The sequence below is a fragment of the Aquarana catesbeiana genome, linkage group LG13, assembly GCF_042186555.1.
Source record: "Aquarana catesbeiana isolate 2022-GZ linkage group LG13, ASM4218655v1, whole genome shotgun sequence".
In the NCBI taxonomy this organism is placed as follows: domain Eukaryota; kingdom Metazoa; phylum Chordata; class Amphibia; order Anura; family Ranidae; genus Aquarana; species Aquarana catesbeiana.
This window is the reverse complement of record NC_133336.1, coordinates 223343008-223483706: the sequence shown is the minus strand read 5'-3', so window position 1 is coordinate 223483706 and position 140699 is coordinate 223343008. Positions and strand designations below refer to the sequence as shown.

The following is a 140699-nucleotide window of genomic DNA, read 5'->3' as shown; positions in this document are numbered from 1 at the left end:
GTTGGGTGTTTCCATGGAGAGCGGTGATGTCATAGTGGCAGATCTGTTCCTCTGTATTCCTGCAGACGAGCAGGGACCATCCCTGTTCTTATTCTGTATGTATGGACTCTGCACAGTACTACTTCTCTTGTCCTGTATGTCAAGTGTAATTCTCAGTATCTGTTCTTATTCTGTATGTATGGACTCTGCACAGTACTACTTCTCTTGTCCTGTATGTCGGGTGTAATTCTCGGTATCTGTTCTTATTCTGTATATATGGACTCTGCACAGTACTACTTCTCTTGTCCTGTATGTCGGGTGTAATTCTCGGTATCTGTTCTTATTCTGTATGTATGGACTCTGCACAGTACTACTTCTCTTGTCCTGTATGTCGGGTGTAATTCTCGGTATCTGTTCTTATTCTGTATGTATGGACTCTGCACAGTACTACTTCTCTTGTCCTGTATGTCGGGTGTAATTCTCAGTATCTGTTCTCATTCCTCCGGTTTCCAGCCTTCACCTTGCTCTTTCACCTTTGCAGCGTGCAGTCACATCGCTCTGACATGTTGCAGGTCCCGGGGGACTCCTCTGATCGTGTCAGACTGACCTGATTCCTCGCTGCACTCAATGCGTCGCCTCTCAGAAGCCCCGCCCCCTCTCTAGTCACCTTGACGGAGGCTGGAGGTCAGAGAACGACTCGCTGCGGATTCGCTGACCCCGGCCGCCTCCTCTCTCGGGGAATGTTCCTCCATCGCTGGTGTGAATAATACATGGGGGGGGGGGGGGCATTCACTAAAACTGCGAGGGACCTGAATTCCCCAATTCCCCCCCCCCCTCGATACATTTGTATTTTCTCCTTATTTTGATTGGTTGAGAGTCGGATGGATATAAAGTGCGCGGCGACTTCTGAGGAGCAACTGAGAGGAAACCAACCGATAGAGAAGTATAAAACGATACATTTTATTATTACAGATTGGAGTCCTGATATAACCGCATTACACTACGAGATTGTTACTACACCAATGGAAAAATATGCATTTTACGTTCTGCACAGGGATGGTGGGAACCCCTCATAATTGGCACAGCGGGTGTACAGACCCGAGAACTCAGCACAGGGATGGTGGGAACTCCTCATAATGGGCACAGCAGGTGTACAGACCCGGGAGCTCAGCACAGGGATGGTGGGAACTCCTCATAATGGGCACAGCGGGTGTACAGACCCGGGAACTCAGCACAGGGATGGTGGGAACTCCTCATAATGGGCACAGCGGGTGTACAGACCCAGGAACTCAGCACAGGGATGGTGGAAACTCCTCATAATGGGCACAGCGGGTGTACAGACCCGGGAACTCAGCACAGGGATGGTGGGAACCTCTCATAATGGGCACAGCGGGTGTACAGACCCGGGAACTCAGCACAGAGATGGTGGGAACCCCTCATAATGGGCACAGTGGGTGTACAGACCCGGGAACTCAGCACAGGGATGGTGGAACCCCTCATAATGGGCACAGCGGGGGTACAGACCCGGGAACTCAGCACAGGGATGGTGGGAACCCCTCATAATGGGCACAGCAGGTGTACAGACCCGGGAACTCAGCACAGGGATGGTGGGAACCCCTCATAATGGGCACAGCGGGTGTACAGACCCGGGAACTCAGCACAGGGATGGTGGGAGTTGAAAGTGATGGGACAGAGGATGGAGGTGATGGGGACAGAGGATGAAGGTGATGGGGACAGAGGATGGAGATGATGGGGACAGAGGATGAAGGTGATGGGGACAGAGGATGGAGATGATGGGGACAGAGGATGAAGGTGATGGGGACAGAGGATGGAGATGATGGGGACAGAGGATGAAGGTGATGGGGACATGGAGATGATGGGGACAGAGGATGAAGGTGATGGGGACAGAGGATGAAGGTGATGGGGACAGAGGTAATGACATGTCACATCTGGCATGTTAGTGGAAGTATTCTTGTCTCGGTGACCTTCATTAATAAGTAAGTTCTCTATAATGATCTCTGGGTACAGCTGCTCCGGTGATGATCCTCCATCCATCCATCTCCAAGGATTGAAACCAGGATTTCTATATTCCCGATCAATGTAAGTTAAGTATCCTTATCCGGGGTTGGAAGTGTGACTTAGAGATCCCCAACCGATCAATCACTAATATGGATCAATAAACATCAGGAAACATACAACCAATTGATTATGTTTTCCAATCAATACTGAAAAAAAATCACTGTAACATTCATTCTGTCTAATTATCCATCCTTCATTTCTTTCTTCCTTCTTTCTATCCATCCATCCATAACTTATCTATCTATTCATCCTTCCTTTCTGCTTTCCTTCCTTCCTTCCATCATTCCATTTATAAGAGTTAGGAATAGGGGCTAATATTAGGGTTAGGGGTTAACCCTAACCCTAATATTGACATTTAACCCTAATCCTAACCCCTAACCCTAATAATTACCCCTAATCCTAACCCTTAGCCCTAACATTAACCCCTATCCCTAATCCTAACCCTAATATTGACCTCTAACCCTAGTTCTAACCCCTAACCCTAATATTAGCCCCTATTCCTAACTCTTATAAATGGAATGATGCAATAATTAAATTAAAAAACCATAACCCTAATATTGACCCCCAACCCTAACATTAACCCCCCTATCCCTAATCCTAACCCCAGTATTGACCTCTAACCCCATTCCTAACCCCAACCCCTAATTTTAGCCCCTTATCCTAACCCTAATATTGACCCCTCACCCTAATCCTAACCCTGAGTTCTTACCCTTAACGTTAACACCTATCTCTAACCCCTAACCCTAATATTGACATTTAACTCTAATCCTAACCCATAACCCTAATATTACCCCTAACACGAACCCCCTGACATTAACCCCTATCCCTAATCCTAACCCCTAGCCCTAATATTAGCCTCTAATCCTAACCCCAATATTGTCCCCTCACCCTAATCCTAACCCCCAAATTCTAACCCCTAACCCTAATATTGACATTTAATCCTAATCCTAACCCCTAACCCTAATAATTACCCCTAATCCTAACCCTTAGCCCTAACATTAACCCCTATCCCTAATCCTAACCCTAATATTGACCTCTAACCCTAGTTCTAACCCCTAACCCTAATATTAGCCCCTATTCCTAACTCTAATATTGACATCTCTCCCTAATCCTAACCCCTAATTCTAACCCCTAACATTAACCCCTATACCTAACCCCTAACCCTAATATTGACCACTACCACTAATATTAGCCCTTAATCCTAACCCTAATATTGACCCCTAACCCTTACATTGACCTCTCATCCTAATCCTAACCCCGAGTTCTAACCCCTAACATTAACCCCTATCCCTAGCCCCTAACCCTAATATTGACATTTAACTCTAATCCTAACCCCTAACCCTAATATTAACCCCTAACACGAACCCCTAATATTAACCCCTATCCCTAATCCTAACCCCTAACCCTAATATTAGCCCCTAATCCTAACCCCAATATTGTCCCCTAACCCTAATATTGACCCCTCAACCTAATCCTAACCCCGAATTCTAACCCCTAATCTTAATATTGACATTTAACCCCTAATCCTAATCCTAACCCTTAACCCTAATAATTACCCCTAATCCTAACTCTTAACTCTAATATTCACCCCAACCCTAACATTAACCCCTATCCCTAATCCTAACCCTAATATTGACCTCTAACCCTAGTTCTAACCCCTAACCCTAATATTAGCCCCTATTCCTAACCCTAATATTGACCTCTCACCCTAATCCTAACCCCTAATTCTAACCCCTAACATTAACCCCTATACCTAACCCCTAACCCTAATATTGACCACTACCCCTAATATTAGCCCTTAATCCTAACCCTAATATTGACCCCTAACCCTTACATTGACCCCTCATCCTAATCCTAACCCCAAGTTCTCGCCCCTAACATTAACCCCTATCCCTAGCCCCTAACCCTAATATTGACATTTAACTCTAATCCTAACCCCTAACCCTAATATTAACCCCTAACACGAACCCCTAATATTAACCCCTATCCCTAATCCTAACCCCTAACCCTAATATTAGCCCCTAATCCTAACCCCAATATTGTCCCCTAACCCTAATATTGACCCCTCAACCTAATCCTAACCCCGAATTCTAACCTCTAATCTTAATATTGACATTTAACCCTAATCCTAACCCCTAACCCTAATAATTACCCCTAATCCTAACCCTTAACTCTAATATTCACCCCAACCCTAACATTAACCCCTATCCCTAATCCTAACCCTAATATTGACCTCTAACCCTAGTTCTAACCCCTAACCCTAATATTAGCCCCATTCCTAACCCTAATATTGACCTCTCACCCTAATCCTAACCCCTAATTCTAACCCCTAACATTAACCCCTATACCTAACCCCTAACCCTAATATTGACCACTACCACTAATATTAGCCCTTAATCCTAACCCTAATATTGACTCCTAACCCTAATATTAGCCCCTAATCCTAACCTTAATATTGACCTCTCACCCTAAGCCTAACTCCTAGTTCTAACCCCTAACCCTAATATAGACCACTACCCCTAATATTAGCTCTTGATCCTAACCCTAAAATTAACCCCTAACCCTAATATTGACCCCTCACCCTAATCCTAACCCCAAATTCTAACCCCTAATCTTAATATTGACATTTAACCCTAGTCCTAACCCCTAACCCTAATAATTACCCCTAATCCTAACCCTTAACCCTAATATTTACCCCAACCCTAACATTAACCCCTATCCCTAATATTAGCCCCTATCCCTAACCCTAATATTGACCTCTCACCCTAATCCTAACTCCTAATTCTAACCCCTAAGATTAACCCCTATACCTAACCCCTAACCCTAATATAGACCACCACCCCTAATATTAGCTCTTGATCCTAACCCTAAAATGAACCCCTAACCCTAATATTGACCCCTTACCCTAATCCTAACCCCTAACATTAACCCCTATCCCTAACCTCTAACCCTAATATTAACTCCTTACCCTAAGATTGACCCCTGGCTCTAATATTGACACCTAACCCTAATATTAAGCCCTGATATTAACCCCTAACCCTAATATTGACCCCTCACCCTAATCCTAACCCCTAACATTAACCCCTATCCCTAACCTCTAACCCTAATATTAACTCCTTACCCTAAGATTGACCCCTGGCTCTAATATTGACACCTAACCCTAATATTAAGCCCTGATATTAACCCCTAACCCTAATATTGACCCCTCACCCTAATCCTAACCCCTAACATTAACCCCTATCCCTAACGTCTAACCCTAATATTGACCCCTGGCTCTAATATTGACCCCTAACCCTAATATTAACCTCAAACCCTAATATTAACCCCTAACCTTACAAAATAAATACATAAAATTAAGTAATAAATAAAATAAATTAATTAACCCCCAACCATAACCCAGAAAAAGCTTAAATACCTAGCAACAAATGATGAAACAGATTTAAAAAACTTTTTAAAAAGGTAAACGCGCATACAAACGCCCAAAAAAAGGCCAGAAAAAAAAAAAACACCAAAAACGTGACACTCAGGTGTGAATGCAGCCTTAGGCCCCGTTCACATCTCCGTGTCTTCCGATCATGTGGCAAAGAACGCATGTTTTGCCGCGTGTTTCGGAAACGAGCTGTGGACTTGCATTGTTATTAAATGTTAACGCAACCCCAAAAGCCGGTAGCGGGCGCAGGAGTGGGCTCGCCGCGTTTTGTTTTTTTTTTTGTCGCAAAAAAAAAAAACCACAGCAAGCGCACCAAAAAGCGCAGTTTAAAAAAAAAAAGTGCCACGCTCCGCTCCAAAAAAGTACAAGAGCTTCTTTGGGGCGTTTGCCACACATAGGGCAGTGTCCTGTGCGCGTCGCGTGCTAACGTGTGAATGGGGCCCTAAAGCCACCCTGGGCGCACCATCTCACCGCTCGCTCGCGCCCGCGCTCAATCCCCCCCCTACCGCGAGAGCCCTTTGACCACCAATCAGCCTCTAACTGGCAGCTGTCATGCCGTCCTCCTCCCGGGGGGGGGGGGTTGAAGTATAGCTAGCCATGGAGATTAATAACCCGCCAATTGCCCCCCCCGTCACCCCGCAGCTGACAATCCAATTTAAAGAGCGCCGCGGCCTGATTGATGCCGCGGACGGCGGCGCTCGTCTCTCATGTCGATTTAACGAGGTCCCCGCTGCCTTAACGCTTTCCATTCGGGTCAGGTCCGGGAGAGCGGCCCGACTCGAATGACAAATGCGCCTTCAGAGCTCGCAGTTAATTAAGCTAATTGTATCTCCTGCCTAACGAGGTCAGCGGCTGCCCAGGCGTGACGACGGCGATGGGTTTTTTTTTTTCCATCAAAGCGATCGTTTTATCTGACGCCTCCATCTAAATGGGCCGAAAAACGGATACGGCAAGCTGGGGAAAAAAGGATCACGTGATGAGAATCGGTCAATCTGTCCACAAAATCAAGAATAAAGCGAATGTTTTTCATTGGTAAAGGGTTGAAGCTGAACTCCGGGCAGATATAAAAGATCCGTAATCATTAATTTCAAATACAAACCTTCCTGCAGTCTCTGTACAGCAGAACTCAGACTGGGGGGAGGGAGAAGCAGCACAAAGGAACCAATCGGTTTATGTGCTCAGAAAAAGCTGGATGATAGGAGGAGAGAGCAATGAGAGGAGCTCGTCACTCTGCTGTTTCTCCTTTCACTGTTCACACCAGACAGAGGACATCTAGTGGCAGAAAATAAGTACTGCGGGGGGGGATCACTAAATTGAAGAAGAGAGAGAGAGAGAAGAAAGAAGAAAGGAGAGAACAGAGGGAGAGAGAGAAGATAGAATAGAGAGGAATAGAGGGATCAAGGATAGACAAAGAGAAAAATAGAGAGAAAGTAAGAAAAAGAAGAGAGGGGAAAACAGAGGGAGAGAAATAGAGGGACCAATAGACAGACAGAAAGAAGGGAAAAAGAAAGAAAGAAAGAAAGAAAGAAAGAAAGAAAGAAAGAAAGAAAGAAAGAAAGAAAGAAAGAAAGAAAGAAAGAAAGAAAGAAAGAAAGAAAGAAAGAAAGAAAGGATAAAACAGAGGGAGAGAAATAGAGGGACCAAGGATAGAAAGAGAAAAATAGAGAGGAAGAAGATAGAATAGAGGGAGAGAAATAGAGGGACAAATAATAGAGAGGGAAAGAAAGAAAGAGAGAAGAGAGGAAAAAAATAGACAGAAAGAAGGGAAAGAGAGAACAGAGAGAGAAAGAAGAGAGAGATAAAGGATAGAATAGAGGGAGAGAAATAGAAGGACACATAATAGAGAGGGAAAAAAGAAAGAGAGAAAGAAGAGAGGAGAAAATAGGCAGAAAGGAGGGAAAGAGAGAATGGAGAGAGAAAGAAGCGAGAGCGAGAGATCATGTGATGAGAATCGGTCACTCTGCCTGAAAAATCAAGAAGAAAGGGAACATTTTTCTGTTTTGGATGGATCGGTAAAGGGTTGAAGCTGAACACCGGGCAGATATAAAAGATCTGTAATCATTAAGTTCAAATAAAAACCTTCCTACAGTCTCTGTACAGCACAGCTCAGACTGGGGGAGGGAGAAGCCGCACTAAGGAACCAATTGTTTTGATGTGCTGATACACAGCATGATGATAGGAGGAGAGAGCAGAGAGATGAGCTCATCACTGTGCTGCTTCTCCTTTCACTGTTCACACCAGACTGAGGACATCTAGTGGCAGAAAATAAGTACTGCGGGGGGATCACTAGATTGAAGAAGAGAGAGAGAGAGAGAGAAGAAAGAAGAGAGGAGAGAAGAGAGGGAAAGAGAGAAGATAGAGAGGAATAGAGGGATCAAGGATAGACAAAGAGAAAAATAGAGAGAAAAAAAGAAGAGAGGGGAAAACAGAGGGAGAGAAATAGAGGGACCAATAGACAGACAGAAAAAAGGGTATTGGAGAGAAAGAGAGAAAGAAAGAATGAAAGAAAGAAAGAAAGAAAGAAAGAAAGAAAGAAAGAAAGAAAGAAAGAAAGAAAGAAAGAAAGAAAGAAAGAAAGAAAGAATAAAACAGAGGGAGAGAAATAGAGGGACCAAGGATAGAAAGAGAGAAGAGTAGAGAGGGAGAAGATAGAATAGAGGGAGAGAAAAAGAGGGACAAATAATAGAGAGGGAAAAAAGAAAGAGAGAAAGAAGAGAGGAGAAAATAGGCAGGAAGAAGGGAAAGAGAGAACAGAGAGAGAAAGAGGAGAGAGAGATCATGGGATGAGAATTGGTCAATCTGCCTGCAAAATCAAGAATAAAGGGAACATTTTTCTGTTTTGGATGGATCAGTAAAGGGTTGAAGCTGAACTCCGGGCAGATATAAAAGATCTGTAATCATTCATTTCAAATAAAAACCTTCCTGCAGTCTCTGTACAGCACAGCTCAGACTGGGGGAGGGAGAACTAGCACAAAGGAACCAATCGTTTTGATGTGCTGACACAGAGCATGATGATAGGAGGAGAGAGCAAAGAGATGAGCACATCACTTTGCTGTGTCTCCTTTCACTGTTCACACCAGACTGAGGACATCTAGTGGCAGAAAATAAGCACTGCGGGGGATCTCTAGATTGAAGAATAGGGAGAAAGCAAGAGAAAGAAAGAGGAGAGGGGAGAGAGAGAATATAGAGGGAGAACAAGATAAAGAATAAGCAGAGAGAGAAAAGAGAGAGGGGAGGAGAGGGAAAGAGGGGAGAGAGAGAGAGAGAGAAAAGCGAGTGAGAAAATAGAGGGAAAGCAAGACAAAGAATAGACAGAGAGAGGAAATAGAAAGAGAAAAGAGAGAGAGAAAGAGAGCGAGAAGGGCAGAGAGGGGGAGGAGAGAGCGATAAAGGAGAGAGAAGAGAGGGGGAGGAGAGAGAGAATAGAAAGAGAGGAGAGAGAGAAAATAGAAAGAGAAGAGAGAGGGGGAGGAGAGAGAGAGGAGAGAGAGAGAAAAAAAATAGTGAAGCGAGAGGGGAGGAGAGAGAGAGACAGAGAGAGAATGGAAAGAGAAGAGAGAGGGGGGAGAGAGGAGAGAGAGAGAGAAAAAAGAGGGGAGAGATAGAGAAGAGAAAGAGAGGGAGAAATACCGTATATATTCGAGTATAAGTCGAATTTTTCAGCACATTTTTTTGTGCTAAAAGTGCCCCCCTCGACTTATACTCGAGTCAAGCACTTTTCTGCAGCAAAAAATTTCATTTTCCAAACCGATTTTGGGGCCCCGTAGAGTTCCTAGCACCAAGTGGCCCTGAGATACGGGGCCCCAAAGCTGGTTCGGAAAATGTCATTCTCTGCTACAGAAAAGTGCTTGACATTTTCTGAACCGATTTTTGGGGCCCTGTATCTCGGGGCCACTTGGTGCTAGAAACCCCAGCTTTGGATATTTTATGATGCTAGTTCCACTGGGTTTGTACACCAAATTTGGGGTTCTTAGCACTAAGTGGCCCCAAGGTACGGGGCCCCAAAGCTGGTTCGGAAAATGTCATTCTCTGCTACAGAAAAGTGCTTGACATTTTCTGAACCGATTTTTGGGGCCCTGTATCTCGGGGCCACTTGATGCTAGAAACCCCAGCTTTGGATATTTTATGATGCTAGTTCCACTGGGTTTGTACACCAAATTTGAGGTTCTTAGCACTAAGTGGCCCCGAGATACGGGGCCCCAAATTCGGTCAACTGTGTCCATCTGTAGCAATGTCATTTCGGGACCCTTTGGGTTCAGAGACCCCAAATTTTGGCTGCAGCTAGGGGGCATCTAGGAACCCTTAACTACCGAGTTTGAAGTTCGGGGGACCTATGGCTGCAAATGGGCACAGTGAGGCTGCAATTGGGCACAGTGAGGCTGCAAATGGGCATTGTTGACCCTCTTTTCCACTTACAGTAGCTGTGCATTTCTCACCCTCGTCTTATACTCGGGTCAATAAGTTTTTCCCATTTTTTTGTGGTAAATTAGGGCCTCGACTTATACTCGGAACGACTTATACTCGAGTATATACGGTAATAAAGAGAATAGAGAGTAGAGAAAGAAAGATCATAAAAAGGGAAAGAGAGTGAATAGAGAGAACGAATAGAAAGAAAGAGAGCAAATACAGAAAGAGAGAGAAAGAATGAATAGAAAGAAAGAAAAGAAAGAAAGAAAGAAAGAAAGAAAGAAAGAAAGAAAGAAAGAAAGAAAGAAAGAAAGAAAGAAAGAAAGAAAGAAAGAAAGAAAGAAAGAAAAAGGAAAAAAAAGAAAGAAGAGAGCATAGATGAAGAAAGGATAGAAAGAGAAAGAAGAGAGAGAAGAGAGAGTGCAAGGAAGAGAATGAGATATCTCCAGGCGATCTGGTAGTCGTATCTCCTGGAGACATCTGCTTTTCATGAGAGTCCCCATCTATATAGACAGATAGAGATCTCTGTCCCCTCCATAGAGACATCTCTTGCTGGTGGTGGGACATTGTGACTGAGAGGTAGAGACTCTGTACAGACAGAGCTGGAAGACATAGAAACATAGTAAAGTGATGACAGAAAAAGACTGGATAGTCCATTGAGTCTGCCCATTTCTTTTTTATTTGTTTTTTGTTTTCTGTTACTTTTATTATCTGACTATAGATCTATGTTTGTCCCAAGCATGTTTGAAGCCAATTACTGTTGAATGTCTCTTATTCCAAGCATCAACTACCCTTTCAGTAAAATAACACTTTCTAATATTGGTTTTGAACTTTCCTCCAGTTAGTTTGAGGTCCTGTCCCCGTGTTCTTGTTTTTGGTTTCATATTGAAAAAACTGCCCTCCTGAATCTTATTCACCACCTTGAGGTATTTAAAGGCTTCAATCATGTCTCCCCTTTCCCTTCTTTCCTCCAGACTCTACATATTAAGTTCCTGATGTCGCTCCCGATATGTTTTATCCCCCACACCTTTCACCATTTTTGTCACCAGTCTCTGAACTCATTCTATCTTATCAATATCTTTCTGTAAGTGAGGTCTCCAGAACTGGACAGAGCATTCTAAATGAGGTCTCACTAAAGATCTATATGGAGGAATTAGGACCTTTACCCTCCTGAAGACAATAGAGAGACCTTTTTTTCTGGTAATGAGAGGGTCTGGCACTCTCCAGAAGATACAGTCCCTGTCCTCTCACAGACGTGACACCCTCATAGGGCAGAGCTCCTGTGGAATTCTCAGAAATGGAGCTGGGCAGTCTAAACAGATTTCATGAGATGCACTTTTCAGGCTTTTTCCAGAGAGAGACAAACAAGCGTCCGCCTTCCATTGAACCATGAAGGAAATGGACTTCCTTCCCCTGGGAGAGCCTGTTTTGTACTGAGCCCTGGCTGAGTGTGAATTGTAATCACACAAATATCTGTTTTTCTGAGCTGCCAGTCCGGCTATTGTTCGCCTCTCTCAAAGCTGACAGCCTGGAGACCCGTTCCTCACTCTCCAATCCGTCTTCTGGGGACTGCTGAGTACGGCTTACCAAGGGAGTCCTCTGACCTCCAGGCAGGAGCACCTCATGAGCAGCTGAAGACCATCACCAGGACCACAGGAGACCATTAAGACTGGGTTACCGTTGGCTGGGTCTCCTTGGTCAAGAGCCAACGGAGAGCCCATAAGTCTTGCCACACCCTTTCAAACCCTCCAAAGACCCACGAAGAACTCAAAATACGCCCCGTGTGGGAAATCCTGGGTTTACCCCTCATTTGGAAAACCAGGCTGGGACAGCCGCCGTCTTCGAGAGCTCCTAACCCCACCTTAAAAATAAACCAAGAGACGCTGGCAGCGGTGGGGCCCTCAGAGGCGGAGATCGGTCACTGGATCCTGGGGACCCCCGGATAGTGCCGACCAGTGACTTGGGGCCCCAGCGGCCCTTGGCCTTGTGGAACATTAATTTTGTCTGGCAGCCGCAGTCATGGCCAAGTGGTTTAAGGAGCTCCCATTGTCACTGAAGAATGTCTCAGACAGAGCCAAGCCTGGGCTCCCAGGGGCCAAAACCCTCCCTAAACTTGGAGGCTCTCATAAGAACTCCAGCCCTGAGTCCTCTGGTTCTTCGGTGAAGAACCGCAAGAACTCATCATCAGACGGACAGGGCAAAAGCGTGAAGGAGAGCCGCCTGTCCAGGGAAAGTCTCCAGAGCCTTCTGGCGGGCAAAAGCCGGAAAAACTCCAGGGACGAGATTGGCGCTTTTCGGGCCGCCAAGGGCCACAACACTTATATCAACCGCCTTATTAAGGTGGACCCCAGCCTGCAGGAGAAGGATGGAAGGAATTTCCAAGAGGTCAACGAGCAGGGCCAAGAGCCGGAGAAGGGGATCAAAGAGGAAAAAGTAAGTATATGGTTTGAGGAGCAAGAGGACCCGTTGAGGTCTTCTTAACGATCTGGCTTTAATGTGAGTGTTTTCCAAGCTTACAAATACAGTTTACTTCTTTGTGTTGTATATAGCATTGGGGCAGCAGCCATATTTAGAACGACACCCCTAGTGGTCAGACCGAGTTTAGTTTTGAGGGAGGGGTCTAATATTTATATTTTTCTAGCTTTAATTGTGGGTATCAAATTCTGGTCCGGAGGGCCCCCAGAATTAAAGGGGACCCGTCATGTGCCCTTGAAGCCGCCATCTTGTGTTTTCAGTTGGTTCACGGGACAATAGACAATGCATTTCACCACTTTGCATCGCGACCATATCATTTGCCTCTTGTGATCTCTTTTCTGTTCTCCACCAGATCATCATTATAGAGGACTATGTCGACCCTTACGACGCCAAGCGCACCAAAGTCCAGCGTGACGCAGAGAGGGTCGGAGAAAACGATGGCTACATGGAACCGTACGACGCACAGCAGATGATAACTGGTGAGTGTGGACCACCTGCATTCCTGTTCCGCCATTTTTGTTTTTCGCTGTTCTTTTGTGCAATTTTGCCTTGCTGCCTATGTGACAGCCACCATCCGATCGTCTCTCTCATCCCAGGATGCCAAGTTCCATCAGTAGAGGAAAATAATCAGGATTTCAGGAAGGAAACCTTCCTGGACTTGTATTAACCCCTTTGTGGCTGCAGCCTACAGGACTATTGTCGAGGCGCTGTACAAATATAACGTTGATTCCCATGTCATACTGGGGGTGGGGTGGGGGTGGGGGGGCAAGGTTGAGGTTGAAGTTCCTGACCTTCCAGTTGGAGCTGTGACTATGTGCCCTGTTCCCAAACCGCGTTCCTTATCTCACGCTGCAGCAGGAAACGCAAGTTCCTGTCTCCCACCCCCCCTTCCATTTTGTATCTGGGAATGGACTCACCAGGCTGAGGGACATTTAGTTGAGGTTCCATTTCTCAGCCATGCAGTCCCTGACACAGGACGAAATAAAGGCAGCCAAGTCCTTTTAGATTTTTTGGTTTATGGCAGCATGCTGGGTCTTCTAGTCACCTTAAAAATTGGCTTTGCATTGTTAGGGTTAGACTTATGCAGCGTACACACGGTCGGACTCTTCGACCGGACTTGTCCAATGGACGCCGACGGACCAAATCCGGCGGACAATCCGATCGTGTGTGGGCTTCACCGGACCTTCAGCGAACTTTTCCGGTCACAAATCTGACGGACTTTAGATTTGGAACATGCTTCAAATCTTTACGCCGTAACTCCGCCGGACCCAGAAATCCGCTTGTCGGTATGCTAGTCCGATGGACAAAAAACTACGCTAGGGCAGTTATTGGCTACTGGCTATCAACTTCATGAGATTTTCCCTGATAATTGATCAGAAATGATGTTTGATCCAACACCCATTGGGGTCCTCCATGAGACCTCCCCTGATTATTGATACTTTGTATCCAGTTATCAAATGATTGAATACAAATTATCAATAGCCACCAATCAGAAATTGTGTTTGAACCAATACCCTTTGGGGACCTCCATGAGATTTCTCCTGATTATTGATCAGAAATTATGTTTGATCCCATACCCATTGGGGACCTCTATGAATTTCCCCTGATAATTGATCAGAAATGATGGTTTGATCCAATACCCATTGGGGTCCTCCATGAGACCTCCCCTGATTATTGATACTTTGTATACTTTGTATCCAGTTATCAAATGATTGGATACAAAGTATCAATAGCCACCAATCAGAAATGATGTTTGATCCCATACCCATTGGGGACCTCCATGAGATTTCCCCTGATTATTAATCAGAAATTATGTTTGATCCCATACCCATTGGGGACCCCCATGAGATTTCCCCTGATAATTGATCAGAAATTATGTTTGATCCAATATACATTGGGGTCCTCCATGACATCTCCCCTGATAATTGATCAGAAATTATGTTTGATCCAATACCCATTGGGGTCCTCCATGAGACCTCCCCTGATTATTGATACTTTGTATCCAGTTATCAAATGATTGGATACAACTTACCAATAGCCACCAATCAGAAATTGTGTTTGATCCAATACCCTTTGGGGACCTCCATGAGATTTCCCCTGATTATTGATCAGAAATTACGTTTGATCCCATACCCATTGGGGACCTCCATGAGATTTTCCCTGATAATTGATCAGAAATTATGTTTAATCCAATACACATTGGGGTCCTCCATGAGACCTCCCCTGATTATTGATACTTTGTATCCAGTTATCAAATGATAGGATACAACGTACCAATAGCCACCAATCAGAAATTGTGTTTGATCCAATACCCTTTGGGGTCCTCCATGAGATTTTCCCTGATAATTGATCAGAAATGATGTTTGATCCAATACCCGTTGGGGTCCTCCATGAGGTTTTCCCCTGATTATTGATACTTTGTATCCAGTTATCAAATGGTTGGATACCAATCCACCAATCAGAAACTGCATTTGATCCAATACTCATTGGGGTCCTCCATGATATTTCCCCTGATTATTAATCAGAAATTATATTTGATCCAAAATCCATTGGGGTCCTTTGTGAGATTTCCCCGTATTTTTGATACTTTGTGTTTTGTCATCAAATGCTTGGATACAAAGTATCAGAAGCCACCAAGCAGAAATTGCCTTTGATCCAATACCCATTGGTGTCCTCCATGAGATTTCCCCTGATTATGGATACTTTGTATCCAGTCATCAAATGATTGGATACAAAGTATGAATAGCCACCAAAAAGAAACTGCGTTTGATCCAATACCCATTGGGGTCCTCCCATAAGACCTCCCCTGATTATTGATACTTTGTATCCAGTTATCAAATAATTGGATACAAAGTATCAATATTCACCAACCAGAAATTGTGTTTTATCCAATACCCTTTGGGGTCCTCCATGAGATTTCCCCTGATTATTGATCAGAAATTATGCTTGATCCCATACCCATTGGGGTCCTCCATGTGATTATCCCTGATTATTGATCAGAAATTATGCTTGATCCAATACCCATTGGGGTCCTCCATGAGATTTCCCCTGATTATTGATACTTTGTATCCAGTTATCAAACTGTTGGGTACAAAGTTTCAACAGCCACCAATCAGAAACTGTGTTTGATCCAATACCCATTGGGGTCCTCCATGAGACCTCCCCTGATTATTGATACTTTGTATCCGGTTATCAAATGATTGGATACAAAGTATCAATAGCCACCAATCAGAAATTGTGTTTGATTCAATACCCATTGGGGTCCTCCATTGAGATCTCCCTGATTATTTATACTTTGTATCCACTCAACAAATGGTAGGATACAAAGTTTCAATAGCCACCAATCAGAAACTACATTTGATCCAATATGCATTGGGCTCCTCCTTGAGATCTCATCTGGTTTGGTATACTTTGTATCCGCTCATCAAATGATAAGATACAAAGTATCAATAGCCACCAATCAAAAATTGTGTTTGATCCAATACCCATTGGGTTCCTCCGTGAGATTTCCCTGATTATTGATACTTTGTATCCAGCCATCAAATGCTAAGAGCAGGGCCAGGACAAGGGGGGGGGGGGGGGGGCAGGAGGGTCGGCTGCCCTGGGCGTAATGGTTTACTGTAGGGATGGGGGCGCCTTACTTCGGTTACAAGGCTGACAGGAGTAATGACAGCGGCAGTGATTTTGACAAGCAATACACAGGATCCCTTAAGCTAGCTCATCATGAACGGGGGAGGGGGGTGCAGTTTGGCATCTTTGCCCTGGGCGCTGGGTGACCGCGTCCCGGCACTGGCTAGGAGAGATCTTTTGGAAGACGTTACAGGTGGAGTAGCGAGTTTGGGGATAGGCAAGTTTTAGGTGGAGGAACTAGACCCTATAGGCCTCCTCTTTATGGAGACCCATATACACTATATTACCAAAAGTATTGGGACACCTGCTTTTACACACACACACAAACTTTAATGGCATCCCAGTCTTAGTCCGTAGGGTTCAATATTGAGTTTGCCCACCCTTTGCAGCTATAACAGCTTCAACTCTTCTGGGAAGGCCGTCCACAATGTTTAGGAGTGTGTCTATGGGGATGTTTAACCATTCTTCCACAAGAGCATTCCTGAGGTCAGGCGCTGATGTTGGACGAGAAGGCCTGGCTCGCAGTCTCCACTTAAATTCATCCCAAAGGTGTTGAGGTCAGGACTCTGTGCAGGCCAGTCAAGTTCTTCCACCCCAAACTCGCTCATCCATGTCTTCGTGGACCTTGCTTTGTGTACTGGTCCAAACCATTTGGTGGAGGGGGGATTATGGTGTGGGGTTGTTTTTTAGGGGTTGGGTTTGGCCCCTTAGTTCCAGTGAAGGGAACTCTTAAGGCGTCAGCATACCAAGACATTTTGGACAATTTCATGCTCCCAACTTTGTGGGAACAGTTTGGGGATGGTCCCTTCCTGTTCCAACATGACTGCCCACCAGTGCTCAAAGCAAGGTCCATAAAGACATGGATGAACGAGTTTGGGGTGGAGGAACTGCCTGCACAGAGTCCTGACCTCAACACCTTTGGGATCGTCCAACATCAGTGCCTGACCTCACAAATGCTCTTCTGGAAGAATGGTCAAACATTCCCATAGACACACTCCTAAACCTTGTGGACGGCCTTCCCAGAAGAGTTGAAGCTGTTATATCTGCAAAGGGCGGGCCAACTCAATATTGAACCCTACGGACTAAGACTGGGATGCCATTAAAGTTCATGTGCGTGTAAAGGCAGGCGTCACAATACTTTTGGCAACGTAGTGTAGCTGTGAACCTAGGTTTAAATAGGAGCACCTGAAAATCGCACATAAACATGCATAGTTTTTTTTTTTCAGGTGGGCTCTTATTAAAAGCCTATGTGCACTTCTGCCCCCTGCTGGTGTAATTTTTCCCAGCTCCAAGCAACCAATACTCGGGCGTGCGTGGGCCTATTAAGTGGCTGTCATGCTGATCCCTTGGCTTCCTTCTGAAAAATGACTGTTTGATGAGTGTAATGATGCTCTCTTGACTTCCTTCTGATGATTACCACTTTATGGCTTTCATGCCGATCCCTTGGCTTCCTTCTTGGCTCATTAAAGCCTATGGGGGACCAAAAAAATTTGCACTTCTGCCCCCTGCTGGTGTACTTTTTTCCCCAGCTCCAAGCGACCAACGCTCGGGGGTGCGCCGCGCGGGCCTGTTGAGTGCAATGGAATTTTTCATCTTGAGCGTCGCCGTTCTTCCGGAATATCGAGCGATAAAACAATCTTTTGTGAATGGAGATTATAAAATGGGGTCCGGAGCTACTTCGGTGCATTTTTTTTTGGTCATGCATAGGGCAACCTATTCAAGTAATTGGGCGTCCCTAAAGCATGACGCACGTTATCGTTTCTGCTACACTCAGGCGTGAATGGGGCCTAAATAGTCCTGGACGCTCCACGGTCTGAAGGAAACGATTGTAGGAATAATTTGTAGCTGGAGAAGTGGTTGGATGAAGATCTGATAACTGGGAGATACGTTGTTGCAATTGTTGGATATTCGTGAACCGTTCTTCTCCAGTCGGTACACGTTGATACAATCTGATCTTCTGCGATCGGTAATGGAGTTTTATGAGGACTCAGAGCTGTTCGGCGGTGGTCACGGTCCCCCCCCCCACCTCCTATATGGGGTCCTGTCCAGGCCCCCCGTCCCCCTTCTTTCTCCAGCTCCTGGGTGTGACTTCCCGTGGTGGCTTCCTGGCTCTCAGCGTGGCTTCCTCTGCTGGACGGCTCGTTCCACCGACAGGAAGGACGCCTTGGCAGCCAACAGGATAGGCCCGGTTGCCATGGCGCCAGGAGAATGGGACAGCCAGGTGTCTGAGCAATGGGCCAGGGGCAGAGGAGAGGGGGGGGGGGGGACATCCCTGTCCTCTGTTGATCCATCTCCATTATCTGCCTCCTTCCCACCACATTCCCCACAATGAGTGATGACCAACTCTATGGAATGTGACATCTCCAGGAGGTCTGCAATGGTGTCCTTCATATTTCCATCGGCAGGTAGGATCAGACTGTGGGGTGGACCTGTCATGGGACAAATATCCATTACTAGCTACCGTCTGAAAATGCCTGCTTTGTGGCTGTCATGCTGATCCCTTGGCTTCCTTCTGAAAATGACCATTTTATGACTGTGACGAGGATCCCTTGGCTTCCTTCTGACGATTACCATTTTATGGCTGTCACTGGGTTTTATGGCTTTGTACGCTGATCCCCTGGCTTCCTTCTGAAATTCAACAGTTTAATGGCTGTCATACTGATTCCTTGGCTTCCTTCTGAAAATGCCTATTTTGTGGTTGGCATGCTGATCCCTTGGCTTCCTTCGGAAAATTACCATTCTATGGCTGTCATGCTGATCCACTGGCTTCTTTCTGACAATAACCATTTTATGACTGTCATGCTGATCCCTTAGCTTCCTTCTGAAGATTCTAATTTTATGGCTTTAATGCTGATCCCTTGGCTTCCTTCTGAAGATGACCATTTTATGGCTGTCATGCTGATCGCCTGACTTCCTTCTGACGATTACCATTTTATGGCTGTCATGCTGATCCCTTGACTACCTACTTAAAATGCCTGTTTTATGACTGTCCTGCTGATATGTGAAAAAAAGACATGGCTTTTACGCTGATCCCCCGGGTTCCTTCTGAAAATGCCCATTTTTTGGTTGTCATGCTGATCCCTTGGCTTCCTTCTTAAAATTGCCATTATGTGGATGTCATGCTGATCCACTGGCTTCTTTATGACAATAACCTGTTTCTGACTGTGATGCTGAGCCCTTGGCTTCCTTCTGAAAATTACCATTTCATGGCTTTCATGCTGATCCCTTGGCTTCTTTCTGTAAAGGTTTGTTTTGCGGCTGTCATGCTGATTCCTTGGCTTTCCTCAGAAAATTTCTGTTTTGTGGCTGTCATGCTGATCCCCTGGTTTCCTTCTGAAAATGACAGTTTTATGGCTGTCATGCTGATCCCCTGACTTCCTTCTGAAGATTACCATTTCATGGCTTTCATGCTGATCCCTTGGCTTCTTTCAGTAGAGGTTTGTTTTACGGTTGTCATGCTGATCCCTTTGCTTCCTTCTTAAAATTACCATTCTATGGCTGTCATGCTGATCCACTGGCTTCTTTATAAAAATAACCATTTTCTGACTGTGATGCTGATGTCTGTTTTGTGGCTGTTGTGCTGATCCTTTGGCTTTCCTCTAAAAAGTACAGTTTTATGGCTGTCATGCTGATCCCCTGACTTCCTTCTGAAGATTACTATTTTATGGCTTTCATGGTGATCCCTTGGCTTCTTTCTGTAAAGGTTTGTTTTGTGGCTGTCATGCTGATTCCTTGGCTTTCCTCAGAAAATGTATGCGGATCCCTTGGCTTACTTCTGAAAATAACCATTTTATGGCTGTCATGCTGATCCCTTAACTTTCTTCTGAAACTAACCATTTGATGGCTTTCATGCTGATCCCTTGGCTTCATTCTGTAAAGGTTTGTTTTGTGGCTTTAATGCTGATCCCTTGACTTGCTTCTGAAAACGCCCATTTTATGGTTGTCCTGCTGATACCTTGACTTTATGGATCTGGAGCAAATAGTCAGGAAGGTTGGAGGAAATTCAGAAGCCCTTATCTGCATCCTTATCCTTATCTTATTAATCTGAGAAGGTTTTGTTTTAGACAGAGTGTGGAAGGGTCCAAACATTTATCAGGTCATTTTTGTGGTGTCTGCGTGCCCATTCTGGAGATTTTCCCCTCACTTCCTGTGGTCGCTGAAACAGGAAGTGAGGAGATTTTCCCTAAGGCTAATTAAAAAGTTCTCGTTAGTAGGGCAGGGGAAGGTAGAATCCCCATTCTGGAGATTTCTTCTACTTCCTGTGTGGTAACCAGAACAGGATGTAAGGAGAAATCCCTCTAAACGCCTTTCAATAGTGAGACGGGAGAAGGTAGAACCTCTGTTAGTTTATTTTTTTTTTATCTGTGTCCCCATTGTGCAGATTTTCCTCTCCATCCTGTGTGGTCACTAGAACAGGAAGTGAGGGGAAATCTCAAAAATCAATAATAAACTCTTTTAATTAGTAGGGTGGGTAGAACCCCCATTAGGCTAGATCTCTATTTCATCTCATTTCCTGTCACGGTGGCAGAATTTGAAAATGGAATCCCCCAACATGGACACAAACAAGCGACCTACTCTATAAAAAATTTTAAAAAATAAATAAATCTGTAGATACATTTGAAGCCTTGAAGTCTCAAAGGATGTCACAGATAGTTTTAAGGAAGACTGGGTGGTAAATTTAAGTATCTATTAGGCAGTGTTGGTTTTATATTCTTTATGAGGACCAGAGCTAGGCCCACCCAGGAGGAACCCCATCCAGCCCCTGATGTGCGTCTATGTTCCTTTCTGCATTGAGTGGGCACCATGAATTGTAGGCGGCCATGATGACCTGTGATCTCATCCTGTCTTTCAGAGATTCGACGTAGAGGGTCCAAAGACCAGTTGATCACCGAGCTGCTCCTCATGGAGCTGACGTCCCCAAACGAGAGCAAGACGGAGGCCAAGAGGCAGGGGTCACAGGAGCTCCTTGTCAAACCCCCTCAGCCCCCTCAGCTGTACGACACCCCCTATGAGCCCCCTGACAATGAGCAAGATGGAGAGGAGAAGAAGGCCCAGCGGGTGGCCGATGGGACCCGACCGGAGAATGACGAGAGGCCGGCCGGGGAGTATGAGCAGCCCTGGGAGTGGAAGAAGGAGCACATAGTGAGGGCTCTTTCAGGTAAGCAAAGAGGTGTAAAAGCTAAGAGGCTGGTGGATGGAAATGGCCAATGACCTTCTAGATCTAGGAGGACCTGACATGACTTGCCGTCTTGTTTGGAGTCATTTTTCCTTTCTACACTTCCTGTTGGCAAATGTTGACCTAAGGAGAGTTTCTGGGGTCTTAATAGACCAGGGGAGCCTCTGGGAACAAAGAAATGTCGAAGGGCTGGTGGGATATTATTATGACCACTTTGGATCAAATCTAAGACCAATATAATCTTTTTAACTGAACAAAAAGGAGTTGATCTAAAAACTGAAATGTTACATTATGACAACATAGGTAACAACAAAAAAGTAGATAAAATATACAATGTAACAACTGTATAATGTGTAGAATGTATCATATTTATGTGTGTGTAGAATGTATCATCTTTATATCTCCAAGGAGGCCCTCAGTAGAAGACCTGGGGCATGTGCCCCTGGTGGCCCTTGGTACAGTTGTATAAATATGTCCCAATGCTGGTAATTCCTGCAGGTTAGAGTAGCGTCAAATTTTTATAAGTTCTCGACCAAATGTAGGAAAGGTTTCTTCACTGTGCAGCGATGGGACCTTTGTTACCACAGGTCTTTCCAGCAAGATCTTTGTATCTCACCATCTTCTTTCCTTTCTTGGCTCCCACAGTGCAATTTGAGAACAGTGAGCGCTCGCAGGCCAAGGAGGAAGGAGGCCGTCTGCACCAGCGGCAGAAAAGTTGGACGGCCAAAGTCTTGAAGCAGCCTCAACCTGAGCAGATGGACAAGGTGGACCCGACCGTCCCGCTGGAGAAGCAGAGGTGTGCTTGCATTGTATTTGCATCATCTTAGTGCACCGGTTGCAGCATCAGCTGATCCAATATGCATTTTATGCCAGACTAGATCACTGGGTTTTAGTGTTAGGAGAAACACTAAAGACATCCTCTACCATCTACTATAAATGGAATATTAAGGCAGACCTCAGTGGTATCGACCCCGCCTACCAGGGGTCAGACACCTATATGCTCCTCCCCCGAGTAAGATGCTCCACTCCTATGCATTGTACCTCAGGCTAGGTCACAGGGTTTCAGTATTGGGAGTTACACCATAGACATCTTCCACCATCTACTATACATGGAATAATACTGCTGGACATAGCATTAAAAATAAAAATTATGAATAAAATGAATAATTTAAAATAATAATGATAATAATAATAATAATAATACATTAAAAATAAAAAAGCATTGAAACAAAAATATATTTAAAAAAATGAATTCATTACCTAATTAATTAAATATTATGATAACGGAGGGGATTTCTTATGTGTTGAAACACGTTTAGCCAACAAATTCTACTACCAGATCTTTGATTGAGAACCATTATTCTACCTTCTCACTCGTTGGTGGTTTGCTCCTCTCGGGAGGAGTTGAGCGTGAGCTCCACCTGCTGTTATATCAGGTTTCTCCATCCACAGCTGACATTGGTTGACCGTTCGGTGTTGCATTCACAGCCTGTAAGTGACTCTTGCTCTGTTTCCTGAACACAGCTGGTATCATGGTTCGGTGACCCGCGCGGAGGCGGAGACCAGACTGCAGTCCTGTCGCGAGGCCAGCTACCTACTGAGGAACAGCGAATCAGGGAACAGCAAATACTCCATCGCTCTCAAGTGAGTAGCAATTCAATGTACAAATTCTCCAAGTAAAAGCAGGTTGTTTATGGACTGATTTAAATGGTAAAAGATTTGTAGGTTAATGCAACCCCGCCCCTCCCCCCCAACCCCTACCATGCTGCATGGCATTATGTCATATAGAAGGTAACGATACTATTCTGTGCCTGAAGGATCTTCCCCACTTCCTCAACTCCCACCTGCTAGAATACTACTGAAGACCGCTGATGCCTCCCTGAGCTCTCTTCCTCCTATAGCCCCACCTAAGACCCTTCCATCCCTATAAGCCCACCTAAGTCTCTTCCACCCCACTCCTACTGTAAGCCTTTTTTTGGCTTTCAACTGGTGTGTAGCAACTCACTATAAAGTAATTTTCACTTCCCTAACTATAAAATTACCTTTGAAGGGACAGATATGTGAGCTGAAGTGGCTGTACTTTTGGGGAAAGCCTTACACGCACCAATGTACCTTCTCAAGGACTAGCACCATCTCCAGAGGTGCCATCATCAATGGCAGTTCAAGACGCTGGATGGGAACCTAGTCTATGACGGGTTTGCTCTAATGTGCCACATTAGGGGTTTCTTTACTTTCTATTGGATGTAGAGCCAGTGTGAAGAGAACCTGCTGAGTCTCCAATCTTCTCAAGGTGGATACCAAAGCTGTGAGTACAGCCTCCATTTTAATGGGAGCCTGTCAAGATAATTATGGAAAAGCTCAAATTTTCAACTTTTTTAAAGAGGCTCCAGAGTTCATTTACATCCTTCCTTCATTAGTTAATGAACTGTTGTTGGGTGTATGGAGATCAGCAGTTGCACTTTCACTGTCTAAAAAGTTTAGCAAGTCTCAACCTATGAGGTCACCATGACGCAAAGCACAAAAGCTTTTGTGCCTCCAAAAATAACTCACCAACAGAATCCCACTTTCTTCTCTTCTTATTTCACTACTGTAAACCTTTCTCCTTGCAGGACCAGCCAGGGCTGTGTTCACATCATCGTGGCGCAAACCAAGGACAACAAGTTCACCCTGAACCAGACCAGTGGCGTTTTTTGCAGCATCCCGGAGGTCGTTCACTACTACTCCAGCCAAAAGTTACCCTTCAAGGGGGCCGAGCATATGAGCTTGTTATACCCCGTTCCCAGAGTGCATTAAGCTCTTCAGACCCCAACAACCTAAAGGCGCCTCCCTCTGCTGTCACCCCTACGCCAACTCCTGCCAACTCTTTAAGGCGCTAATCATTGGCACTCCTCTTTCAAGTTTGATCTATGCATCTTGCAGACCTGCACGGCAAATTTCAACCCCTACTGTCAGCTAAGGCCCACCAATAGCGCCCAACTTTTCCCACAAAGAACAATATGGTGGCCCTCTGGACAAGGCCTACCCGCTCTTCAGGCCTTGGTTGTCTACTGGCAATGGTGGACCAAAGGAAGTCAAAGACCTGACATTAGTAAGGACCCAGAAATGTTACAAAAGGTTCAGGAGGTGATGATGGCTCAGAATTGTGTTACAAAGTACCAGCATGTTCTCATGGAGGAACCTCAGTCTGTGTTAGTATGTGATGTAGAAGACTTGGAAAATTTGGAAAGAAATTCTAATTTTTGTTTGGGAAATTTAAGAGGTTGTTACTGTAGCTGGAAAAAAAATGGGTACATGGACTGAATAATTCTTGTACGGAAGAAACATAGAAGAAGGTTTTTGCTCCATACATTTGCAAGAAGATATAAAGCCACCCTGTGGCAAGACACCTCTGATAAGTGTGGTCCCTAACTCAATACTAGGTTCCCATATGTGGGATATATATATATATATATATATATATATATATATATATAGCGATCCATGAGGGCAGGCTTACCTGGAGACAGCCCTTTCCTCTGACTAAGGAACTGTCTTTACATTTTTTTCACTGTTCTGTCCTCCTTGGTACTACTTTATGCCATGTTGTTAGTCGCTTCCTAACCATGAGGTCCGATGGGACTGGTGCCCCCCATTCTGCTGTCCGACAGCATAGCTAGGAAGGAGGAGGTAGCTTTTCTCAGCTCCGAGCACTTTCCTGAGACAAGCAGCGACCAGAGGAATTCAGAGGGATGGGATGCTGACATGCCCCCTTCTCCCTTTGCGTTCCTCTTGCCACTGCTTGTCTTGGGAAAGTGCCATTATGAAGCACCATCCACTACGAAGGAGATGGCCACTTCATAACAGCACTTATGGCACTTGCCTGAGACAAGCCATGGCAAGAGGAATGCAGAGGGAGAGGAAGTATGTTGGTCTCCCTTCCCTCTGCATTACTCTTGCCACTGCTTGTCTCAGGAAAGTGCCATAAGTGCCATTATGAAGGGCCTTCTGCTAGGAAGGGGATGGTCACTTCATAACAACACTTATTGCACTTTCCAGAGACAAGCCATGGCAAGAGGATTGCAGGGGGAGAGAAAGTGTGTTGGTCTCACTTTCCTCTGCATTCCTTGCCAATGCTTGGCTCCAGTAAGTGCCATAGGTGCAGTTATAAAGCACCTTCCTATAGGAAGGAGATGATCACTTCATAACAGCACTTATGGCACCTTCCGTAGACAAGCCGTGGCAAGAGCAATGTAGGGGAGAGTGGAAGTGTGTTGGTCTCCCTTCACTCTGCATTCCCCTTGCCATGGCTTGTCTCTGGAAAGTGCCATAGGTACCATTATGAAACACCTTCGGTTAGGAAGGAGGTGGCCACTTCATAAAAGCACTTTTGGTACCTTCCGTAGACAAGTCGTGGCAAGAGGAATGTAGAGGGAGTGGAAGTGGAAGTGCTTTGCCCTCTGCATTACTCTTGCCACTGCTTGTCTCTGGAAAGTGTCATAGGTCTAGTTATTAAGCACCTTCCGTCAGGAAGGCGATGGCCACTTCCTAACAACACTTACAGCACTTTCCCTAGACAAGCCGTGGCAAGAGGAATGAAGGGGGAGTTGGAAGTGTGTTGGCCTTCCTTTCCTCTGAATACCTCTTGCCATTGCTTTTCTCTGGAAAATGTCATAGGTGCCGTTATTAAGCACCTTCCATCAGGAAGGCTATGGCCACTTCATAAAAGCACTTATGGCACCTTCCGTTGACAAGCCGTGGCAAGAGGAATGCAGGGGGAGTGGAAGTGCTTTGTCCTCCCTGCCCTCCGCATTACTCTTGCCACCGCTTGTCTCAGAAAAGTGCATAATGCTGGGAAAAAAACATTTCCTAAATAGTCATGAGGTCGGACTGAGCTCCCCCTTACCCCCCCCCCCCCCATGTATGTCTGACAACATGCAAAGGAAGTAGGCAGTTGCTTTTGTTGGCTCCAAGCACTTTCCTGGGACAAGCGGCAGCAAGAGGAATTCAGAGCCATGGGATGCTGACTTGCGCCCTCTCCCTCTGCATTCCTCTTGCCATGGCTTGTCTCGGGAAAGTGCCATAGGTGCCATTTTGAAGCACCTTCTGTTAGGAAGGAGCTGGCCTCTTCATACCAACACTTACAGCACCTTCCATAGACAAGCCACGACAAGTGGAATGAAGGGGGAGTTGGAAGTGTGTTGGCCTCCCTTCCCTCTGAATACCTCCTGCCGCTGCTTGTCTCTGGAAAGTGCATAGAGCTGAGAAAAGAGAACATTTCCTTCCTAGCCATGAGGTTGGACTGAGTGCCCCCTTTCCCCCCCATGGCTGTCCAACAATATACAAAGGAAGGAGGCAGTTGCTTTTCTCAGCTCCAAGCACTTTTTCAGGATAAGTGGCAGCAAGAGGAATTCAGAGGCATGGGATCCTTACATGCGCCCACTCCCTCTGCATTCCTCTTGCCATGGCTTGTCTGTAATTGCCATTATGAAGCAGCTGTCTCCTTCCTAGCTACAGTATGTTGCTGAACGTCTGTGAGGAGGAGTTTGACCTCATCATGGCTAGGAAGGAGACGCCTGCTTCGTAATAGCACTTTCCTAAGACACACATTGGCAAGATGAATCCATTGGGTTAGGGCACATGTCAGCCTTTCATTCAACTGAATTCCTGTTGCCGCTGTTTTTTCCGGGAAAGTGCTCGGAGCTGAGAAGAGTGACCGTCTCCTTCCTAGCTATGGTTGTCGGACAGCTAAGGGGGGCAGGGGTTGCCCAGTTCGACCTTAATGGATAGAAAGGAGGCAACAGCTTAATAAGGACACAGCACTTTCTCATGACAAGCAGTGGCAAGAGGAATGCAGAGGCAGGGCCGTCTTTTTGCATGGGCATGCTGGGCAGTTGCCCGGGGGCCCCACTTGCCGGCGTGTTAGCCTCCCGGCCCCTCTGAATTTCTCTTGCTGCAGCTTATCCTGGCAAACAGACGAGAAAGACAATCGTCTCATTCCTAGCTGTGTTGTCGGACAGCTATGGGGGGGGAGAGGAGGGGGACGCCCAATTGGATCTCATATCTAGCGTTAGGAAGCAACTAGCAACATGGGACAAAATATTACATGTACTTTGCTTCACAGGGGACAAAAGAGTGATAAAAAAAAAGTTTTTATGATGGTTCTTCGTTAAAGTGGACCTTGCACTAAAATTCAAGGTCTATTTATTACATCCTATTTATTAGACCCTGCTATTCACAATATGAGGTACTCAAGGTATCTGGGACTCTAGAGCAGGAATCTCCAAACTTGCTGAATAAAAGGCCAGTTTACTGTCCTTCAGACTTTAGGGGGGCCAGTGGGAGTAAAACAAATTCATTATGTCTGTGCTCAGTAGTAGGAGGAATAGTACCCCATCATTGGTATCAGTAGAAGGAATAGTGTCCCATCATTGGTGTCAGTGGGAGGAATAGTGCCCCATCAATGGTGTTAGTGGAAGGAGTAGTGCCCAGTCATTGGTGTCAGTTGAAGAAATAGTGCCCCATTATTGGTATCAGTGGGAGGAATAGTGTCCAATCAATGGTGTCAGTGGGAGGAATAGTGTCCCATCATTGGTGTCAGTGGGAGGAATAATGCCCCATCATTGGTGTCAGTGGGAGGAATAGTGTCCTATCATTGGTGTCAGTGGGAGGAATAATGCCCCATCATTGGTGTCAGTGGGAGGAATAGTGTCCCATCATTGGTGTCAGTGGGAGGAATAGTGCCCCATGGTCAGTGTGGGTGAGAGGAATAGTGCCCCCTGGTCGGTGTCAGTGGGAGGAATAGCGCCCCCCCCTGGTCGGTGTCAGTGGGAGGAATAGTGCCCCCCTGGTCGGTGTCAGTGGGAGGAATAGTGCCCCCCTGGTTGGTGTCAGTGGGAGGACTAGTGCCCCCTAGTCGGTGTCAGTGGGAGGAATAGTGCCCCCTCCAGTCGGTGTCAGTGGGAGGAATAGTGCCCCCTCCGGTTGGTGTCTGTGGGAGGAATAGTGCCCCCTGGTCGGTGTCAGTGGGAGGAATAGTGCCCCCTCCGGTCTGTGTCTGTGGGAGGAATAGTGCCCCCTCCGGTCGGTGTCTGTGGGAGGAATAGTGCCCCCCTGGTCGGAGTCAGTGGGAGGAATAGTGCCCCCTGGTCTGTGTCAGTGGGAGGAATAGTGCCCCCCTGGTCGGAGTCAGTGGGAGGAATAGTGCCCCCTGGTCTGTGTCAGTGGGAGGAATAGTGCCCCCTGGTCTGTGTCAGTGGGAGGAATAGTGCCCCCTGGTTGGAGACAGTGGGAGGAATAGTGCCCCCCCTGGTCGGTGTCAGTGGGAGGAATAGTGCCCCCCTGGTCAGTGTCAGTGGGAGGAATAGTGCCCCCCTGTTCGGTGTCAGTGGGAGAAATAGTGCCCCCCTGGTCAGTGTCAGTGGGAGGAATAGTGCCCCCTCCGGTCGGTGTCAGTGGGAGGAATAGTGCCCCCTGGTCGGTGTCAGTGGGAGGAATAGTGCCCCCTGGTCGGTGTCAGTGGGAGGAATAGTGCCCGCCTGGTCGGAGTCAGTGGGAGGAATAGTGCCCCCTGGTCTGTGTCAGTGGGAGGAATAGTGCCCCCCTGGTCGGTGTCAGTGGGAGGAATAGTGCCTCCCTGGTCGGTGTCAGTGGGAGGAATAGTGTCCCCCCTGGTTAGTGTCAGTGGGAGGAATAGTGCCCCCCTGGTTAGTGTCAGTGGGAGGAATAGTGCCCCCCTGGTCGGTGTCAGTGGGAGGAATAGTGCCCCCCTGGTTGGTGTCAGTGGGAGGAATAGTGCCCCCCTGGTCAGTGTCAGTGGAAGGAATAGTGCCCCCCTGGTTAGTGTCAGTGGGAGGAATAGTGCCCCCTGGTCTGTGTCAGTGGGAGGAATAGTGCCTCCCTGGTCAGTGTCAGTGGGAGGAATAGTGCCCCCCCTGGTCGGTGTCAGTGGGAGGAATAGTGCCCCCCTGGTCGGTGTCAGTGGGAGGAATAGTGCCCTAAGGTCCAGCTAAAGGCAAGCAAAGGGCCGCATCCAGTCCACAGGGTGGCAGTTTGGAGAACACTGCTCTTATGTCTGTTGGCTAAAATGGGGTGAATATGCCAAGCTTACATTTACCTAATATATTCAAAATTATGATATGAAAAGTCAAAATTCTATGATTAAAGTTGCCCAAACAGTTGCTTTTGCTCGAATTAAAAAAAAAAAAGTACTACCAAGGAGGTTGTAATTCACCCCAATGGCCACAAGATGGCGAAACACACAAAGTCTTTCTCCCCTGTCCACATTTCCAGTGCAGGTCTTCTCAAAGAATATATTTGCTTGTATTATATATGTACACTAGCTAATAAATGATTGTACATTTAACAGATTTGCCTCCATCTGATTATTACACTACATACAGAGTATGGCTATCACGTAGCCACCGAAGGACTACAAGCCCCAGCATGCCTTGCCATCCTGAAGCAAGTCGGTAAAGAGTTCTTTTGCACACCCACCTTAAATACCTGGAAGTGTGAAAATTAAACAATTACTAACAGTAAAAAAAAATTCACCAGATGACAGGTCCACTTTACAGCAACTATCTAAGTTGCTCCATAGACTTGCCACCAGCATTTTAGGAAGGAGGGGTTAGCAACGCCTCGCTATTCTCTCACTGCTGGTTTATTTTAAAGAATAAATGACACTATGCTCTATGTGACAAAACATGATGACAGTTCCCTCTTATTACAGTCACTGCTGGTCCTTGGGAAATTTTAGGGAGGTTCTTTTTAGGGCGGAAAGGTCAATAGCTCCCTGCCTGTCATGTTTTATATTGACTCAAAGTACAGAGGAAGTTGGAACATAGCACGCATTTCTAAGAAACAGAGAAAAAAAAAAAAGCAGTATTGTGAAATATACAGTATATACACATACAAGTCATTTTTAAAGCTCCAAAAAATAGTGTTACTACTGACATTGCCATCATCCTCCTTTCTGCCCGGAAAGTGTCTAAAAGGACCTCCGTCTTCTTCTTAAACTAGGATGCAGGCCCACGAGTAGCACAGCCATATGAATGTATAGTGGCCTTTATATTATTTTTATATTATATATGGGTACCATCTCACCTAAGTTGCTTTGTCAAAGTCAGTGACCCATCTGAATTATTAGGGTCTAAGAAATTAGGATATTATGAATAACTGACCTTAATACTTTTAGTACACAGGGGTGGATACCATCTCACCTAGGTGCTTTATCAACGTTAATGATGTTTAAACGTGACTAAATCTTCTTTTAAATAATGTTACAATATTTGTTCTACACCCGTGATAAGCCCAGCATAATTATTAGAGTCTAATGCCCCATACACACGATCAGAAATTCCATCAGAAAAAACTTGGATGGTTTTTCCGACGGAATCCCGCTCAAGCTTGCCTTGCATACACACGGTCACAAGAAAGTTCTCTGAGCTTTTGACCGTCAAGAGTGCGGTGACGTACAACACTACGATGAGCCGAGAAAATGAAGTCCAATGCTTCCAAGCATGGGTCGAATTGTTTGCGAGCATGCGTGATTTTTTGCGCGTCTGAATTGCATACAGACGAACGCATTTTCGGATAGGGACTGCTCTCAATATTTTGCTGGCTGGAATTCTGCCAGCAAAAGTCCGATGGAGCATACACACGGTCGGAATTTCTGACCAAAAGCTCACATCTGACCTTTGCTGGCAGAATTTCTGATCGTGTGTATGGGGCATTAGGGATTTGTATATTATGAATAACTGACCTTAATACTTTTAGTACACAGGGATGGATACTATCTCACCTAAGTGCTTTATCAAAGTTAATGACGTTTAGACGTTACCAAATCTTCTTTTAATAATGGTATAATATCTGTTCTACACCATTGATTGTCCCAGCTGAATTAGAGTTTAAAAATGAGGATATTATGAATTAAGGAACTTAATACTTTTAGTACACAGGGGTGAATACAATCTCACCTAGGTGCTTTATCAAAGTTAAAGATGTTTAAATGTGACCAAATCTTCTTTTAAATAATGATACAATATCAGTTCTACACCATTGATTGTCCCAGCTGCATTAGAGTCTAAGAAATTAAGATATTTTAAATTAATGAACCTAATACTTTTACTACACAGGGGTGGACAACATCTCACCCAAGTGCTTTATCAAAGTTAATGAGGTTTAAACGTGACTAAATCTCCATTTAAATAATGTTACAATATTTATTCTACACCCGTAATTGACCCAGTTAAAATATTAGCAACCAAGAAATTAGGATATAATAAATTAGTGAACTTAATACTTTTATTACACAGGAGTGGATACCATCTCACCTAGGTGTGTTATCAAAGTTAATGATGTTTAAACGTGACCAAATCTTCTTTTAAATAACTGCACACTATCCGTTCTAAACCCATAATCGTTCCAGCTGATTTGGAGTCTAAGAAATCAAAATATAGCAAATTAATGAACTTAATACCTTTAGTAGACATGGGTGGATACCATCTGGCTCAGGTGCTTTATCGAATGTAATGTTGTTTAGGTAAAACTGAATCCATTCTTAAATAATGTTACAACATTTGTTGTATTTTTGGGACTGTTCCAGTTGGAAAAGAGTCTAAGGTGTTAAGAAAGAGTGCAGTGGTTAATGAATAACTGACCTTAATACTTTTAGTAAACGGGGTGGACAACATCTCACCTAAGTGCTTTATCAAAGTTAATGATGCTGAAACATGACTAAATCTTCTTTTAAATAATGTTACAATATTTGTTCAATATTTGTTCAACACCCGTGATTGAGCCAGCTGAATTAGAGTCTAGGAAATTAAGATATAGTGAATTAATTAACTAAATACTTTTAGTACACAGGGGTGAATACCATCAAGCTCAGGTGATTTATCAAATGTATTTTTAGTTAGATATAACTGAATCCATATTTAAATAATGTTACAACATCTGCTGTATTTTTGGGACTGTCCCAGTTAAAGTCAATAAAAAGCAGTATAGTAGTTTATGGATTACTGACCTTACTATTTTTAGCACACAGGGGTGGATACCATGTCTCCTAGGTGCTTTATCTAAGGTAATGATTTTTGAACATGATCAAATCTCCTTTTAAACATTTTTACACAATCTGCTTCACACCTGTGATTGTCCCAGCTGAATGAGAGTCTAAGAACATAAGATATAGCAAATTAATAAACTTAAAACCTTTAGTAAACAGGGGTGGATGCCATTTGGCCCTGGTGCGTTATCAAATGTGACATTATTTAGGTATAACTGAATCCATTTTTAAATAAAGTTTCATCTGTTGTATTTTTGGGACTGTCCCAGATGAAAAAAAGTCTAAGATGTTAAGAAACAGTACAGTGGTTTATGAATAACTGACCTTAATACTTTTAGTACACAGGGGTGGATACCATCTCACTTAGGTGCTTTATCAAAGTTAATGTTGTTTAACCATTACCAAATATTGTTACCAAGTCTGCTCTACACCAGGGACGGTGTCAGCTGCAATAATAGAATCTAAGAAAATAAGATACAGTGGTTTCTGTGTATCCATTGACTGTAGCATCCCCAGTGACTCCTGTGTTCCTGTGACTCCGTTGGCCCCAGTGACCTTGTTGCACTCCTGTGTCTCCATTGACCCTGGTGGCCCCTGTGCATTCCTGTGTAACCAGTGGCTGTAGCGTCCCCAGTGACTCCTGTGCTCATGTGTTTCCATTGACCCCAGTGCTCCTGTGTCTCTATTGGCCCCAGTGACCCCTGTGCACTCTTGTGTATTCATTGACCCTGGTGGCCCCTGTGCACTCCTGTGTATCCAGTGACTCCAGCATCAACAGTGTCTCCATTAACCCCAGTGACCCCTGTGTTCCTGTGTCTCCTTTGGCCCCTGTGACCCCTGTGACCCCTGTGCACTCCTGTGTCTCCATTGGCTCCAGTGACCCCTGTGTATTTTTGTGTATCCAGTGACTCCAGCATCCCCGGTGACTCCTGTGCTCCTGTGTCTCCATTGGCCAAGGTGACTCCTGTGCTCCTGTGTCTCCATTGGCCCCAGTGACCCCTTTGCAATCCTGTGTCCCCTTTGACCCCAGTGACTCCTGTGCACTCCTGCATATCCAGTGACTCCTGTGCTCCTGTGTCTCCATTGGCCCCAGTGACTCCTGTGCTCCTGTGTCTCCATTGGCCCCAGTGACTCCTGTGCACCTGTGTCTCCATTGGCCCCATTGACCCCTGTGCAATCCTGTGTATCTAGTGACTCCAGCGCTCCCAGTGACTCCTTTGCTCCTGTGTCTCCATTGGCCCCAGTGACCCCTGTTCATTCCTGTGTATCCAGTGACTTTAGTTGCCCCAGTGACTCCTGTGCTCTTGTGTCTCCATTGGCCCCAGCGACCCCTGTGCTCCTGTGTCTCCAATGGCCCCAGTGACCCCTGTGCACTCCTGTGTCTCTATTGACCCCGGTGACCCCTGTGCACTCCTGTGTATCTAGTGACTCCAGCATCTCCAGTGACTCCTGTGCTCCTGTGTCTCCATTGGCCCCAGTGACCTCTGTGCTCCTGTGTCACCATTGGCCCCAGTGACCCCTGTGCACTCCTGTGTCTCCATTGGACTGTAGTGGCCCCAGTGACTCCGGTGCTCCTGTGTCTACATTGGCCCCAGTGACCCCTTTGCTCCTGTGTCTCCATTGACCCTGGTGAAACCTGTGCATTCCTGTGTATTCAGTGACTCCTGTGTTCCTGTGTCTCCTTTGGCCCCTGTGACCCCTGTGCACTCCTGTGTCTCCATTGGCCCCAGAGTCTCCTGTGCATTTCTGTGTATCCAGTGACTCCAGCGTCCCCGGTGGCTCCTGTATCTCCATTGGCCCTAGTGACCCCTGTGCACTTCAGTGTCTCCATTGACCCCAGTGACTCCTGTGCGCTCCTGCGTATCCAGTGACTCCAGCGTCCCCAGTGACTCCTTTGCGCCTGTGTCTCCATTGGCCCCAGTGACCCCTGTGCATTCCTGTGTATCCAGTGGCTGTAGCGTCCCCAGTTACTCCTGTGCTCCTGTGTTTCCATTGACCACAGTGCTCCTGTGTCTCCATTGGCCCCAGTGACCCCTGTGCACTCCTGTGTATCCATTGACCCTGGTGGCCCCTGTGCACTCCTGTGTATCCAGTGAATCCAGCATCAACAGTGTCTCCATTAACCCCAGTGACCCCTGTGCACTCCTGTGTATCCAGTGACTCCAGCGTCCCCAGTGTTCCTGTGTCTCCTTTGGCCCCTGTGACCCCTGTGCACTCCTGTGTCTCCATTGGCCCCAGTGATCCCTGTGTATTTCTGTGTATCCAGTGACTCCAGCGCAGCCGGTGACTCCTGTGCTCCTGTGTCTCGATTGGTCCCAGTGACTCCTGTGCTCCTGTGTCTCCATTGGCCCCAGGGACCCCTGTGCAATCCTGTGTCTGCTTTGACCCCAGTGACTCCTGTGCACTCCTGCGTATCCAGCGACTCCAGCATCCCCAGTGACTCCTGTGCTCCTGTGTCTCCACTGACCCCGGTGACCCCTGTGCACTCCTGTGTATCTAGTGACCCCAGCGTCCCCAGTGACTCCTTTGCTCCTGTGTCTCCATTGGCCCCAGTGACCCCTGTGCATTCCTGTGTATCCAGTGACTTTAGTGTCCCCAGTGACTCCTGTGCTCTTGTGTCTCCATTGGCCCCAGCGATCCCTGTGCTACTGTGTCTCCAATGGCCCCAGTGACCCCTATGCACTCCTGTATCTCTATTGACCCCAGTGACCCCTGTGCACTCCTGTGTATCTAGTGACTCCAGCATCCCCAGTGACTCCTGTGCTCCTGTGTCTCCATTGGCCCCAGTGACCCCTGTGCTCCTTTGTCTCCATTGGCCCCAGGGACCCCTGTGCTCCTGTGTCTCCATTGACCCTGGTGACCCCTGTGCATTCCCGTGTATCCAGTGACTCCTGTGTTCCTGTGTCTCCTTTGGCCCCTGTGACCCCTGTGCACTCCTGTGTCTCCATTGGCCCCAGTGACCCCTGTGCATTTCTGTGTATCCAGTGACTCCAGCGTCACCGGTGACTCCTGTGCTCCTGTGTCTCCATTGGCCCCAGTGACCCCTGTGCACTCCTGTGTCTCCATTGACCCCAGTGACTCCTGTGCGCTCCTGCGTATCCAGTGACTCCAGCATCCCCAGTGACTCCTGTGCTCCTGTGTCTCCATTGACCCTGGTGATCCCTGTGCGCTCCTGCGTATCCAGTGACTCCAGCGTCCCCAGTGACTCATTTGCTCCTGTGTCTTCATTGGCCCCAGTGACCCCTGTGCATTCCTGTGTGTCCAGTGACTTTAGTGGCCCCAGTGACTCCTGTGCTCCTGTGTCTCCATTGGCCCCAGTGACCCCTGTTCATTCCTGTGTATCCAGTGACTTTAGTTGCCCCAGTGACTCCTGTGCTCTTGTGTCTCCATTGGCCCCAGCGACCCCTGTGCTCCTGTGTCTCCAATGGCCCCAGTGACCCCTGTGCACTCCTGTGTCTCTATTGACCCCGGTGACCCCTGTGCACTCCTGTGTATCTAGTGACTCCAGCATCTCCAGTGACTCCTGTGCTCCTGTGTCTCCATTGGCCCCAGTGACCTCTGTGCTCCTGTGTCACCATTGGCCCCAGTGACCCCTGTGCACTCCTGTGTCTCCATTGGACTGTAGTGGCCCCAGTGACTCCGGTGCTCCTGTGTCTACATTGGCCCCAGTGACCCCTTTGCTCCTGTGTCTCCATTGACCCTGGTGAAACCTGTGCATTCCTGTGTATTCAGTGACTCCTGTGTTCCTGTGTCTCCTTTGGCCCCTGTGACCCCTGTGCACTCCTGTGTCTCCATTGGCCCCAGAGTCTCCTGTGCATTTCTGTGTATCCAGTGACTCCAGCGTCCCCGGTGGCTCCTGTATCTCCATTGGCCCTAGTGACCCCTGTGCACTTCAGTGTCTCCATTGACCCCAGTGACTCCTGTGCGCTCCTGCGTATCCAGTGACTCCAGCGTCCCCAGTGACTCCTTTGCGCCTGTGTCTCCATTGGCCCCAGTGACCCCTGTGCATTCCTGTGTATCCAGTGGCTGTAGCGTCCCCAGTTACTCCTGTGCTCCTGTGTTTCCATTGACCACAGTGCTCCTGTGTCTCCATTGGCCCCAGTGACCCCTGTGCACTCCTGTGTATCCATTGACCCTGGTGGCCCCTGTGCACTCCTGTGTATCCAGTGAATCCAGCATCAACAGTGTCTCCATTAACCCCAGTGACCCCTGTGCACTCCTGTGTATCCAGTGACTCCAGCGTCCCCAGTGTTCCTGTGTCTCCTTTGGCCCCTGTGACCCCTGTGCACTCCTGTGTCTCCATTGGCCCCAGTGATCCCTGTGTATTTCTGTGTATCCAGTGACTCCAGCGCAGCCGGTGACTCCTGTGCTCCTGTGTCTCGATTGGTCCCAGTGACTCCTGTGCTCCTGTGTCTCCATTGGCCCCAGTGACCCCTGTGCAATCCTGTGTCTGCTTTGACCCCAGTGACTCCTGTGCACTCCTGCGTATCCAGCGACTCCAGCATCCCCAGTGACTCCTGTGCTCCTGTGTCTCCACTGACCCCGGTGACCCCTGTGCACTCCTGTGTATCTAGTGACCCCAGCGTCCCCAGTGACTCCTTTGCTCCTGTGTCTCCATTGGCCCCAGTGACCCCTGTGCATTCCTGTGTATCCAGTGACTTTAGTGTCCCCAGTGACTCCTGTGCTCTTGTGTCTCCATTGGCCCCAGCGATCCCTGTGCTACTGTGTCTCCAATGGCCCCAGTGACCCCTATGCACTCCTGTATCTCTATTGACCCCAGTGACCCCTGTGCACTCCTGTGTATCTAGTGACTCCAGCATCCCCAGTGACTCCTGTGCTCCTGTGTCTCCATTGGCCCCAGTGACCCCTTTGCTCCTTTGTCTCCATTGGCCCCAGGGACCCCTGTGCTCCTGTGTCTCCATTGACCCTGGTGACCCCTGTGCATTCCCGTGTATCCAGTGACTCCTGTGTTCCTGTGTCTCCTTTGGCCCCAGTGACCCCTGTGCATTTCTGTGTATCCAGTGACTCCAGCGTCACCGGTGACTCCTGTGCTCCTGTGTCTCCATTGGCCCCAGTGACCCCTGTGCACTCCTGTGTCTCCATTGACCCCAGTGACTCCTGTGCGCTCCTGCGTATCCAGTGACTCCAGCATCCCCAGTGACTCCTGTGCTCCTGTGTCTCCATTGACCCTGGTGATCCCTGTGCGCTCCTGCGTATCCAGTGACTCCAGCGTCCCCAGTGACTCATTTGCTCCTGTGTCTTCATTGGCCCCAGTGACCCCTGTGCATTCCTGTGTGTCCAGTGACTTTAGTGGCCCCAGTGACTCCTGTGCTCCTGTGTCTCCATTGGCCCCAGTGACCCCTGTGCACTCCTGTTCCTCCAGTGACTCCTGTGACTTCCAGTGACTCCACAGTGTCCTGTGTCTACCTGTACCTCCAGGGTTCCCACGAGCGCCTCTGTGACACCCTCATCTCCAGGCAGCCTCGGGCATGCTCCTGTGGACCATTCCTTTACCTGTGGATTTGGACACGTGTCCATGACAGTTTAGGTGTAACCACACCACTTCCCGTGTTAGGCCAGTAACGCTAAACGAGGATCGCTTCTTTTCCCACTCAAGTGTTCCTACCCTTGTAGATTTACAATAAATTGTGTTTACATATTATTATGATCATCGTGAGAAAAGCTGTACTGTCTGATTAAATAAAAACAAACAGTTTCCTGATTGGCTTTATTTATAGGGGGTGTGTTGGGTCAGCATTTTCTCTGGCTGATGAATTGGGAATTCCAGAAGAGATTTCAGCTCCTAAATATAAAACTGAAGATTTTTCTTCCTCTTTGCGACTTCTGCTTGCGGCTAATGGAAAGCAGAACTGTCTATTAGTGTTCGATCTGTCCATTTCTGCGGAATCTGCAATTCTAAAGAACAATTGCAGCAAACGTCAAACTCGCAATTTGCTTTCTGTACAACGGCACAGAAAGCAAAGGTCATAAGAGGTAGTAAACAGTTTCTTGGATATATCCAATGTTGCAGCTACACCTTTCCACCTTTGGCTGCTCTGGCCATATTCTCCTCTGGTTTTTCACCGTGGTGAAGTCTGTTGTAAGGATAGACCGCCAATTTTTAAAGACTTTTCCTTATCCAAAACATCTGCTGATGATTTACAGACAGTCTTGAAATGTCCCAGATATAGAGAGTCTAAGATCATGATAAGATATAGTGGTTCATTAATTACTAAACTTAATACTTTTAGTACACAAGGGTGGAAACCATCTCACCTAGGGGCTTTAAAAAGGTTAATGTTGTTTAAATATTACCAAATCTCTTTTTAAATAATGTTACAACATTTACTCTACATCAGGGATAATATGTACAGTATATAATAGAATTTAAGATATTAAAGTACAGTGGTTTATGAATATATATACTTAAAGAAGTTGTAAACCCTCAAGGTTTTTCACCTTAATGCATTCTATGCATTAAGGTGAAAAACCTTCTGTAATGCAGCAGCCCCCCAGAGCCCCCCTTTTACTTACCTGAGCCTTATCATTCCAGCGACGGGAATGAGCACAGTAGCTCCAGCTACTGTCTCGGGTCCTCATTGAATAGACTGATAGTAGCAGGAGCCATTGGCTCTTGCTGCTGTCAATCAAATCCAGTGACACGGGAGCCGGGGGGGGGGGGCCTCACCGAGTCCTGCTGTCTGTGTCAATGGAGGCAGCAGCAGGGCATATGGAGCACGCCCACACGAGTGCCCCCATGGAAAGCAGCTCTCTGTGGGGGCACTCGAGAAGAGGAGGAGCCAGGAACGCTGCTGAGGGACCCCAGAAGAGGAGGATTGGGGCCACTCTGTGCAAAACCCTTGCACAGAGGAGGTAAGTATGACATGTTTGTTATTTAAATAAAAAAACAAACAAAAAAAAAACTTTTACAACCCCTTTAATACTTTAAGTACGCAGGGGTGGATACCATCTAGCCATGATGTTAATCAAACATAATTTTGACCTTAAATAAAGTTAGACCATTTACTGTGCATCTGGAACTGAACCAGCTAAAAGGGAGTCTTAATAGATTAGATATAGCCATTGATGATCTACTGAACGTAATACTTTTAGTGGATACTATCTGGTCCAGGTGCTTATCAAGCCTGATGCATAATACAGAATATCTTCAAAATAATGTTACAGCATCTGCTGTATGTATGGCACTCTTCCAGCTGAAGTATAAGAAACTATGATATAGTGGTTTATGAATATATATTTAACCTAATACTTTAAGAACCCAGGGGTGTATACCACCTAGCCATGGTGCTTTATCAAATATAATTTTGCTCTTAACTGAATCTCCTTTTAAATAGTACTAGGAAATTTACTGTACATCTGGAACTGAACCAGCTAGAAGAGGGTCTAAGTAGTTGAGATATAGCCATTGATGAACTACCAAACTCTCCCAGCTGAAGTATAAGAAGTTAAGATATAGTGGTTTATGAATATATGAACCTAATACTTTAAGTACACCGGGGTGGATACCATCTAGCCATGGTGCTTTATCAAATATAATTTTGCTCTTAACTGAATCTCCTTTTAAATAATATTAGGACATTTACTGTACATCTGGAACTGAACCAGATAGAAGAGGGTCTAAATAGATTAGACATGAGTGTTGATAAATTACTTACACTTAATACTTTTAGTACATAGGGATGGATACTATCCAGTCCAGCTGCTTATCAAGCCTGATGCATAACTTAATATAGAATTGCTTCTAAATAGTGTTACAGCATCTGCTATATGTATGTGACTCTCCAAGCTGAAGTATAGGAAATTAAGATATAGTGGTTTATGAACATAAATACTTAATACACAGTACACAGGGGTGGATACCATCTAGCCTTGGTGCTTTATCAAATGTAATTTTGCTCTTAACTGAGTCTCTTTCTAAAAAATGTGAGAACAATTACTGTACATCTGGAACTGAACAGGCTAAAATAGAGTCTAAATAAAATAGATATAGCGTACTGAACTTTATAATTTTAGTGCATAGAGGTTGGATACTATCTGGTCCCAGTGCTTATCAATCCTAATGCAGAACTTAATATAAAATATGTTCTCGATAATGTTACAGCATCTGCTGTATGTATGGGACTCTTCCAGCTGAAGTATAATAAATTAAGATATAGTGGTTTATGAATATATGAACCTAATGCTTTAAGTACACAGGGGTGGATACCATCTAGCCATGGTGCTTAAGCAATCGTAATTTTGATCTTAACTGAATCTATTTTAAAATAGACCATTTACTGTACATGTGGAACTGAACCAGCTAAAGGGGAGTCTTAATAGTTTAGACATAGCCATTGATGATGAACTACCAAACTTATACTTTAAGTACACAGAAATAGATAATATCTGATCTGGGTGCTTATTGAGCCTAATGCATAACTTAATACAAAATATCTTCTAATGTTACAGCATCTGCTGTAGGTATGGGACTCTCCCAGCTGAAGTATGAGAAATGAAGATATAGTGGTTTAATGAATCTACTGTATGAACCTAATACTTTAAGTACACAGGGGTGGATACTATCTAGCCACAGAGCTTTATCAAACATAATTTTGCTCTTAAATGAATCTCTTTTTCAATAAAGTTAGAACATTTACTGTACATCTGGAACTGAACCAGCCAAAAGAAGGTCTAAATAGATTAGATATGAGTGTTGATAAATTACTGAACTTAATACTTTTAATACATAGGGATGGATACTACCTGGTCCAGGTGCTTATCAAGCCTAATGCATAACTCAATATAGAATATCTTTTTAAATAATGTTACAGAATCTGCTGTATATTTGGGACTCCCAGCTGAAGTATAAAAAAATTAAGATATAATGGTTTATGATGAATGTATGAACCTAATACTTTAAGTACACAGGGGTGGATACTATCTAGCCATGGTGCATTATCAAATTTAATTTTGCTCTTAACTGAATCTCTTTCTAAAAAATGTAAGAACAAGTACTGTACATCTGGAACTGAACAAGCTAAAATAGAGTCTAAATAAAATAGATATAGCCTACTGAACATAATACTTTTAGTGCATAGGGGTTGGATACTATCTGATCTGGGTGCTTATCAAGCCTAATGTATAACTTAATAAAGACTATCTTCTTAGAAATGTTACAGCATCTGCTGTATGTATGGGACCCCCACAGCTGAAGTATATGAAATTAAGATATAGTGGTTTATGAATATATGAACCTAATACTTTAAGTACACAGGGGTGGATACCATTTAGCCATGGTGCTTTATCAAACATATTTTTGCTCTTTTTAAATAATGTTAGGCCATTTACTGTACATCTGGAACTGAATCAGCTAAAAGAGAGTCGAAATAGATATGTGTGTTGATAAAATACTGAACCTAATACTTTTAGTGCATACTGGTTGAATACTATCTGGTCCAGGTGCTTATCAAGCCTTATGCATAACTTAATACATAATATCTTCTTAAATAATGTTACAGCATCTGCTGTATGTCTGGAACTCTCCCAGCTAAAGTTTAAGAAATTAAGAAATAGTGGTTTATGAATATATGAACTTAATACTTTAAGTACACAGGGGTGCATACTATTTAGCCACGGCGCTTTATTAAATGTAATTTTGCTCTTAAGTGAATCTCTTTTTAAATAATGTTAGAGCATTTATTGTATGTATGTCTGGAACTCTCCCAGCTGAAATAGAGCATGAGAAATTAAGAAATTGTGGTTTATGATTATATGAACCTAATACCTTAAGAACACAGGGGTGGATATGCTCTAGCCGTTTTGATATCCTGTAACACACAGGGATAGGAAGAAGATTTCAAAGTTTACCTATGTATGGTGAGACCACCGCCGTCCAACTGGATATCCATCAACCGGCTCTCACGCACAGAAAATCCACATCACACCGTTCCAACATAATTCGTGTTTTATTGCCAAAAGGATCACTTCCTATTTTTCCAACAATATGTACATCATGATTTTGCTTTCTATTTACAATATAAACATTCATTTCCCAAGGGGTTAAGAAATTATACATCAGCAAATTTTGTACACAACGTCTTTTATAAGAGAGTCCGACCTCCCTTCCAGATGACCACCTAACGTCCAGATGACCACCTTACGTCCAGGTGACCCCACAGGAAGTGATGGGGAACCCACCCTAATTGGTGCAGCATTAAAGCTGAATTTCGATATAAAAATACTCTGTATATATTAATATATCATTACATTTATTTATTTTTTTCAGTGCACGCAGTGTAAGTACCTGGATCTGACTTGGAATCAGTCTTTTTCCAGTCCCTGTACAGCAGAGCTCTGACTGGGAGAAAAAGACAATCAGATGTGGTGCGGGGTGAGGAGACACACTGATAGGGCAGAGAGATAGGCTCATAAGTCTGCTCCTTCTCCTTTCACCGGCCAATCATAGAGTAGGCATGGGGAGTGGACCTGTAAGTGAAAGTGAAACTGCAACAAAGAAAAGATCAGGCCTGCTGAGCTGTGCTGTGCTGTGAGGCAGAGCTGTGTGAATCTTAGGACGGGATGGACAGAAATACAACTCCTTTAAAAGCCCCCCCCCCCATATGTGTATTTAGCTGGAGTTCTGTTTTAAAGGATTCCACTTACAGGGGCCATCTATCACTTCCAACTTAAAGTTCATGCCTACAGCTGTACATCACATTTGCTGTTTGTCACTTTAATTTTGTTGGCGTTCGCGACACACGGAAGCGTCTCCTGCAGTGTGGGAAGAAGAAAATGTCCCCCCCCCGGGTGTTTAGGTGCAAACCATAAAACAAAGTTGCCAAAACCTTTCCATTGTAGTTTGTAGACTCCATCCTCTGGTTTCCTGACCATAACCCAAAAACAAGGCGACCGGCCTGCCAGAGGACACGGTGTCGCAAAATCTGACCTACTTGGCTCCGGAGGTTTGTATTGTAAGTGACCACTGAATTGGGTCAGATTATTTCACTCATATGCTCCAGTTCCAGGAGCAGCGATGGGAGCGCCGATAATCGCCAAATGAGCCCCATACAGTGCGCCTTTTCTGCGCCGCTCAGGATCTACATAGTGTGTTAAATCATTCTTCCTTCTCTCTGGAGCTGGGCCCTGGAAAATATCTTCCCCTTTCTACACTGAATTTATCCATTGGAGGTTGGAAGAATTTATTTTTTGGGTTCGGGAAATAATTGTACACCTATGTGCCGCACCACTCGTCCGTCGTTCCACTGAGCCCCCTACAGGGGGGAACTCAAACAGCCAGGATCGATTTTCCTAATTGGTCGCTGTTGTTGTCCTACATTATATGCCATGGCATACTTCTCCCTCTGCTTCACATAATGCTCCACCTCCTGCACCCTACTACTCCCTCTTCTTAACATCAATGCTCCACCTCCTGCACCCTACTGCTCCCTCTGCTTCACATAATGCTCCAGCTTCTGCACCCTATGGCTCCCTCTGCTTCACACTAGTGCTCCACCTCCTGAAACCTACTGCTCCCTCTGCTTCACACTAGTGCTCCACCTCCTGCACCCCACTACTCCCTCTGCTTTACATAATGCTCCACCTCCTGCACCCCTACAGCTCCCTCTGCTTCACACTAGTGCTCCACCTCCTGCACCCTACTACTCCCTCTGTTTCACATAATGCTCCACCTCTTACACCCTACGACTCCCTCTACTTCACATTAGTGCTCCACCTTCTGTACTCTACTACTCCCTCTGCTTCACACTAGTGCTCCACCTCTTTTGCCCTATAGCTCCCATTCCTTTGTCCTAGCGCACCACCCTACTTGCCCCTAGTGCTTCCCCTCTCTCAACCTAGTGCTCACCTTAGTAATTCTCCTCCCTCTCCCTAGGGATTCGGCTCCTTCAGCCTACTCCCTCTGCTTAACACCAGTGCTCCACCTCCTTCACCCTAGTGGCAACCCTTCTCCCCATCATCTTGGTGCTCCCTTTCATTTGACCTAGGGCACCCCCCCCCCCACTGTGCTCAAGTGCTTTTCTGCTCTCCCTAGTGCTCCCTCTCCCTTGCCCCAATGCACCACCTTCTTCACCCTAGTGCTACCTTACATCATCCTAGTGCTCCCCTTCCTTGGCACTGGCGCTTCCTCACCTTATTGCTACCGCTTTCACCCAAGATCTGCTCCTCCTTTACCCTAGTGCTCTTTTTTTCCTATTATAGCACTTTCCCCCTTGCCCTAGTTGTCCCTGACCTTCATTCTCCACCTCTTGTCCTAGTGCTCCTCTTCCCTCATTCTAGTATTCCTCTTCTTCGCCCAATTACTTCCGCACCTTAGTGCTTCCTCTCTCTTCATAGTGCTCCTTCTTCACCTTGGTGCTCCTCTCCTGTATTTGTCCTCCTCCTCCTTTGCCCAAGTGCTCCATCTCTTGTCTCAGTCCTCCTCCTTCTTCGCCTTGAGGCTCCTCCTCTCTTTCTAGTGCTCTTCCTTCACCATGGTGCTTCCCCTCTTTGCTACACCTCTTGTCCTATTGCTTCTCCTCTTTTGCCCTAGTGCTCCCCCTTTCGGCCCAGTCCTTGATGCTCCCCTTCTTGCCCTAGTCCTCCTCCTTCACTTTGCTGCTCTTCCTCTTGTCCTAGTGCTCCTCCTCCTTTGCCCAAGTGCTCCCTCTGACTAAGGCAATGCAAACAGATAGGGGCTCCTCTCCCGTATTTGTCTCTCTCCCCCTTTGCCCTAGTCCTACCCTCTTACCTCAATCCTCCTCCTCCTCCTTTGCTATAATGCTCCCCTTCTTGTCCTAGTGCTCCACCTCCTTTACCTTGGTGCTCCACCTCTTGTCCTAGTGCTCTTCCTTTACCTTGATGCTCCAACCCTTGTCCTAGTACTCCTCTTCCTTTGCTCTAGTGCTCCTCCTTTCGGCCCAGTCCTCTTATTCCCTTACAATGGTGCTCCCCCTCTTGCCCGAGTCCTCCTAGTTTTATGCTCCACCTCTTGCCCTAGTGCTCCTCTTCCTTTGCCCTAGTCCCCTTCCTTTACCTTGGTGCTCCCCTTCTTGTCCTAGTCCCCTTCCTTTACCTTGGTGCTCCACCTCTTGTCCTAGACTCCTAGTGCTCCTCCTCTTTTACCATGGTGCTCCCCCCCTTGTCCTAGTACTCCTCCTCCTTTACTATGGTGCTCCACCCCTTGTCCTAATGCTCCTCCTCCTTTGCCCAAGTGCTCCCCCTGGCTAAGGCAATACAAGCAGATGGGGATGTAGGACTTTTTCATAGGACAGATCTTCCAGCACTCCCATCATGAACGCACGGATTGGCACCATCGGATCCATATGCAGGTTACTATATGTCAGCATGTAGTAATAGAGCTCTCTGCATTTCAACTGTTGGGGGGGAATCATTTTTTAGCCGCTCTCTTCACTTCCTGTAACAATGTGGGCGGGATCTCAGTGCGACGGTCTTAGCTACGGATGCACCATAACAGCACCAACATGTATAAAGTCTTATAGACCTAAAAGATCTCGCTGTCCAATTAAATAAAACTTTTTTTGGGGGGGGGGAGGGGGTAACCAGAAAATCACCATAAAATGTTATCCTCGTGAAAAAAAAAAATTGTGTCCATCTGTCCAATGCACCATCGTTGCTTCAAACGACGCCGTCTTCCGATTGGCCAGCGCAGGGGGGCCCCTATGTTGGCCCTGCCCGAGGGTTAAGTCCGAAACTTTGTACCTCCAGACCACATTCTAGTCTGCGTCACGACGGCTTGGGCGTGGTGACGGTAACTGCTTCGGGAAAGGGGCACAGCGCCGTCAGGAGGGGCTCGGCGGGCCGGGGCTGCGGCACCGTGGGGGCGCTCTGCGACGGCTGGAAAAGGACCCTCAGCAGGCCGCCTTTCAGCTTCAGCAGCTTCATCTCTCCATTTCTGGAACGAGAGAACAGGGTTTAGAGTGCAAGCTCTTGGGCCAACATAGTTTACTGCAACACAAACTTCCAAAGGATCTACAATTATAGGAAGGACAATACGTGACATGGTCACTTTAGCATAAGGTGTGTCTTAAGGAAATAACTAATACATGTCGTAGCTTCCCAGTTCTTACACGTGGCGTCTGCATTCGTTTTTTTTTTCACGTTTTTTCCCTTTATTTTCACCTGGTGATCCTGCCACCAACACACTTCCTGTCCCAGGGTGACAACACTCCCTGTACTGTAATTTTACTGTTAGGTAGTCACCCTAGCCACTTTAAGACCGCAATATATATATATATATCTACATATACGTTGCGGCTTTGAAGTGGTTTACCAGGGTTATGACTGAATCTATTTTTTTACTCTTTCTTATAAAAGCGATCCAAGCGGCTGATTAGCCGCTGGATCACTTTTAGAAGCAATGGAAGCGGTCAAACCCCGCCGCCGCTGACCGGTTTTTCCCAGGACCTTACCGTACCTAATGGCGAGCCTAGGAAACTATCCGACGGTCCATGCGGCTGGCCATAGAGGTGAACAGAGACTAGGTCATCTCTGATCACCTCTATGATCTAGGAGGACCGAAGCAACGTCATGACATCACTTCTGGTAAACTAAACTATATCTATCTATAGATATAGATATATCTATATCTATATCTATAGATAGATAGATAGATAGATAGATAGATAGATAGATAGATAGATAGATAGATAGATAGATAGATAGATCGATCTACCTATATATATATATATATATATATATATATATATATATATATATATATATATATATATATATATATAAATATATATATATATATATATATATATATATATATATATATATATATATATATATATATATATATATATATATATATATATATATATATTTATTTTTTATTTTTTTTAAACAGAAGATCATTTTTTTTTTTCTTTAGCTTTTAAAGGCAAAGAAGAGATTTGAGGTCTTTTTCGACCCCCAGATCTCTCCGTAAAGAGGACCTGTCATCCCTTATATCTATTACAAGGGATGTTTACATTTCTTGTAATAAGAATAAAAGTGATTAAAAAAAATAACTAATTAAAGAGATAATGTAAAAATGAAAAATAAAATAAATAAATAAATAAAAAATGTAAAGTGCCCCCCATCCCTCCTTTGCTTTTAAAAGAAGAAGAGAGATCTGGGGTCTTATAGATCTCTCCATAAAGAGCGAGAGCAATAATTCTAGCACTAGACCGCCTCTATAACTCTAAACGCGTAACCTGTAAAAATAAGTGTCCCTTATGGAGGTTTTTAAAGCGGGGGTCCACCTATCTATCGTTTTTTTTTTTTTTTAGTTCATTCACAAACTTTTCTTCTCAGCATTACATACTCACATATTGTGTGTAATATGTCCACCTGTGTCAGATTTCGTCGGAAAGAATAACTTATATTATTCACTGCAGGCGGTTTCCATCTTCATTGTGGGCATTTGAAGCCCACAAGCATTTATTTCCTGGATGTGGTGAATGCTGTGCTCCCAGCATTCACCGCTCGTTCCCGCACATGCTCAGTGGCATCCTGGGAAGCCTGAGACTAGCTCCCAGGAGTCTGGGAGAGGCTAGAAACACGCCTACTCCCACGGGAGGAGAACCAGGAAGTGCAAAGAAGAATAGAAAAATAAAAGGTAATTACGGCGATTTAAATTTTTTTAAACGACATGTCAGCATCTAGGCAAGGAAGAGAATACATACAGATATTGTTCAAAATTTGGGTGGAACCCCGCTTTAAGTATCGTGGTTTGTCGCCATTCCACCGGAATTCTGGCAGGATCAACAGGTATTTATTATTGATCAGAAACACTGTCAATGGGATATTTATTAGAGCAAAAGGGAGGAAATAAGTCAAGATGATTGGTCGGGGGTTTTATAGACACTTCCTGAATGCTAAAAAACAGCAAAGCTCCCATTGGCCGGCAAAAGATTGGCGCTGGGATAAGCCAACATTGCCACATTACAAGTCCCAGTCTGCAGGTCTCAAAAGCAGAGATGAAGGAGAGGGACCCCCATAGGGGTAAGAGGGGTTGTCACCTACTTACCTCATTAGTATCCCCAGGAACAGGACAAGGACCATGACAAAACTGACCCCCGCCACAAGCAACACATAGCGGGGGACGGGGGCAGGGGGCTTCTCCGCTGTTATTGCTGTAAGACATTATAGGGAGAGTTATAGAGGAAGGAGCAGAGTCCTCCAGCAGAGTATTTCAGGAGAGGAGAGTTACAGAGGAAGGAGCAGAGTCCTCCAGCAGAGTATTTCAGGAGAGGAGAGTTACAGAGGAAGGAGCAGAGTCCTCCAGCAGAGCAGAGTATTTCAGGAGAGGAGAGTTGTAGAGGAAGGAGAAGAGTCCTCCAGCAGAGTATTTCAGGAGAGGAGAGTTATAGAGGAAGGAGCAGAGTCCTCCAGCAGAGTATTTTAGGAGAGGAGAGTTATAGAGGAAGGAGCAGAGTATTTCAAGAGAGGAGAGTATTTCAGGAGAGGAGAGTTATAGAGGAAGGAGCAGAGTCCTCCAGCAGAGTATTTCAGGAGAGGAGAGTTATAGAGGAAGGAGCAGAGTCCTCCAGCAGTGCAGAGTATTTCAGGAGAGGAGAGTTATAGAGGAAGGAGCAGAGTCCTCCAGCAGAGCAGAGCATTTCAGGAGAGGAGAGTTATAGAGGAAGGAGCAGAGTCCTCCAGCAGAGCAGAGTATTTCAGGAGAGGAGAGTTGTAGAGGAAGGAGAAGAGTCCTCCAGCAGAGTATTTCAGGAGAGGAGAGTTATAGAGGAAGGAGCAGAGTCCTCCAGCAGAGTATTTTAGGAGAGGAGAGTTATAGAGGAAGGAGCAGAGTATTTCAAGAGAGGAGAGTATTTCAGGAGAGGAGAGTTATAGAGGAAGGAGCAGAGTCCTCCAGCAGAGTATTTCAGGAGAGGAGAGTTATAGAGGAAGGAGCAGAGTCCTCCAGCAGTGCAGAGTATTTCAGGAGAGGAGAGTTATAGAGGAAGGAGCAGAGTCCTCCAGCAGAGCAGAGTATTTCAGGAGAGGAGAGTTGTAGAGGAAGGAGAAGAGTCCTCCAGCAGAGTATTTCAGGAGAGGAGAGTTATAGAGGAAGGGACAGAGTCCTCCAGCAGTGCAGAGTATTTCAGGAGAGGAGAGTTGTAGAGGAAGGAGCAGAGTCCTCCAGCAGAGTATTTCAGGAGAGAAGAGTTATAGAGGAAGGAGCAGAGTCCTCCAGCAGTGCAGAGTATTTCAGGAGAGGAGAGTTATAGAGGAAGGAGCAGAGTCCTCCAGCAGTGCAGAGTATTTCAGGAGAGGAGAGTTATAGAGGAAGGAGCAGAGTCCTCCGGCAGTGCAGAGTATTTCAGGAGAGGAGAGTTATAGAGGAAGGAGCAGAGTCTTCCAGCAGTGCAGAGTATTTCAGGAGAGGAGAGTTATAGAGGAAGGAGAAGAGTATTTCAGGAGAGGAGAGTTATAGAGGAAGGAGCAGAGTATTTCAGGAGAGGAGAGTTATAGAGGAAGGAGCAGAGTCCTCCAGCAGAGTATTTCAGGAGAGGAGAGTTATAGAGGAAGGAGCAGAGTCCTCCAGCAGTGCAGAGTATTTCAGGAGAGGAGAGTTATAGAGGAAGGAGCAGAGTCCTCCAGCAGTGCAGAGTATTTCAGGAGAGAAGAGTTATAGAGGAAGGAGCAGAGTCCTCCAGCAGAGTATTTCAGGAGAGGAGAGTTATAGAGGAAGGAGCATTTTCAGCATTGTTCTCTCGCACCTTCTGGTTCCTCTTCTTCTGCTGATGTCATAATGAAGTCCTGAGTGAAATAAAGTTCACAATCAGTAGATAATTCTTCTAATATGGGGTCACCCTCCTCACCCGACTCTCACACTTACCGTCGTTGTGAGGGGCTCGCTTTCCTCTTTTGCTGAAAAAAACAGAACATTGAGGGAATCATTATCACCGACCTCCTCCTCTGCGTCCCATAAAAATCAGAATGATTCAGAATTGGAAGGGCAGCCACATGTAGCGAGGAGCTAAAATGTGACTTTCCACGCATGCACAGGGCAGTTAGATTGCATGGAATGTTTGTTGGGTTTTCAGGTTTGACGAGATGATGTTGGGATGATATTAGATGCCCATTTTATACAGCGCTGTACCTGACCAGGGGGTGCCAACCGTCTCTTCACTCCACGCGCTCCAGGTCACCATAAACTCCTCTTTCGCCCTCACGCGCACCACATGCCGTCTCCTCTGCAGCGCATCGTTGATCATGAAGTGCTCGTCAAAGGTCGTCCCCTGAGGGAAGCAGAATTTCACAATTGTAAGATTACAGAACGGTCACCTAGTTCTTGCTCCATTAACTTTATAATTCTTTATGAATAGTAGTACAGCAGTCTACTTATATGCTTTCTTGATTAGGACAGGTGTGAACTGTCCTTTTCTCATTGAACCATATGACCTGAACGCAGGATGTAATAATCAGTCTCAAGTTTTTACCATCTGCTGGTCATTACTTAGAACTGCAGCTCAGATCAGTGCAGTGCACACCTGCCCTAATCAAGAAAACGTTTAAGTAGATTGCTGGACATTCAGCTATTGCCATTGCTTTCATGATTAGGACAGGTGTGAACTGTTCTACTCTCATTGAACCACATGACCTGAGGGAGCCGCTGTATTTTATCCAGACCAGTAGCAGAAACTATTAGGTTTGCACCATCTTCTGAGGACGTACACCGCATCTCTCTTGCTTGGTAGTTAGCTGTCGACCATGGTGACAGTGCATGTCTACTGAACTCCACAACACAGGATGTAATAATCAGTCTCAAGTAGATTGCTTAAAATTCAGCTATTGCCATTGCTTTGATGATTAGGACGGATGTGAACTCTTTTATTCTCATTGAAACACATGACCTTCCATGAAGAAGCTGTTGTATTTTATACAGCCCAGAAGCAGAAACTATTAGGTTTACAGCATCTGGCCACCAGCCTGCTGACTGCAACTCTCTTCTGTTTCCTTGAACCATCTTCTGAGGGCTTACACTGCATCTACCTTCCTTGGTTGTTGGCTGTCAACCCTGGTGACAGTGCATATCTACTGAACTCCACAATGCAGGATGTAATAATCAGTGTCAAGTTTTTGCCTTCTGCTGGTGCACACCTGCCTTAATCAAGAAAAAATTTAAGTAGATTGCTGGACATTCAGCTATTGACATTGCTTTCTTGATTAGAACAGGTGTGAACTGTTCTATTCTCATTGAGACACATGACCTGCCATAAAGAAGCGGCTGTATTTTATCCAGACCAGAAGCAGAGACTATTAGGTTTGCAGCATCTGGCCTGCAGCATCTACCTTCCTTGGTAGTTGGCTGTCAACCCTGGGGACAGTGCACATCCACTGAACTCTACAACGCAGAATGTAATAGTCAGTCTCAGGTTTTTGCCATCTGCTAGTCATTACTTAGAACTGCAGCTCAGATCTGTGAAGTGCACACCTGCCCTAATCAAGAAAGCGTTTAAATAGACTGCTGGCCTGACTACGAGACCTATTACAAAGCCACCCATGTGTCACGCATCCTGGAATGGTTTCCCTGTCCCCTCCTGAAGGCTTCTGTCGCCATAGAACACGACTTAGCACCGGTAGACCTCCGGGCACTTCTATGGGGGTATAAAACCGATCTTGCCCGTATGCCCCCTCCCTCGCCGCTAACACTCGCCTCTCTCAGACTCTGGTATAATAGGGGTTTGTGCTCCACTCTGTCCTCTGACCCCTCCCCGTTATCTTCCTTGTTTGACAACCCCGCTTTCCCCCCAAGGTGTAGGAGCGACAACATTGGGGACCTTTACATGGCCCGATTGGCCCTAAGCGCACTCCTTTGTGCACCCACTACAACGGACACCGGTCACGCCGACAGGATCCCACGACTGGCTCACCACCCTCCACTTATCCACGTTCCCAAAACATTTACATTCTTCCTCCCAAATCCACCGCTCCTATACAGAATTTGAACGGCTGTGCTCCCTCTCTGAAACACCCAGACACCTTCTTTCGACCATATACTGTCTCCTAGAAGCTCTTACACATGATGACCTGCCACCTTACACCAGGATGTGGTCTGCAGACTTGGGAGAGGACATCCCCTGACCAGATTGGCAGACCGCATTTCATTTTACTCACAAATCCACAATATCCTGCTATTCGCAGGAAAAGAACTACAAGATTCTTTCAAGATGGTACAGGGACCCCTCCACATTACACAAAATGTTCCCATCTACTCCAGCATCCTGTTGGCGATGTACTTCCTCTACAGGGACCTATCTACATGTCTGGTGGGAATGCGAGAGGATCCGTCCCCTTTTGGATTCAGGCATTTGAATGTTATAATAACATTTATGATGAAACGCTGATACCTTCCCCTAAGGTTGCCCTTCTTTCAATACTCCCTGGGTCAATACCATCACAGAAACGGAACCTCCTCCGTTTTTTTATGCCCTAAGCTAGACAGCTCATCCCATCATTTTGGAAGACAACCACTACTCCTCCCTTGTCACGATGGGTCTCGATTATGAACGATACCATGAGAATGGAAGAGATGCTGGCCCTTGACAATGACACCTTTGATAAGTATATATATGGTAAGTTGATATTGATAAGTATAACTATAGTCCATCTGGCTCCGCTTCTCTGCCTCCGATACACTCGCCAACATGCTGTTGACCCCAACACGATCACCCTAACATGTAACCTGAGAGTGGGGTGGGCAGGGTATGTACCCAAGGGTCCCCCCCCCCCCACTGTCCCCTAGTAACTCCTTTCTTTGAATGTCTCCCCAGCAGCCCTTACGCTCTTCTACGACTTTCTCTCTCTTACTTTTCCTCCTTTTTTTTTCCTCCTTTCAATTCACACCCAATACTGGGTCGCTCCCCCCTTCTTCTTCCCTTTTTAATATTAATCTCTAAAAATTTGTGCATACAATCTTATCATGAACGACGAGGCTCTTCTAGCCAAAATTACTTCTTGCGCCAAGTGACGGTCGTTGATGTTAATAATACACCGTATGACAATAAGAGTGAAGATGTGGGCGATAGCCATTGGGCTGACTCATCACATATGTTTACTTGCGATTGTCGCCAGACTGTAACTTTATACGCTGTTCCTTGTATTTTCTGTTAAACTACCAATAAATATATTTTCAACCCTAAATTGACTGCTGGACATTCAGCTATTGGCATTTCTTTCATAATTAGGACAGGTGTGAACTGTTCTATTCTCATTGAACCACATGAGCTTCCATAAAGGAGCTGCTCTATTTTATCCAGACAAGAAGCAGAGACTATTAGGTATGCAGCATCTGGACACCAGCCTGCTGACTGCTACTCTCTTCTGTTTCCTTGAACTGTCTTCCGAGGACTTACACCGCATCTGTCTTCCTTGTTGGCCCTGGTGACAGTGCACAGTAGAGCTGCACAATTAATCGTTAAAAAAATCGTGATCTCGATTCAACCCCCCTGATGATCTCTGTTGCAGAGTTTGCTGATTCTTTCATATAACAAGTGGAGAGACTTATCTGTCCACTGAGCTGTCAAAAGAAAACATCTGGACAGTCTGCCAAGTTTCAAAAAGAAACATTGTATAACTCTTCCTTCTTAGATCAAAGGGAAACTTCTGGGTGTAAAGAAAAAAATCCAGGCAGTCTGTCAAGTTTTAAAACAACCTGTAAATGCAGAAACTTTAACCACTTAGTCTAAATCTTTTTCTGACACTTGTTTCTTAAGTTAAAATCAATATTTTTCGCTATAAAATTACTTGGAACCCCCAAACATTATATATATTTTAGCAGAGACCCTAGGGAATAAAATATCAATTGCTGCAATATTTTATGTCACACTGTATTTGCCTGGCGGTCTTTCAAACGCAATTTTTTGGGAAAAAATACACTTGAAAAAAAAAACCCAAAACGAAACAGTAAAGTTAGCCCAATTTTTTTGTTTTAATGTGAAAGATGATGCTACGCCGCGAGAATCGTAAGAGAATCGTGATCTATCTTCTAAGCAAAAAAAATCGTGATTCTCATTTTAGCCAGAATCGTGCAGCTCTAGTGCACAGCCACTGAACTCCACAATGCAGGGTATAATATTCAGTCTCAAGATGTTGCCGTCTGCTGGTCATTACTTAGAACTGCAGCAGTGCACACCTGCCCTAATCATGAACTTGTTTAAGTAGACTGCTGCACATTCAGCCATTGCTTGACTTTAGATAATATATCATTCTGTTTCACACATTTTGTTTATGGACTTTTGAGCACCGAGCACTGCAAGATTTAAAGGGAACCGCAAACTTTATATATTTTGATTGGCACCATGTACATTTGAAGATTTGCACTGAGGATTGCATGATGTAAAGGGGATTGTGAACTCATTTTTCACACATTCTGTGTTAGCGAGCTCTTAGCTAGGGGAGGGGACTGATTTTAGCTGCACAGGGATATCTGTACTTTTGTTGCACTGGTTGCAGATGGCAGAGATAAGGAAAGGTGTGTGCGGAGTACATTTTTCTTTCCAGTTTCCACCCCCACAAGGTTTCAGTTTCGCAAAAGATGTTTTTGTCAAGGTGCAAAAAAAGTTGAACCCTAATATGGATTTTTTACATTTTTTTATATCTGTACTTCATTTCTCCAGTACCAACTGTCAGCCTGCAGCAGCTGGAAAATGTAGGGGAGGTTGGTGGTGAAGTGATTATTATTTTTTTCCAGTTATATTATTAGATAAAAATTTTATATTGGTGCAGCTTGGACATGAACTAAAATATGTCTTCTCCGGAACCAAATTGCAAAGGACTTTGTATTAAAGCTGGTCATATATGGATTGAAATTTGGCCAATTCAGCAGGGAATGACCAGCTGTACACTCTAGTTTGACTGTGACAATCACAAGTGTAGAACAGATATTGTAACATTAATTTTTTTAAAATTTGGTCACGTTTAAACATCATTAACTTTTATACAGCACCTAGGTGAGATATTATCCACCCCTGTGTACTAAAAGTATTAAGTTCATTAAATCACTTCACTATATCTTAATTTCTTAGACTCTAATTCAGCTGGGACAATCACAGGTGTAAAATAAAAACTGTAACATTATTTAAACGGAGATTTGGTCACATTTAAACATCATTACCTTTGATAAAGCACTTAGGTGAGATGGTATCCACCCCTGTGTACTAAAAGTATTAAGTTTATTAATTCAGTATATCCTCATTTCTTAGACTCTAATAATTCAGCTGGGTCAATCACGGGTGTAGGACATATATTGTAACGCTATTTAAAAGGAGATCTTGGTCACATTTAAACATCATTAACATTGACAAAGCACCTATGTGAGATATAATTCCACCCCTGTGTACTAAAAGTATTACGTTCATTAATTCATGATATCCTCATATCTTAGACGCTAATTCAGCTGGGTCAATCACGGGTGTAAAACAAAACTTTTAACATTATTTAAAAGAGATTTGGTCACATTTAAACATCATTAACTTTTATAAAGCACCTAGGAGAGATATTCTCCAGCCCTGTGTACTAAAAGTATTCAGTTCATTAAATCACTATATATTAATCTTAGTTTCTAATTCAGCTGGGACAATCACAGGTGTAGAACAAAATATTGTAACATTATTTAGAAGGAGATTTGGTCACGCTGAAACATCATTAACTTTTATAAAGCTCCTAAGAGAGATGGTATCCACCCCTGTGTACTAAAAGTATTACATTAATTAAATCACTATGTCTCAATTTCTCAGGCAGCTCAGGGAGGGTGTACAGGAGGGCGAGCGCTCAGGGCGGGTGTACAGGAGGGAGAGGGCTCAGGGAGGGTGTACAGGAGGGAGAGCGCTCAGGGTGGGTATACGAGGGGGAGAGAGGTCAGGGAGGGTGTACAGGAGGGAGAGTGCTCAGGGCAGGTGTTTGGGGGGAGAGAGCTCAGGGAGGGTGTACAGGAGGGAGAGTGCTCAGGGCAGGTGTACGGGGGGGGGAGAGAGCTCAGGGAGGGTGTACAGGAGGGAGAGTGCTCAGGGCAGGTGTACGGGGGGGAGAGAGCTCAGGGAGGGTGTACAGGAGGGAGAGTGCTCAGGGCAGGTGTACGGGGGGGAGAGAGCTCAAGGAGGGTGTACAGGAGGGAGAGTGCTCAGGGAGGGTGTACAGGAGGGAGAGTGCTCAGGGCAGGTGTACAGGGGGGAGAGAGCTCAGGGAGGGTGTACAGGAGGGAAAGTGCTCAGGGAGGGTGTACGGGGGGGGGGGGAGCTCATGGAGGGTGTACAGGAGGGAGAGTGCTCAGGGCGGGTGTACGGGGGGGAAGTGCTCAGGGAGGGTGTACAGGAGGTAGAGCGCTCAGGGCGGGTGTATGGGGGGGGAGTGCTCAGGGAGGGTGTACAGGAGAGAGAGCGTTCAGGGAGGAGATACAGGAGGAATAGAGCAGCGGGGGTTGTTCCCTCCTTCTAGCTCTGCAGGGGTGGAGCACTATCCAGCACTTCACCAGCTGATTGGCAAGTATAGCAGTACCTCTATTGGATCTGTGCATTTTATGGTAACAGACTTACATTGGAGACATGCTGGGTGCCCTCCACATGGTACTGCACTTGGTACTGAAGCTGATAGAAGTTGTTCAGCCATGTCCTGGGGGGCGACCAGGAGACCCGGAGCTTGCGGGGCTGGTGCTCCAACGAGGTGACCGTCACATTGATTGGGGGGTCGGGCTGCACTGGGGTGGGGGGAGGAAATGACAGAACACCGGAAATACATTAATAATGGACAATTATAGAGTCACATTTCTTTAACTAATACAAAAAATAGCCAATGCCTGACATGTATAAAACATGTAATATGATTATCTTCTATGATCGCTAGCTCCATCTAGTGGCTATAAAGTGGTATTTTCCAGATGAACCTCAATCAAAAAAAAAACAAACAACTGTATTATGGCCACTAGATGGAGCTGACGATCATAGGAGATGATTATATTACAAACAATGCAGTGATTATTTGATCATTCGTGGTGCCTGTGTGAATCCTTCAGCCATCTAAACAAGCAATTTTTTTTTATACATGTGTCTGTGACCACCCACCCCCGCCACTAAGCTTAAAAAGCCATCATCATATAAGGTGGTGGCTTGTTTTTTTTAAATTAAATTCAGATGTGACCCTGACATTCTGATTGGGAGAAGTGGCCACGCCCATGGGGGATATTCAAATATTGGCACAGGTAGCCAGCAGTGAAGGAACCCATAAGCAGAATGTTTCCAAATAGGGATTGGGAGGGGGGAGGTCATGTTCAGTGTGGCAGTGCTTACTTGTAGCCCAAACAGTTAGAAGGCAGGGTCCTGGGGGGGGCGAGGTCTACAGAGCTTTGGGTGGTATCCTCCTCTGAGCACCATAGGGGTGGGACACTACTACTCATGCCCCGCCCACGCGGATTTCCTGCCATTGTACCTAGCATCTCTGAGGTGCTGTCCACTGTGTTGCTGGTCTGGCTGTCTGTCCGACCGATGACGCAGAGGGACAAGACGTGCCGTCCAGTGTCTCCTTCCTTGTACAGCGTAGAGCAGGTGAATTTACCGGCCAATGGGATGTAAGTGCAGCGGTTCTTTTTGTGGTTCCCTTTCAGCCTGTAGGGGGGGGGGGAACAGAGAGAACAACCGACTCAGCATGCGTGCAATCGATAATTTGAGCACAAATTTTACAAAACGCCTCCAATGTCACGCCACTTACATCCACGCAATGAGCGTGACCTTGGCGTGTGGGCGGAGCTCCCTCGTGGTCTGCCAGTCGCAGGTGATGTTGTGGGTGGGGTGGCGGATGTAACACGAGATCTGCGGCTTCTCAATGTCATCTGAAAATAGAAAGAGTTTGGCCTCACAAAAAAAAAAAAGAAAGACCCCTAACCTCATTTGTGACCCCTGTGTGGGCGTGTTGGTTTACCCCGGACAATGGAAAGCCACTGTCGCTCACCTTTCACAAGCAACTGCGTGGTACAGGCGGGGGTGCCGTCCCGGTGACAGGTGTAGGTATCCTCATCCTCATAGCCGATAGATGTCAGGGATAGGTGGGAGCCGTCCTGCAGCTTCCTCGTCTGGTTGTGGCGACTCCACCAAGTCTGACCGTGGCAGCCGGGACAGGTCAGGTTCACGTCCGAGTGGAGTTGGACCACCTGGGTGTTCTCCGAGAGCACTGGGGTAGAGAAAAGGGTGAGGATGACGCATGAAGCCAAATGGCAGCAATGCAAAGGGCAGCTTCAGGCCCCCCAATAATTTAAGGCTTCTAAAAGTGAGTTTAAGGCATGCTAAAGCAGACTCTCAAAAAGTGCCCTTAAAGTAAAACTAAACTCTGGTCTAAAAAATGTAATTCGATTCACCCGTGTATTTCTAACTCAAAAGGTCCCTTCTATTGTTTGCAGCCACCTCCAAATCTCCAAATTCCTTTTTTTTTCCTTTACTGCTGTGATCCTGTTAGAGGGTGGCTGTAAGTTGGAAACAAAGCCACTTTCTCCTCCTTGTTCCTGAAATGGACTAAGGACTATGGATTATATATTATGGACTATGGATTATAGACTATAGACTATGGATGATATATTATGGACTATGGATTATAGACTATGGATTATATATTATGGACCACAAAAAATCTGGGGCTAGAGCCCATAGCAGCGTAGTAAAGAAAGTCATACACTTGGGTGAGCATACACATGTATATACAGTAATATATGTGTGTGTGTGTATATATATCCCCAGAGAGCCCCCCACTTACATCAGGGTCCCCAGAGAGCCCCCCTTATATCAGGTTCCCCAGAGAGCCTCCTCCTTACATCAGAGTCCTCAGAGAGCCTCCCCCTTTCATCAGGGTACCCAGAGGGTCCCCCACTTACAACAGGGTTCATAGAGAGCCCCCCTTACATTAGGGTCCCCAGAGAGCCTCTCCCTTGCATCAGGGTACCCAGAGGGCCCCCCACTTACATAAGGGTCCCCAGAGAGCCTCCCAGAGAGCCTCCCCTCCCCTTGGGGACCCCTGCAGAGACACGGGGCTATTGGCCCCAGATTCGGGGCTATAGCCCCAAAAGCCACCCCCTAGTGACGCCCCTGTTATGGACTATGGATTATAGACTATGGATTATATATTATGGACTATGGATTATAGACTATGGATTATATATTATGGACTATGGATTATAGACTATGGACTATAGACTATGGAATATGGATTATAGACTATGGACTATGGATTATAAACTATATATTATATACTATGGACTATGGATTATTGACTATGATTAATGGACTATGGACTATGGACTATATATTATAGACTATAGGCTATGGATTATGGGCTATAGTTTATGGACTATAGACTATGAATTATAGACTATGGACTGTGCATTATAGACTATAGACTATGGACTATGGAATATGGATTATAGACTATGGACTAGGGATTATAGACTATGGACTATAGACTATGGACTATGGATCATAGACTATGGATTATAGACTATGGATTATAGACTATGGACTATGGAAAATAGACTAATGATCATAGACTATGGACTATAGACTATGGACTATGGATTTTAGACTATGGAAACAGGCTATGAATTATAAACTATGGACTATAGATTATAGACTATGGATTATAGACTATGGATTATAGACTATGAACTATGGATTATAGACTATGGACTATAGACTATAGATTATAGACTATGGACTATAGACTATGTATTTTAGACTATGGATTATAGACTATGGACTATGAATTATAGACTATGAACTATGGACTTTGGACTATAGATTATAGACTATGGATTATAGATTATAGACTATGGATAATGGACAATGTATTATGGACTATGGACTATGGATTATAGACTATAGATTTTGGACTAGGGATTATGGACTATGGATTCTTGATTCTAGACTATGAATTTTGGACTATGGATTATGGACTAGGGACTATGGATTATTGACTATGAAATATGGACTATGGGTTATAGACTATGGACTACAGACTATGGACTACGAACTATAGATTATAGACTATGAACTATGGGTTATGGACTAGGGACTATAGATTATAGACTATAGACTATGGATTATAGACTATGTGCTAGGGACTATGAACTATGGATTATGGACTACAGACTATGGATTATAAACTGTGGATTATGGACTAGGGACTATGGATTTTGGACAATTGATTATGGACTAGGGTCTATGGATTGTTGACTATGGAATATGGACTATGGATTATAGACTATGGACTACGAACTATAGATTATAGACTATGAACTATGTGTTATGAACTAGGCACTATAGACTATAGACTATGGATTATAGACTATGTGCTAGGGACTATGGATTTTGAACTATGGATTATGGACTACAGACTATGGATTATAAACTGTGGATTATGGACTAGGGACTATGGATTTTGGAAAATGGATTATGGACTACAAACTATAGATTATAGACAATGGACTATGGGCTAGGGACTATAGGATTATGGACAGTGGACTATGGATTTTAGACTAGGGACTATGAATTATTGACTATGGAATACAAACCATAGATTATAGACTATGGACTACAGACTAGGGATTAAGGACTACGGATTATAGATTATAGACAACAAACTATGGTTTATGGGCTTGGGACTGGATTCTGGACTAAGAATTATGGACTACAGACCAGAGAGTATGGATTATGGATTATGGACTACAGACCAGAGAGTATGGATTATGGATTATGGACTACAGACCAGAGAGTATGGATTATGGATTATGGACTAGGGATGCATAGTGTATATAGAGCAGTGTACATGACCCCAACAAACGTGTACTGCTTATCCTTACAAGAGGAAGTGAGGGGAAAAAGGAGAGGTTCAGGATCTAATGGAGGATGTTACAAGGAGGCAGACAACATAGTAAGAGATTAGATTAAAGGGCCATAAGCAGTGGATGTGTATAATATAATTTTGCAGATTGAGGATATCTTTGGTGTCACTTTAAGGCATGCTAAAGTGGCCTCTCAGTGGTACCCTATGTATTGTTTAAATGATGGCATGAAGGAGGGACTCTCCATGTTGCAGTCGGGCACACTGCGATTTATGGCAGTGACCAGCCTGTTGCGATGGCTGAACCGCACAGCCAGATTGCCACCCTCTGCTGTGAACGTTCTTTGCGGTCTGGAAACCCCAACAAACCAAGTTCAGGGAAGGAAAAGGAAGACGAGCGCCCTGCATCCGCCCAGAGAAGAAAGTGCAGAGTCTCAGGATGTCACCCCAGCTCACCCGCTGCCTATGCAAATCACCCCGATTTACATACTGGAAACCGTAACATCTGCAGAAGGGCGCTAACCACCACAGGAGAAAGAGAGCCAAAACCCCGGCCTGAACCCCTGCACCATGAAACATCTCCCTCCAGCTAAAACTGGATTATATGTAGACTAATAGGGAACTCTATTGGGGTTGAGCTTATTCTGAGGGGTTCCCACCATCCCTGTGCTGAGTTCCCGGGTCTGTACATCCGCTGTGCCCATTATGAGGGGTTCCCACCATCCCTGTGCTGAGTTCCCGGGTCTGTACACCCGCTGTGCCCATTATGAGGGGTTCCCACCATCCCTGTGCTGAGTTCCCGGGTCTGTACACCCGCTGTGCCCATTATGAGGGGTTCCCACCATCCCTGTGCTGAGTTCCCAGGTCTGTACACCCGCTGTGCCCATTATGAGGGGTTCCCACCATCCCTGTGCTGAGTTCCCGGGTCTGTACACCCGCTGTGCCCATTATGAGGGGGTCCCACCATCCCTGTGCTGAGTTCCCGGGTCTGTACACCCGCTGTGCCCATTATGAGGGGTTCCCACCATCCCTGTGCTGAGTTCTCAGGTCTTTACTCCCGCTGTGCCCATTATGAGGGGTTCCCACCATCCCTGTGCTGAGTTCCCGGGTCTGTACACCCGCTGTGCCCATTATGAGGGGTTCCCACCATCCCTGTGCTGAGTTCCCGGGTCTGTACACCCGCTGTGCCCATTATGAGGGGGTCCCACCATCCCTGTGCTGAGTTCCCAGGTCTTTACACCCGCTGTGCCCATTATGAGGGGTTCCCACCATCCCTGTGCTGAGTTCCCAGGTCTGTACACCTACTGTGCCCATTATGAGGGGTTCCCACCATCCCTGTGCTGAGTTCCCGGGTCTGTACACCCGCTGTGCCCATTATGAGGGGTTCACACCATCCCTGTGCTGAGTTCCCGGGTCTGAAAACCCGCTGTGCCCATTATGAGGGGGTCCCACCATCCCTGTGCTGAGTTCCCAGGTCTTTACACCCGCTGTGCCCATTATGAGGGGTTCCCACCATCCCTGTGCTGAGTTCCCAGGTCTGTACACCTACTGTGCCCATTATGAGGGGTTCCCACCATCCCTGTGCTGAGTTCCCGGGTCTGAAAACCCGCTGTGCCCATTATGAGGGGTTCCCACCATCCCTGTGCTGAGTTCCCAGGTCTGTACACCTACTGTGCCCATTATGAGGGGTTCCCACCATCCCTGTGCTGAGTTCCCGGGTCTGTACACCCGCTGTGCCCATTATGAGGGGTTCACACCATCCCTGTGCTGAGTTCCCGGGTCTGAAAACCCGCTGTGCCCATTATGAGGGGTTCCCACCATCCCTGTGCTGAGTTCCCGGGTCTGTACACCCGCTGTGCCCATTATGAGGGGTTCCCAACATCCCTGTGCTGAGTTCCCGGGTCTGTACACCCGCTGTGCCCATTATTAAGGGTTCCCACTGCAAACATCCACATTTCCCAGGTGGATGGGAATAGAGTCAGGAACCTTGATGGATCCTGCATGGACTTATGAAAGATCTCGCCCAGTTTTGGGGGATTCTCACTCCTCCTGCTGCAATTCCCATGTTATCAATTAAAAAAAAAATCCAAAAATGGAGGGAGGAGTCTGTTATCATCACGACACTTTTAATAGGCAAATTGGTTCCTGTGTTGTGGTGGTTTCTTCCTCTTCTAGATGTACAACCTTCAGAACATACAATGTACAGAACACACAATAATACATTATGTAAGAATGACTCACCCATCCCCCGCTATACCAGGGGAACTCAGAACCTGTGCTGACTCAGACAATCAGACATCGAATAATGATAATAAACAGGATAGAGGGAAATGTGTCTGTACATGGCAGAGAGGGAACTGGAAGATCAGGACTTCCCCTGGAAGATTTACATGAAAGTCATTTTGGTGACTTTTACACGTACGTTTACTTGTTTGCTGTTCCATATTTTCAGGCAGGGCCGGCGCTACCACCAGGAGAACTAGGCAGCTTCCTAGGGAGCACTGCGCCCGGGGCGCAGCCACATACCTCTGGTTTCTGTACGCTTCCCCACACAAGGCTCCATTCACAAAGCGGCATCTTACTGCATCTGAGTAACTGTCATGGTTGTTAAGGAGCGGGCGGCCGCCACGTCCTTGGCAACCGATGAGCCATCAACTGTCAACGGGGTCCACCGCTGACAGACCAATGTAAAGAAAAGAATTGCTGGCATTAAAAAAAAATGGCGTGGGCCCCACTCCAATCCATACCAGGCCTGATATCGTTCAGGAGGGGTGCCCGCTCCCCCCCCCCACCCCCTTTCCACACCCTTGTTATTTTTTGGCATGGGGTTCCCCTCAAAATCCATACCAGACCTGATGGGTAAAAATTTTCTGTGATTTTTTTAATGCTCACAATTCTTTTCTATATATTCAACTGTCAACGGGAAACCCCGCTGACAGCCGATGACTTATTGGTTGTTAAGGACGCGGCGGCCGCCTGCTCCTTAACAACCATGTTGTTTTACTTAAAGAATTTTGAAGTCTTATTTTTTTTTTTTGGAGGGGTGGGGGAGGGGTGCAAGTAGCTGGTCCTGCCTAGGGTGCAAAATAGTCTGGCACTGGCCCTGTTACCAGGACTGTGTTTAATACGGTATGGAGTACTTTTCCCTTCCCTCTCCTCTCCTCTCGCCTCCCCTCCTCTCGCCTCTCCACTACTTTCCATTTCCTTCCTCTCCCCCCCCCCCCCTTTTTTTCTTCTTCACTATTTCCTTTTCTGCTCTATTTTCCCATCTTCTCTCCAATCTTGTCTTCTCCCATCCTTTCTCCTTTCCCATATTTTATTCTCCCATCCTTTCTCCTTTCCCATATTTTATTCTCCCATCCTCTCTCCTTTCCCATATTTTATTCTCCCATCCTCTCTCCTCTTCCTCCTCTCCCATCTTTTACTTTTCTTTCCTCTCCTCTCCTTTCCGCTGTTCTCCCCTCCCTTCTCTCATTTCTTCTCCTCTCTTCTTCCATCATCTCCTCTTCTCCCATTTTCTTTTCCTCTCCTCTCCCATCATCTCTTATTCTCATCTCCTCTCCTATCTTCTCTTCTTCTTCTCCTCTTCCCATTTTCTCTTCTTCTCCTCTCTTCTCTTTCTTGTTCTCCTCTCTTCTCTTTCTTCTTCTCCTTCTCCTCTCCCACCTTCTCTTCTCCTCCTCTCCTATCTTCTCTTCCTCTCCTATCTTCTCTTCTTCTCCTTCTCCTCTCCCACCTTCTCTTCTTCTCCTCTCCTATCTTCTCCTCTTCTCGTTCTCCTCTCCTATCGTCTCTTCTCCTTCATCTATCCCATCTTCTCTTCTTCTCCTCTCCTATCTTCTCCTATTCTTCTTCTCCTCTCCTATCTTCTCTTCTTCTTCTTTCCTATTTTCTCTTCTTCTCCTTCTCCTTCTCCTCTCCTCTCCTCTCTTCTTCTCCTTCTCCTCTCCTCTCCTCTCTTCTTCTCCTTCTCCTCTCCTATCTTCTATTCTTCTCCTCTCCTATCTTTTCTTCTTCTTCTTTCCTATCTTCTCTTCTTCTTCTCCTCTCCCATCTTCTCTTCCTCTCCTCTCCTATCTTCTGTTCTTCTCCTTCTCCTCACCTATCTTCTGTTCTTCTCCTTCTCCTCTCCCATCTTCTCTTCTTCTTCTTTCCTATTTTCTCTTCTTCTCCTTCTCCTCTCCTATTTTCTCTTCTTCTCCTTCTCCTCTCCTATCTTCTCTTCTTCTCCTTCTCCTCTCCTATCGTCTCTTCTTCTCCTCTCCTATATTCTCTTCTTCTCCTTCTCCTCTCATATCTTCTTTTCCTCTCCTCTCCCATCTTTTCTTCTCCTCTCCTATCTTCTTCCTTATTTTCTCTTCTTCTCCTTCTCCTCTCCTATCTTCTCTTCTTCTCCTTCTCCTCTCCTATCTTCTCTTCCTCTCCTCTCCCATCTTTTCTTATCCTTTCCTATCTTCTTCTTCCTTATCTTCTCTTCTTCTCCTTCTCCTCTTCTATCTTCTCTTCTTCTTTTCCTTCTCCTCTCCGATCTCCTCTTCTTCTCCTCTCCTATCTTCTCTTCTTCTTCTTTCCTATTTTCTCTTCTTCTCTTTCACCTCTCCTATCTTCTCTTCTTCTCCTTCTCCTCTCCTATCTTCTCTTCTTCTCCTTCTCCTCTCCTATCTTCTCTTCTTCTCCTTCTCCTCTCCTATCTTCTCTTCTTCTCCTTCTCCTCTCCTATCTTCTCTTCCTCTCCTATCTTCTTTTCTTCTCCTCTCCTATGCCATCTTCTCTTCCTCTCCTCTCCTATCTTCTCTTCTTCACCTCTCCTATTTTTTTTTTTTCTTCTCCTCTCCTCTCCCATACCCTTCTTACCATCTTGACATAAATGGTGTACACAGTAATTGTTTTGTAAATAATCATTTTGGAGCACAGACAGTATATAGTTCGGCTCTATATATCTTGCTGAGTGAACGTCTTAGTACGGCAGTCACAATATCAGGCAAACGATTAGAGGAGAACGTATTCAGATATCGGGAGATACTCTCTTCTCATTCACATTCAGCGCAGGCGTTACTCTCGGTCCACATTGGCCGCACATTCAACAATTTAAAGCTGCACACACATTACAATCTATCGGTGCAATCAGTACTGGGACAGATTTGTCTAGTGCCCGGGGGCAAGGATGTGCTCTCTACCAGCTTTGCACATCTAGAGAGGACATTTTTGCCCATTCTTCTTTGTAAAATATCTCAAGTTCTGTCAGATTGGATGGAGAACGTCTGTGAACAGCAATTTTCAAGTCTTGCCACAGATTCTCAATGGGATTTAGGTCTGGACTGTGACTGGGCCATTCTAACACATGAATATACTTTGATGTAAACCATTCCATTGTAGCTCTGGCTGGATGTTTTGGGTCGTTGTCCTGCTGGAAGGTGAACCTCCTCCCCAGTCTCAAGTCTTCTGATGACTCTAACAGGTTTTCTTCTAAGATTGTCCTGTATTTGTCTCCATCCATCTTCCCATCAACTCTGACCAGCTTCCCTGTCCCTGCTGAAGAAAAACATCCCCACCACATGATGCTGCCACCACCATGTTTCACGGTGGGGATGGTGTGTTCAGGGTGATGTGCAGTGTTAGTTTTCCCCACACAAAGCGTTTTACTTTTAGGCCAAAAAGTTGAATTTTGGTCTCCTCTGACCAGATCACCTTCTTCCACATGTTTGCTGTGTCCTCCACATGGCTTCTCACAAACTGCAAACAGGACTTCTTATGACTTTCTTTCTCCAATGTCTTTCTTCTTGTCACTCTTCCATAAAGGTCAGATTTGTGGAGAACACGACTAATAGTTGTCCTGTGGACAGATTCTCCCCCCTGAGCTGTGGATCTCTACAGCTCCTCCAGAGTTACCATGGACCTCTTGGCTCTTCTCTGATGAATGCTCTCCTTGCCCGGCCGGTCAGTTTAGATGGACGGCCATGTCTTGGTAGGTTTGCAGTTGTGCCATACTCTTTCCATTTTCCGATGATGGATTGAACAGAGCTCCGTGAGATGTTCAAAGCTTGGGAGATATTTTTTATAACCTAACCCTGCTTTATACTTCTCCACAACTTTATCCCTGACCTGTCTGGTGTGTTCCTTGGCCTTCATCATGCTGTTTGTTCACTAAGGTTCTCTAAAAACCTCTGAGGGCTTCACAGAACAGCTGTATTTATACTGAGATTAAATGACACTCAGGTGGACTCTATTTACTAATTAGGTGACTTCTGAAGGCAATTGGTTCCTCTAGATTTTATAGTTAGGGGTATCAGAGTAAAGGGGGCTGAATACAAATGCCCCCCCCACACTTTTCACATATTTATTTGTATCATTTATCATTTTCCTTCCACTTCACAATTATGTGACACTTTGTGTTGGTCTATCACATAAAATCCCAATAAAATACATTTACGTTTTTGGTTGTAACATGACAAAATGTGGGAAATGTCAAGGGGTATGAATACTTTTTCAAGGCAGGGTATCGAGGCAACGGGAACATCTGGCGAAATATTAGAACGTGGTGATTGTGTATGTAGTTCAGTCCCCACCATCTGCTTGTGTGAATATTTATTCCAGAGAAGAATTATTCAGTAAAGCCCTGTGTATGTAGTTCAGTCCTCTATGAAGAGATGTGTATGTAGTTCAGTCCTCTATGAAGTGATGTGTATGTAGTTCAGTCCTCTATGAAGAGATGTGTATGTAGTTCAGTCCTGTATGAAGAGATGTGTATGTAGTTCAGTCCTCTATGAAGAGATGTGTATGTAGTTCAGTCCTCTATGAAGAGATGTGTATGTAGTTCAGTCCTCTATGAAGAGATGTGTATGTAGTTCAGTCCTCTATGAAGAGATGTGTATGTAGTTCAGTCCTCTATGAAGTGATGTGTATGTAGTTCAGTCCTCTATGAAGAGATGTGTATGTAGTTCAGTCCTCTATGAAGAGATGTGTATGTAGTTCAGTCCTCTATGAAGAGATGTGTATGTAGTTCAGTCCTCTATGAAGAGATGTGTATGTAGTTCAGTCCTGTATGAAGAGATGTGTATGTAGTTCAGTCCTCTATGAAGAGATGTGTATGTAGTTCAGTCCTCTATGAAGTGATGTGTATGTAGTTCAGTCCTCTATGAAGAGATGTGTATGTAGTTCAGTCCTCTATGAAGTGATGTGTATGTAGTTCAGTCCTCTATGAAGAGATGTGTATGTAGTTCAGTCCTCTATGAAGAGATGTGTATGTAGTTCAGTCCTCTATGAAGAGATGTGTATGTAGTTCAGTCCTCTATGAAGAGATGTGTATGTAGTTCAGTCCTCTATGAAGAGATGTGTATGTAGTTCAGTCCTCTATGAAGAGATGTGTATGTAGTTCAGTCCTGTATGAAGAGATGTGTATGTAGTTCAGTCCTCTATGAAGTGATGTGTATGTAGTTCAGTCCTCTATGAAGTGATGTGTATGTAGTTCAGTCCTCTATGAAGTGATGTGTATGTAGTTCAGTCCTCTATGAAGCGATGTGTATGTAGTTCAGTCCTCTATGAAGAGATGTGTATGTAGTTCAGTCCTCTATGAAGTGATGTGTATGTAGTTCAGTCCTCTATGAAGCGATGTGTATGTAGTTCAGTCCTCTATGAAGTGATGTGTATGTAGTTCAGTCCTCTATGAAGCGATGTGTATGTAGTTCAGTCCTCTATGAAGTGATGTGTATGTAGTTCAGTCCTCTATGAAGAGATGTGTATGTAGTTCAGTCCTGTATGAAGAGATGTGTATGTAGTTCAGTCCTCTATGAAGAGATGTGTATGTAGTTCAGTCCTCTATGAAGAGATGTGTATGTAGTTCAGTCCTCTATGAAGTGATGTGTATGTAGTTCAGTCCTCTATGAAGAGATGTGTATGTAGTTCAGTCCTCTATGAAGAGATGTGTATGTAGTTCAGTCCTCTATGAAGAGATGTGTATGTAGTTCAGTCCTCTATGAAGAGATGTGTATGTAGTTCAGTCCTCTATGAAGAGATGTGTATGTAGTTCAGTCCTCTATGAAGAGATGTGTATGTAGTTCAGTCCTCTATGAAGTGATGTGTATGTAGTTCAGTCCTGTATGGAGTGATGTGTATGTAGTTCAGTCCTGTATGGAGCGATGTGTATGTAGTTCAGTCCTCTATGAAGTGATGTGTATGTAGTTCAGTCCTCTATGAAGAGATGTGTATGTAGTTCAGTCCTCTATGAAGTGATGTGTATGTAGTTCAGTCCTCTATGAAGTGATGTGTATGTAGTTCAGTCCTGTATGGAGTGATGTGTATGTAGTTCAGTCCTGTATGGAGCGATGTGTATGTAGTTCATCATGTGTTAGTGAACTGTTGTGACATTGTTTGTCGAAGTTTTGGCGACCTTTGTACCGCGGTGAGGACACGGCGTTCACTTCGCTGCCCTGGAGACGCGTCGGCGGCCGTCACTTCATAAATATAGTGAGGAGGACGACCTCCTGATATAACGGAATCTAAAGGAAATGTTGTATAATGTATGGCCCAGAGGTGGGGGGGAGGGGAGGGTGTTTGCTCCTATCGGTGGGCGCCCCTCCATTCTCAGCGCACTGTTTTTTACTGTTTTGCATTCGCAGCCTCCCCTGGATACGGCACGGTGACTGCGCTTTCCTCTCCCCCTCCCCCCCTTCGATGCACATGAGCGAGTCCGCTCGGATTGAACGGCAGCAATAAACCTACAAGGCCAACTGATCTTATCTCAGCCAACGTTCTGCAATCACCGAAATATGGAACAGCAACCAAAAAAACCCATAAAGTTGCATTAAAAAAAAAAATAAAACATAAAGTTGCATAAAAAAAAAAAAACAAAGTTGCATAAAAAAAAAAAAGTCCTGAAAAATTGTATGTTAGTGCAAATAAAAAAAGTATCACGGACAGTACTCAATTTTCTATATAATAAAAAAAAAAAAAAACATAAAGTTGCATTAAAAAAAAAAAAAAAAAAAAAAAAAAAAAAGGACTTGCAAGGAAATGAAACAATAAACCAAGTGGGGCTCACTAATAGTGCGGCCTTTAAACGCCCGTCGTTGCAAAGATTTTTTTCTTTTTACAAAAGCTTTATCGCCTTTGAAACATCAGCAAACATCAGAGCCAGCGAACATGACATTCACAGAACATACAACATGGACGTGCGGGTGGGAATCACAAAAAGGTAACATTGTCCTACGATGAAGAGAGTGAAGTGAATCCTGCGTGTAAAGATAGTGAGCTAAAAAAAAAAGATCCATTGGGAAAATAATTAATTAACTAATTAATTAATTCATTAATTTTAAAAAATTTAATAAATAAAAAAAAAAAGATAGTGAGCTCAAAAAAGATCCATAGGGAAATAAATAAATACATAAACAAATAAATAAAAATAAAAAAAAAGAAAAAAGAAAAGATAGTGAGCTAAAAAAAATCCATTGGGGAAAATAAATAAATAAAAATAAATAAAGAAAAAAGAAAAGAAAAGATAGTGAGCTAAAAAAAAAGATCCATAGGGAAAAAATAAATAAATACAGCAAATTAAAAAAAAAAAAAGTGAGCTAAAAAAAAAAAGATCCATAAGGAAAAAAATAAAATAAATAAATAAATAAATAAACAATTAAAAAAAAAAAAAAAAAAGATAGTGAGCTAAAAAAGATCCATAGGGAAATAAATAAATAAATAAAAATTTAAAAAAAATTAAAAATAAAAAAAAGATAGTGAGCTAAAAAAAGATCCATAGGGAAATAAATAAATAAAAAAAAAAAAAAAAAAAAGATAGTGAGCTAAAAAAAGATCCATAGGGAAATAAATAAATAAATAAAAATTAAAAAAAAATAAAAAATAAAAAAAAGATAGTGAGCTAAAAAAACATCCATAGGGAAAAAATAAATAAATAAAAATAAAAAAAAATAAAAAATAAGATAGTGAGCTAAAAAAGATCCATTGGGGGGAAAAAAAAAAAAAAGATAGTGAGTTGCCGGACTCTCCTGCCCTAAACGGGCATTCTCAGTGCCTGCAATATGAGACTGTTCGAGCTGCTGAGTGTTGTGTGTGAAGGCGCTGTCAGCCTGATCTGAAATTTCAGCTGGTGTGCGGTGGGTGAAAGATTAGACGTCATCTACTAAGGCACAATGGAAGACCCGGGTCTCCTCTGTCTGGGGGGGGGGGGGGGTGGTGTGCACTTTGTGGGGGTAGCAGTCGGAGGATCACGGAGGGTGAGGAGAGGTCACCTACCTGGCTTTGGGCAGTGGATGTTGGCGAAGGTCGGGAGAAGTCCGGAGTACATGATGATGAAATAGGAGTACCAGCGTTTGATGCTATCCACCATCTTGGCAGCGAACGGCTGAGCCCTCTCCCGATCTGGGTCTGGTTTGGACCATCTGTGGTGCGGTTGTCTCTATCGGTGGGGTTGAGGCTCTCAGCCGTCTCTTTCCATGTACTGAGCTCTCCTGTGTGGCTCTTCTCTCTCCTGTGTGGCTCTTCTCTCTTCTGAGCCGCTCTCTATAGAGGACTCTATAAGTTCCCAGTCAGCAGAATTTCTCTTCCCCTCCTCTGTACTACTGACTGCTCACCGCCTCTCTCTCTGTCTGTTCACTTTTCAGTCTCACTTCTCTCCTCTCCTCTTCACTCCACCCCCCCCCCCCAAACTCTCCTCTCCTTCTTCTCTTCTCCGCTCCTCTACATTTCTCACGAATGCCGCGTACACACGACCGGGCTTTTCGTCGGACTGAACCCCGAAGGACTTTTTGACGGAGTTCCGACGGAACGGACTTGCCCACACACGATCCCACCAGAGTCCGATCGTTTTCGAACGCGGATGACGTACGGCCGGGCTAGAACAAGGAAGTTCAATGGCCAGCAGCCAATAGCTGACCTCGCGTCCCTTTTTTTGGTCCGTCGGACCAGCATACAGACGAACGGATCTTTCGATCGGACTCCAGTCTGTCGGAAAGATTTGAAACACGTTCCATTTCTAAAGCCCCACAGATTTTTTCGACAGAAAAGGTCCGATGAAGCCCACACACAATCGGATTGTCTGAAGGATTCGTTCCGTCGGACCAGTTCGGTCGAAAAGTCCGGTCGTGTGTACAAGGCATAAGAGTCTGTTCCTCTCCTCCTCTTCTCTCTTCTCTTTTCCCTTCCTTTCTTCTCCTCTCCTCCTCACCCCTGTTCTTCTCTCCTCTAGCTCTCTCCCGTTTTCCTCTCTTCCCTTCCTTCCCTCTCTGCTCCTCTCCTTTCCTTACCCCTTGTCTATTGTCTTTTCCTCTCTTCTGCTTTCTTTATCCATCCTCTCCTCTCTTGTCCTTTCCCCTCCTCTCCTCTCCTGTTCACTCCTCTCCTCTCCCCTTCTCACTTGTCTTATCCCCTCCTCTCCTTTCTTTATTCCTCATCTCTTTTCCTCTCTTGTCCTTTCCCCTTCTCTCCTATCCTGTTCACTCTGCTCCTCTCTTGTCCTTTCCCCTCCTCTCCTGTTCACTCCTCTCCCTTTCTCTCTTGTCTTTTTCCCTCCTCTCCTCTCCTGTTCACTCCTCTCCTTTCCCCTTCTCTCTTGTCTTTTCCCCTCCTCTCCTCTCCTGTTCATTCCTCTCCTCTCCCCTTCTCTCTTGTCTTTTCCCCTCCTCTCCTTTCTTTATCTCTCATCTCTTCTCCTCTCTTGTCCTTTCCCCTCCTCTCCTCTCTTTTCTTTATCCCTCCTTTCTTCTCCTCTCCTCCCTTGTCCTTTCCCCTCCTCTCCTGTTCACTCCTCTCCCCTCCCCTTCTCCTCTCCTTTCTTTATCCCTCCTCATTTCTCCACTCTTGTCCCCCCCCCCTCTCCTCTCCTCTCTCCTGTTCACTCCTCTCTTCTTCTCTCTTCTCATTTCCCCTTCTCTCCTGTTCACTCTTCTCCTCTCCCCTTCTCTCTTGTCTTTTCCCCTCCTCTCTCGTTCACTATACACCCCTTCTCTCTTGTCTTTTCCTCTACTCTCCTTTCTTTATCCCTCCTCTCTTCTTCTCTCTTGTCCTTTCCCCTCCTCTCCTGTTCACTCCTCTCCTCTCCCCTTCTCTCTTGCCTTTTCCTCTCCTCTCCCCTTGTGTCTTTATCTCTCCTCTCTTTTTTTCTCCCCTCTCTCCTCTCCTCTTTTCCCCTCCTTTCCTCTCCTCTCCTCCCTTTAGCTCTTGTCTTCTCCTCTCCTCAACCCTTCTCTGTTTTCTTTTTCTCTCCTATTCTCTCTCTCTTCTATCCCTCCCTCTTACCTTTCCCTTTCATCCTCCTCTTCTCCTCTCCTTTCCCTCCTCTCCTCTCTTCTCCCCTCCCCTCACTTTTTCACCTCTCGTCTCTCCTTTTCCTTCCTCTTACTGCTCCCTCTCTCCTTTCCTTTCCTCTATTCTCCTCTCCTGTCTTGTATACTCCTCTCCTATCTTCTTCCCTTCTCTCTTGTTCCGCTCTCCTGTGTTTTCCCCTTCTCACCTGTTCTTCTCTCCACTCCTCTCTTCTCCTTTCCCCTTCCCTCCTGTTCTCCTCTCCTTTCCCCTTCTCCCTCTTCCCTGAGTTCCTTCCTGTTCTTCTTCCCTCTCTTCTCCCCTTCTCACTTTTCTTCTTCCTTTCTTTCCTTTCCCTTCTGACTTCCCTCATATTCTTCTCTCCTCTTCTTTCCCCTTTCCTTCTTTTTTTCCTCCCCTGTTCTCCCCCCCCCCCCCTTTTTTTCCTCTCCTCTCCTCCCCTCTGCTCTCCCCTTCTCTTCTCTCCTCTCTTTTCCTTTCCCCTTCCCTCCCGTTCTCCTCTCCTAAACGTCTCTCCTCTATTTTTCTATCTTCTCTTCTCTTGCTGTCTTCTAATGGCCCATTGCTTGTCCCCCCCCCCCCCTCCCCTCTCCTCTGAATAAATATTAGGCTGACAGGAAAACATTTGAGGAACCGAGGCCAGATTGAGCTGAAGGTCCCCAGAGGTTGCGCAATCTGGGGCCACTGTTTACTGCTGAAGGGTCAGGATTTGTCACCGCAGCACCTGGCCCCTGGGAGCCGCACTGAGCTCCTCTCCAGGACCCTCACCACCTCTTCCTCTTTCACTCCCTCCCAGGGGCAAATTATGTTCTATTTTTTACTTAACGTTGTAACCGCTCCAAAAATGTATCTAAGATGGTCCATCAACCGGGTCTGAGAAAAAAGAGACCCGGAACCAGAAAGTGAGGAAAATCCAACAAGAAAAGAGAAGAAAAGACAAATCACAGGAGACGTCCCTCACTGGAGAGATTTCTTCTTACTTAATGTTGTGTCTCCATTATGAGGGGTTCCCACCATCCCTGTGCTGAGTTCCCGGGTCTGTACACCCGCTGTGCCCATTATGAGGGGTTCCCACCATCCCTGTGCTGAGTTCCCGGGTCTGTACACCCGCTGTGCCCATTATGAGAGGTTCCCACCATCCCTGTGCTGAGTTCCCGGGTCTGTACACCCGCTGTGCCCATTATGAGGGGTTCCCACCATCCCTGTGCTGAGTTCCCAGGTCTGTACACCCACTGTGCCCATTATGAGGGGTTCCCACCATTCCTGTGCTGAGTTCCCGGGTCTGTACACCCGCTGTGCCCATTATGAGGGGTTCCCACCATTCCTGTGCTGAGTTCCCGGGTCTGTACACCCGCTGTGCCCATTATGAGGGGTTCTCACCATCCCTGTGCTGAGTTCCCGGGTCTGTACACCCGCTGTGCCCATTATGAGGGGTTCCCACCATTCCTGTGCTGAGTTCCCGGGTCTGTACACCCGCTGTGCCCATTATGAGGGGTTCCCACCATCCCTGTGCTGAGTTCCCAGGTCTGTACACCCGCTGTGCCCATTATGAGGAGTTCCCACCATCCCTGTGCTGAGTTCCCGGGTCTGTACACCCGCTGTGCCCATTATGAGGGGTTCCCACCATCCCTGTGCTGAGTTCCCGGGTCTGTACACCCGCTGTGCCCATTATGAGGGGTTCTCACCATCCCTGTGCTGAGTTCCCGGGTCTGTACACCCGCTGTGCCCATTATGAGGGGTTCCCACCATTCCTGTGCTGAGTTCCCGGGTCTGTACACCCGCTGTGCCCATTATGAGGGGTTCCCACCATCCCTGTGCTGAGTTCCCAGGTCTGTACACCCGCTGTGCCCATTATGAGGAGTTCCCACCATCCCTGTGCTGAGTTCCCAGGTCTGTACACCCGCTGTGCCCATTATGAGGGGTTCCCACCATCCCTGTGCTGAGTTCCCGGGTCTGTACACCCGCTGTGCCCATTATGAGGGGTTCCCACCATCCCTATGCTGAGTTCCCAGGTCTGTACACCCGCTGTGCCCATTATGAGGGGTTCCCAACATCGCTCCTGTTGAGAGCTCACCTTCACCATTATTATTTAATTAGCACTTTACTAAACTTTTCCATAAACATAATAAAACAAAAGATAAAGCACACACAGATCTCAGACATTGAATACGGTGATTTTTTTTTTTTTATCATTTTGATTACATTCAACAAAGAAAACAATAAACATTTATATACATTAAATCTCATTTTCCAAGTCAAAAAGAGGAAATGTAGACAGGGTGGCGCTTTGTTGCCCTCTTGTGGCCATTTCAAGCCACTGCAGATGACGTTCCTCAATTCTTCACAGTGTAAGGATTACAGCAAACCTAACTGCAGATTCTCAGCTGCTTCTGTCCTGTAGATACCGAGGTGGGCTATTCCATAAATGAGTACCATGTGGGGTAATGATGTGATCTGCCCCAATTTTCTAATAAGGAACACCGCACCACCAGCACCCATCCAGACTCATATCTTTCTCATCAAAGGTAAAACCCATGGAAGGCTAATAGGATATTGCTGAGGATGCCACATTCAAAGAACCAGGCTGTCTGTGATTTGACCTGAAGCTCTGTGCCGAGTCCTGGCGGGAGGCAATTACAGGAGCAGGGGGTAGAGGAAACAGAATACTGTTGCTATGGTTGCAGGAAGAGGATGCCAGAGACAACCAGGAATATAGCATTTTTTAAAAGGAAGTCTCCATATTTCTACCACTACAGGTTCATTTTAAAGTATATCTGAACCCCAAACTGTGGATAGTTTAGAGAATTTTTTTTCTTTTTTTTGCCATCTGTGTCACCCATTGGGGTGATTTCCTTTTACTTCCTGTCCCGGTAGACACAACAGGAAGTGGTTGGAAATCTCTCCAGAGTGAGGGAAATCCCCTCTTAGTGGTCACCAGAACAGGTGTCTCCACTGGAAGACTTGCCCCCTATTCCGGTCCAGATGACAACCCAAAGTTTTGATTTTTTTTCCGATAATTTTTGCTCTAGATGGAAGCAAAATCCTTCAGTTATGTAACACCCTCTAGTGCGCAACTAGTGTAGGTACATTTATTTTGCTGACTCGTTGATAGTTGTGTGAGTTATTGGGTCGGGTTACTCCAGGTCAGGCTGGAGGACTCCACAGGGGAGGTCTCTGGTAGCTCCCCTTGATTCTGGAAGATTGGCAAAGCTTCTAGAAGTTAGTGGGCGGAGGCCAGGAGGTCCTGATCTGCATACTTGAGGGAATCTGGTCAATCCCCAGGCAGAAGGCCCTGGATCAGCCATTAAATATTGTGGAGCCTGGTCAACAGGAGAGTCGGGTAGAAGATGGAGTGCTGAAGTTTCTGTTGTGGGGCCTGGAAGGGGACCCCGAGGGGCTGGGAGGATCTGCCTCGATGCTGAAGCTGAGGAAAGTAAGGAGAGGAAGGGTGTCTAAATTTTAACAGATGTTTTGAGTGGCATCCATGTTGACCGAAAAGACAATCAAGCTAAACTGAAGGACACCCTTCCGCCCGCTCTTTACAACCAACAAACTGCCAAAGAATTGGCCACCAACCTGAAGACATCTGAGCCCCATCCCGCCACGTAGGTGAAGAGCCGCGGCCCCAGGTGTCGACTTGGGTTAATCGGATAACCACAATTCGCTCCCATGGAAAGGCCAATGTAGAAACCCAGCATCCCAACTACGACTGGCTCCAGACCCTTTGGGACCGGCTTGTTCTTGGAGTCAATGATGGCTGGAGAAAGTAAGGAGAAGAAGCCAAAGAGAGGGATCTCATTACCTTTGGGTCTTGTGCAGAAGACCACATGGCTGGCATGGGAGGATCTGGACAGTAGGAGGCCTAAACAGAAGTCTTGCCCAGTGCAGCAGGAATCAAGGGACAGTGTGAGTACCTCAAGATTTAGTGGCTCCTGTGGGGGTAGCGCTACAGTTACAAAATGGCTATTTCATGTTTTATGAACAAAACTGGAGTTAACCGTTAATTTAACCTTATTAGGTTCTTGTAACGTGACTGAATAAGCATGTGTACACCTTTGAAAGCTTCCTCGAGCCGGCCCATGCAGGCTCAGTGACTAATGGGAAGCAGCAGGGCAGAACCTAGACTTTAGGAAGTCGACATTTGCATGTCAGAGGGTTTGAGGGTCCCAAAAAGCATTGACAGGTGTTAGGAGACACCACAGAAATCATGATATCTAGTCATCTGACACCTGTCATTGCAACTGTTCACCTAGCTTTTCTGTAATTGCTACCTACTGAGTCAAGGACCTGTAACTTTGACTTTCACTTGCTGCATGCTTTTTCCAGGTCCTAGACTCAGAACCTTTGTAGCCAAACACAGCCAGGCATCTAGCATTCTCACTAGCAGGCCAGGAATGGCACCCTTCCTCTCCTGCTAGGTGGATGAGAACAACGCATTGAATGGAACCCAGGTGACATGAACTATTCCTCAAAGATATGGCCCTCAGCAGGTAATGAAGCCTTGGGAGATGCCCTAGCTTCTCTGGGTACCAGACAACCAGCTCTATCCTGGGTACACACAATGCAGCTCTATCCAGAACCCCTCTGCTGCAGCTCTCACCTGTACAACAAAAAAGGTTTAATAACTTCAGTTGTGCCGTAAATAAGGACACTTCCATAAGAGGACACAACAGTAGCCGTTAGTCCATGTGCAATGGGAAGGGACCATTGGGCCAAACTAGGACCACGCAATGGATGGCCATTCAAAGCCGATGACACAAAGAGTTGTCCAAATTGATGGTGAAGACTGGAATCTCCTTCATTTTTTCTGCTGGGGTCTCCACGTAGGTAGCCTCTTCCGCTTTGGTTTCCTGTGCCGGGTGGTGGATCTCCACCAGGATCTGGTACAGCAAGGTGCCAAAAAGAGCACCCACGCATGGTGCTACGATGGGCACCCACCACCAGTTTTTTCCGGCTCTGTAAAGGAGAAATAAAGCTTGGTTATTATTGCAGGGCTGTCCCTGGACTGGTTGATGGTTGATACGCCTATGAATACCCCACCAATGGGTCAGTGACACCATTGTGGAAGAACCATCATGGTGGAGTTATCACCCACTGAAAAATTTTCCTTAAGTCCTCGTTTACACTTGTTTCAAAATGTGGCATTGGACACATTTTATTCAAGCGCTCTGAATGCCAATCAGAGCTCCTGTCACTAAATATAATGGTGACCTTACAGTCCTGGTCACACGTTGTATTTGCTCCGCTTCAAAAATGGGGTGAGTGGGGACTGGAGAGAGAGGACTGAGCGGCAGAGGATCAGCAGAGCTGATTGACCGAAGCAGGAAAAACTAGCAATGTCACGTGTTGTGCACTGCATTGGAAAAATATAGCGGGAGGTGAGGGGGACTGGGGGGGGGAAAGATGAGCAAACCAGAGGATCAACAAAGCCGGGGGTTACTACTGAGTGGGAGATCAGCAGAACTGAGGGTTACTACTAAGCGGGGAATCAGCAGAGCTGGGGGGTTACTACTGAGCGGAGGATCAGCAGAGCTGGGGGTTACTACTGAGTGGGAGATCAGCAGAGCTGGGAGTTACTACTGAGTGGGGGATCAGCAGAACTGAGGGTTACTACTAAGCTGGGAATCAGCAGAGCTGGGGGGTTACTACTGAGTGGAGGATCAGCAGAGCTGGGGGTTACTACTGAGTGGGAGATCTGCAGAGCTGGGGGTTACTACTGAACGGGGATCGGCAGAGCTGGGGGTTACTAACGAACAGGGAATCAGCAGAGCTGGGGGGTTACTACTGAGCAGAGGATCAGCAGAGCTGGGGGTTACTACTGAGTGGGAGATCAGCAGAGCTGGGAGTTACTACTGCATGGGGGATCAGCAGAACTGAGGGTTACTACTAAGCTGGGAATCAGCAGAGCTGGGGAGTTACTACTGAGCGGAGGATCAGCAGAGCTGGGGGTTACTACTGAGTGGGAGATCTGCAGAGCTGGGGGTTACTACTGAGTGGGGGATCAGCAGAGCTGGGGGTTACTACTGAGTGGGGGATCAGCAGAGCTGAGGGTTACTACTAAGCGGGGAATCAGCAGAGCTGGGGGTTACTACTGAGCGGGGATCAGCAGAGCTGGGGGTTACTACTGAGTGGGAGATCTGCAGAGCTGGGGGTTACTACTGAGTGGGGGATCAGCAGAGCTGGGGGTTACTACTGAGTGGGGGATCAGCAGAGCTGGGGGTTACTATTGAGTGTGAGATCAGCAGAGCTGGGGGTTACTACTGAGTGGGGGATCAGCATAGCTAGGGGTTACTACTGAATGTGGGATCAGCAGAGCTGGGGTTTATTACTGAGTGGGGGATCAGCAGAGCTGAGGGTTACTACTGAGCGGGGGATCAGCAGAGCTGGGGGCTACTGCTGAGCAGAGGATCAGCAGAGCTGGGGGTTACTACTAAGTGTGAGATCAGCATAGCTAGGGGTTACTACTGAGTGGGGGATCAACAGAGCTGGGGGCTACTGCTGAGCAGAGGATCAGCAGAGCTTGGGGTTACTACTGAGTGGGGGACCAGCATAGCTAGGGGTTACTACTGAGTGGGGGATCAACAGAGCTGGGGGTTATTGCTGAGCGGGGGATCAGCAGAGCTGGGGGTTATTGCTGAGCGGGGGATCAGCAGAGCTGGGGGTTACTACTGAGTGGGGGATCAGTAGAGCTGGGGGTTACTACTGAACAGGGGGATCAGCAGAGCTGGGGGTTACTACTGAGCAGGGAATCAGCAGAGCTGGGGGTTGCTGCTTAGCGGGGGGATCTGCAAAGCTGGGGATACTACTGAGTGGGGCATCAGCAGAGATGGGAGTACTACTGAGCAGGGGATCTGCTAAATGAGGGGTACATATAGGCTGGAGATCTGCTGAACAAGGGTACCAATGAGTTGGGGATCTGCTGAAAAGGGGTACTAATGAGCAGGGGATCTGCTGAGTAGAGGTACGAGCTGGGGTTCCACTGGGCCCCTTTAAAACAAATAGAATATCAACACACACAAGGCATTTGCTAAGATTCATTAATGCTTAAAAAAAACATAATTGAAGCATCAAAAACACATAAAAAATCATGTTGAAGTGGTAGGCGCTTTAATGTTTGTTGAAGTTGAAGCAAGTGTGAATGAGCACTAAGACTGTAAGAAGATAGAGGTCCACTGGAACGAAGAGGTTCAATTCACAGCAGAGCCCAGGATTTCACAGGAGGACCAGACGTAGGGAGAGATATCTCCAGTATTATCCAGGGCACTAATAAGGATAAAGGGTCACACCCTGACACACGCCACCAAAAATTAAGGTAAATCTCTTAATGAACCCATTTACTGTTTTGGATAGGGAAGGTAAGGGTTAGAACCTCCATGATGGATACATTATGAGCGTTCTGCCCACCGAGGACCAAAAAAAAGCTGCTTGAAGTTCTAACCAGTCTCCTACGCCTCTAAATTTTAACAGATGTTTTTGAGTGGCATCCATGTTGACCGAAAAGACAATCAAGCTAAACTGAAGGACACCCTTCCTCCTGCTCTTTACAACCAACAAACTTTCAAAGAATTGGCCACCAACCTGAAGACATCTGAGCCCCATCCCGCCACGTAGGTGAAGAGCCGCGGCCCCAGGTCTCGACTCGGGTTAATCGGATAACCACAATTCGCTCCCATGGAAAGGCCAATGGAGAACACCAGCATCCCAACTACGACTGGCTCCAAACCCTTTGGGACCGGCTTGTTCTTGGAGTCAATGATGGCCAAGATGCCGACCATCAACATTGCTGTCCCCATCACCTGCATAAATATAGTTTGTGAGAAATTAGCCGAAATAAAAATATCTTAAGATGTACTGTATTGTTTGCATTTCAATTTTAAAGTGGTCACCTAAACAGGAGGTGAGGGGAAAATTTTCGGTTTTGGTTATAACCAAAACACATATTTGAGAGTTTGACAGATGACAGGTCCACTTTAAAACATGCTGTAGGTTAAAAGACAACTTATCTATCAGCTGATAAAGAGAACAATCAGAAAGAGAACCAGATAATCATCGGTGGATGAAATTGCACCATGGTGTCACCTGGTCGAGAAAACCGTTGGCGATGCTCAGGTAGGAGGCGGGGTATGAGGAAAATATGGAGGCCGTCTCTCGTGGTCCGTACACGGTCAGGTTGCCACCGGTGTAACTCTGGATGGCATCTTACAGAAAGCAAAAAAAAACAGTAACAATAAAGAGGTCCTGTTTTTCAATAGCACAAGAGACGACACAGGAGGGAGAGAAGGTGGGACTTTGTCTTACCGTAGTACAGTGCGAATGCAGCTGCCGCTCCAGCAAAAGACCCCACCACTTGGATGATGACATAGATGGGCAGTTTCCACCAGGGGAACCGACCCAGGACGCACAGGCTGAGTGAATACGCCGGATTTAGATGTCCACCTGTGGGAGAGAGGGCACAAGTGAGATCACCAGATATAAAGATTAGCTGGAAATTTTTGAGAAATTGAGAACAATTTGACAAAATTTTGACATTCACAATTTTAATACAAAGGAGGGCTTTGGTGGTTTTAATGGTTGCATTGGGCTTTCAATGGGTCATGGGAGGTTATGAAAGCTAATTTCAACTATACTGGACGTTACGTTGACCTAACCCAACTATCAACGGTAACCCAAATACTAACCCTAACAGTAACCCTAATGATCATCCTAAAGCCAACCTTAATATTAACCCAACCATCAACGGTAACCCAAATACTAACCCTAACAGTAAACCAACCATTAACATTAACCATAATGTAATGCTCATCCTAAAGCCAACCTTAATATTAACCCAACCATCAACGGTAACCCAAATACTAACCCTAACAGTAACCCAACCATTAACACTAACCCTAATGCTTATCCTAAAGCCAACCCTAATATTATACCCAACCATCAACGGTAACCCAAATACTAACCCTAACAGTAACCCAACCATTAACACTAACCCTAATGTTTATCCTAAAGCCAACCTTAATATTAACCCAACCATCAATTATAACCCAAATACTAACCCTAACAGTAAACCAACCATTAACATTAATCCTAATGCTCATCCTAAAGCCAACCTTAATATTAACCCAACCATCAATTATAACGCAAATACTAACCCTAACAGTAACCCAACCATTAACACTAACCCTAATACTCATCCTAAAGCCAACCCTAATATTAACCCAACCATCAAGGGTAACCCAAATACTAACCCTAACAGTAACTCAACCATTAACACTAACCCTAATGCTCATCCTAAAGCCAACCTTAATATTAACCCATCCATCGACGGTAACCCAAATACTAACCTAACAGTAACCCAACCATTAACACTAACCTTAATGCTCATCCTAAAGCCAACCCTAATATTAACCCAACCATCGACGGTAACCCAAATACTAACCCTAACAGTAAACCAACCATTAACACTAACCCAAATGCTCATCCTAAAGCCAACCCTAATATTAACCCAACCTTCAACGGTAACCCAAATACTAATCCTAACAGTAACTCAACCATTAACACTAACCCTAATGCTTAACCTAAAGCCAACCCTAATATTAATCCAACCATCAACGGTAACCCAAATACTAACCCTAACAGTAACTCAACCATTAACACTAACCCTATTGCTCAACCTAAAGCCAACCCTAATATTAACCCAACCATCAACGGTAATCCAAATACTAACCCTTACAGTAACCCAACCATTAACACTAACCCTAATGCTAACCCACGAACACAGGCGTAGGTCACGTCCGCATATATAAACGATATTCAAACCACACATGTGAGGTATCACCAGGAACGTTAGAGTGAGAGCAATAGTTCTAGCCCAGGACCTCCTCTGTAACTCTAAACATGTAACCCGTAAAAAAATTTAAAGTGTCGCCTATAGAGATTTTTAAGTACCGACATTTGGCGCCATTCCACAAGTGTGCACAAATTTAAAGAGTGACATGTTAGGTATCTATTTACTCAGCGTAACATCATCTTTCACATTATACAAAAAATTGGGCTAACTTTATTGTTTTTTTTTTTTATTCAGGAAAGCGGTTATATCACCTAGCAGTGCCACGTGGCTGAAATTAGCTTCAAATTTTTCAAAAATTCTAACAAAGGCAATTTTTTTTTCCTGATTCAGAACCTGCTCAGCACCTGAGAAGTAGGAGCTGTGGCCACACCCAGGAGCACCTGGCAGCCAGATGGGTAAGGATGAGTAAACAGTTGAAGGTACTTGATTTGGTTTAAGAAATGTGTGCTAAATGACATCTACAGTAATCTAGAAATGAACGTACCTGACACACCCCCCGACACGTAAATCGCGATGACGACAGCGATGGCTCCAGCCAGGTACATGCAGAAGAAGTTCCCTTTGGTGTTCTGGCTGGTGACTCCCTGCGCCGTGGCCGCAACGGTGATCAGCTGCAAAGGAAAAAGAAATGGCGGATGCTTTAGTTGGATCGTGTACATATGGCATTATATATACGTTGTAATACATTGTTTCTCTTCGTTTCCTCTCAAGACTTCTTCAGGAGCGATCAATCCATTATACTGTGGGAGTGGCCAGTCTTGAAATCCTAGTAGGCGGGCTCTAGCTTTCCTCATGGGTGTGGCAAGGAAAGAAGAGTGCGGAGAGTGTAAAACAAAAACCCGCCCCAGATCTGGTGACCTTCGCTGCGCACAAGGGGCGTTGGCGGCCTCTAGCTCGCTCACACCGTTGGGCAATCATTCTGGGGCTCAAGGTCACCTGAGCTTCTCATAAATTGACAGGATCATGTACATATGGCATTATATATACATTGAAATACATTGTTTGTCTTCGTTTTCCTCTCAAGACTTCTTTAGGAGCGATCAATCCATTATACTGTGGGAGTGGCCAGTCTTGAAATCCTAGTAGGCGGGCTCTAGCTTTCCTCATGGGTGTGGCAAGGAAAGAAGAGTGCGGAGAGTGTAAAACAAAAACCCTCCCCAGATCTGGTGACCATCGCTGCGCACAAGGGGCGTTGGCGGCCTCTAGCTCGCTCACGGCGTTGGACAATCGTCCTGGGGTTCAAGGTCACCTGAGCTTCTCCTAAATTGACAGGATTGTGTACATATGGCATTATCTATACATTGTTTCTCTTCATTTCCTCTCAAGACTTCTTCAGGAGCGATCAATCCATTATACTGTGGGAGCGGCCAGTCTTGAAATCCTAGTGGGTGGGCCCTAGCCTTTCTCATGGGTGTGGCAAGGAAGAAGAGTGCAGAGGAGAGGGTAAAACAAAAACCCGGCCCAGATCTGGTGACCTTCGCTGCGCACAAGGGGCGTTGGCGGGCCTCCAGCTCGCTCACGGCGTTGGGCAATCGTCCTGGGGTTCAAGGTCACCAGATAAATTGACAATTGCACCATTTCCCTAAAAAACAGGATTTGAAAGCGCAATACGGGGAACTTTCACATCACGCCCATCGGACTGAAGAACATTTATTTTTGGATATGGGCCAGATTTCGAAATCAAACCTCCACGGCTCTTTACAAGAAAAGGTGGATATAAAAGAAAAAAAACCACACATTTGATTGTAAAAAAAAAAAAAAAAAAGGATGAGAGATTTTTTTGAGGGGTATTAAAAAAATGAGCATCAGCATGGATTGGAGGAGTCCAACTGCAGGTGGTCGGAACCCAAAACAAAGGGGAGGAGCTTGCCTTTGCAGCATATGAGTCTGTTAGAGGTCAATAGCTGGAAGGAGATATGCATTTCACTCACCGGCGTCCCCTTTCATATCTCCTGCCAGTCATTGGACTCAACTATTGTAACTTATGCAACCTGCAATGTTATGCTGTAGCACAATAAAAGGGGGAAGGGAAGTCTATTAGGAACCAGCACCCTGTTCATTCTGTGTTTATCTCTCAGTTTGCTACAGTTCAATGCGTTACACTCCATAGCTAGATAAAGGTTTCCAACATCTGGCAGCATCATCATATTTATTTTTTTTTTTCAAAAAAAACCATCATTTTTTCCAGTGGAAATTTATGAAATTTGGAAGATTTTGGCAAAGTTCACCATTTTTGGCGGAATGCATTGGAGTCCAAGGGGATGGTGAAATGAAGAACTTTTTTTTTTTATGGTTTTCAGAGCGCAATGGGCTATAAATGGCTCCTGAGGGTTCCAGAAGCTCCTTCTACCCATCCATCCCACCTGCCTGACGAAGGGGCCCTGTGTGGCTCCGAAACGTTACTGTATGTGTACCTTGTGACCAGGTGAATAAAGCTTTGAACCCTTCTGAGGAATCCTTGGTGTGCCAATGACATTTCTCCATTCTACCCATCCTGGGCCCCTTTATTTTATTTTATTTATTTTTATTTTTTTTTTAATAAAAAAATTTAAAATAACAGCAGAAAAATAAATACAAAAAATACAAAAAAAAAAAAAAAACAATGCCATTCTACCCATCCAGGGCCCCTTTATTTTATTGTTTTTTTTTTTTCACAAAACAAGAAAAAAAATAATAAAAATGTAAAATAACAGCACTAAAATAAATTAAAAAATACAAAAAAAAATGCCATTCTACCCATCCTGGGCCCCTTTATTTTATTTTACTTATTTTTATTTTTTTTTAATAAAAAAATTTAAAATAGCAGAAAAATAAATACAAAAAAAAAAAAAAACAATGCCATTCTACCCATCCCGGGCCCCTTTATTTTATTGTTTTTTTTTTTTTCACAAAACAAGAAGAAAAAATAATAAAAATGTAAAATAACAGCACTAAAATAAATTAAAAAATACAAAAAAAAATGCCATTCTACCCATCCTGGGCCCCTTTATTTTATTGTTTGTTTGTTTTTGTTTTCACAAAACAAGAAAAAAAAAAAGTAAAATAACAGCATTAAAATAAATACAAAAAAACCCAATGCCATTCTACCCATCCTGGGCCCTTTTATTTTATTTTATTGTTTTTTTTTTTCACAAAACTAGAAGAAAAAATAATAAAAATGTAAAATAACAGCACTAAAATAAATTTTAAAAAATACAAAAAAAAAAACAATGCCATTCTACCCATCCTGGGCCCCTTTATTTTATTTTATTGTTTTTTTTTTTCACAAAACTAGAAGAAAAAATAATAAAAATGTAAAATAACAGCACTAAAATAAATACAAAAAATACAAAAAAAACCCCAAAAAAATAAAACAATGCCATTCTACCAATCCTGGGCCCCTTTATTTTATTATTTGTTTGTTTTTGTTTTTTCGCAAAACAAGAAGAAAAAATAATAGCACTAAAATAAATACAAAAAAAAAAAATGCCATTCTACCCATCCTGGGCCCCTTTATTTTATTGTTTGTTTTTTTTTTTCACAAAACAAGAAGAAAAAATAATCAAAATGGAAAATAACAGCACTAAAATAAATACAAAAATTACAAAAAAAAAAACAATGTACAGAGAATTGTACAATCCACCATCCTGACCAGATGATCCTCGAAAAAATGTTCCAGTCTCGGATTCTCCGATCTCAGTCTCTCTGCCAGGATGGGTTAATAATCTTGGCAGAGGTGGATTGGCGAGGACTGCGGGTAATACGGGTCGTACTCTGCCCTCTACTGATACATTCCATAATCAGGAATTTTTATGGGGATGAAGTAGCTGAGAAGTGATAAATAATTCCGATAACGACCAGTAAACAGCTGTGATTACTAATGTGAGGTATGGTGGCACATAGTCAGCTGATGGCAGGCTTCCCGGCAGCCTCACCGACATGCTGCCACTCACGATGATGGGCCACCGCCGAGCGAGCCAGAGAGAGAGAGAAATGAGACACGGACACCCGGTGTGATGGGGGAGAAATATACTGAAGGGCAAATCACAGGTATTACTCAACATTATGCTAACCCTAACACCAACCCTAATCCTAAACCTTACCCTAATGCTAACCCTAACTCTATCCCTATTACTCCCTAACTCTAACCTTATTACTAACCCTAACTCCAATGCTATCCCTAACACCAACCCAGATACTAGCCCTAACTCTATCCCTATCAATACCCCTTATGCTAAATCTAACTCTAACCCTAATCCTAATCCTAGCACTAGCCCTCCCTAACTCTAACCCCAATGCTAACCCTAACTCTAATCATAATTCTAGCCCTAAATCTAACCCTAGTACTTCTTACCTAAATGTTAACTCTATGCCTAACCCTAACACTAACTTTAATACTAGTCCTAACTCTAACCCTTATACCCTAACTTTAACACTAATGCTAACCCTAACCCTAATGCCAAGCCTAACTCTAACACTAACCTTAACTCTTACCCTAACTCCAACCCTTATGCTAACTCTAATGTTATCCCTAGCATTAACCTCAACCTAACCCTAAATCTAACCCTAGTACTTCTTCCCTTAATGTTAACCCTAACTCTAATGCCAATTCTAACTCTTACACTATCCCTAACACTAACCTCAATGCTAACCCTAACTCTAATCATAATGCTAGCCCCAAATCTATATCTAGTACTTCTTACCTAAATGTTAACTCTATAGCTCACCCTAACACTAACCTTCATACTAGTCCTAACTCTAACCCTTATACCCTAACTTTAACACTAATGCTAACCCAAACCCTAACCCTAATGCCAAGCCTAACTCTAACACTATCCCTAACACTAATCCTAACTCCAACCCTTATGCTAACTCTAACCCTAATGACAAGCCTAACTCAAATGCTATCCCAATGCTAACCCTAACTTTAACCCTAACACTATCCCTAATGTTAACCCTGGCTCCAATGCTACCCCTAACACCAACCCAAACTCTATCCCTATCACTACCCCTTATGCTAAATCTAACTGTAACCCTAACGCTAATGCTATTCCCAATGCTAACCCTAACTCTAACCCTAGCACAATCCCTCCCTAACTCAAAATCTAAGCCTAACTCTAACACTATCCCTAACACTAACCTTAATGCAAACCCTAACTCTAACCCTAACCTAACACTATGCCTCCATAACTCTAACCCTAGCACTGCATTTAACGCTAACCCTAATGCTAAACCTAACTCTAACCTTAATGACAAGCCTAACGCTAATGCTATCCCTCCCTAACTCTAATGCCATCCCTAACACTAACCTCAATGCTAACCGTAACTCTAATCATAATGCTAGCCCTAAATCTAACCCTAACTCTAATGTTATCTCTAACGCCAACACTTAACCTAATACTAACCCTAACACTATCCTTCTCTAACCCTTTATATCCTAACTCTAACCCTTATGCTAAACCTAACTCTATCCTCCCTAACTCTAGTGCTAATCCTAGCTCCAACTCTAATGCTATCCCTAACATTAACCTCAATGCTAACCCTAAATCTAACCCTAGTACTTCTTACCTTAATGTTAACCCTAACTCTAATGCTATCCCTAACCCTAACGCTAACCTTAATACTAGCCCTAACTCTAACCCTTATACCCTAACACTAATGCTAACCCTAAACTCTAATGCCAAGTCCAACTCTAACACTATCCCTAACACCAACCCTAACTCCAACCCTTATGTTAACCCTAATGTTATCCCTAACACCAACCCTAATGCTAATCCTATTATTAGCCCTAACTCTTCCTTCCTTCCTAACTCTAACTCTATCACTACACATAACTCTAACCCTAATGACAAGCCTAACTCTAATGCTATCCCCAATGCTAACCCTAACTAGAACCCTAACACTATCCCTAACTAACTCTAAGGCTATGCTTAACATTAACCTCAATGCGAACCCTAACTATAACCATAATGCTAGCACTAAATCTAACCCTAACTCTTACCCTAATGCTAACCCTAACTCTAATGTTATCCATAACACTAGCCCTCATACTAGTCCTAGCTCTAACCCTATTGATAAACCTAGCTCTAACCCTAACACAAACCTTAATACTAGTCCTAACTCTAACCCTTATACCCTAACTCTAACACTAATTCTAAACCTAACTCTAACCCTAACACTATCCCTCCCTAACTCTAACCCTAATGCTAACCCAAAATCTATCCCTATCCCTATCACTACACCTAACTCTAACCCTACCTCTAACCTTAATGCCAAGCCTAACTCTAACGTTATCCCTAACACTAACCTCAATACTAACTCTAACCAAAACATAAGCCCTAAATCTAACCCTAACTCCAGCCCTTATGTTAAACATAACTCTAAACTTAATGCCAAGCCTAACTCTAAAGCTATCTCCAACACTAATCTGAAACAAGAGACACAACACCATAATCACAGGACTACCCGTGCACGGCCTTTGGAAGAGACCGCAACATTGCAGAGCCATCCAATACTTTCTTGACCACCCATGGTGCTTGGCTCTCACACGGCCAGGTGTGCCTTATCCATTATGGCCCTTCATTGAGGAAACCTCCCATGAAACAGTTCTGTTCTACCATGGTTGTAGATCTGTGGTCCTCACAGTTTTTCACCAGTAGGGGTGAGGTTGGGGTTCACCATTACCAAGGCTTGAAGGTGCGAGATTCACGGTCCCGGACAATTTATGTGTAGATCTGCCCCAAAGAATTTTCTTTTAAACCTCAATGCACTGCATGGCCTTTGAACAATGGCCAGTCAGCTTGGAAGGACCAATGGGGGTGGGGGCTTTCAGATAAACCAGACCATCTCACTATAAAAAGGGGGGGGGGGGGGCACAAGAGTAGGCATAGTGACAAACTGCATAGGGAAAGATCAGGGTCAACTGTACTTCAATTCTGGTTGCTGGCAATTTGGACCGTCAACCCCTTTGCTACATTTTTGTTTCTTATTATTGGGGGGGGGGGGGGTGGAGAGGTGTTTCGTATTTTATTTTGTGGTTGTTTTGAGGTCAACGGTCACTTTTGCTGCTGCCCAATACATAGCAATTTTTTTTTTTGGTACCCGGTGCCGGTGGCCAGCCATCCTATGCTTTTTTTTGGCAATAGTTTGCCTCCTCCCCGTAGACTTCACTGGGATTGGCCTCTAAGTTCGGGTTTGCCGAATTTGGAACAAGATTTGCCGAACCTTTTGTGAATAGAACCTGGGCACATATTTGGTCACCTTAACAGGTGTCCCCTCTGTTCTCCTGTTATGGTGACAACTCTAACATTTGGATTAAATTTGGATTTGGATAGTTGTCACCGTTTATGACCCAGTGATAATGGTCACCAGGACAAAAAGGTCACCAGGATAAAAAAAAAGACGATGTATCTCACATAGACAGCAATAAAAAAGGTTTGGCTTTTCATATACTTTAATCAATCCCCCCACCCCCAATGCAATTCCACCATTATCCATATCATGCCAATATTTTTGAAAACATTTTTGGATTACTCACAAGCAACACAAAGACTCCAAGAAATTCGGCGAGGCATTCCCGGGCGAGGGTGTTCCTGAGTCTCAGCCGGTTCTGCAGCCTCTCCCGTGCAGGCCGGCATGCCATGTCACGTCAGGTACCAGCAGAGGACGAGAGGATGAAGAGGAGGGGTGATGTCTTCTTATACGGAGCCCTATCACAAGGAGATAAGAGGGTCACCCAACCGCACATCGCCAACTTATCTGCTCCATTATACCACCTACCTGTCCAAAGATCTGCAGTCACGGCAGGTCAGGGAATACAACCCCCATAATCAGCATTTCGGCGAATGTTTGTTTTGTTTTTTTACATTTCTCCAGTTGGAATAAATCTTTTTATAATTTTTTTTTTTTTATTTTGCATAATTAACTTTTTTTCAATGAAAATTGTGAATCGTTGGGGCTCCTCTCATACCTAAAATGGTTTACAAAATTTTGCAATGTAAAGATCTGAGAGTTTTGAAATTAGTTTATTTTTTTGAATTTTTTTTTAGAGTTTAGATTACTTTATTCTTTTTTTTTTTGTTTTGTTTTTACATTTCTTTTAAAGGTATTTTCATACCTCAGGGTATATAACCCCACAAACAGCTTTTCGGCGAATGTTTTTTTTTTTTATTATTATTTATTTTATTTTTTTTTTTACATTTTTTAAGTTAGAACAAACCTTTTATTTTTTATTTTTTTTATTTTGTATAATTGCATTTTTTTCTTTTCATTGAAAAATGTTGGGGCCTCTGTACCTAAAATGGTTAACAAAAAAAGTTTTTTTTATAGGTTAAGTGCATTGTAAAGCTCTGAGTGTTTTGAACATTCTTTATTATATATATATATTTTTTTTTTAGAGCGTCAATTACTTTTTGTTTTTGTTGTTGTTTATACATTTCTTTTAAATGGTTTTAAAAATGTGCAGATCACAGGCAATTTCGTGCATATTCAGGGACTGTTCCTGTTGGCACTGATTTCTGCTGCAGAAGACATTTTTTTTTTTAGCAGCAAATAATCTGAGAAAACTCCAAAAAAATGGTTATTTTTAGTGTGCTCGGTACTCAAGGGGAACACAAACAAGAAAAAAAAAATTTAAAGCTAAAGTTTAACCTTTATATATTTTTCCTTTCCTGGTTCCTCTTTTGCCCTTACCAATGATAATAACATTTTAAATAAAACAATTTAATTTCCATTTGCATACCTCAGGGTATATAACACCATAATCGGCGTTTTGATTAATGTTTTTATTTATTTGTTTGTGTATTTATTTATTTATTTTTACACTTTTCCAGTTAGAACAAATATTTTATTGTTTTTGTTTTTATATTTTGCATAATTCATTTTTTTTATTGAAAATTGTAAATTGTTGGGGCCTCTGTTGCACCTAAAATGGTTTATTAAAAAAATGTTTTTCATAGGTTAAGTGCAATGTAATGCTCTGAGAGTTTTGAAATTTGTTTAAGATTTTTTTTCTTTTTTTTAGAGTTTCAAGTAATTTATTATTTTTTTGTTGTTTTTACATTTCTTTTTAATGGTTTTAAAATTGTGCAGATCCCTGGTGATTTATTCAGGGATTGTTCCTGTTGGTACTGCTTTCTGCGGCAGGAGACATTTTTTTTAAACAGCAAAAAATCTGAGAAACCTATTAAAAGAAATGTATTTTTAGTTAAGGGAAACAAAAAAAAAAAAATTAAAGCTGAGGTTTAACTTTCATACATTTCTCCTTTCCTGGTTTCGCTTTCACCCTCATCAAAGATAATGAGATTTAAAAAAAAAAAAAATAATAATTTCCATTTCAGACCTCCCTCTTTTTTAGACCCGGTGATGTCAGGGAAGGTCAGATTTAGGAAGAGGGTACATCAGATTTTGTTTTGTGACCTCTAATTTATTTTTTTTTTAAATTAAAGCTGGAAAATATTTGATTAATTCCAGTAACGGATTTCTAAGCAATGGTTTCCCTCCTGCGTAGATCAACATTCCGCTCATATGATTTCTGTCTAATAAACAGAAACAAAAATCGATGACGGTTTATTATCTTTGTTACGGTTTTTATCTCCAGTGAGAAGTAAATAAGAAATCATCAGTAATGAACTCTGATCTCTAATGAACTCACTGGAGGAAAAAAAAAAAACAAAAAACATCAGATTGAAAATAAATTTCTTGAGTTTGGAAATTTGAAGTGACCGGATTACACAATCGGAATCAGTTATTGATCAGTCTGCTACATTGTATCAGATCAATGGTTGGGATTGGATCTTCCTTGAAATGCTAAACAAACATGTATCCATTTTTTTTCTGTATGCTTCCATTGGATGTGGGATTTATTTATTTCCTGTTTTTTTTTTTTTAATTTTGATAATTTTTTTTATTTGATTTATTTTTTTTTATTTGATTTAATTTGTTTCACATCCACTTAGATTTACTGATAAATATGTGAAATGTATTTTTATTTTTTTTTTAGTTTTTATTTGATTTAATTTGTTTCACATCCACTTAGATTTAATTATAAATATGTGAAATGTATTTCATTTTTTTTTTATTTATTTAATTTGTTTCACATCCACTTATATTTAATCAGAAATATGTGAAACGTATTTCATTTTTTAAATTTTTTATTTGGTTTAATTTGTTTCACAGCTACGTAGATTTAATGATAAATATGTGAAATGTATTTATTTTTTGATAGGCTGCACATTTTTAAAATGCCAGCCAGTTTTTTCTGACCTGATTAACTGCTTTTTTTTAATTCCACCAGTTTTTTTTTATTATTATTATTAAACTATATCTAAATGCAAAACTTTTTTTTTTTTCTTGAATTTTGGATAAAGTAAGGGAGGGTTTATAATGATGATCAGTTTTTTCTTTTTTTGCCATTTGTGGCTCATTGGGGAGATTTCCCTTCACTTCCTGTCTCATAGTTAAAACAGGAAGTGAGAGGAAATCCCTCCAAAGTGAGGGAATACCTGGTTGTCACCAGAACAAGTCTCCCCATTGGAAGATTTTCCATCTCTTCCTGTTCTGGTGGAAACCCAAAATTTAGGACCTGACCCGATTATTTATTTATTTATTTTATCCCACCAGGATTTTTTTTTTAATTAAAATAGAACTAAAGGTGAAACTTTATTTTTTTTCATTTTGAATAGAGAAAGGATGGTTATAACCACAGTTTTGTTTTGTTTTTTGCCATCTGTGACCCATTGGGGAGTTTTCCTTTCACTTCCTGTCCCATAGCAAAAGCAGGAAGTGAAAGGAAATCCCTCCAAAGTGAGGGAATTCCTGGTTGTCACCAGAACTAGTGTCCCCTCTGGAAGAATTTTCCTTCACTTCCTGTCTCACAGCTAAAACAGAAAACGAGAGGAAATCCCTCCACAGTGAAGGAATGTCACCAGGTTGTCACCAGAACTAGCGTCCCCAATGGAAGATTGCCTTCACTTCCTGTCTCGCTCCAAAAACAGGAAGTGAGAGGAAATCCCTCCAAAATGGTGGATTGTGACCAAAACTTGTGTACCCATTGGAAGATTTTCTTTTAATTCCTGTTCTGGTGGCAACCCAAAATTTGGGACCTGACCTGATTGTTTTTTTTTTTTATCCCACCAGGATTTTTTTAAATTAAAATAAAACTAAAGGTAAAACTTTTTTTTTTCATTTTGGATAGAGAAAAGGAGGGTAATAACCCCTGTCATTTTTTTCGCCATCTGTGACCCATTGGGGAGTTTTCCTTTCACTTCCTGTATCATAGCCACAACAGGAAGTGAAAGGAAATCCATCCAAAGTGAGGAGATCCCAGGACTAGTGTTCCCTCCAAAGTGAAAGAATCCCTGAACTAGTGACCCCATTGGAAGATTTCACCTCCATTTCTGTTTTGGTGACCACCTGTTGACTGTGGCATCTTCATACTGGAAGGCCAGTCACACAGTGGCTCTGCACCACCTGTTGACTTGTTGGCTTCCAATGTGGTGTCTTCATACTGAAAGACCAAGCCAACAATGGCCCTCCACCATGACAGCACCACCTGTTGGCTTCCACTGGGGTGTCTTCATACTGAAAAACCAATCTAACAATGGTCCTCCACCATGACAGCACCACCTGTTGACTCGTTGGCTTCCACTGTGGTGTCTTCATTTTGGAAGACCAAGCCAACAATGGTCCTCCACCATGACAGCACCACCTGTTGACTCTTTGGCTTCCACTGTGGTGTCTTGATACTGGAAGATCAATCCAACAATGGTCCTCCACCATGACAGCACCACCTGTTGACTCGGTTTGCACTGTGGTGTCATCATACTGGAAGACCAATCCAACAATCATCCTTCACCATGACAGCACCACCTGTTGACTTTTTGGCTTCTACTGTAGTGTGTTCATACTGGAAGACCAAGCCAAGAATGGTCCCCAACCATGACAGCACCACTTGTTGATTCAGTGGCTTCCACTGTGTTGTCTTCATACTGGAAGACCAATCCAACAATGGTCCTCCACCATGACAGCACCACCTGTTGACTCGGCTTCCACTGTGGTGTCCTCATACTGGAAGACCAGTCCAACCATGGTCCTCCACCATGACAGCACCACAACCCACACCCAATTGACCACTCGTGGATTGACCCGTTGGCTTCACTCTACCAATGTTGGCATTGAAGGGAGACAAATGGTTGTTTCAGAGCTTCCAACTACAGTTATTAAACACCCATCTAAACAAAAGCCTTACAGAAGAAACCTTTAATCCAACACGGGAATAGAAAAAGATTCAATGGAATGTCTCTTACACAGCAAGGAAGCCAAAGAACCCTCTTATGGTCACCACAAGGAACATTGCCGATAACCCACCTGCCAGCCGGTGAAACAGTGAAAAAGAAGTGCCAACTTTCCAAGATAGAATTCGGATGAATAATAGTTCTAGCCCAATCCCTGTGGGGAGAATGCTGGGAGTAGTAGTCCTTCAGGAGGTAAAGGTTGTCAGGGCCGTCCTTGGCTCCAGGTGGATAATTGTCTACATTTCACACACAAGAAGAGATTCCTCCAAATCTAATGTATGTCCTCTCTGGGCTCCATCGTCTGTCATTGGATAGTCCTCACCGTCCTCCTACGTTGTGTGTCCTCCAATGACCCGTTTCATTTTCACGCCTCCTTGCACCCTCCCTTCAGATCAATCATTCATCTCTTATTTCCCAACTACTGGATATCATGTCCAAGAAAGCTGTCCTGAGTGCGGACCGCGATACCAAGAAATCCACCTCCCCGACATACATAGTGGTTCAGCCTAGATTCGTGAAGAGTTCTTCATGTCCCAAACACCCACATGTGGTACAGTCAGGATGGATACATAACACTCCACCCCTGCAACACCTCATATGGTTTACTCCAGTCTTATGAAGGCCACTAACCTCCCCCAACACTTTAAATGGCATGGCCCTGGCTGGTACAGCTTTCATTACATTAGCTCTAAGTGATCACATGACACCATTACAAGGACAGCTTTCATTACATTGGCTCTAAGTGATCACATGACACCAATACACTGATGGCTTTCATTGCATTGGCTCTAAGTGGTCACATGACACCATTACACAGACAGCTTTCATTACATTGGCTCTAATTGATCACATGACACCAATACACTGATGGCTTTCATTACATTGGCTCTAAGTGGTCACATGACACCATTACATTCATTACATTGGCTCTAAGCACTCACATGACACCATTACATTGGCTCTAAGCACTCACATGACACCATTACATAAGCACTCACATGACACCATTACATTGACTCTAAGTGGTCCCATGACACCATTACACTGATGGCTTTCATTACATTGGCTCTAAGTGATCACATGACACCAATACATTGACTCTAAGTGGTCCCATGACACCATTACATTGGCTCTAAGTGATCACATGACACCAATACATTGACTCTGAGTGGTCCCATGACACCATTACATTGACTCTAAGTGGTCCCATGACACCAATACACTGATGGCTTTCATTACATAGGCTCTAAGTGGTCACATGACACCAATACACTGATGGCTTTCATTACATAGGCTCTAAGTGGTCACATGACACCATTACAATGACGGCTTTCATTGCACCGAATCGGACAATCGATAATCAGTGGTGCGATATTGTGGGATGTCAAACCATTTTCTAAGGCTCCATTGCCCCGGTGAAGCTGCTCCCGTCAGAGGGGGTCACCCCAACTGTGGTGCCCAGGATCCAAATCCAGAGAGAGAAAGAGGAAGAACACCAAACCACAAATGTGTCCGAGGAAACCTTAGTCATTCATCAAATAAATGGGGAAAAAAACAGCCAACGCGTTTCGGGCATCAAAAAACTCTTTCCATTTAGAAGCTGTATGTATGTATGTGAACGTCTTACAAATTCACTTTGATAATTCTAAGTCCTTACAAGAATATAGACAACATCCCAGCCTTGATGAAGGAGTGTTCAGACCCCCCCCCCCCCCCCGAAAACCTGTTGGTTGTTTATTTTTATTTTTTCAATTATTTGATGAACGATTCAAGTTTTCTTGGATTTGTGGTTTGGCGCTCTACACCTTCAGCTTTCAATGTTCTGGCCTTGGGGGAACCACCCAGAGGGGCCAATGTTGGAACCATGACAAGAAAAGGCACAAGAAGAGTTAAATATATTCCACCCCATGGAAGAGATGGCAGCGGGCCTGGCACATGGGTCACCTGATAATCTGGCTGAGCTCTGGGATCTCCGGGTAAAAATTGACCCAACCGGAACAACGGGAGCAGCTAAAGTACACGAGACGCCCCGAGCTCGGCGAATGAAGAAATCTTCATAAGTTACTGAACAATCTACAGAGATCCGGAAGGTTCTCCGCCCGGAGACTGTTCTTCTTACTATGGACAGACCTACTGAGTACATTCCATTTTCTGGACTCCTCTCCTCATCTCTGATACATGAACATAGAACATACATGAACATAGAACATACATGAACATAGAACATACATGAACATAGAACATACATGTCTATATGTCCATAGAACCTTCCTTCTCCCTACGTCTTCCGTATATCCACTTGAAGACCCGACCTTTTCTGACACTTTTTGGTTACAAGAAAAAATTTGTATTTTTTTGCTAAAAAAAAAAATTACTTAGAACCCCCAAACATTTTTTTTTTAGCAGAAACCTTAGAGAATAAAATGTTGATAGTTTCAATATTTTATGTCACGCGTTTTTTGCACAGCTGTTTTTCAAACGCAATTTTTTTGGAAAAAAAAAAATAAACTGTATATTTAATTTAATTTTAAATTAATTTAGTTAATTTAAGGCAAAAAAACACAATATGTAATTTTTGGGGGTAAAATATAAAAGATGATTTTACGCCGAGCAAATAGATACCTAACACACTTTAAAATTGCGAACGCTCGTGGAATGGCGACAAAACGACAGTGCTTAAAAATCTCCATAGGCGATGCTTTAATTTTTTTTTTTTTTTTTTTACAGGTTACCAGTTTTGAGTTACAGAGGAGGTCTAGTGCTAGAATTATCGCTCTCGCTCTAATGTTTGCGGTGATACCTCACATGTGCGGTGCGAACGCCATTTACATATGTGTACGCGATTTATGCATGCGTTAGCTTCTGCGTGTGAGCACAAAGGGATGGGGGCGCTTTAATTTAATTTATTTTTATTATTATTTACTTTTACATTGTACCTTTAATTTTTTTTATCTCCCACCTTTAAAAGCAAAGGAGGGAACGCTTTACATTTTATTTAATTTTTTTTATCCCTACACTGTCTCTTAATTTTTTTTTTATCACTTTAATTCCTATTACAAGGAATATAAACATCCCTTGTGATAGAAATAAGGGATGACAGGTCCTCTTTATGGAGATATCTAGGGTCTATGAGACCCCAAATCTCTCCTGAAATGGGGGCACTTACATTTTTTTTTTAATTTTCTTATTTATTTTTTAACACTGTCCCTCTACCTGGGATGGGGGGGGGGGGGGCGCGCTTTAAACATTTTTTTTATTTCTTATTTATTTTTTTACACTGTCCCTTTAAAAAAATGTAATCACTTTTATGCCTATTACATGTAAACATCCCTTGTAATAGAAATAATAGATGACAGGTCCTCTTTATGGAGACATCTGGGGTCTATAAGACCCCCAAATCTCTCCTCTACATTTAAAAGCAAAGGAGGGCTAGGGGCACTTTAAATTTGTTTTATTTATTTATTTTACATTGTCCCTTTCATTTTTTTCTTATTTATTTATTTTACATTGTCCCTTTCATTTTTTTCTTATTTATTTATTTTACATTGTCCCTTTCATTTTTTTTTCTTATTTATTTTACACTGTCCCTTTCATTTTTTTCTTATTTATTTATTTTACATTGTCCCTTTCATTTTTTTTTCTTATTTATTTATTTTACACTGTCCCTTTCATTTTTTTATTTATTTATTTATTTTACACTGCCCCTTTCATTTTTTTTCTTATTTATTTATTTTACACTGCCCCTTTCATTTTTTTCTTATTTATTTATTTTACACTGCCCCTTTCATTTTTTTCTTATTTATTTATTTTACACTGCCCCTTTCATTTTTTTATTTATTTATTTTACACTGTCCCTTTCAATATGACCCCCAAATCTCTCCTCTACCTTTAAATGCAAAAGAGGGATGGGGGCACTTTATTTTTTTCTAATTTATTTATTTTACACTGTCCCTTTATTTTTATTTATTTATTTATTTTTATTTTCCATTGCCCCTTTAATTTTTTTCTTATTTATTTATTTTACACTGTCCCTTTATTTTTCTTTAAATCACTTTTATTCCTTTTACATTTAAAAACATCCTTTGTGATAGAAATAAGGGATGACAGGTTCTCTTTAAGGAGAGATCTGGGGTCTAGAAGATCCCAAATCTCTCCTCTACCTGGGATTGGGGGGAGGGCTTTAAAAAAAAATTACTTCTTATTTATTTTTATTTTTTTACACTGTCCCTTTACATTTTTTTCTTATTTATTTATTTTGCATTGTCCCTTTATTTATTTTTTTTCTTATTTATTTATTTTTACACTGTCCCTTTAATTTTTTTAAATCACTTTTTATTCCTATAAACATCCCTTGTAATAGAAAAAAGGATAACAGGTCGACTTTATGGAGAGACCCCCAAATCTCTCCTCTACCTTTAAAAGCAAAAAAGGGGATGGGGGCGCTTTATTTTTTTTTCTGATTTATTTTACATTGTCCCTTTATTTTTTATTTTTTCTTATATATTTATGTTACACTGTCCCTTTATTTTTTTTCTTATATATTTATGTTACACTGTCCCTTTATTTTTTTTCTTATATATTTATTTTACATTGTCCCTTTATTTTTTTTTTCTTATATATTTATTTTACACTGTCCCTTTATTTTTTTTCTTATATATTTATTTTACATTGTCCCTTTATTTTTTTTCTTATATATTTATTTTACATTGTCCCTTTATTTTTTTTTCTTATATATTTATTTTACACTGTCCCTTTATTTTTTTTTCTTATATATTTATTTTACACTGTCCCTTTATTTTTTTTCTTATATATTTATTTTACACTGTCCCTTTATTTTTTTTCTTATATATTTATTTTACATTGTCCCTTTATTTTTTTTTTCTTATATATTTATGTTACACTGTCCCTTTATTTATTTTTTTAAATCACCTTTAAAAGCAAAGGAGTAATGGGGGCACTTTTTTTTTTTTCTTATTTATTTTACACTGTCCCTTTATTTTTATTTTAATCACTTTTATTCCTATTACATGTAAACATCCCATGTAATAGAAATAAGGCAGGACAGGTCCTTTTTATGGAGTGATCTGGGGTCAATAAGACTAAAGATTAAAAAAAAAAAAAGAAAAGAAATAACTTCCACCCTCGGCGGCAAGTGAGGTCATGACGTCGCTCCGGTCCTCCAAGACCATAGAGGCAATCAGAGATGATCTGGTTTCTGTTGGCCTCTGTGACCAGCCGTTGAGACGGAACGAGGAAGGGGGGGGTGGTGGTGGAAGAAACCAATGAGGACCGGTCGCGGCCCCGGCTCCCCGGGACAAAGTGTCACCCCGACCCGTGTGGACTGTTCTTGGCTTCCAACCTGCTGACTATGAATGGTGGAGAGCTTATCGGTGAGCCGCCTCGTTATCTGCCGTAATGTGTAATCACCGGGCTGTCCCACCTCATAATAACATCATTACCCGATACCGAGACGCCAACTCTGCATCCCTCGGTGCCAACATGCGGGGAGGGGGAGGGGGGGGATCCTCCAACTGTCACTTCTCTACTGACATTCACGTAGTGACTCACATGACCAGTCCCGGGGGTGGGGTTTACTATCGGTTGTCCTGACCTGACCATGAGAAGTCCACCTGAAGGTCCTACTGAAATGGATCTACTAACAACCTGACTTGCTTGGGCGCCCTCTTGTGGCTATCGGAAGGTCAGGCAATGGAATCAGCATCCTTGCTTAAAGCCGTCCCTTGTCCACCCACCCCCCCTCCGCCCCCGATCAGCATCCAATCAAAATGCTTCAAACAACTCTTTTCATTTCCAAGATATATCTCTTTGAGTGAGGTCATCAATGATTCTGTCCGCTGGTCTGTGCTCTGTAGAAAGGTTGAGTCTGGTGGGAGGAGCCAGTCGGCTTGTGTAAAAGTCACAACGCCAGGCTTTAAGCATCATGTGAAAGAACACATCTCTGGAATCCCTTTAGACGTGCATGATCCTCCCTGCTGGCCACTGGGTGCTGCAGATTTTTAGCTGTGCAATCTGTTGAGCAGTTTAGTAGAATGTACCCATATAGCCAGCTCATGCAAGCTTCACAGTGTCCTGCTTTGAGCATTAAATGAAAGAACATACACCTGGATTTCCTTTAGATGTGCATGATCCTCCCTGCTGGCCACTGGGTACTGCAGATTTTTAGCTGTGCAATCTGCCGAGCAGTCTAATAAGAGTTTACAGAAATAATGAGAGTAAATCCAAGCCGCCAGGCTTGTGTAAATGTCCCAGCACCCTGCTTCAAATGAAAGAACGCATCTCCAGCATCACTTTAGACATGCATTGCTCCTCCCTGCTGGCCACTTGGTGCTGCAGATTTTAGCTGTGCAATCTGCTGATCAGTCTAATGGGGTATATTCAAGCAATAGAGTGTAATCAAGCAGCAGGCTCATGTAAATGTCACAGCACCCTGCTTCAAGCATTACATGAAAGAAAAGATCTCTGGCATCCCTTTAGATGTGCATCCTGTTCCCTGCTAGCCACTGCCTGCTGCAGATTTTAGCTGTGAAATCTGCTGATCACTGAAACTGAACAAATTGAGTGTAATCAAGCAATAAATTAGAATGTAACCCTAATTAAAACATCATAAGAAAGAACACATCCCTGGCATCCCTTTAGACATGCATTGCTCCTCCTTGCTGGCCACTGGGTGTAGCAGATTTTAGCTATGCAATCTGCTGATCAGTGTAATAGAGTCTAATCAAGCAGCAGGCTTGTATAAATGTCAAGGCAGCCTGCTGAGCATTATATGAAAAAAAAACACATCTTTGACATCCCTTTAGACATGCATTGCTCATTACTGTTGGCCACTGGGTGCTACAGATTGTAGCTGTGCAATTTGCTGATCAGTCTAACAGAGTTTAATCAAGCAGCAGACTTGTATAATTGTCACAGAACTCTGCTTCAAGCATTATGTAAAAAAAAAAAAAACAAAAAAAACAAAAACAAACATCTCCGGCATCCTTTTAAACATGTATGCTGCTCTTCGAGTGCTGCCAGATTTTAGTTGTGCAATCTGCTAATCAGTCTAAAAGAGTGTAATCAAGCAATACATAGAGGTTTGTGTAAATATCACAGCACCCTGTTTTGAGCATTATATGAAAGAACACATCCTCAGCATCCCCTTAGATATGCATTACTCCTCCCTGCTGGCCACTAAGTGCTGCAGATTTTAGCCGTGCAATTTGCTGATCAGTCTGATTGAGTGTAATCAAGCATTGAATAGAGTGTAATCAAGCAGCAGGCTTGTGTGAATGTCACAGCACCCTGCTTTAAACGTTATATATGAAAGAACACATCTCCAGCAGCCCTTTAGACATGCATGCTGCTCCCCGCTGGCCACAGGGTGCTGCAGCATTTAGCTATGCAATCTACTTATCCACCTAGGAGAGTGTAATTAAGCAACTGATCAGCAGATTCTGTGTATTTAAAGGCACACTCCGGCTCTCCAGCATTGTGCAGTGCTCACTTAGAGGGACAGGTCCTCTTTCATAGAAAATGAATGACACGGAGTGGTGAGTTCAACAACTTTATACAAATTCAAATTTATATTGTGACAAATGAATTAAAGAAGCCCCCTCCCACCCCCCCCCGGCTTTTCGTATCCCTTGAGGGGTTCCAGGCTATGACAAGGCCACACAATGGGGGGGGGGGATCCGATTTTTAAATAAAAAAAGTTCTGGGATTCCCCAAATAATAATGAGATTATCCGGATCTTCCATAGGAGTCCTGAGACCTCAGAGGGCGGGGCTTATCGGTCGGAGAACCATCGGTGTAGGATGCGGCTCAGGATAGTCTGCGAATCGGACAGATCTGGGAGGGACGGCGGTGGGCGGAGAGGGGCGGAGTCCCGGGGACCTGATGGAGGAAAATAGAAGACGATGAACCAAAAAAAAAACTATTTTTAAAAAGAAGCTGCTGCACTTCCACTGCATCCCCCCCTCCCAAACCAAAGCACAAAGCTCTCCCCAAGACCTTGCTCCTCCTCATCCGACGCATTTCACATCACGAGGGTGGAGAAAACACCCAAACAATACATTTTATAATTAAAAAAAAAGCTGTGCTTCCCACTGCATCCTTTTTTTTCCCTCTTTTTGCTTCAAAAAGCTTTATTGCAACTTGGACCCATTAGCAAGAACAAAGCTCTCCCAAAGACCTTGCTCCTCCTCATCCGACGCGTTTCACCTCACCAGGGTGGAGAAAACCCCAAACAATACATTTTATACTTAATAAAGAAGCTGCGCTTCCACTGCCTCTTTTTGCTTCAAAAAGCTTTATTGCAACTTGGATGCATTAACAAGAACAAAACCAAAGCACAAAGCTCTCCCCAAGACCAAACTCCTCCACCGACGCGTTTCACCTCACCAAGGTGGAGAAAACCCCCAAACAATTTATTTTATAATTAAAAAGAAGCTGCACTTCCACTGCATCCTCTTTTTGCTTCAAAAAGCTTTATTGCAACTTGGATGCATTAATAAGAACAAGCCAAAGCAAAAGGTTCTCCCCAAGACCTGGCTCCACCTTCCTCGACGCGTTTTACCTCAAGAGGGTGGAGAAAACTCACAAACTTTATAATTGAAAAAAAAAAAAAAAAATCTGCACTTCCACCGCATTTTTTTTTTTTACAAAAACAAACCAAAGGCTCTGGCAAGAGCTGGTGCATCCCCACTGATGCATTTCACCTCAAAAAAGGTGAAACACCACCGCCCCTAATAAAATAAACTTTATAACGAAAAAGAAGAAGTTGCACTTTCATTGCATTCCTTCCCCTGCCCCCTCTATTTTTCCTTTGTAAAGCTTTATTGCAACTTGCATGCATTTACAAGAACAAGCCAAAACACTAAGCTCTCCCCCTGACCTGGCTTCTTGACGCGTTTCACCTAAAAAAGGGTGGGAAAATCCCCAAAACAATAAACTTTATAATTAAACAAAAGAACGCTCTGTACTTCCATCACAATCCTTTTTTTTCCCCTCTTTCTGCCTTCAAAAAAAGGTTTATTGCAACATTTTGGAGTTTTTCAGCACTTCCTGTCCTCAAAGCCGCAACAGGAAGTGAGAGAAAATCTCTCCCCTTTTTAGACAGTTGTCACCAAAACCGGTGTCCCCGCATTGGAAGATTTCCCCATCACCTCTTGTTCTGGTGACCACAGCCACATTGAGAGGGTGAAACTCCCTTTTGCGGACATCGACAGCAATAAAAACTCGATGGGGGGGGGGTCTAACCTCAAAGGGGTCTTCAACGTGCAAGCAGATCGGTCACAAACAACTTTATTGTTCATTTCTGGTCAGAGACACTCACCGTTGGCTTCAGCCACCAACCAGCTCTAGCGGTAACACTACTCGGAACCCCCACTGGGATGGGGGGGGGGGGCACACTGACCACCAATGCATGACCTCTCTTACTGCCCCATTACCACTGACCACACCCACTTTACTTAGACCAAGCCCCCTTTTCGAGAGCCTTGGTTTTTAAAGTAGACCAGCGTTAGCCAACAGATCTTCAGCTGGTGTTGGACTACAAGTCCCATCGATCGTGCCTTATTGACTGTATAAGAACAGGAACACTCTGAGACTTGTAACACCCCGGATCTATCCATCCCTAACGCCTTCTGAATTCTGGGCACTAGAGGGAGCCCTCTAGGCAAATGTTGTAGCCTAGGCCAAGCTAGCAGGTTTGTACCAAAGGATTATGGGAAATGCTGCGACCACAACGGTGGCTGTTTCTCTTACCGACAATGGAATCCCGGGGGGCATCGGGGCTCCCGCTGCTGATGACCTCATCGCCTCTGGTCACTGTCACTGTGGTGGTTGTGTTACCCTGACCATCCCTCACTGTCCGCCTTTCCTCCACCGTCTGCAGAGAGAGAGAGAGAGAGAGCGAGGGGGTTCAATGAGGACTCCGCTGAGCGGATTTAGGATTTTAGCGGAGTTCCCCTTTAATCCTGTACTCACCCCATCTGGTTTCATGACTTTGGAGATGGAGACACTCCGGAAGAAGGAGGAGGATGCCGGCTCTTGTGGTTTGAGGATGGAGTCCAAACCACGGGAGGAGACCTCCGAATCTAGAACTAGAGAGACCTGAGGTCAGACAACAAGAACAGACCGAACCCCCCCCATCACACCACATGCACCCATAATGGGACATTCTAAGGCTGAGGGTACTTACCTTTATCCTGCTTGGAGCCCCCTAAACCATTATCTTCCTGCTATAGAGGAAAACAAAGATAAACAGTAATAGGACCCCATCTGAGGGCAACACCCCAAAAACATAAAGGGTTATTCCATACAGAATTATATATATCACCTACTGGTTCCCGGGTCTGTACACCAGCTGTGCCCATTATGAGGGGTTCCCACCATCCCTGTGCTGAATTCCCGGGTCTGTACACCCGCTGTGCCCATTATGAGGGGTTCCCATCATCCCTGTGCTGAGTTCTGGGGTCTGTACACCCGCTGTGCCCATTATGAGGGGTTCCCATCATCCCTGTGCTGAGTTCCCGGGTCTGTACACCCGCTGTGCCCATTATGAAGGGTTCCCACCATCCCTGTGCTGAGTTCCCAGGTCTGTACACCTGCTGTGCCCATTATGAGGGGTTCCCATCATCCCTGTGCTGAGTTCCCAGGTCTGTACACCCGCTGTGCCCATTATGAGGGGTTCCCACCATCCCTGTGCTGAGTTCCCGGGTCTGTACACCCGCTGTGCCCATTATGAGGGGTTCCCACCATCCCTGTGCTGAGTTCCCGGGTCTGTACACCCGCTGTGCCCATTATGAGGGGTTCCTCTGGATATAAGCCAGGAATGGCTCCACCCACCTATAACTGGATTATCCCTTTAAGCAATGGAGTTTTCTTCTGGGCAAACATGATGTTTCGGACTGTGAAGATCCACAGATACGGCGTAAATGGAGGTAACTCACCCATCCTCTCCCGTCTCGGGGGGCCCCGCTTGGCTGTGGTGGCTCCTCCTCTTTAGGGGGGTTCTGGGAAGATGGCGTCTGCTCTCTGGGTAGGTAGGAGTCCGGGTACTTCAACATGAAGTCTCGCAGAGAACTGCCTCGGGACCCCTCTGGACTCGGTCTTGGTGGTTCGATCTCAGGCAACCCTACACAGAAGGGAGAAGAGAAGTCACCACAATGCAGAGAGGTGGACACACCAGAAACCAACACAGCAACCGTTGTACTATGTAGGACCCCCCGGGGGGAAGGTCTATGGAGTCAACGGCTCTCTATGGCGGCCGTATCTGGAGGACATTATTAGACTCACGAGGAACATCGCGGATCACGGCACCAAAACCAGAGAAGAGTTCATTGAAGTCCCGGAATATATCCTCAAATCCGAACGGGTCCTGGAACGGGGGCCGACCGCCCCAGAAGGGGGAGTGGAAACCTGAGGGGCCATGGAAGGAGTCCTCATCCTCATCGTCATCTTCATCCTCCTCTTCTCCCGGAGTCATCCCTCCAAAGAACGGATCCCTGGGGTGGGGGTGGGGGGGGGAATAAAACAGAATCCTTAATGGTGGAGACTACATGAAAGGAATCTGAGACCAAAACCGAGTCATTTCATCAATTCCAGCAAAATTATCCAAATTTCCCAAACAGTACAAAGGGGAACAAAATAACATAAATGTTTAAAGAATTATAACAATGATAATGATTATATTATTTTAAAAATGTATATAAAAATATATATTTCTGACGATAATAATGTTTAAAAAAATAATTACAATAACTAATTGTGATGATGATAATAATAATAATAATAATAAATAAAATAAATAATAATAAATAAAAATAACAACATTAAAGATATTAGTACTATTATTTTATTGGTACTATTTTATTCTGAAAAAAATAATACTAATAAAACATTAGAATAATAATGATAATAATTTATTTTTATTAGTTGTAGTAGTAGCAGTATTGTTTGATGATCATCTCTTTTTTTTTTTTGCAATAATTATGTTCTGAATATTAATTTTGAATATAATAATTAGTATGTAATTACTGTATAACAAACTGCAAAAAATCAAATGCAATAAACAAATCAAATGTAATAATGTAAATGTAATAATAAAAAAAAAAAAAAAAAAAAAAAAACATGCTCCAAAGATGCTGCAAGAAAAAAAAAATTTCACCACGACGGAAGCGCCTGGCCCCAGTGTAAAAACATTCATTGATTTTAAAAAGGATGCATTTTACTTGAGCGTTTCAGGCGTTTTTTTTTTTTTTTTTTAACGCAAAATCTCTTCAGCGTGAAAGGGCCCTAAACTGCAGGGGAAAAAAAAGTGATAATATTCATGAATACAAATAATATTAATAAAGTTTAGTATCAAATTATTATAGTATACTAATAATAATAATAATAATATTGTTAATTTTGATTAGTAGCATTTTTTTTAATCACATTTTATTTTTTGCAGTTATTAACGATTTTGGAATTTTGTATTATTAGTAATTATGTAACAATTATGTTACGATTAAACAGAATAATTACAATAAATAATTCCAAGTAAAATAAGATACTATTATCAAAAATAATAGTAAGAAAGAATAATATAATTACTATTTTATGGGTATTATTTGCATAAAATATACATAAATTGTAAAAATATATATATATATATATATATATATATATATATATAATTTGCAAAAGTAATATAAATTGTATAGTATGAAATAATTTGTTTTTTATTAGAATTTTTTTAAAAAAATGTCGTAATCATCATGTTTTGATGTTTTATTTAATTGTATTAGATTTAAGGTAATTATTTATTTATTGCATTAAATAATAGGATAATAATATAGGATAATAATATGTAACAATTATGTTATGATTAAACAGATTTATTACAATAAATAATCGCAAATAAAAAAAAAAAAAGATAATATTAACAAAAATAATAGTAAAAAATAATAATAATATTACAATTTTATGGGTATTAATTGTATAACAATAAATAATTGCAAATAAAATAAGATAATATTAACAAAAATAATAGTAAAAAAAAAATATTATTATTACTATTTTATGGGTATTATTTGTATAAATGTACGTAAATTGTAAAAAAAAAATTATATATAATTTGCAAAAGTAATATAAATCTTATAGTATGAAATAATTTGTTTTTATTAGAATTTTTTTTAATTTGTAATCATTATTGTTTTGATGTTTTATTAAATTGTATTAGATTTAAGGTAATTATTTATTGCATTAAATAATTGCATAAAAAAATAGGATAATAATAATAATAAATGATAATAGAAAATGTTGAAGGTGAAAATATTAAATAATTACATTGACTAAAAAAAAAAAATTTGTGATAATACACGGAGCGATGTCGGAGGTATATATATCTATATATATATAGATATATATATAGATAACGTGTTGTGAGGTCAGAGTTCTATTTTTAGCGCAGTGGGCGGCGTCATCTGTTGGCGTTCTCGCGGCTCAATTTGGCGATTCGTCACACTTTATTTCCCGGATTTATAATCGCCGTGGAGGCACGACGACCCGCAGAACTCACCTCTAATATTACAGGTAGGTTTTGCGGGGTGGGGGGGAGGGGAAGGACAGAATTCTGCGCGGATAACGCGTCCCCGGCGGGGAACGAACCCGGGACTCGGACTCTGGATCCTGCCAGAGCACAGAGGGCTTCATTCCCCTTCATAATGACGTCACTTCCTCTCACCTCATCCCAGGGGCCCCAAAGAATCTCCTGAACAGATCAAACGCGCTCATCTCCCCCCTAAAATGTCACCAACAACAACTGGAAATTTCTCAGCACACCGCCACTTCCGGTCAGCAACTGCTACGAGCTTGCCAACCAGCTCCCACTTCCGCCAGCCATTCGCCGGACAGCCAATCAGCTTTTCACTTCTGCTAACCAACCACCAATCTGCTCCCACTTCCGTCAAAAAGAAAACACCAACCAGCTCCCACTTCCGCCAACCAGTCGCCGAACGATGACTGCACTTCCGCCAACCACGTATGGCTCCCGCAAACGCACGCGTCGCGACGTTCCTACTGCGGAATCCGATTGGCCAAAGCAAGCAGAACGTCACCCAGTGTGCGCCGGAAGCGGCTTTGTACAGGAAGTGGAGTGAAAAAAAAAAGCGTGAAAGAGCCTAGAATGTTTTTGATGTTTATTTTATTTTTATTAGTATTTTGTATTATTAGTAATTATGTAACATTTATGTTACAATTAAACAGAATTATTACAATAAATAATTGCAAATAAAATAGTAAAAAATAATAATATTATTAATACTATTTTATGGGTATTATTTGTATAAATGTACATAAATTGTAAAAAAATTATATATAATTTGCAAAAGTAATATAAATTGTATAGTATGAAATAATTTGTTTTCATTAGATTTTTTTTTTAAATTTGTAATCATTATGTTTTATTTAATTGTATTAGATTTAAGGCAATTATTTAATTATTGCATTAAACAATTGCATAAAAAAATAGGAGTGAAGTGAAAAAAAGTGTGAAAAAGCCTAGAATGTTTTTGATGTTTATTTTATTTTTATTAGTATTTTGTATTATTAGTAATTATGTAACATTTATGTTACAATTAAACAGAATTATTACAATAAATAATTGCAAATAAAATAGTAAAAAATAATAATATTAATAATACTATTTTATGGGTAGTATTTGTATAAATGTACATAAATTGTACAAAAAAAATGACAATTTGCAAAAGTAATATAAATTGTATAGTATGAAATAATTTATTTTCATTAGAATTTTTTTTAAAATTTGCAGTCATTATGTTTTGATTTTTTATTTAATTGTATTAGATTTAAGGTAATTATTTATTTATTGCATTAAATAATTGCATGAAAAAATAGGAGTGAAGTAAAAAAAAAGTGTGAAAGAGCCTAGAATGTTTTTTTAATGTTTATTTTATTTTTTTTGTACTCATTTGATGAATAAATGGCTGGCTGTGAGGATTTCCCTATAAATCTACCTTGAGAGGGAGAGTAGAGGCTGGGCATTGTTGGAAATGCTGGTTTTCCTGGCTGCCAGACTGATCCCAAACAAATGCGGGTCAGGCTTTTCGCCCTCTCAGTGGTCAGCTGACTTGTTCCAGGCCAATGAGTCAAAAGATAGAAGCCAGAGGAGGAGGAGCAATGAATGCTTATCCCTTTCCCACCCAGCCCTGCTGTCCCTTTACCAGCCCGGGGGGAAGGCATGGCCGATCACATAGCCATGGTGATTGGCTGTCACAGTGGTCACATGATCAGGAGCCGGTCCTGGTGGCTCTCCGCCATTACTGCCTCCCATATGTGTGGGCATTACAGCCCACCCCCCGTTTGCCACCAATGCTTATGCGTTCCATAGACGGAAAGGGGTTAAAGAGGACCTGTCACTTTACCCGCCAAAGGGGGAAATCACAGGTTCTTGTTAGACCCACAACCCCGGATACTCCCCATGGCCCCTTTTCTGCCATTCTCATTGTTGGTGTCCTTGGAAATCCACAGTACTTCTAGGTATAGGGGGTTCAGTGTGACCTCCCTCTTGGGATGCAGTGTAGCCAATCACTAGGCCTGAATACAATCACATGGAGGAAGGGAGAAGTTCATTAACCCTGTGTGAGCTTCTACATCAACTCAGGGATTAGATCAGTGTTTCTCAACTCCAGTCCTCAAGGCGCACCAACAGGTCATGTTTTCAGGATTTCCCTCAGATGAAACTGCTGTGGTAATTACTAAGGCAGTGAAAACTGATCAAATCACCTGTGCAAAATAGTGGAAATCCCGAAAACATGACCTGTTGGTGCGCCTTGAGGACTGGAGTTGAAACACTGGATTAGATTTTAAACCAAGGAGAGGTGCCCCAGCAGGGGTGGGGGGGTGTGATCCGGCTCCCATGTGTCAGCAGCTGCTGCAGGGGAGAGGAGGGAGCATCGACAATGGCTGGTCACATCTTACATATTGATATCTCTGGGTGTGTGTAGGGACAGCTGACAAATTCTCAGGTTTTGTGCTGTAAAATTGGACCAATACAAGCAGGTGGCAGAGACCACAAGATGTCCTACTTCTCACTACTACCAATGCTGATCACTGTTCTCCTTTGCTGGAGAGGAAGCTGCACCTGAGGACCTGTAGTGCAAGGATCTCCCTGCTTAATCTTCATTCATTCCATGGATCTGTGCTTCCTCCACCTCTATCATTACCGCACTAGTCACCGGGGGTTGCAGCTCTGACATGAGGAAGCAATGACCTGCCACTAACAAGATGGCTGCTTCCACACAGTGCAGACCACGGCATGGTAATTCAGTAATGCCCATGTTGGGATCAATTAACCCTGGTCACATCTTATGTATTGATATCTCTGGGTGTGTGTAGGGACAGCTGACCAATTCTCTGGTTTTGTGCTCTAAAATTGGACCAATACAGGCAGGTGGCCGAGATTACAAGACGTCCTACTTCTCACTACTACTGTGCTGATCACTGTTCTCCTTTGCTGGAGGGGAAGCTGCACCTGAGGACCTGCAGTGCAAGGATTTCCCTGCTTCATCTCTCTATGTATATCATATGTATTGCTAGAGATTTTTTACTTTGGAGAGTGCATGTTGCAGCCCTCGAAGGACAGTCAGACAAGAATGAAAACTCCTCCTATAAGCTTTAACCAGACACTGATAGAAGTCCCAAAACTGCTATATACTGCTGATGAGAAAAGGTATTTAGCCATTTATATTTACGAAACAAACTGCATTTCAATGTTCTGTACTGTGGGAGAGCAGATATAGTGACTGCAGAGTCCTGGGGAGAGCAGATATAGTGAATGCAGAGTCCTGGGGAGAACAGATGTAGTGAATGCAGGCTCCTGGGGAGAACAGATGTAGTGAATGCAGGCTCCTGGGGAGAACAGATGTAGTGAATGCAGGCTCCTGGGGAGAACAGGTGTAGTGAATGCAGGCTCCTGGGGAGAACAGGTGTAGTGAATGCAGGCTCCTGGGGAGACCAGATATAGTGACTGCAGAGTCCTGGGGAGAACAGATATAGTGAATGCAGAGTCCTGGGGAGAACAGATATAGTGAATGCAGGCTCCTGGGGAGACCAGATATAGTGACTGCAGAGTCCTGGGGAGACCAGATATAGTGACTGCAGGCTCCTGGGGAGACCAGATATAGTGACTGCAGGCTCCTGGAGAGACCAGATATAGTGAATGCAGGCTCCTGGGGAGACCAGATATAGTGAATGCAGGCTCCTGGGGAGACCAGATATAGTGAATGCAGGCTCCTGGGGAGACCAGATATAGTGAATGCAGGCTCCTGGGGAGACCAGATATAGTAAATGCACGCTCCTGGGGAGACCAGATATAATGAATGCACACTCCTGGGGAGACCAGATATAATGAATGCACACTCCTGGGGAGACCAGATATAATGAATGCACATTTCTGGGGAGACCAGATATAGTGAATGCAGAGTCCTGGGGAGACCAGATATAGTGAATGCAGGCTCCTGGGGAGACCAGATATAGTGAATGCAGGCTCCTGGGGAGACCAGATATAGTGAATGCAGGCTCCTGGGGAGACCAGATATAGTGAATGCAGGCTCCTGGGGAGAGCAGATATAGTGAATGCAGGCTCCTGGGGAGACCAGATATAGTGAATGCAGGCTCCTGGGGAGACGAGATATTCTCTTACAAGGAACTAATGAATGACCCCATTCTCCTTTGGAGACAGCGACTGATGAGATAGCTCTAGTCTTGCTAAAGCGCAGGAGAAGATACCAAACTTAAAGAGTAAATCCACTTTTGTTGAGGAAAACCTCCCCCCGCCCCCCCAAAAAAATTGATCTTGAGCTGTGCGGTGTCTCCCCACTGACACACACACACACAGTGCAGCTCAGCCCCCGCCCACTAGATTTGATTGACAGAAGCAGGAGCCAATGGCTGAGGGAGAGAGAGAGAGCAGTGCCACTGCTCTCAGGCACAGCTCTGGATCAAAATTAGTCTCAGGTATTTTAATGGGCTGAGGGCAGAGCTAACAATTTTTTTTTTCCCCCTTAATGCAGATTAAGACAAAAAAAACAAACACATAACCCCACCCCCCGGAGTTAGGCTTTACCTTGGCAGCCCTTCAGCACCCAAGGCCGCCATTGTTGTGTATCAAGCACCGATAAAGTGGGTGTTCTTAGACCCCTGAAATGGACTGGCTAATTTTTATAAATATATATATATTAATTATATTAGTCCCCCTGAAAGGTGTTGGCTGCTTTTTATATTGTATCTAGAGATGTAAAATTTTCTGGAAAAACTGAAGAAAAAATAATTCAATGTGGAGTAGTTTTACAAATTGAAAGTCGTTTTGTTACACTGGAAAAGAGAAACGCAGTTTACATAAAACGATCATCTACTGGATCCCAACTGTAGAAAATACAAGATGGAGCCCAAACACTAAATTGGAGCCCATCCCCCCTGCAGCACCCCCTAGTGGCAGAAATGCATATTATACCTCATTGAGAAGTAGAGTGCTACTTGAATTGTATTCCAGGATTTGCTCGTCTTCAGCAGAGAACATGCAATCATTTAAAGACTTTACATAAAGCCTTAAGAAATCTATGATAAAGGTCTCCATGGTGGTTATTTACGAAGGGCAAATCCACCTTGAAGTGCACTCACTGTAGATCCGAGGGGGACATGCAAGGAAAAAAAAAAAAAAAAAAAAAACAGCATTTTTTTAGCTTGCACATGACTGGATGATAAAATCAGCAGAGCTTCCCCTCATTTCAGATCTACCCCTTAGCCCTACAGCAACTGAACTTACAAGTGCATGTTTAGTGCAAAGTGGATTTGCCATTAGTGAATAAACCCCCCCCCATGTCATATACACTGTATTGGGACACCTGCTTTTACACGCACATGAACTTTAATAGCATCCCAGTCTAAGTTCGTAGGGTTCAATATTCTATTGGCCTGCCCTTTGCCGCTATAAGAGCTTCAACTCTTCTGGGAAGGCTGTCCACAAGGTTTAGGAGTGTGTCTATGGGAATATTTGACCATATTCCAGAAGAGCATTTGTGAGGTCAGGCACTGATGCTGGACAAGAAGGCCTGGCTCGCAGTCTCCGCTCAAATTCATCCCAAAGGTGTTCTATTGGGTTGAGGTCAGGACTCTGTGCAGGCCAGTCAAACTCCTCCACCCCAAACTCGCTCACCCATGTCTTTGTGGACCTTGCCAGGTCTTCTCGTCCAACATCAGTGCCTGACCTCACAAATGCTCTTCTGGAAGAAGAGTCCAACATTCCCATAGACCAGGGGGTCTCAAACTGGCGGCCCTCGAGCTGTTGCGAAACTACAAGTCCCATCATGCCTCTGCCTGTGGAAATCATGCTTGTAACTGTCAGCCTTGCAATGCCTCATGGGACTTGTAGTTTCGCAACAGCTGGAGGGCTGCCAGTTTGAGACCCCCTGCCATAAACACACTGCTAAACCTTGTGGACGGCCTTCCCAGAAGAGTTGAAGCTGTTATAGCTGCAAAGGGCGGAGCCAACTCAATATTGAACCCTACGGACCAAGACTGGGATGTCATTAAAGTTCATGTGTGTGTAAAGGCAGGTGTCCCAATACTTTTGGTAATATAGTGTTGTTTGAATTCCATGTCATAGATATGTTAGTTATCATTGTAAAAACATATTTCACTTTTTTTTTATTCAAAAACAGCTTTAGAAAAACTTTTCCCAATGTCCCCGGATTTTTCCCAGGCCTTCCCATATCCAACTGTGCCCCAGAAACACATTGGCTACTTTTATATTGCCCCCCTCCCCAACTTGGACAGTGTCTGCAATTTTTATTACATTAGGCTTTAGCCTTGGCAGCCCTTCAGCACCCAAAGAGCGAAAACCTTCCAAACTGAGGTCAGATAAAAAAAAAGGCACCCGACGCGTTTCAGCAGCCAAACCATTATTGCCTTATTTTGGCCCTGATGGGGGGGGGGGGGGGGGTGTTGGCCCCCAAAATGCACCAACTACCATTTATCTTCTTGGTGTCACATTTTTAACAGCGAAAAATGATTATAGACTCCAAAGTATTTTGTGGATTTCACCAACACTTTAAAACATCAGTCATTCTCACCCTGCTGCATTGTCCCCCCATTGAGAAGTAGAGTGCTACTTGAATTGTATTCCAGGATTTGCTTGTCTTCAGCAGAGAACATGCAATCATTGAAGAGACTTATTGCTTCCTTTCAGGAAGTGAGGAAAATCTTCCCCAAAAGGGCACATCAGGAACAACCCAACAGCGGCTCAGTGTCTAAATCCTCCTGTAGGTGGCAGTGTGACCCCATGTGTATTGAACATCCTGCGCCGCTCTCTTCCCCTCAATGAGCGATGGAGTTGACCTTTACATTTTTATATTTTTTTTAATTGGTTTTCCTCCTTTTTCTATCCCTGCACCAGACTCTGGCTTTTATTTGGTCACATCCTTTTTTTTTTTGTACAGCGTCGCCGACGGCGGTCGCTCTGAATAACCGGAATGATGACAGAACATGCAGCCGTGTTTTTGTTTTATATATACAAGACACATTTATCCATTAAATTCAAAACACAGTACAAAAAAAAAAAAAAAAAAAAAAGAAAAAAAAAAAAAAAAAAAGAAACCACGTCAAGTGATGATTCATACAAACGCAGAATTCATAGCCATCCTTCCTACGGTAGACGTGGGCGGTGACACGCCTTCTCTGCCCCTCCCCCCCTCTCTCACCTCTACAAAAAGAGGCTAAAAAAAGGGGGAAGGGAAAAAAAAAAAAAAAAGTAAGACCAGCCCTCCCCTAAAATAGCAAACATTTCATAATTGCAGAAAAAAGGGGGAGAATACAAATTCTATATTACATACAATAAAGGGGGGAGAGGGGGGAGGGGAGAGCTGGGTGGAGGAGGTCTCAGAACGGAGGGGCCGGAGGGTTCGTTTGTTTTCTGTTGACTTTTTTTTTTTTTTTTTTTTTTAGCGTCGGTCGGCCGGTCCTTGTGATTTTGAGTCGATCTTTTTTCGCAATGTCCTCTTGCGGCAGGAGGAGGGCGGGGTTTTTTTTTTTTAGTTGGACCCCCAGCTGTAGCTGCTGTACGCCGACTTGTTTGCCTGAGATTTTTGCGGCATGGAGGCTCCTTGGGCGCGCTGTCCCGAGGCGGTCTGCGGAGAGAGAGAAAAAAAAAAAAGGCGATATATATAAAAAGACGTGTCGCGGGCTGTAGAGCGTGTCGGGGGAGGGGTGGTGGGTTGACAAGTGCAAGCAGAACCCGCTATATACTGTATATAAAAGAGAACCTGTTAATTTTTTGTGTGCAGCATGCCAAGTAATGCCCCCTCCCCCTCAAGATCACAGTACTCCCCCCCCCTTTGAAGATGCGCCATCTTTATTCAGGCATCATCATCTACTTTCCTGCATTCTTTATGGCTTTGTCCTGCATGCACTTGCCAGTACCCCCTCCCCTCCCCCGACACCGCACCACCATAATCCCCGCAAACTGTGCAAAACCACAACCAAATGACCAAACCCCCCCCCCCCCCCCCACACCAAATTTGTGTTTTTGGGACAGTGGGCAAGGATTTCATAAGAAGCCAGGCACCAATGAAACTTGGCGGCATCATGCACCAGACTCCGCCTCCCCCATCCGATGGCAGTGATTGTGAATGGATGGGGAGGGGGGGGGCGGGGTGCACGGCGGGAGTGTCTGTATGTGCACGGGAGCTCGTCACCAGGTGGCGGGGCGGAGGAGGAGGAAAGGGGGCGGAGGAGGAGGAAAGGGGGGGGAGGTGAAGGAGTGCAGAGCCCAAAGACAAATTTACCTGGTCATCGTTCAGCAGCTGGCAACACAAAATCTGCAAACATGGCAGCTGGTGCAAAGGTGGGCGGGATATGCAAAATAAAGGGACAGACTTTTAGCATGAGAAGGTGCGGGAAAAGGTCGGCGCCAAACTCCCCCCCCCATCCCCAACTGATGGTGGAGGGGGACAAGGTGTCCTTCACCAGCTTCAATACCCTGCGATGGTACCAAGAGCTTTTTATCTAACGCTACAGCCTTTGTCGGCGATATATCACCACCACATCGCGTCTTTCTGAAGGTCTGAGTATAAAACCGACCCCCTCTATTGTGCCAAGACTACATAGCGTTCTCCTCCTGAAGATCCGGTGTATGGCATTGGTCAATGAGAACCGTACCAATGGTGTAGGGTAGTGATGGAGAACCTTGGCATCCCCAGATGTTTTGGAACTACATTTCCCATGATGCTCCACTACTCTGCAGAGTGCATGAGGATCATGGGAAATGTAGTTCCAAAACATTTGGGGGTTCCGAGGTTCTCCATCACTGGTGTATGGTGATTAATGGCTTCATTGGTAAACGAATTCAGGCTATTATTGATACATTGTATATATCCTGTGAAGGGGACACTGAACGAGCCTTTGGCAGTGATACATTGTAATACAGTGCCCTGAAAAAAAAAGTATTCATACCCCTTGACATTTCCCACATTTTCTCATGTTACAACCAAAAATGTAAATGTATTTTATTGGGATTTTATGTGATAGATCAACACAAAGTGGCACATAATTGTGAGGTGGAAGGAAAATGATACAAATAAATATGTGAAAAGTGTGGGGGGGACATTTGTATGGCGCCCCCCGGAGTCAATACTTTGTAGAACCCCCTTTCTCTACAAGTCTTTTTGGGGATGTCTCTACCAGCTTTGCACATCTAGAGAGGACATTTCTGCCCATTCTTCTTCTTTGTAAAATATCTCAAGCTCTGTCAGATTGGATGGAGAGCGTCTGTGATCAGCAATTTTCAAGTCTTGCCACAGATTCTCAATGGGATTTAGGTCTGGACTGTGACTGGGCCATTCTAACACATGAATATGCTTTGATGTAAACCATTCCATTGTAGCTCTGGCTGGATGTTTCGGGTCGTTGTCTTGCTGGAAGGTGAACCTCCGCCCCAGTCTCAAGTCTTCTGATGACTCTAACAGGTTTTCTTCTAAGATTGCCCTGTATTTGGCTCCATCCATCTTCCCATCAACTCTGACCAGCTTCCCTGTCCCTGCTGAAGAAAAGCATCCCCACCACATGATGCTGCCACCACCATGTTTCACAGTGGGGATGGTGTGTTCAGGGTGATGTGCAGTGTTAGTTTTCCCCCCACACATAGCGTTTTGCTTTTAGGCCAAAAAGTTGAATTTTGTTCTCATCTGACCAGATCACCTTCTTCCACATGTTTGCTGTGTCCTCCACATGGCTTCTCACAAACTGCAAATGGGACTTATGACTTATGACTTTCTTTCACCAATGTCTTTCTTCTTGTCACTCTTCCATAAAGGTCAGATTTGTGGAGAACACGACTAATAGTTGTCCTGTGGACAGATTCTCCCCCCTGAGCTGTGGATCTCTGCAGATCCTCCAGAGTTACCATGGACCTCTTGTCTCTTCTCTGATGAATGCTCTCCTTGCCCGGCCGGTCAGTTTAGGTGGACGGCCATGTCTTGGTAGGTTTGCAGTTGTGCCATAATCTTTCCATTTTCCAATGATGGATTGAACAGAGCTCTGTGAGATGTTCAAAGCTTGGGAGATATTTTTATAACCTAACCCTGCTTTATACTTCTCCACAACTTTATCCCTGACCTGTCTGGTGTGTTCTTTGGCCTTCATGATGCTGTTTGTTCACTAAGGTTCTCTAACAAACCTCTGAGGGCTTCACAGAACAGCTGTATTTATACTGAGATGAAATGACACACAGGTGGACTCTATTTACTAATTAGGTGACTTCTGAAGGCAATTGGTTCCACTAGATTTTAGTTAGGGGTATCAGAGTAAAGGGGGCACCATACAAATGCTCCCCACAGTTTTCAAATATTTATTTGTATCATTTATCATTTTCCTTCCACTTCACAATTATGAGCCACTTTGTGTTGGTCTATCACATAAAATCCATTTACGTTTTTTGGTTGTAACATGACATGTGGAAAATTTCAAGGGGTATGAATACTTTTTCAAGGCACAGAGGTGGGCCTTATGCCTTGCTGCCTGTGTTGAGGATTTGTGCTTAGTCGTGTGGCCCCCCCCCCAGCATAGTGACCGTACTAATCGCCAACAGCGCCCTGTCACGTGGCAACATATCTAAACCAACAAGACGGGCTCCCCAATCATGTAAATCGCTGTGACAGCCAATCACATGATCAGGAAGCCCAGGCATTTACAATCCTTTACAGGGTTGATGGAAAGAAGGTTAAACGCCAACACCTTGTTTATAAAACAAAGCCATGTGATCACCATGTCATCACTCAAATGGCAATCACATGGCTTTGTTGATCAATGAATATTTGGGATCAGGGGGTCCTCAATATGTTTCGTCGTGTCCCCAGCTAATGAGGATCAAGCCCAGGATAGTTAAATGGTTTTCCTGATGCCCAGGAGCCATTTAAATGCCCATTAATTACCACCATTAAAATGCTATGTCTAGGGCAAAATTTATAAAGTTTTATCCCTTAAATAAAAAAAAAAAAAAAAAATAGTCCATACTTCAGGCAGAGAGCATCCTGCCCCATATATAGTCCCGGAATAGAGGCGCCCGCCCAGCTTGCCACCGAGATGCAAGATATATGAAGACAGGATGGCCGCACACTCTACAGTAAACACCAATTTCTTTATTGAAGTAGAACAAGATAAAAAAAAAAAAAAAAAAAAAAAAAACATCACAGCGCAAAAGAGAACACACAGGAAGGAGGGTCAACGCGTTTCATACACCGTAGAGCACTGATTAAGCGCTGCTGTGCGTGAAACACGTCAACCTTCCTGTTTGTGCTTTTGCACTGTGATTTTTTTTTTTTTATCTTGAATTTTTGATACTTCAATAAAGAAATTGGTGTTTCCTGTAGAGTGTGCGGCCATCCTGTCTTCATATACACTATATTGTCAAAAGTATTGGGACGCCTGCCTTTATACACACATACATTTTAATGGCATCTCAGTCTTAATCCGTAGGGTATGAATATTGAGTTGGCCCACCCTTTGCAGCTATAACAGCTTCAACTCTTCTGGGAAGGCCGTCCACAAGGTTTAGGAGTGTGTCTATGGGAATGTTTGACCATTCTTCCAGAAGCGCATTTGTGAGATCAGGCACTGATGTTGGACGAGAAGGCCTGGCTCGCAGTCTACTCTTTAAGGTGTTCTATCGGGTTGAGGTCAGGACTCTGTGCAGGCCAGTCATGTTCCTCCACCCCAAACTCGCTCATCCGTGTCTTTATGGACCTTGCTTTGTGCACTGATCCAAATCATTTGGTGGAGGGGGGATTAAGTTGTGGGGTTGTTTTTCAGGGGTTGGGCTTGGCCCCTTAGTTCGTAGTTAGTTTATGGACCTTGCTTTGTGCATTGGTGGGCAGTCATGTTGGAACAGGAAGGGGACGTCCCCAAACTGTTCCCACAAAGTTGGGAGCATGAAACTGTCCAAAATGTCTTGGTATGCTGACGCCTTAAGAGTTCCCTTCACTGGAACTAAGGGGCCAACCCAACCTCTGAAAAACAACCCCCACACCATAATCCCCCCTCCACAAATGATTTAGACCGGTGCACAAACCAAGGTCCATAAAGACATGGATGAGCAAGTTTGGGGTGGAGGAACTTGACTGGCCTGTACAGAGTCCTGACCTCAACCCGATAGAACACCTTTGGGATAAAGGCGAGCCAGGCCTTCATCGTCCATCAGTGCCTGACCTCACACATGCTCTTCTGGAAGAACGGTCAGACGTTTCCCATAGACACACTCCTAAACCTTGTGGACGGTCTTCCCAGAAGAGATGAAGCTGTTATAGCTGCAAAGGGTGGGACAACTCAATATTAAACCCTCCGGACTAAGACTGGGATGCCATTAAAATTTGTGTGTATATATATACACACACACACACACACGTGTCCCAATACTTTTGACAATATAGTGTATATGAAGACAGGATGGCCGCACACTCTAGAGGGAGGTCATAAAATTTCATGTGTGTAAAGGCAGGCGTCCCAATACTTTTGGTAATATAGTGTAAGCATACGGATGAATAGGAACGCTCGTTGTACTCTTGGGGTGTATAAAGTGACTGGAGTCACATGGAACTGATCACTACAATAGATCCCCCCATAATATGGTAACCCATGTGACCCCCGGGGGGGGGGGGGCTTCTCCACTGTTCAGAACTGAAGAGCGACCATATACCAGGCCCTGAAGAGCGAAGTACACTACATACACAAGTCTCAGTCCCTAGACCAGTGATGGTGAACCTCGGCACCCCCAGAACTACATTTCCCATGATCCTCCCGCACTCTGCCTCATAGTGGAGCACCATGGGACACGTAGTTCCAAAACGTCTTGGGGGGTGCCGCCGAGGTTGACCCATCACTGCCCTAGATGAACAGCCATGTTTTCTGGAAGTGCTTACCTGAGCGTCCTGCTGGAGGTGGTGGTGGAGGATCTGGGAGTGAGGTTGTTGGTGTGGTGCCAGGATGTGCATGAATGGGGCCGGTGGGTAGGCAGCGGCTGTGGCCGGGTTGATGGGACCTCCGGTTCCCAGCGCCGAGGGCAGGTTGAAGGAAGTGGCCGGGGTGGCGGTGTGGAAAGCCTGCTTCTCAAACGATTGCTGCAAAAGACCAAAAAAAAAAAAAACGGGTGACTATCAGTACATGAGATCCACTATGGAGGAGGGGGGAGGGGGCGGCGGCTAACGGACTACAAAATCTTAGGAGATCGTCAATGATGTGCCAAGCACAGGATGGGGGGGAGGGAATCCTGCCCTCTAGTGGTGACTGCTAGCAGCATCCCATATACTTTGTATGAACATGCAACATGAACAGACAGCACATGACTACCTACCTGCGTCTTGGAATAGACAGAGCCGGATATATCGGGGACACCAGTATTACTGGAGGTGACAGACACACCTGTAAAGAAACCACAGCGGACAGATGTATGGATTGTAAATTAGTATGTCAGCACTACAGGACAGGGGGGTCTCCAAACTGCCAACCGGGGGCAGGGTGTGGTCCTTTGCTGGTCTTATCGGGCCCTTGGGGCACCATGTCCTCCAACACCAATAATGGGGCACCATGTCCTCCCACTGACCCCAATGATGGGGCACCATGTCCTCCCACTGACCCCAATGATGGGGCACCATGTCCTCCCACTGACCCCAATGATGGGGCACCATGTCCTCCCACTGACCCCAATGATGGGGCACCATGTCCTCCCACTGACCCCAATGATGGGGCACCATGTCCTCCCACTGACCCCAATGATGGGGCACCATTCCTCCCACTGACCCCAATGATGGGGCACCATTCCTCCCACTGACCCCAATGATGGGGCACCATTCCTCCCACTGACCCCAATGATGGGGCACCATTCCTCCCACTGACACCAATGATGGGGCACCATTCCTCCCACTGACACCAATGATGGGGCTCCATGTCCTCCACTGACACCAATGATGGGGCTCCATGTCCTCCACTGACACCAATGATGGGGCTCCATGTCCTCCACTGACACCAATGATGGGGCTCCATGTCCTCCACTGACACCAATGATGGGGCTCCATGTCCTCCACTGACACCAATGATGGGGCTCCATGTCCTCCACTGACACCAATGATGGGGCTCCATGTCCTCCACTGACACCAATGATGGGGCTCCATGTCCTCCACTGACACCAATGATGGGGCGGCACCATTCCTCCCACTGACACCAATGATGGGGCACTATTCCTCCCACTGACACCAATGATGGGGCACTATTCCTCCCACTGACACCAATGATGGGGCACTATTCCTCCCACTGACACCAATGATGGGGCACTATTCCTCCCACTGACACCAATGATGGGGCACGGTTTACTCTCCCTGACACCAATGATGGGGCACGGTTTACTCTCACTAGGGTGTTTTATAATCCCACTGGGCACAGTGCGACCCCTTTCAAGCTTCCAGGAAAGTTTGGAGACCCCTGCTGGAGGATAATAAAGATGAAAGCGTTTTAGGACATTGGAGTGGAAGGTACACAGGTCGCCATTGGTGTCCGGCCAACTCATACCGCAGCGCTCCGGACTTCACCACACAGTCACACAATGATAATGGATTTCCTCTGGTCTTGGCAGTCATGCCTGTTTGCTCGTCAAGTTTTGCAATGCCTCATGGGACTTGTAGTTTCAGAACAGCCGAAGTACTGAAGTTGCAAACCGCGATGCAGAAAGCAAAACTATTCTGATCCATTTCATTGAAAATTGATTAAACGGCGCACAAGACCATACTAGGCGATCATAAATAGGACGGTGGGGAGAGTTGTAATATATATTGTTCAATATTCTACTCAGCTCTGATAAGAGATGGAGAGAGAGAACCCATCACCCCTCCCCCATGACCGCTTCACAACCAACACCCTCCAGATGCACCAAGAAGAGGATTTGTAATATGGACAACAACATGGAGTGGAGGTGAGGGTGGAAGGCAAGCTGGACAAAAGGTAGCAGGGGAATGATAAGGTCTAACAGTAATGACCTTACTCGGGAGAGACCTAATGACCTGGCTCGGGAGAGAGGGAGGAAGGCAGGCTGACTCGGGAGAGAGAGAGGGAGGAAGGCAGGCTGACTCGGGAGAGAGAGAGGGAGGAAGGCAGGCTGACTCGGGAGAGAGAGAGGGAGGAAGGCAGGCTGACTCGGGAGAGAGAGAGGGAGGAAGGCAGGCTGGCTCGGGAGAGAGAGGGAGGAAGGCAGGCTGGCTCGGGAGAGAGAGGGAGGAAGGCAGGCTGGCTCGGGAGAGAGAGGGAGGAAGGCAGGCTGGCTCGGGAGAGAGAGGGAGGAAGGCAGGCTGCCTCGGGAGAGAGAGAGGGAGGAAGGCAGGCTGCCGGGAGAGAGAGGGAGGAAGGCAGGCTGACTCGGGAGAGAGAGGAAGGCAGGCTGACTCGGGAGAGAGAGGGAGGAAGGCAGGCTGACTCGGGAGAGAGAGGGAGGAAGGCAGGCTGACTCGGGAGAGAGAGGGAGGAAGGCAGGCTGACTCGGGAGAGAGAGGGAGGAAGGCAGGCTGACTCGGGAGAGAGAGGGAGGAAGGCAGGCTGACTCGGGAGAGAGAGGGAGGAAGGCAGGCTGACGGGAGAGAGAGGGAGGAAGGCAGGCTGACTCGGGAGAGAGAGGGAGGAAGGCAGGCTGCCGGGAGAGAGAGGGAGGAAGGCAGGCTGACTCGGGAGAGAGAGGGAGGAAGGCAGGCTGGCTCGGGAGAGAGAGGGAGGAAGGCAGGCTGGCTCGGGAGAGAGAGGGAGGAAGGCAGGCTGGCTCGGGAGAGAGAGGGAGGAAGGCAGGCTGGCTCGGGAGAGAGAGGGAGGAAGGCAGGCTGGCTCGGGAGAGAGAGGGAGGAAGGCAGGCTGGCTCGGGAGAGAGAGGGAGGAAGGCAGGCTGCCTCGGGAGAGAGAGGGAGGAAGGCAGGCTGCCTCGGGAGAGAGAGGGAGGAAGGCAGGCTGGCTCGGGAGAGGGGGAAGGAAGGCAGGCTGGCTCGGGAGAGAGAGGGAGGAAGGCAGGCTGGCTCGGGAGAGAGAGGGAGGAAGGCAGGCTGGCTCGGGAGAGAGAGGGAGGAAGGCAGGCTGGCTCGGGAGAGAGAGGGAGGAAGGCAGGCTGGCTCGGGAGAGAGAGGGAGGAAGGCAGGCTGGCTCGGGAGAGAGGGAGGAAGGCAGGCTGACTCGGGAGAGAGAGAGGGAGGAAGGCAGGCTGACTCGGGAGAGAGAGAGGGAGGAAGGCAGGCTGACTCGGGAGAGAGAGAGGGAGGAAGGCAGGCTGACTCGGGAGAGAGAGAGGGAGGAAGGCAGGCTGACTCGGGAGAGAGAGAGGAAGGCAGGCTGACTCGGGAGAGAGAGAGGGAGGAAGGCAGGCTGACTCGGGAGAGAGAGAGGGAGGCAGGCTGACTCGGGAGAGAGAGAGGGAGGAAGGCAGGCTGACTCGGGAGAGAGAGGGAGGAAGGCAGGCTGACTCGGGACAGGGAGGAAGGCAGGCTGACTCGGGAGAGAGAGGGAGGCAGGCTGACTCGGGAGAGAGAGGGAGGCTGGCTCGGGAGAGAATGGAGAAGGCAGGCTGGCTCGGGAGAGAGAGGGAGGAAGGCAGGCTGGCTCGGGAGAGAGAGGGAGGAAGGCAGGCTGGCTCAGGAGAGAATGGAGGAGAAAGCAGGCTCGGGAGGGAGGGGAGGAAAGGAGAGAAGGGATTGCACCCAAGTAACAAGCATGCACTCGACACACGCGAGAGCGAGGTCCACTCTTTCACTGCTTCCAACACAACAAACGATTCAAGCAGCGCAACTCACTCAACTACAGAAGCACGATTCCTCAATCATCTCTCAGGCGGCCCCCCAACTTAGGACCGCCCACAGCTAGTCACCTGCTGCTGCTTGGACCATCAGCGGCGGGCAGACTCTCTACTGCAGGGCAGAGTTAGGAGAGGCACCAAAAAAGAGCAGGGGGAGGGGGGGTTGGGGGTAAGACGGCATTCACAGCTACGGGGGAGGGTGAAAAGGGATCAAACGGGAACCGACAAAAAAAAGTGATAGCATCTTGGTAATCTGTCTTACCGGTGTTGTAAGCATGAGAGCCGTAGCTGGCCGCTTGCTGGAAGGCGCCAGCCGAAGTATTGACCCCAACATTCACCCCGTGCTGCTTCGACGTGGTAGGCGCCACCTGCAGGGAAAAAAAAAAGGGGACAAGAGGACTCATGAGGCCAGGGCTCTCTAGCTCCGCCCTAGCGGCAGGTCACAAACAAGGGCAGGCAGTGTCGGTATTATTTTTGCAGCCAGGCGAGACTTTGAGACTCTCTATACTGCCCTAAAAACACAGCTCGACAAAAAACACACACACACACAGCGCCCCCTTTAACGACCCCCCGCCCCCACTCCAATTTCTCTCCCATAATACTTAGCCTGGCAAGGAGGAGACCAAGTTTTTAGTCAGCTGCCATTTAATAAACAAGAGCCGAGGTCAGGTTATTCTTTGAAGCCAAAATGAGAGCAGATGTCAATTCGGCCATGCCCCTTGTTGGTGATTAGATCTTTTTTTTTTCTCCCCCGGTAAAGCCGCAGCCACGTTGAGTCATCGGGCAAGCTTAAAAATGGGGCGCTGCTGCAAAAGTAGAGGCAAAGCACAGGCAGGACCTACACCAGGGGAGGGGGGGGGGTAGAGGGTGCGCCCCAGACAACCCCCAAAAACGAGAGCCAGACACACAAGAAGGCAGGCTTTATTTTCTCACCTCGAAAAAACAAGAGGATTCTGTGGGACGTACCTGGGATGGATCGCCAACATACTGGAAAGTCTCAGTTGCCAGCATGCCCGCGGGGTACCTCTAAGTGGTATACAGGGAGGTTAGAAGTAAGTCTCGGGGGGGGGGGGGGGGGGGGGGGTAGCCTCACTTGCAAAAAATTTAAAGCACCCCCTTTTTGTTTCAGCTACCCAACAAAATGGCGTAAGGCTAGAACAAAATAAACCCCAAATTTCTGTCGCCCCCCCCCAAATACCAATAATATGACACTTTCTATACACAAAATATAAAACTAGTAATTTCCTAAAGTTTTTTTTTTTTTTTAATTGCTGTTCAAGAGTAACAAACTACAGAACCCCCAAAACCAGGACCCCCCCCCCACACCCATATCCCCCCACAGAACCCCAAAAGCAATAAGGAGGGCGGCCAATCGGACAGTTTATTGAAAATACTTTTATTAAGTATGGAGATATTTACATTCAGGAAAAAAAAAGATTTTTTTTACCAAAAAAAAAAAAAAAAAAAAACAGTTACAGCACAAGAGAACACAGAGATCAATGTCAGAAAATTTTCAGGTGCAAAAAAAGCATTAGCGGTAATAACGTGATTTTTCGAAACAGTCTGCGATGGTCAGACGCGGCCCAGGGCGGAGTCAACGGTTTAGGTTTTTAGAAAGGGAATCTTTCAACTACAGGAAAAAGTCAGTCCAAAGTTAGGATAAAAAAAAAAAAATTAAGAAAAAGAATTTGTGATCATGATTGGTCACGGAGGTTACGCGTTTCAACTTTCGGACGTTGATAAGCAGCAGTTAACATGGGGCTAGACAAATTTCAGGAGTCGGGTCGAAAGGGCCCCTGCAAGTAAGGCATTCGCATGGGGGAGGGGGGTGTACTACAACGTAAGCCTGTGCTAGGGCAGCGTTTATCGCATGAGGATGCACAGGTGTTGCATGCATTCTCGTGCAGGCAGTCCCCACTGATATCAATTGGGGACATAGAAGCTGCGGCTCCCAATATGACCTTGACCGGGTGTAAATAAAGCGGGAATGCCGCACTCGCAAAAGCCTGAGCTCAGATGAAAGCAAAGAGCAGCCTCAGCCTTAGTTCCTCCCAGGCCATGCCCCCTCAAACACGTTTCGTCCCACCACCAAAGCCTAGTCATACGTCTATAACCAACCTCCAGGGGAAGGGCGAAAGGCGTCAGTGGAGTGGCCTGGGAGAAGCAAAGGCTGAGGCCAGTTTACACTCCTACAAAGGCTGTGTTCACCGTCACAGGGATGCGTAGGTGTTCTGTGCATCCCCATGCAGTCAATCCCATTGATGTCATTTGGGACGCAGCGGGCTGCAATGACTCAGCTGCCGCAACAAATTTGACATCCATGCAGGTGCCGGTGTGTCTCCCAGAACGTACACAACCACCCGTCTTGAAAAGCCTGGAGCGCCGCTCTGAAAAAGCACTCGGGTCCCTGCCCCGGTGATCCACACTATAAAGTGGGTGCTGGCATCTCAGGTAGTCACCCAGAAGTAGCGGGTGTAAATAATGTGGGAGCGCCACACTGGCAAGAGCCAGATTTCAAATTTAAGTGGAGTGGCCTTAGTCTTGACTCTTCCCAGGCCCCTCCCATTGACACGTTTCGTCCTGCCCTTGGAGCTTAGTCATAGATGGATGACTATGCTCTGGTGGTAGGGTGAAACGAGTTGGTGACACGGCCTGGGGAGGGGCGCTCTTCGCTTTCATCTGGGCTTGGGTTATTGTGGGCTGCTGAGTGTGGCGCTCCCACATTTACACATGCTACTACTAAGTGGGTAACGGAGACGCTGGCACCCACTTTAGTGTGGATCACTGGAGGAGCGAGGACCTTGGTGCTTTAAATGAATCTCCAAGATTTTCAATACAGGTTACGGTGGGAGTTCGGGGACACGCATTTGGAGCCAGTGCGGCCGCTGCATCCCAACTGATATCAATGGGACTGCTTGCACAAGGATAATCACAGTCCTCACACTTGCATACAATGTAGGACACCCCTTGTGACAAGGCCAAAACACCGGAACTTTCGCATTGCTCCCTGGCTCAAGGGACTACTTAAACCCTGCATTCGCTGAATAAAAAGACGCTACAATAAAAAAAATACATAAAAACATCAGATTATAGTACAAAAAATTCTCACCCAACACTGAAGCTTCTGGTGCGCTCGACTTGACTGGGTGTCTTTTCCCAGGATCCTGGAAGTACCGTTTCAGGATCCCAAATCTGGTAAAAACCTTGCTCCTACAAAGTAGCGGGAATCCATGGCTTTCACCCAGGATACACCACCAGAAAAACCCAAGGACTCACCTAGGCGAGAGCACCAGAAGCTGCGGTGTAAGCTCAGATGCTGCTTCTCCAGGCAGGCAAAGCTTCCAGGGTGAGAGCTGCATCTGCAGGAACGGTGGCACTGACATCACTTCATTTCTTTCATATGGTCTAGGCCTGTTGAGGAAACGTTCAAAAAAGGGTTTCTACAGAAAGTCCAGCACTTGGACCAGTGCTTTCTTGCTGCAGTCTCGAAAAAGCTCCTCATCGCCTTCATAACGAATGGCCTAAAGGTGTGCGACCGTCTGAAAAATGTTTTGAGAAGAGCGCTGACGTTCCAAGTTGGGACTACAGCCTTGATGGCCGCATTTAAAGGTACGGCCCAAACTGCAGTTGGGGGTAACAGGCTCTTCCATCCTCCTCTAGTCTATGTAAGGAACACTCATTTGGCAAATTTTGCTCTGGTTTACATCCACCGATTGGCCATCATGACGACAAGACCATCAAAGTCATCTTGAGCAATCCTCATCTGGTGGACGATTTGTTCTTCTACTCCTCCTCCTCCTCACCTTCTTGGGACCTGACCAAGACGATGGCTCCTCATCTGCAGCAGCACAGTGGCTGTCCCCCGTCACTTCTCACCCCCCCTCCCCCTCAGCACCTCCAACCTCCGTGTCTCTCCCGGGAAAAGTGGCAAATAAGGAAGCCTGCAGGTCCTAACCTCCTAAATGTTAGTTTCTTGTGACTCCTACATCTATAGACTTAGCAGGCTTTAACAGCGATGACCCCCACAGTGTTGTGTTATAACAGTACCATGGCCATGTGTGCACCTGACCACTCTAATTATCTCTCACTGCTATGACATGGGCTCAGTGGGCAGTTACAGGTGTCACTAGGTTGTTTTTTTCCCTCTTTTTAAACGTAGCATTTTATTTATTTTTATTTGGGAGGCAGGGGCTAGCGAGTAAAAAATGGCGATGCAGGAAGTAGGTTGCAACATACAACTTTGGGAGCCATTGCATCTGATATTTGTATTAATTCGGTGACAGGTTCTCTTTAGGACCGTTTCCTGAATTTAAAACTGAACTCCATGATCTGGTACAGATTTATCTCCATTTCACCATCCACATTAAAATGCCTTTACACTTTTTTTTTTAAACAAATGCCTTAATTTGTTGATTTTATTTTGAAGATATGTACTTTGCCCGGGGGGGGGGGCGATGCACGTCACAAGCATGTGTATTCCCTATGGGGAATCAGAACTACATTTCCCATCATACCGTGGATATTCACAACATGGTGGACGGAGCTCAGGTGTTCTTGCCAATCAATGGCTGTGGGCAGAGTTATGACCAGATTTGGGGGATGCGTTTTCTATGGGGAAAATCGGGACTACATTTCCCATTTATACTGTGAAAACTCACAATGTGGTGGGCGTGGCTCAGGTGTCCCAGCCAATCAATGGCAATGGGAAGGGTCACGACCAGGAGATGTGTTTCCTATGGGGGATCGGAGCTACATTTCCCATCATACTGTGGAAATTCACAATGTGGTGGGCAGAGCTTAATGTGTTCCTGCCAATCAATGGCTGTGGGAAGGGTCATGACTAGGAGCTGTGGAGATGTAGTTCTGATTCCCCATAGGAAATGCATTTCCCATCATACCATGGAAATTCACAATGTGGTGGGCGGGGCTTAGTGTGTTCCTACCAATCAATGGCTGTGGGAAGGGTCATGACTAGGAGCTGTGGAGATGTAGTTCTGATTCCCCATAGGAAACACATTTCCCATCATACTGTGGAAATTCACAATGTGGTGGGCGGGGCTTAGTGTGTTCCTACCAATCAATGGCTGTGGGAAGGGTCATGACCAGGTGGTGTAGGGATTTATTTCCTAAGGGGAATCGGGAGTACATTTCCCATCATACTGTGGAAATTTACAATGTGGTGGGCGGAGCTCAGGCGTCCCAGCCAATCAATGGCTGTGGGAAGGGTCACGACCAGATGTGGGGATGCATTTCCTAAGGGGAATCAGGACTATGTTTCCCATCATACTGTGGAAATGCACAATGTGGTGGGCGGAGCTCATATGTCCCAGCCAATCAATGGCTGTGGTGGACGGAGCTGAGGTGTTCCTACCAATCAATGGCTATGGGAAAGGTCACGACCAGATGTGGGGATGCATTTCCTAAGGGGAATCAGGACTACGTTTCCCATCATACTGTGGAAATGCACAATGTGGTGGGCGGAGCTCAGGTGCCCCAGCCAATCAACGGCTATGGGCAGGGTCACGAGCAGGAGATGTGGGGATGTTTTTCCTTTGGGGGAATCGGAACTACGTTTCCCATCAATGCTGTGGACATTCTCAATGTGGTCGGCGGTGCTCAGGTGTTCCTGCCAATCAACGGCTGTGGGAAGGGTCGTGACCAGGAGCTGTGTACCCACCCAACCACCACCGTCCTCCTTCAAGAAACTACCGAGGAAACGTGATTGGGCGCCATTTCTCTTTATGTGTCTGGTTGCACCAACCAGAAGGGAGAAGAAACGGAGTATAAGGGACCTGTTGAGGGGTACAGAAAAAAAGAGACATCAAATCTAATGATATCCGGCCTGTCACCCAGCACTGCAATTGACAATTCAAAAAAGAATAGCAAAAAAAAAAAAAATAGCAAAAGGAAAATTAGAAAAAAAACAAAAACAAAACTGGAGTTCAGCTCTAAAATAAAATAGCCTGACCGCCCCACCCCCACATAATTTCACAATCAAAAACTGGGGGGGCGGAACACAACAAAGGAATAGAATGAATACTGGGGAGGGAGGAAGTCCTCATTGAATAACACTAACAGCACAAACCTTACAGTAAAAGAAAAGCATGTAGATTCCCTTTAAAAACCTAAACCGTCTCGGATCCAAACCCGATCGGTAAACTGAACAGTCCGGGGGGGCGGCGTCATCGGTAAACCGGTGATGGAGGGAGACACGCCCAGCCCACATTTGCCCTGCTGGGGGGTAAACGCATGCCAGAGGCTGGGAGGGCGTCAGGGTTTTTTTTTTTTTCCCGAAACACATGCCATCTTGTCGCGTCACCGGACCCCCCCTTTAAACATGCATCCTCAAGGCTATCCGACAGCGCAAAGGAGGGGGTGGGGGGCAGGAGAAGCAGTCAAACTTTAGATTGTCGAAGGGTCGTTGTGTTTAAGGTGCCATTTCATTTTTTTTGTTTTTTCTTGGTTTGTTTTGTCCAGTGCCGCCCACCTCCCCCAGAGCAAAACGTTTTATAGGGTTTTTTTTTTTTTTTGTTTTTTTTAGGGTGTCAACGATAGTGCGCACTCACTGGGAACACGGGGCCGTACTGGAAAGTGCTGGGTAGACCCGGTACCCCGGTGTAGTAGGGAAGACTGGTGTAGCTGTATCCCGGAGGCAGGGCGGGGTTTAGGAATGTTTGCTGTGTGGTGTGATGGCCTTGAGTCTGGCTCTGCTGAGGCTGCGCCAGCGTCGTTGCCGGGGCGGGGGAGGAGGCGTCTGCTCGGCCGAATTTGCTGAGGTCACCTGTATGGAAAAATACAAAAGGAGAGGTCGTTAAGATTAAGTCAGCTTAATCGTTCATTACTGCTGAATATAAAATTGCTACAAAACAATTAAAACCTCTACAACGAGTTCCTGCCTCTCTGGGGCACCACTGGTGCAACCTCTACAACGAGTTCCTGCCTCTCTGGGGCACCACTGGTGCAACCTCTACAACGAGTTCCTGCCTCTCTGGGGCACCACTGGTGCAACCTCTACAACGAGTTCCTGCCTCTCTGGGGCACCACTAGTGCAACCTGTATATGCTATATTACCTACTTCTCGAGAGCTCCACTGGCACCACCTCTACAAGAAGTACCTACCTCACTGGGGCACCACTGGTGCAACCTCTATGCTGGGTTCCTTTGTTTCTGGGGCACCACTGGTGAAACCTCTAAACTGAGTTCCTACCTCTCTGGGGGCACCACTGGTGCAACCTCTACACTGAGTTCCTATCTTTCTGGGGCTCCACTGGTGCAACTTCTACACCGAGTTCCTATCTTTCTGGGGCACTACTGGCGCAACCTCTATGATAGGTTCCTATCTTTCTGGGGCACCACTGGAGAAACCTCTAAACTGAGTTCCTACCTCTCTGGGGCTCCACTAGTGCAACCTTTATGCTGGGTTCCCATCTCTCTGGGGCTTCACCTCTATGCTCTGTTAGCTACCTCTCAGGAGCTCCACCTCTACAAGTACCACCTACCTCTTTGGGGCACCACTGGTGCAACATCTATGCTAGGTTCCTACCTCTCAGGGGCACCACTGGTGCAACCTCTACACTGGGTTCCTATCTTTCTGAGGCTCCACTGGTGCAACCTCTACACAGAGTTCCTACCTCTCAGCGCCATTGGCTCCCGCTGCTGTTAAAGTCAGCTAGCCAATCAGGGGAAAGGGGGAGGTGGGGCCCGGGTCGAGGCTCTGTGTTTGAATGGACACAGGGAGCTGTGACTGGGCTCGGGTTCCCCCATAACAAGCTGTTGCTGTGAGAAGCACTCACCAGGAGGGGAGGGGCCAGAAGCACAGAAGAGGGACCCTAGAAGAGGAGGATACAAGCTGCTCTGTGCAAATCCACTGTAACAAAGCAGGGAAGTATAACAGGTTATTTTTATAGGGAGGGGGAATAAGCCTTAAAAATCACTTCACCTCTGGGGAGCGACTAAGGCGACCAGAATTTATCCCCCCCAGGAGCATTAATTCAGTGTGCCGCTCAGGGCCGTCTTTAAGGCAGGGCAAAAAGGCCAGCTGCCCTGGGCCCAGTCAATGTTGTGGGGCCCAAAGCAGCTGCCCCTTGAGCCCACACTGCCTGGAAATAGTTGACAAGAGGATTTGGGAGGGCCCAAGAAAATGTTTGCCCAGGGTCCAATCAATATTAAAGGTGGCCTTGGTGCCGTTACACCTACCGGAGTACGGGTTACTGGTCAGGCTTGCATCTCTTCCAGTAAGAGGAGTGCTGGGCGTAGGGAACGGGATGCTGTAATAATCCTGTAATAGAGAAAACAATACATCGTCAGGTTACAGGCCGAATATCCAAAGCTTGCCGGGACGCGAGGTCGAACGAATGAGCTGCCACTCACCAGGGGGAATCTTGTCTGTAACATCTGAAGATCATCGTAACCATAGACCTGCGGCTGGAGGAAAAAAAAAAAAAAAAGGAAGGAGAAAGAGCAAAGATTACTTGGCTGGACAAAGGAAACAAATACGATTCTGCTTCTCTTCGTTTCTGATTGGACACTTACAGGATAGGCGTGTAACAGACCGGGAGCCATGATGTATGGGTTCGGTAACAGTGGGGCGACACCAGGGGGGAGGTTTGGAGGTGCTTTACCTGAAAAAAAAAAAAAACAAGACATGTTTACTGGACAGTTCTCAAAAGAGGAAAAATTGATTCAAGTCATCTGTGACTTCTTCAGAGATGCCCCCCTATTCACAAAGGAACTCCTCAGGGTCTTCTCATGATATCTGCCCGCTAAGGCTCCCTCATCTGAATTGGGCTTGTACCATTTTTAGAAAAAAAGACTATTACAATTTGTACTAAAGTTGCTACATAGGATTAAAAAAAAAAAAAAAAAAAAAAAAAAAAAAAGACATGCATCCAGTTAAAGCAAAAGACAAAAATAAATAAAAAATAAATAAAAGGCATCAAAGGGTCTTTAAATTTTCTCCTACTGGAAAAATACACAAATCTCCAGGACATTTCTTGAAATATCAATAAGCTTCCACACCGGGCCTATTCTGGACTTCTCTCCTACCTGTAAAAAACATCTTTTTTTTTTTTGCTAGAAAATTACTTAGAACCCCCAAAACATTTTTTTATTTTTATTTTTTTTAGCAAAGACTCTAGGGAAAAAAATGGCGATTGTCACATCTTTTTACGTCACACGGTATTTGCGCAGGAATTTTTCAAACGCTTTTTTTTGGGGGGGGGGGGGGGGGGGGAGACTTTCATGAATAAAAAAAAAAAATAGTAAAGTTAGCCTAATTTTTTGGTATAATGTGAAAGATGATGTTACACCGACTAAATAGATACCCAACATGTCATGCTTTAAAAGTGCGCACACTCGTGGAATGGCAACAAACTTTGGTACTTAAAAATCTCCATAGGGGACGCTTTAAATTTTTTTTACAGGTTACCAGTTACAGAGGAGGTGTCTTGGGCTAGAATTGTTGCCCTTGCGCTAAACTCACGCAGCGATATCTCACGTGTGATTTGAACTAGAGATTGACCGATATGGGTTTTACTCTGGCCGATGCCGATATTTAGAAATCAGAGCAGCCGATTTATGATGCTGATTTTTGCGGACGATATTTTAGATGTGGATGCGTTGTGGAGGGGATGGATGGAGCTGGCCGTGGGCGGGGGGGGATGCGTTGTGGAGGGGGATGGATGGATGGTGCTGGCCATCCTTGAAAGGAGGAGAGGGGGGAGAAAGGAGGAGGGGGCGAGAGGGGAGGGGGGAGAAAAGAGGAGGGGGGCGAGAGGGGAGGGGGGAGAAAAGAGGAGGGGGCGAGAGGGAAGAAAGGAGGAGGGGGCGAGAGGGGAGGGGGGAGGGGGAGAAAAGAGGAGGGGGCGAGAGGGGAGGGGGAGAAAAGAGGAGGGGGCGAGAGGGGAGGGGGGAGAAAGGAGGAGGGGGCGAGAGGGGAGGGGGGAGAAAGGAGGAGGGGGCGAGAGGGGAGAAAGGAGGAGGGGGCGAGAGGGGAGGGGGGAGAAAGGAGGAGGGGGCGAGAGGGGAGAAAGGAGGAGGGGGGGAGGGGGGAGAAAGGAGGAGGGGGGGAGGGGGGAGAAAGGAGGAGGGGGCGAGGGGGGGAGAAAGGAGGAGGGGGCGAGGGGGGGAGAAAGGAGGAGGGGGCGAGGGGGGGAGAAAGGAGGAGGGGGCGAGGGGGGGAGAAAGGAGGAGGGGGCGAGGGGGGGAGAAAGGAGGAGGGGGCGAGGGGGGGAGAAAGGAGGAGGGGGCGAGGGGGGGAGAAAGGAGGAGGGGGCGAGGGGGGGAGAAAGGAGGAGGGGGGGAGAAAGGAGGAGGGGGGGAGGGGGGAGAAAGGAGGAGGGGGCGAGAGGGGAGGGGGGAGAAAGGAGGAGGGGGCGAGGGGGGGAGAAAGGAGGAGGGGGGAGAAAGGAGGAGGGGGCGAGAGGGGAGGGGGGAGAAAGGAGGAGGGGGCGAGAGGGGAGAAAGGAGGAGGGGGCGAGAGGGGAGAAAGGAGGAGGAGGCGAGAGGGGAGAAAGGAGGAGGGGGCGAGAGGGGAGGGGGGAGAAAGGAGGAGGGGGGGGAGGGGGGAGAAAGGAGGAGGGGGGGAGGGGGGAGAAAGGAGGAGGGGGGGAGGGGGGAGAAAGGAGGAGGGGGGGAGGGGGGAGAAAGGAGGAGGGGGGGAAGGGGGAGAAAGGAGGAGGGGGGGAGGGGGGAGAAAGGAGGAGGGGGCGAGAGGGGAGAAAGGAGGAGGGGGCGAGAGGGGAGGGGGGAGAAAGGAGGAGGGGGCGAGAGGGGAGGGGGGAGAAAGGAGGAGGGGGCGAGAGGGGGGAAGAAAGGAGGAGAGGGCGAGAGGGGGGAAGAAAGGAGGAGAGGGCGAGAGGGGGGAAATAGGCAAGTATATACATCTTTCATACACCAGGCAGGATAAGGGTGGGGGGGTGGGGGGGTTTAAGAACAGTTTAAGAAGATAAAAAAAATAAAATAAAAGGAGGAGTGGCACACTCTCTTATTCTATAAGCAACAGAAACGTGAGGGGGTCTCTAACCCTTCCCTACTCCATTGTTTACATTTCAAGGTCTGATAAATGTTGTGAACTGACTTAAAAAAAAAAATAAATAATAGTGCCATAACCCTTGAAAGGGGGAGTGGGCTCAAACCACCTTGCAAATATTGGAATAATTCATAAAACCACGCCCCCTTCCTTCAATTCCGAGAGAAGTGAGTAAAACTGTACAGATCTGCCATAATGGATAACCTGACATAAAAGTCCGATGATCACGCTGGCACTCTGGTTAATATAGCACACGCTGTCCCCCCTTTAAGACCACAAAAGAGTCAAAAAGGGTCTACTGGTGTGCGGCGCACCTCTATCTGAGACCTAAGGGCTCCTCGGTCACAATGTCCCACCCGCTTTTTTTTTTTTTTTTTTTACAGGTCACCAGTTACAGAGGAGGTGTCTTGGGCTAGAATTGTTGCTCTTGCTCTAAACGCACGCAGCAATACCTCACGTGATTTGAACGTCGTTTACGTATGTGGGCGCGACTTGCGTATTAGCGAGCACGCGGGGGGGACTGGGGTACTTTAAATTGTTTTTTTTTTCCTATTGTTTATTTTACTTTTTTTTTTTTTTTTTTTAATTATTTTTACATTTTCTCTTTACATTTAATTTTTCTTTTGATCACTTTTATTCCTATTACAAGGAATGTTATAAAGGAACAGTGCGTGACAGGTCCTCTTTATGGAGAGATGTGGGGTCTATAAGATGGATGTTGTCCCCTCCCACTGCCTGCAAGAATGATCAAGCGGCTGAACTGCCGCTAGGATTGTTCTTATTGTGCACAGAATCGCTGACGGAAAAATATATAATTTGTTTATATATGTGAAAATCATTTTTTTTAGTTTTTTTTTTGGTAGAAAATTACTTAGAACCCCCAAACATATTATATATTTTTTTAAAGCAGAGGCCCTAGAGAATAAATTGGTGGGGGTTTGCAATTTGTTTAATGCACACTATTTGCGCAGCGGCTTTTCAATTGCACTTTTTTGGGAAAAAAATACACTGAATTTTAATGGAAAAAAAAAAAAAAACCAATACATAAATGCAATTTTTCTGTAAAAGATAAAAGATGATGTCACACCGAGTAAATAGATATCAAACAGGTCACGCTTTAAAATTGCGCATCAGCGACAAACGTTAATTTTACTATCCATAGACAATGCTTTAAGAGCCTTTACAGGTCACCACTTGACGTGACGTTAAAAAAAAAAAAAAAAAAAACAAAAACACAACCCGTTTTGCGGCGCTTTCGAAAAGTGCTGCCCATTCATTTCAATGGCGTTTTTGGATTGCTTTTTACAGCGCTCAAAACCCGCCCCAAAGATGCTGCTTGCAGGACTTTTTCTAATGTCCCGCAAGCGCACCGCCCCAGTGTGAAAGCACTCATACAAATGAATGGGAGGCGGTTTTCAGGCGCCTTTCAGAGGCTATTTCTAACGCTAAAACACCTGAAAAGTTTGAAAAGGGTCTTAAATTTTTTTTTTTAATTGCTCTCAATTTTATCGCTCTCACAAAGAATGTAAACCTCCTTGGGGTAGCAATAGGCCTGTGACAGGTCCTCTTTATGTGGCTTCCCATACCTGATGTGTTAGCGATGGAGTTCCGGGTGGAGGGGATGACTGTGGTGTTGGTGGTCAGGCCAAGCCCCAGACTGCTGACGTTGAGGGAGGAGGCGGTGGGCGCAGCGCTGGGGATGGCACTGGAGGTCGTGGAATAGGTGATGACTGATGAGTGCAAACTGATGTCACTCTCCACACTGGTGTGCTGCAGGGAAGAAAAGATACAGGTCAAAAATCAACCAATGGAGGGGAGTCACAGCACAGAGAGTGCTGAAAAGGCAGTGAGAGGGAGAAAACAGGAATGAGGAGGAGATCACGGAGAGGGGGGGGAGAAGGGCGAAAGGCGAAAGGGGGGGGGGGGGAGGAGAAGGGCGAAAGGGGGGGGGGAGGAGAAGGGCGAAAGGGGGGGGGGGGGAGGAGAAGGGCGAAAGGGGGGGGGGAGAAGGGCGAAAGGGGGGGGGGAGAAGGGCGAAAGGGGGGGGGGGAGAAGGGCGAAAGGGGGGGGGGGAGAAGGGCGAAAGGGGGGGGGGAGAAGGGCGAAGGGGGGGGGGGGAGAAGGGCGAAAGGGGGGGGGACGGACAAAAAGGTGGGGGGTAGGGAGAAAGGGCGAAGGGGGGGTAGCAAAGGGCGAAAGGGGGTGGGAGAGAGGGAGGAAAGGGGGGGTGGGAGAGAGGGAGGAAAGGGGGGGTGGGAGAGAGGGAGGAAAGGGGGGGTGGGAGAGAGGAAAGGGCGAAGGGGGGGTAGGACGAAAGGGGGGAGGCGGAAACAGGACAAAAAAGGGGAAACAGGACAAAAAAGGGGAAACAGGACAAAAAAGGGGAAACAGGACAAAAAAGGGGAAACAGGACAAAAAAGGGGAAACAGGACAAAAAAGGGGAAACAGGACAAAAAAGGGGAAACAGGACAAAAAAGGGGAAACAGGACAAAAAAGGGGAAACAGGACAAAAAAGGGGAAACAGGACAAAAAGGGGAAACAGGACAAAAAGGGCAAAAGCAGAAAGGGGGAGAGCAGAAGGGGGAGAAAGAGCAAAAAGGGGGAGAGCAGAAGGGGGAGAAAGAGCAAAAAGGGGAAGGGGGAGAAAGAGCAAAAGGGGAAGGGGAAGGGGGAGAAAGAGCAAAAGGGGAAGGGGGAGAAAGAGCAAAAAGGGGAAGGGGAAGGGGGAGAAAGAGCAAAAAGGGGAAGGGGAAGGGGGAGAAAGAGCAAAAAAGGGGAAGGGGGAGGGGGAGAAAGAGCAAAAAAGGGGAAGGGGAAGGGGGAGAAAGAGCAAAAGGGGAAGGGGAAGGGGGAGAAAGAGCAAAAGGGGAAGGGGAAGGGGGAGAAAGAGCAAAAGGGGAAGGGGAAGGGGGAGGAAAGAGCAAAAGGGGAAGGGGGGGGAAAGAGCAAAAGGGGAAGGGGGGGAAAGAGCAAAAGGGGAAGGGGTGGAGAAAGAGCAAAAGGGGAAGGGGGAGGGGGAGAAAGAGCAAAAGGGGAAGGGGGAGAAAGAGCAAAAGGGGAAGGGGGAGGGGGAGAAAGAGCGGAAGGGGAAGGGGGAGAAAGAGCAAAAGGGGAAGGGGGAGAAAGAGCAAAAGGGGAAGGGGGAGAAAGAGCAAAAGGGGAAGGGGAAGGGGGAGAAAGAGCAAAAGGGGAAGGGGAAGGGGGAGAAAGAGCAAAAGGGGAAGGGGGGGAAAGAGCAAAAGGGGAAGGGGTGGAGAAAGAGCAAAAGGGGAAGGGGTGGAGAAAGAGCAAAAGGGGAAGGGGGGGGGGGGGGAGAGAAAGGGCAAAAGGTGGCAGGGGAAAGGGCGGGGGAGAAAGGGCAAAAGGTGGCAGGGGAAAGGGCGGGGGAGAAAGGGGAGGGGGAGAAAGGGCAAAAGGGGAGGGGGAGAAAGGGCAAAAGGGGCGGGGAAGAAAGGGCAAAAGGGGCGGGGAAGAAAGGGCAAAAGGGGCGGGGAAGAAAGGGCAAAAGGGGCGGGGAAGAAAGGGCAAAAGGGGCGGGGAAGAAAGGGCAAAAGGGGCGGGGAAGAAAGGGCAAAAGGGGCGGGGAAGAAAGGGCAAAAGGGGCGGGGAAGAAAGGGCAAAAGGGGCGGGGAAGAAAGGGCAAAAGGGGCGGGGAAGAAAGGGCAAAAGGGGCGGGGAAGAAAGGGCAAAAGGGGAGGGGAAGAAAGGGCAAAAGGGGAGGGGAAGAAAGGGCAAAAGGGGAGGGGAAGAAAGGGCAAAAGGGGAGGGGAAGAAAGCGCAAAAGGGGAGGGGAAGAAAGCGCAAAAGGGGAGGGGAAGAAAGCGCAAAAGGGGAAGGGGGGGGGGAGAAAGGGCGAAGGGGGTGGGGAAGAAA

General features: G+C 45.2%; 5 protein-coding genes across 6 annotated transcripts in view; 1 reads left to right on the top strand and 4 right to left on the bottom strand.

Moving 5' to 3' along the window:
• The first annotated feature begins 11264 nt into the window (after nt 1-11264).
• SHE (Src homology 2 domain containing E) lies at nt 11265-29517 on the top strand. Its single transcript, XM_073609228.1, has 6 exons — nt 11265-12328; nt 12723-12849; nt 20853-21158; nt 21822-21972; nt 22701-22820; nt 23786-29517. Exons 1-6 carry the CDS (start codon nt 11915-11917, stop codon nt 23967-23969), a joined length of 1302 nt encoding a protein of 433 aa, XP_073465329.1. The 5' UTR covers nt 11265-11914; the 3' UTR covers nt 23970-29517.
• Nucleotides 29518-42163: 12646 nt separating this feature from the next.
• IL6R (interleukin 6 receptor) lies at nt 42164-73729 on the bottom strand. The gene is made up of 10 exons (XM_073609229.1): nt 71287-73729; nt 58171-58389; nt 57931-58051; nt 57652-57827; nt 56763-56923; nt 50330-50468; nt 50066-50097; nt 49947-49986; nt 48251-48356; nt 42164-46126 (listed from the first exon to the last, which is right to left on the bottom strand). The coding sequence occupies exons 1-10, from the start codon at nt 71378-71380 to the stop codon at nt 45958-45960; spliced, it is 1257 nt and encodes a 418-aa protein (XP_073465330.1). The 5' UTR covers nt 71381-73729; the 3' UTR covers nt 42164-45957.
• A 1668-nt stretch (nt 73730-75397) lies between these two features.
• AQP10 (aquaporin 10) lies at nt 75398-93389 on the bottom strand. The gene is made up of 6 exons (XM_073609230.1): nt 90675-93389; nt 83643-83769; nt 81613-81750; nt 81394-81512; nt 80893-81110; nt 75398-78270 (listed from the first exon to the last, which is right to left on the bottom strand). The coding sequence occupies exons 1-6, from the start codon at nt 90777-90779 to the stop codon at nt 78057-78059; spliced, it is 921 nt and encodes a 306-aa protein (XP_073465331.1). The 5' UTR covers nt 90780-93389; the 3' UTR covers nt 75398-78056.
• A 9676-nt stretch (nt 93390-103065) lies between these two features.
• On the bottom strand, nt 103066-109342 carry HAX1 (HCLS1 associated protein X-1). 2 transcript variants are annotated; one of them, XM_073609232.1, is made up of 7 exons: nt 109163-109342; nt 106732-106940; nt 106386-106570; nt 105635-105671; nt 105421-105536; nt 105199-105322; nt 103066-103326 (listed from the first exon to the last, which is right to left on the bottom strand). In XM_073609232.1, the coding sequence occupies exons 1-7, from the start codon at nt 109210-109212 to the stop codon at nt 103220-103222; spliced, it is 828 nt and encodes a 275-aa protein (XP_073465333.1). In that variant the 5' UTR covers nt 109213-109342; the 3' UTR covers nt 103066-103219. The 2 variants fall into 2 exon arrangements, with proteins under 2 accessions (XP_073465333.1, XP_073465332.1); XM_073609231.1 differs by having other exon boundaries at nt 103067-103326; nt 105635-105674; nt 109163-109341.
• A 6730-nt stretch (nt 109343-116072) lies between these two features.
• UBAP2L (ubiquitin associated protein 2 like) overlaps nt 116073-140699 on the bottom strand; it is a gene marked incomplete in the record, with an annotated part of 55269 nt that continues 30642 nt past the window's right edge. The window contains 9 exon segments of the mRNA XM_073609226.1: nt 116073-116621; nt 121905-122102; nt 122336-122403; nt 126060-126165; nt 132364-132578; nt 133994-134075; nt 134168-134221; nt 134330-134418; nt 138413-138596. Of these exon segments, the coding sequence (XP_073465327.1) occupies nt 116526-116621; nt 121905-122102; nt 122336-122403; nt 126060-126165; nt 132364-132578; nt 133994-134075; nt 134168-134221; nt 134330-134418; nt 138413-138596 (1092 nt within the window).

Bases quoted from the DNA above. Each gene is read 5' to 3' on its own strand.
- IL6R (XM_073609229.1), bottom strand. From the start codon at position 71,380: ATGGTGGATAGCATCAAACGCTGGTACTCCTATTTCATCATCATGTAC. The intron at 49,987-50,065 runs GTAAGTGTGAGA...TATTTCACTCAG, and splicing joins GCGAGCCCCTCACAACGACG to GACTTCATTATGACATCAGC. The intron at 48,357-49,946 runs GTGCGAGAGAAC...AATGTCTTACAG, and splicing joins AGAAGAAGAGGAACCAGAAG to CAATAACAGCGGAGAAGCCC.
- HAX1 (XM_073609231.1), bottom strand. From the start codon at position 109,212: ATGAGCGCGTTTGATCTGTTCAGGAGATTCTTTGGGGCCCCTGGGATG. The intron at 105,323-105,420 runs GTGAGTACAGGA...CTCTCTCTGCAG, and splicing joins AAGTCATGAAACCAGATGGG to ACGGTGGAGGAAAGGCGGAC. The intron at 103,327-105,198 runs GTAAGAGAAACA...TTCCTCCATCAG, and splicing joins CCCCCGGGATTCCATTGTCG to GTCCCCGGGACTCCGCCCCT.
- SHE (XM_073609228.1), top strand. From the start codon at position 11,915: ATGGCCAAGTGGTTTAAGGAGCTCCCATTGTCACTGAAGAATGTCTCA. The intron at 12,329-12,722 runs GTAAGTATATGG...GTTCTCCACCAG, and splicing joins AGGGGATCAAAGAGGAAAAA to ATCATCATTATAGAGGACTA. The intron at 21,973-22,700 runs GTGTGCTTGCAT...TCCTGAACACAG, and splicing joins GTCCCGCTGGAGAAGCAGAG to CTGGTATCATGGTTCGGTGA.
- AQP10 (XM_073609230.1), bottom strand. From the start codon at position 90,779: ATGGCATGCCGGCCTGCACGGGAGAGGCTGCAGAACCGGCTGAGACTC. The intron at 81,513-81,612 runs GTAAGACAAAGT...GCTTTCTGTAAG, and splicing joins TGCATTCGCACTGTACTACG to ATGCCATCCAGAGTTACACC. The intron at 81,111-81,393 runs GTGACACCATGG...ATATTTATGCAG, and splicing joins CCAACGGTTTTCTCGACCAG to GTGATGGGGACAGCAATGTT.